The 144,179-nt window shown below is 43.6% G+C and overlaps 1 protein-coding gene and 1 long non-coding RNA gene across 5 annotated transcripts; one reads left to right on the top strand and one right to left on the bottom strand.

The window, feature by feature from the left end:
* The first annotated feature begins 25,422 nt into the window (after positions 1–25,422).
* Positions 25,423–114,049, top strand: LOC119007729 (glutamate receptor 3). 3 transcript variants are annotated; one of them, XM_037077584.1, is made up of 16 exons: positions 25,423–25,689; positions 26,241–26,399; positions 51,621–51,860; positions 71,315–71,502; positions 82,433–82,486; positions 83,548–83,709; positions 84,748–84,915; positions 85,351–85,455; positions 87,508–87,612; positions 89,448–89,654; positions 92,378–92,751; positions 94,436–94,634; positions 102,469–102,716; positions 108,211–108,325; positions 109,833–110,080; positions 112,151–114,049. In XM_037077584.1, the coding sequence occupies exons 1-15, from the start codon at positions 25,611–25,613 to the stop codon at positions 110,076–110,078; spliced, it is 2,649 nt and encodes an 882-aa protein (XP_036933479.1). In that variant the 5' UTR covers positions 25,423–25,610; the 3' UTR covers positions 110,079–110,080; positions 112,151–114,049. The 3 variants fall into 3 exon arrangements, with proteins under 3 accessions (XP_036933479.1, XP_036933478.1, XP_036933480.1); XM_037077583.1 differs by lacking the exon at positions 108,211–108,325 and adding an exon at positions 103,512–103,626; XM_037077585.1 differs by lacking the exons at positions 109,833–110,080; positions 112,151–114,049 and adding an exon at positions 103,512–103,626 and having other exon boundaries at positions 108,211–108,375.
* Positions 54,657–57,367, bottom strand: LOC119007730. Of its 2 annotated transcripts, none has more exons than XR_005071215.1 (4): positions 57,262–57,367; positions 56,275–56,357; positions 56,084–56,180; positions 54,657–54,852 (listed from the first exon to the last, which is right to left on the bottom strand). It is a non-coding gene; the product is annotated as an uncharacterized LOC119007730 (long non-coding RNA). The 2 variants fall into 2 exon arrangements; XR_005071214.1 differs by having other exon boundaries at positions 56,275–56,378; positions 57,262–57,360.
* Positions 114,050–144,179: the final 30,130 nt, after the last annotated feature.

Here is a 144,179-nt window from a genome sequence, read left to right as displayed (position 1 = left end):
ACTTCAAAGAAACCATGTCAGCCCCCGTTTGATATGTCTCCCGCTTTATCTGATGGCTCCATTTGTAAGAGGGGTTTAAAGCTGTGTAAAAAATAAAAAAAAAAAACTCACTCGAGTGATAATGACACTGCCTCTCGCTTAAGGTTCTGTTCTGGTCACAGTCCCGTGTCAAAACTAGTTTACCGTTTTAAAAACAAATGTTGCTACGTTGCTACGCTCTGTGCTAACTCTGCGACGACTGTTTTAACAAGGATGGTGAAGCACAAACAGGCTTAAAGCTGCGTGGGAGGGACAGGAAGGGGGAGGAGGGGAACACAGGCATTTGATAAATATGGGTGACCCCTTTGTCATTTAAACGTTATTGATGGCCAGAATCACGCAAATATGTTTCATTATAGTTTCCAAGTACACTGGAGAAAGTCATGGTATCATGTGTTCCTATCACTAATTTGATTGATTAGACAAAGAGGACGTACAGACAGAAGTTGTTATGATTAGATTATTTCCTTGTACGGTACTACCACCAACACTGCTCACTACATTACTGAGACCAGTTAAATCATAGTAGAATATCTCTTGCTATGGGGCACTGCATGTCCTACTTGTACTCATGACACACACTGATGCACACCATTTGCAGCCAGAAAGTAGGAAGAGGACATCATTTCTGTATTAAAAATAACCAAACCTGAACTTGACCCAAGCTGATGCCGTGCAAAGAAAAAAACTAACCCCGACCAGATCCCAGGCCTGATGTTTGTCAGGACATGACACGCTCAAGTATGGCGTCAGCATTCTCTCTGCTTTAAGCATTGTGACAGTTGAATGAAAGGTTAAGACGTTTGGCCATTTATGTTTCTGGTTACAACAGTCTTTATGGACATTCACTACGGTGGCCCTTGTTGGTCGTGGTCAAAGGTTTACTCAGGTTAATGATGCCGAATTTGCTGTTTTGTAGACTTAATCTGTGTGATATACAGCCTTACACAAATCCTCTCTTTCAATTTAATGAGGGTTATCATGTAAGCTGGTGAACAGACTAGAAGCCTGACTGACCAAAGACAAGTGTAACTATATATTTGATAAGAATTCACTCAGGTTTGCAAAGTGCAACTGTTGAAATGAACATTCACCGTAGGACCAGCAAGCAAAATTTCAAAATCCTACCATCCTAAAGACTTGCGTCTTGAGATGAGAAAGTTTTGCTTTCTTACTTACTCTTGTAAATTCAGTTGTTAATGTATAGTTGTCCAGACAGTTGTGGACAACTTGTCTCTAAGTTAAGGACAATTTTGAGTTAGATAGTTAGTTATCTCTAACCTTCCCGGATATGTATCATGTTAGTTTGGGTTGGGTAATTAGCTAAGTTAGAGGATGAAATCATGGGAATAAAAATACAGTTTTGCTTGAACAAAGTAAGATTTATATGATGTTGCACTGCGAGTATGCAACCATGTGATAAATTAGTACTTTTACATTTATAGTTAAGTTTAAGTCTCTATGACTCATCATCACAGGCAGCCCTACAGGGTTCAGTTCTTCAAGTCCTACACCCTGAAAACTGGTCACATCCAGAATGTATTTTCACCTGATATTCTAAAAAAAAAAAAAAGCCCTCTCGATCAGTGCTTTCATCACACCAAAACAGCTGGAAATAATTGTAAGTCATTAATTTTTAGGGGACAGTCAGTTTCCTTTAATGGAAAAAAGACAAATGACCTTTCCAGTCCGTGAGAATATTAATGGAGATTTGTACCTTTAGGTAACTTTGAGTCGAGCGGTCTTGATGAATGAACACTGGAGAGCAATTTGGGAGGCTGCTGAAAGAGAGGCAGGTTTGTGCTCTTTCAGACTCCTGTCACTGAAGATGAGAGCCGGATTCATGCGGTGCGGTCTGTGACAAGCCAAGGCATTGATGAAGGAAACAGCAGGGGCCACACACTCTACGTCCCATCTCCATGGTGCAACGTATTAAACTCTCATTTACTGACAAAAGACATTCAGCCCTGCTGTTAGTCACACTAGTGCTACAACAAGTATTGGCAGAATGAGAGATGGCCTCTCTTTGTCTTAATCACCGTTCAACTCATCCGCTCTCTGCTTTAAGCATTTCGGCGGCCTGAAGCATCAAATATGAAAACGCGGGAAGGACACAACACATCACGTAATTGTTACTGAAACACTTGCAGTAACCTGCAGGAAGGTACAGTGTACCGCTGAGCGCTGTGATTGTTTTGTTTTTTTTTCCTCCCATGTCTTGCTGCCAGGAAATGTAAATTTGCTCCGCACATTTCGCTTCCTATGTTGATAGAGTTGCTATTTTACATATCAAACAGGAATTAGAGAGTGAATCCTTTTTACAGCGCAGTCTAAATTCCTACAGTACAGTGAGTGGTTTAAAAAGCTGAGGACAGGGATAATAAAAAAAAAAAGTGACTGTCTGTTTAATGGGTGGATTTTGACACAGAAACGCCCTAATCTGCTGTTACTCCCGTTGTAAACACAAGTGTCTGAGACAGCTTTGTCAAAGGAAAGCGCCGCCGTCTTTTTTTATTTTATTTTATTTTTTTATTTTATGCAGCCGCTCCCATTACTGATCAAAATGCCGCCTGGTATTTTCTGAAACATATTTTCTCCAGCGTTCAGTCGTTTCTCTAATGGCAGAAGTTGGCTGTATATTCTGGCGAAGTCAAAGCTCAGTTTTGTGTGATTAGATTTGAAAGGGGAATATCCGAGGCTCATGTCAGGCCTAATAGTCAAAAACACATATGCCTTGCAAACCTTTATCCTTCTATATTTTGCCAGAAGCGGAAAAAAACATACCGTAGATGGTGTTCCTGTCAAAAACATTCACTTACAGAGAAGACTCTCTGCTGCGTTCTGCCATATTCAGAATGGTAAATGTGCTCTGTAAGAACAAGGGAAACTACCTCACGGTTGCATGCCTCCATCAGCCTGTCAAGTTGGAGTTTAATTCATCTTATCAGACTCCTATAATACCGTAATACTTTTATAAAAAGATGGGTTTTTTTGCGAAATGGAATTTATCATTATATGAACATGTGTGATTCCAGGTAAAAAACATGTTGTCTTCAGTTATAGACTATGTTTACATTGGAGTACAGAAGCCTCTTTGCCACATGGTGCAGTGACAATCACCTGAAGTTCAATAACAGCAAAACCGATTAGCTTGTGCTGGACTACTGCTGTATGACTATCAATAAGTTTGGTTCATTGATAGAAACAAACAGAAACTGTCAAGTTCCTTGTATGTGTTCACATGCTTTGTCAATAAAGGTAATTCTGACGGAACACAAAGCTACAAAGATAGACGCTGCTTCAAACATGGATCTCCCTTCTAAGAGGCTACAAATTCTGAAACGTTGATGCTTTTACATCTCTCAAGCTGGCAGCACAGAGATTAACGACTCCAGTTGGACCGAATGTGAAATATATTCACAATCTCCTCTTCTGTTTTTGTTTTCTGAGTTGAATAACGCCCGGAAAAGTATTTTTTGCAGAACATTATGACGTGACACTGAAGTTGACCTTCGACCTCTTGGATATAAAATGTCATCAGCTCATCATTTTATTCAATAAAACATTTGACTGACAATAGTAACAAAGTGTGTGTCTAACCTTTCTTGACACCGTGTTTATGTGAGGTGGTCAACAAACCAAAAAAGGGGCATGATAAAAAAAAAAAAGTGATTTAGCCAAATAGGTCACACTCTGATAATCCAGTTGGCTAAATTATAGAAGACCCTCAAATATCTAAAGAGCACTTTTCAAAATAAGATAACCCAAAAACACGGCTTTTTCTGTGAGGGAGCTCTATCTCTGCTGCTGTTATTATGCAGTGAGGAGACTCTACCCGAGATAATCTAAATGCAAGTTTTTCCATTTGATTTGTGTAGTTAATAATTCTCTGTTCATTGCTATAACCGCAGAAGTGCACAAGGTGGTGGTTCAACTTGCATAATTAATACTATAAATCATGCTGTATATGAAATGTTTTTCCAACTGTTTTACACCGGCAGGATTACTCCGCAAGGGCACAGTGTTTTTATGTTTCATACCCTCGCGTGTCAGAGGGAGGAGGTATAATATAACGTTGATACTTTTTCAAAAAATAAGTAAGTAGAAGTACTAATTATGAAGCCGAGGGGACCCTGTCTGTGTTATAAGATCACACAGTATAATTTTGGGTTATCATTGTTTGGCCGTTAACTCAATAACAGTTAATCATATTCAAACAAGTAATAATTTGTTTTATATGTTGATCTTAGACTGCAGAGTAAGCAGTGAGTGTAGCAGTCGCATAAAACTTTCCTTTTGAAATCCAGATGGAAGTATGACACGAGTGGATAAACTCAGGCTGCTGGTACCATACCTGAGTATTTTTCACATTTACTTAAGGACAATCACTGAGTCAACGTACCTATTATTATACATTTCACAACATTGATTCCTACAAGTTCTTCTATGTTGAAATGTGGAAAGTGGATACGAAACTAGTAGTAGTAGTACAGCAGTGTGGATTTCCAATGTTTGCAGCATATTACAGAATATCTTTTTTTTTTTTTTTAACTCAAACAGTGACTGTACTCTTCTTTTTTGGCATTTCAGTGACATTCTCAAATGATGTTTTCCACTGAACTGCGGCAAAGCTTCTCATGGCTTTGTTTCCCAGAAACCCCGACAGCAAATTTAATGAGGCCCTTGATATAACGGCATTAATTCAGTTAATGTAAAACAACAATCACAACACACCCATAAGGTCCCATATGTCGCGTATGTAACCACCTTGTGCTGAGTTGCTGTATGACAAATTTTCCCCTCTACTTTAATCAAGAGTGCTGTAGCAGTGTTGCAATCCTCCCGAGGTCCATAAACTGAACAGAACTTTCCACTCTCCGTGGGAAATCTATCTTTTAGGTTACTGTGTGTATAAACACTGAAAGGCATTTTAAGGCAGACAGGCAGCATGCGAACGGATTATAAAGAAACTGTTTGGTTACTGGACGGTTATTTGGACTTAAGATTACAACTGCTGCATAAATGTGGAAAGTTAGAAAAGAAAGTAACAGCAAACATCAAAATCCTTCTTTTGTTATTTGTTGGCCCACTCCGGTAGACCACCGGGGAGACTCTGATCATTCAGTAGTTTATCTTATCATTGCTCATGCAGGCTTAAGTCTGCAAGGTCTCTAATTCTGCAGAATAATGCGACACCAGTCTATTAAGAATGCCTTGATTTGACTGAGTACCAGTGTTCTCTTCAGCATGACCAGAAACTTTCACAGAAACCTTTGCAGAAACAAATGTTTCTGCAAGATAAACAGGCACAATAGTCAAGTTCAACAATAACAGGCACCGGTTTCCTCACGATGCCAAATGACTTGCGCTGCCTAATCAGGAGGGAAGCTTTAAGGAGTCATCACAGAAACGAAAAGGAAAAAAAAAAAAAGAAAAATCAAAATGGCAAAAATCCAGACGGAGAAGGACAGAGCCGCCGTAACAGAGAGAGACGACAATTTGAACACATATTTTTAGCTAATGATAATGTAAAAGTTTGCCCCCTGGTCCTTTGAGCACTACAAATCATTGAAGAAACAAAAGATCAGCTGTGAGCAAACTGACCTCCTTTCTCACTCCATGTCTATGTAACACAGCGTATCATAATAGGTGAATAGCGGGACAAGCGACAAGATTGTCTTTATTGCAATTACGTAAATGTGATTTCAACATACGCTTGACTCAAAGCCCAATGTATAATCTGTATTCCGGGCTGCAGTGCTTTCTGTGCAGTTGCCTTGTCTGTACTCATTCACCTTGTTCACAGCAGCTTTGGGTGACAAACCCAAACAGAGCATAACACACTCAGGAGAGCCTGATGGTGAGTGTGCTACACCGCCAATCGTGGATTTTTTTTTTTGGAAGATTTCACAGAGCGAAGCCTAGATGAGCCTGTTTGTTACATCAACACGCTGGTCCAACGCTGACTGCATTTTGTGACCAGAGAATTCCTGTTTTTTCTTAATATGAATTATTTGCTGAGTGTGGGAGAGTTTACACAATTAAAGTCAGTGACGGAGAAAATGTTTTTATATTGGTTTGGCCAATTTTGTTACCTTTGGAAAGATGTTCCTCGTCCGAAGGTAACAAAAATTCACCAAAACAACAACTGGAATTTTGTGTTCAGTCTTTATTGTTGGCGGAGGCCTTGTATCCTGTATAACACAGCGTGGTATTGATCCTTTTATCTAACTCTCTCCAAGAAAGTACAAATCCAATAATAATCTATCCACTCTTAAAAATAACAACGCACTTACAACAAGTCCTCTACTGGCCAGAGCAGTTATGATGGGAACAAAGGAGGAAGTCAAGTGATGTTAGTATAAGGGACAAAGACACTGGAGTGGAGACGGCTGGACAACGAACACAGGACCCTCCAACATCAGACGTGTGGTTGTTATTGTTACAATGACAACAAAGCTCCCCTAACCTTGACAAAGTTTGTAGGTAAATCTTAACAGTCTTTCTCAATAGGCAGTTTAGGTTAAACCAGTGAAACCTTAGTAGGTAACCTTAGTAAACAATAGTGTTGCCACATAATAAAACATTGGAATTACATATTTTGTCCTTTTAATGTGGATAACTTGCCTGAGCTTCCAGCATGTTAAGCTATTCCAATAAATAAATCAATATCAATATGTTTTGCCCAGTGTGCTTCATACTTCTTCCTCATAATCATGGCTGGACCGGAAAAAAAAAAAAACATTATTTCATTTTTGTTACACTTTTCTGTTCTGTTATTATGAACGTGTGAGTCTTTTCTTGCCACGCCATCGCCCCCCCGTGTGCACATTAGTGCGTTCAGCAGGGATTACATTATATTTCTCAGCTTCAGTTGACAACATTTGTCTCCTTTTAAAATAAAGACAAAGCTCCACTGCGGACGTTCAAAACACACGGGGAGTTCACCGAAAGGAAAACAATGTTTGTCTTGTTTCTCCGCCTTTAAAAGAGAACTAACTTTGCACCTGCAGATTTAATAGCGGTCATTTACAATCATACGCTTTGTCAGAGCTCAGCTGCGGGTGGCTTTTGTCGTACAGTTTTGTGTTTAAGTTAATTCAGTGGAATAACAAAGGTGTTGCTATCGGGGGCCCGAGTAGGAATGAATCATTTTTGAGTACACTGGTGATTTGACTCTGCCTTCAGAGCTCAGTGAAAATCCCATTACCAATTATTGTGGCTGCCTGTTAGGTTACCACATGAGAGTAAAGCCTTTATTGTGATGCAGGTTCATTTTTTAAGACAAAACTCTCAACAACTAAAGGCAGTACAAACTGTATTACTTATTAGCTCTGCAGAAGCAAGAACCATGTAAACAACAGCAGCATTTAAACACCAAATATCAACATATTTATGTTAATAATGCTGCGTTGGTCGGATTTGTTGGCAGTAGTGGCTGTAAAGCTGATGTAATCTGCTCCCCGCAGCCTCGACCATGGACGGCTCTGAAGGAGCTTTTTGTGTGAAGATGCCAACATAATTGACCTCATCTTTCCTTCTTTCATTGGGAAATATGATTATGAGCTTTGTGACTGAGTAGGTGAATGTAGCAAAATACATGTGCATTTTTTTAGGGACTTGCATCCTGAAATTGAGACCAATAACAGTAGAAAATGTTCACATTTGACACTTTCTCTTCTCTTCGCAAATTTAACTTGAAAAATCACCAAACCGTCAGTTATAGTGTTCATTATGTTGGATCCTCTCGCATATTTCTAGGACAGGTATGCTGCTGTAAGCACTGGTGTAAACAAACCAACAAACCAAACAAGGAAACACTGTGACACTGGTTACTGCCAACTCTCCCGATTTTCATGGGAGAGAATATTTACATATTAAATCTCTGTTTCAGAGTGTCTGCGTGGGGATATGTGCCTTCACACCTGGCAACCCCACCCAGAGACGGAGGTGAGCATGTGTCACTCATCCCTGTGCTCACATCAGGCCCTACTCTCAGTTTTCTGCAGAAAATGCATGAAATGTGTCCCAAGGAGAAGAAACACTCTTGCTACTTTGACTCCACTTGGTGCGAGACCCTCGCCATTGTAGACCTTTGCCTCCTGTCTCACTCGCTCGTCTTCTTGCCTCCACTCTGCAGATTCATAATAATATGATGTGATACAATATAAAATAGACCTTATATAATATATACGTGATATTTTGGACTTATCTTTGCCAAGTTTCATATAGCTTCAGTCTTTAAATACTTTACCGATCTCAGTCAGAGACTCTCGGAAGACTTCTCAGAGGAAATGGCCAGCACCTGTTCTGCTCTACCTGCTTGAGATTTCATCTTGATAAACACATTTTCTGTGGAAAGCTGTGTATTTATAGCAAACAAGAAAAAAAAAAAGGCTTGGTCAGGACTGAAAAAGCAAAAGCATGGAGCATAAAATACCCACGTATTTATCAGTCCTTGCCCACAAGGCTACATCGTAGAGACCTTGTGCAAAAGTGTGCGTGGCCCGTAGAAATGGTAGGAAAACATTCACTCTACTTTCCCTCCTACTGTTACTGATGGACTGATTTGGAAATATTACAACCAAATACATGTCGATTAAACTTAGCTGACTAAGTGGTCACTAATCACATCACCATGCCACTTCACTTTGGACAAAAATGGAACTTTGATCTTAAGTACAACACTGGTGAGACCACTGTTTATTACTTGCCTTGTAATCTGAGTTTAATTGTTCTTGCATAATTTCTAATCTTTCAATTATCAACAGTATTTTTAATATATTACAAATGATTTTTTTTTGTATTTATCTGGATTTATTTCAGTCCATCTACTCCTGCAATGCTCTAATTTTCCCCGGAGGAGATCAGTAAAGGGTTTGACATACTGTAGATCTTTTTACCTTAACTCATTTTTCAGCCTGCTGGTGCACAACTAAAAACTGTGAAATGAAAGCGAAAGGTTCAGACAAAACTCTGGTAGCAGACTCAGGTTTGTTTTCATGAACGAACGATTTCGCAGAACAGTCGACACTAATTTGCGTGAAACTGTGTGATTCAATTATTACCTTCAAAATCTGCAAATCAAGATGTATTACCACTTTGTCGTGCCGTTTTCTTTGCCAACATAGTGACAGCTGTCGGCGTTTCTATCCTGATTTATTGAATTTGCCGTGATCCAAAATAGAGGGTTAGGGTTAGAGTGTTAAAAATAACATAAACGAGGGCTCTGCTCAGTTTAAGCGTCCCTGTGAACCATGACAGTGTGACAGTGAGTCAGCATGCACAGTACCAGGACTCTGGATGTGCAGCAGCAAAATGGAATTCAGCCACAGTTTTTTTTTCTTTTTACACCTGTGATTTTCCTAGTGTGACATGTCAAAGTGTCTGCAGTGAAAAGGGCCTAGTATTTGGATGAAAGGCAGCTATTGCTTGTATAAAGTTTTCCCACTAAATAATTTGTGTGATTAATTATATTTGCTTTTGAAACGTGCAACACAATCCTGTCTGCGATGTGATGATGTGTTCTCATTACTCGGCAGAGCCTGTACTGTGATCTGCTGGTGCATTTCACAGCTGAGCAGGAATATACAAAAAAACAAAAAAAAAACATTTACTGATGAAAACTTATTGCATATAATAAGATTAATATTGAAAAGCTGTGAAGAAAAAGTACACCGTTGGAGAAAATCCTTGTTTATTTGTCCGGAAAAGTTACCAAAGCACGTAAACATGGATGTCTTTGCTGAGTAAGGCCAAGGTTCTCTCAGCCTGCAGCCTTTCCAGTGTCTCTCGACAGCATCAGAAGGCTAAGCTGAGCAAAAAAAAAGGTCTCAGTTTGAGGCAGGTGCCCACTCCGAGGCGGCAGCAGCAGCCTCGACGGTGCTCAGGGCCACAACACAGGCAGATATTACATAACGTCTTAATACTGTACAGCGAGGCAGATGAAATCTCTCAGCGGTGGCGCCTGTTTGCCCCTTGACGTAGATACAACATGATAACTAATAAGGCTAGACAAACAAAAACAGCTCCCAAAAAAATCCAAATAAGTCTAGTACCTTCGGTGGATACAGCGACATTGTGTTAAACATATGTGAGCGTTGTCATTCAGTCAATTTTGAATTCTGTGAATCATGAAATGTCAGGCGAACACGCATGTCCTCATATCTGCTGCAGAAGCAGCCGACCAGGGCCACTGCTGAAAGTTATTTCTCATAACAGAGTGTTCCTGCAGAATAGTGTTTTTTTGTTAGTAGCATCTCTGCCAACAGCACTTTTCCCTGGAAATACACACAAAACACACATACACACACACACACACACACACACACACACACACACACACACACACACACACACACACAAGCGACCACACATAACCTCTACTTCCTGCGCTCCAAATAGTCAACCAGCAGCAGTCTGCGAGGTGACAAATGAATACTGTCACTTGGCTAAACACCTACTTGCACTTTTACTACAGTTATGTACTGTAGTTCTGTTTTGTTTTGTTGTGTTTTTTTTCTTTCTTTGGGAGCGAAACGCTCGAAATAACACGCTGAGATTTTTCTTTCCCCCGATGCAAACCCTAACCTTGCTCTAAACTCTCACACACGCACCAAACAAGGAAGATAAAAATACAAGGTTTGCCTTTGGCTGCGTGGAGAATGGGTTTATTTTAAATAATAGCAGGATGTCGTATCTGAATGGGAACGCTGCAATAATAGAAGGGGTTTGACTGGATGGAAGTGCGGTTGGGAAAAAAAAAAAAAAACAAAAACCTGTGACCCCGTGCCCTTCACGCCACCACGTCTATCTGAGGGGCCATTAGGGGAGGTGCTGAGAGAGCTCGTGTCACTCTGCATTAGTCCACCAGCCTCGTCCATCCATTCCATCCTGTCTGATAGGATACAGTCTTATATCATAACCCGCTGTGTCAAATCTGAAATCACGTAGACTGCACCGGGCATTATTGCCCTTGCACTGATCCTAATCACGCTAATGCGTTCTTTTATGCAAAGGCCAGGACACGACGTCTCGGTGAAAATATCAAGATGATGTCCATACATGAGGATCCTGGTAAATAACCGGTCTTGTGCTGCTGTCGTGTCCAGAGAGCGGCGTGAGTCATCGCTCTGGAAAATCACAAATGATCTTAAACCGAGCGGAAACGGCACAGCCGTAAGAGGCTCTGGCCGTCCCACTGTCTGACGAAGAGAGAAACCGCATGAAAATATACCAATTAACTGCAATAATTCTGCATGTGTGACAGTCGGAGGGGGAAGTGGCGGTGTGGCAGGGGGCGCGGAGGCCGTGATTAGTGGGGGTTAGTCTGAGTGGGAGGTTTTGCGAAGAGACATTGTTACGCGCTATCATATTTTTCCTCCGTTTTTTTTTTTTTCTCCTTCATTTAGTCGAGAACTGATGTCTAATATCCAAACCATCAGCTGAACACACCTCTTGAACCTGTCACTTCACTGCATTGTGTAGGCGTGTTATCAGTGATGTGATTATTATGTAAGACCTCCCTGCTTCAGTGAGATCCTCTGGCGCTGTGGGGATGATATAGAGTTTCTTGGAGCTATTAACTCTGAGTTACTGGTGTTTTAAATGGCCGTCCTGTTAAAACCAAGGTCCAGTTATTGTTGCCTGCTGTCAGACTTCCCATTTTCACACAGTACACAGCGTGAACGACTGATCACTCTCAAATCATTTGTAATGGAAACCTGGTTGGACATAAGCAGTGTTGCCACAGTTACCTTGAGAAAGTAATTACTGATTACTCCTTTAAAAAGTGACTTACTTACTTTACTGATTACTTGTTTTTAAAAGTAACTAAGTTAGATTGTTATGATGGCACAAAATGAGGGTGAGTCAACCGTGTTTAAGTGCAACATTTCCTCTACAACATACCGCGTGACCAACTTCTTCAACTCTCCCCCCACTTACTTGTTTTGCACCGAAGTCCAGCTTTTGTTGTTTGGATGTTGGGGGACCTCCTGCAGAAGTCGAGACCGTGGCTTTGCTCACAGCCCTCTGCTTCCTCCAGTGTAACAAGCCATAACTGACTGCTATGTCACAGTACAGGCTAACTGTCCTGGCCTTTTTTTTTTTTCCTTGCAAGGTAAATAAACCAACTATTATAAATTATGAACGAAAAAAAGTACAACATAGTTCTACAGTGTAATACGAGACAAATGCTGCAGCGTGTCGCTACATGCGTCGACTGGCGCTGTAAACATAACTGTCCTGCGACTCCAAATGTTTCTTCAAATTTGACGTCATGTTTTTGAAGCTTGATAGTACGCTGTTGCCAGATGTTAACACTGACTTGAATAAGTGACTTTAATCTGATTTGGAAATATTAACGCATTAGATTAGTCGTTACTGAAAAAAGTGGTCAGATTAGAGTACTGGCATCACTAGAGATAAGCAGGTCTCCCATCTCCAGCCAGTGGCCATAAATGTTGTTGTTGACTGAAATAACCGTTGCTGGCAGATTGTATATCGGCTGTAACTATCTAGCTAATTAAGCTATCGTTAGGTTCACAAGTTGGTTGATAATGTTGTCTGGTAAAACACCAGTGAGGGGTCTGAATAAATATACATACGGTGCATTGTGCTGAAAGACCGAGGCCAAAATTACACGGCTCAAGCAAAAGTATCCTCAACCCACCAGTCGACGTGTCTCGTATTACACTGTAGAACTACGTTGTACTTTTTTTCAGTCATAATTTCTGATAGTTGGTTTACTTACCTTGCAAGAAAAAAAAAAGGCCAGGACAGTTAGCCTGTACTCTGACATAGCAGTCAGTTATGGCTTGTTACACTAGAGGGAGAAGGCTTCCATGACATAACAGGGTCTGCTGAAGTGCAAGCGACCATGCTAATCAACAGGCTAACCTGTGCTGTGCAGACAGGTAAACCATCTCTGGCTCCTACCCTTTTTGTCCTCTCATATATATATATATATATATATATATATAAATATATAAATATTTTTGCAAGTAGTCAAGTGCTCTATAATAATTTCATGCAAGTACTTGACTACAGGAATGCTGTGAATTCAAAATACCCATCCCTCGAAGGTAATAAGATGATAAGCCAAACATTCTAATGTTTGCAGCCTGTGTGTGAGAGCAAAAAAAAAAAAAAGAAAAAAATACAGGTTCTTGCATTTCTGGTTTTGGAGTGAGTAAAAAAGAAACTAATTTAACGTCCTCGTACGCATTATAGGAGTGCTGCTGTGACTGCTGCTCCACGCACACTGCTTACAACAGGCATAGAAAATCCCCGAGCTTGTGCGGCCCCGCTGTGGCTAGTCATGGTTACTAAGCTTTGAGTGACACCGCATGATTAACTCGTACAAAAAACAGCGTGGAATGGGATTTCTAATAATAGTTAAAAAAAAAAAAAAATCATGCTCATGATATTACAGTATTTCCTCACTCTACTACTGTATCTTCCCTCCGACGTGCCGCCTCTGTTGCCTCTTTCGAAGCGCCGTCAAATGATGATCTAATATTGTGAGACGGTGATTTCTCTTTGAGGGGAAATTATTTAATTAGCTTGGCCTTTTCAGGTAGCTTAACCTTTTTAAAATGTCAGGTGAAAAGGTTTTAAAATAAGTGTGCCATGTTCTCAGAAAATATCCTCTTTTTAGGGGGGCCTCGCCATGACCTATAGAAGTGTGGCAAAAAAAGAGGTCTGACAGTGATGAATCTTACAGCTCAGAGCAATTTGTTACAGCCCAGATATGTTCCTGGAAAGCCCTCGCAAAGCAGAACTCCCATGGAATGGGACGGATCTCTCTATGGTCCTCTATTACAACCAATTCTCCAGACTTTTTTTTTTTTTTTTTTCGGAACTAAAGTATTTTTCATATTAGGTTTGTGCTCAGTGTGGATGGCACTTTATTTCTACATGAGATTAAACAAACATCTGGCTTTACTAGATGGCCAATAGAGGATAGAGCATAACTATTCCCCTCGGTGACAGGACCATTTGTTTGCTCTGAGGCAGATCAATCCGACTCTATCTTCTCTGGATTTCCTCCGCCTTTGTTGTCACCACTCGAGCTGTCCTTAGTAATCATCAGCTTTCGTGTCAAATAAATGAGCTGTTTCATTGCCGGTGTTGCCGCGGCTCCACCGCTGGTCAGAAATAAATGGAAATGAACACGGCCTGTTTTGCAAGGACACGGCACACACACACGCACGCCGAGCAAAATGTGGCCTGAGCCGTGACGACTTCTGCCAGAGCACATCGGGATCACATGGATGTCACATCTAGTGCGCTTTACCTTTTAGAAGGGAAAAAAAAAGAGAGAGAATATATGTGAAAATTTAATGACCCTAAGAGGAATGTGGTGTTCAGGAAAAGTGATCTGAAAATGTTGCAGCATGTCTGAGAAAATGTCCCAAGAACGGAACGTTAAAAATAAAACGCAAACTGTGGCAGAAATGTTCAGTGTTCAAGTCACGGTTACAGTGTTTATCATTTACTGTCTGCTCGATATTGCCAGTATATATTTTTTCATTTCTAAAAAAAAAAGCAACAGCTTACATCTAGTACATGTTTTGACAGCTCTGTGGTTATCAGTTTAACTGCGTGCAGTATTCAGTAATTGTTATGAAGACTCGACGTGCTTCTAGGATAACACCTCCAGTTGTCAGGTACTCGCACATGGCTGACATTCAGCCGAGCATCTGTGTTTCTTCTGCCGGCATCGGTAAATAATGCACTCCTGTGCATCTGCAGCACGACTCAATATATAATTCAGATAACGTATGCAGTGAGGCAACCCTGATGCCATTCACACTGGAGATGGCAGCGATGCTTGAACCCACTGCAATATGTTGCAGCTGACTTTTATTGGCTCCTTAAACCGCTTTGTGGCAAGTTTGTTCTGTCAATAGAACCATTATCATCACCTACATTACCCATCACTGAGGTATCTTTACATAGCATCTTAATGCAAACAATAAAGACCATAGAGTCTTCGCTCAGAGTAACAGTGGTAGATAGAATAATGCAGAGGGGTGGGTGCAGTGAGGCTAGGTTTGCTGTTGTGGTTGTTACCGTCTGTTTTTTTCACCGCCGATGGAAAAACTCTCTGCGGTGGTTCGGGGCTCTGCCACAGTGTTTGACAGAGCCGCACGAGCACGCAGGGACGGTTCTGAAGGGCCTTGTGTTCTGCAGGTGGTGTTTATAGGCGGCCGGTGGCCTCGCAGATTCCCCAATACAATTTGAGCAATAGTTGTCTGCCGAGCTGAACAAACACTGAAGCGTCCCCGCGCTCCGCTGCCACCCGCTGCCGCCACTGACAGCACGCTGCATGAGGATATGCAAATATACCTTCGAAAACTGAGAACATTTCCATTAAACTTCCTATTCCAGGGTGATGTTTCCAGCCTTATTCACGTTTGGAAAGAAAAGAAAAAAAAAAAAAAAAAGAATGCACCATTCTCATTCGCGTGCAGACAAGCTGCCCGGTCTTGGCCTCGTCAAGCACTTGTCAGTATCATCCATGAGAAACATTGCTGTCGAGACTTGTTGGTTTCTGCCCTGGCAGCCCCCCCCGCCCAAAATAAGAGGAAAACGTGGCTTCATTTCAACTCACGCCACTACACTATTCTGTTGAGAGCATTGCATTAGCTTGATTATGGTTTTATCTGTCAAATGAATGTGCAGAAATAGCTGACATAACATTATGTGGCAAATCCAATTTGGTATTGATTGACAGTGCGAGATCCACCGTGACCGTGTTACGGCTTCCCGCACTGTTAGAGCACGGCGCGGCATTATTTGCATTGGAGAGAGGAGGGCATTTGCTGGGAGTAATTTGTTAGGCTCCTCTGACTTTGGAAATTTAATTGCAGGTACAGTAGAACGTGGCCAACAATGGGATAACTGAAGCATTAAAGTCTGCGAGGGGACTCACAAACAGCAGGAGCGTCCCTCATGGCAAACACTGGGACACACGCGCAAGACAGACTGAACCACACGGCAGCAACACACACTTCAAAAAAAAAAGAAAAGAGTACATCTCCTGCTGACCTCTTGATTCTTTGATCCATTAATGACATGCAATATTCATACTCCCAGCTACTGAATGTTTCATTATAACTGCAGAGATGCGGCGGAGTGCATTATGGAGAAGCATGGCGCAGACTATCTACAGAATGTTTATCATTTATCATGTGCTGTTGGCTTTAGTGTGTTCCTCCTGTGGAATGTTTGACCTTCAGTGCTGCTTTTATGCATTCCTGTGCGCTGGAAAATCAAAGGGAATACAATTACGTTAACATCATGTGCTTAGTGTGCCCCGAAAACCTGCATGTCAGCTTATATAAAAATATGTATTTCCTTTCCCTTTTTTCTGATATACCTGCGGTGATCATCATTCGCCACAATTTATGAAACATGTGCTGCCCGTTGTGTTTGCTGCTCAGCCTTACACGAAACCTTGTATGAAAGTGGTGCTGAATCACCTCAAACTGTGGTATTCGCGCGCAGGAATTATCTATCATACGTTATAATATATAAGATTGATTTCCCTTTACATTAGCGGGTTTATCTTAACACCCGCAATAATAGGTGGGAAATCAATCACAGAAACAGTGCCGGTAACATGACACAGTGGACACTGGTAATTATTTAAAAGGATCACTGCCTATTAATGGTATTTTGCCTCACCTTTCCCATTATCTGTAGCAACCAGTTTGTTTTCCCCTCAATTAGGCACGCAAGGCAGCGAGCAACACCCATCTCCTATTACTGCGATATGGCAACAGAGGCCATGGGGGAAGGGAAAATAACAGGCTGCTGTTGTTGTTACCGCTGCTGCTGCTGCTGCCGCTGCCACTGAGGGATTGTTTTTTAGCATTTTCTTGGCTGCGTTTCATTTCTTTATTCTCTCCACCATAACTTCCCTCTGCTATTAAACCTTTGGCATTCCCTTCTGGAGGTCTAAAATGACTGGGTCATTGAAACCTAACCTGTGTCAAAGTCGTGATGTGGTTGGTATGTGTGTGTGTGTGTGTGTGTGTGTGTGTGTGTGTGTGTGTGTGTTTTACCTCTATGCTGTGCAGAGGATATTAAGCAGAAAAAACAAGCCCGGGATATACTGAAGACATCTGAAATTCAGCCAGTAGAAGACAAGTGGGAATTAATGTGATCCTTTAGCCATAGTTATTATGTTTGTTCTTTGGGATACGGCACTTAGATTATCAGGGTCCAAGCTGTTATCCTGCCTGCTTCATAGTCATCACATTAGGGTGCAAAACAATACATACATTTTTGCTATTGAGTGATATTTATTCATTTTTGTTTTCATTATTCACACTCCAAAGATAATCATTCATAATGATATAAAGAACTGAAAATAAGCAGATTTTAAAAGCTAAAGCTAGGTGCTGTTGTAGCTTAATGTAGCGTTTCAGCTAAAACTGGTATTTTTAGAAGCTAAAACTAGCATTTTTCTAGAGTAAACTAGCAATTTAGCAGAGACCAGTAGTTATTTTGCAGCTTAAACTAGCATAGCTAAAACTAATATTTTTTTTTTTAGCAGCTAAAACTAGTATTTTTAGAATTTTAGAAGCTAAAACTGGCATTTATTGTACCTGGAACTAGAATTTCGGCTAAAACTGGTATTTTGAGAAACAGAAAATAAGCATATTATGTAGCTTAAACTAGCATTTAAGCTAAAAAGATGTATATTTTTAGGAGCTAAAACTAGCATTACTTGTCTTAGACTAGCCTTTTAGCTAAATCTACAATGTTTTTAAGTTGACGTTTTCTGTAGCTTAAACTAACCACTTTGTTATACAAAACCTCTGTAGCATACTTTTTTTTCCACATCTGTGTTTTTTAAATGACTTTCATTCATCACATCGGTGCTCATAACTTTTCCACTGACCCCGCTCATCTTGTAATCAGATAATCATCAAAGGACTCGACCACATGTGACCTTCTGACTGCCCACACACACCCACTGACAGCACTGACAGCACGATTAACCAGAATTGCCGTTTGATTTGCGTTGTGTACACATTTGTGCATAAACACGTTTGTCCAGTACAAATTTGTGTCTTAAGAAACACACAGCCTTCTCCGTGAATCTCAAACCTCATGTGGTGAAGATGTCTTCCCGCCACGCTGCGCTGACTGCTGCGGTCGCGTGGTTCTGACTCTGCAAAGCCCGAGGCGAGAGAGTGAAGTGTGTCAGCCTGTGCAGCTGATAACACCGCCTCTGTCACACTCGGGCCAAAGAGCGTTTGCTGGGGAGCCAAAGCGCATGATGGGTTTGTGACGCAGCACGCAGCGGCATTCAAATAGTGAAATTGGGGTAGGCACTTTTTTCCTCATCCCCTGAACTATGTCGCGTCAGTTATCTTACGCCACATGATGCGTATTCCATTTTCCTCACGGGGAGTTCACTGTGGTTCATCCCGAACATCTTTTCCATCACAATGTTCTACCACTTGACATAGTTTTTATCCCACTGGAGATTTCTTCTTCTTCTTCTTCTTTTTTTTTTTTTACACTCTGTTAACCAAATGTGATTTCCACAGTGTTCAGTGTTTGCACAGAATGTTTTATTCAACTAGATTTGTTGTTTCTTTACATCTGTGTGACACTCCGCCACAATAGCGAGTGCTTCTCTATCTCCTTAGGCCATTGCCTTGCCAGAGCCTCTTTCATGGCGAAGAGGCACTGACAGAATAAAGAAGAGCTCCTTGAGAACAGAGTCTCTTATCAGCCTCCAACATCTGGCCAAGACTGATGGGCTCTTGGAATAGCTCTCCAAATCATTGAGTTTTAACTGCATAATGCTTGTTTAACTGCATCCTTCCCACAATACTCACTCACCCCCTCTCATTATGTGTCTTTCACCAGAGAAACCCATTTCTATGAATTCTGTTCCGTCAGCGGGGGAGCACGGATGTGAGGGAGTGCACTAAACGGTAGTAAAAACAGATTGAAGGGTGAGTCAAGTGGTGTGCGGGCAAAGGAAATTAAATTTGACTTGACCAGTCACGATTGTACACCGCGAGTCAGAGAAATATTGAATTTGCAAGCTGTTCAGTGTTAGAATCTTCGACACGGAAAGCAATTTTCTCCGATATACATGCACCTTCTTTATTTATTTATTTTTTTGTCCAGAAAATGAATCTTTTCAAATTGAAGTCATCATTGTAGATTTACAACGTAAGGCCCTGTTGCATCACAGCCCATTAGATTAAAGCCCTGAGGTAATTTGCAGCAGATTTAAGAATTTACCCAAACACCTGGCTCTGTAACTGCGAGTCACCGGATGCCGGTCCTCTGGATCATACACAAGGAGAGATGTAGCAGATGTGTCACACTGAGCCTGCTTTCTTGTTGTCTCACAGCGATACCACACGAGTGGGGTGGACCATGCGATTGTGTTCATGTTTTGATCATTGAGGATTATTCGGTTATCTCTACATAACAGAGTTTGTCTTCATGGGATCGCGACATAATCTGACAATTTATGACCGCTTGTTGTGAATATTTAACAGATATGGCAGGAACTTTTTGTTCATTTCCAGCAGCAGTTGGCTCTAATAGTGTTATCTGCTGATGTTTTTTTTTTTTTTTTTAATTTATTTATTTATTGTATTTTTGGCATTCCTTACCGATTTTGAGAAGGCCAAATCCTCATGTACCGCAGAACCTGCCGTGGCGGCACCCACTGCTCTCCTTGGGTGGGCGTAGACAGCCGTGTGCTTCCTCCGATGCACATGGACTCACCAGCTGCTTCTTTTCTCCCTGACAGCGAGGAGCTTCACCGGGAGGGTGTTGCACAAGCAGCGGTTCAAATAATCTCCTGCCGATCTTAGCTTTAACTCGACACAGACATCCCAACCAGCCAGTAGGAGTCACCAGTGCAGCTGCGGGGAACACTGCCAACAGGGGTTTATGGAGCTCGAGACACTGGAGCTACGGACTAAAGCCGAACGCTGCAGTGGTGGGCGAGTATTTTTTCACGCTGCACCACCCGGGCGCTCACAAATGTTACATTTAGTCAATAATATTGCTTCTCTTGGTCTCAAAAAACCAGTGTATGTTGATTGATACCTCTGTGCCTGATGACAGACTGATTGGGCTCTAAATTAATGAAGTAGAACATTTGAAAGGAAGCGTTCTGCAGTGGTGTGCGTCCTTGAAATGTAGAAATCAATACCAGGGGCAGATTGCTCAAAGATACAACATGTAACATCTCTGCATTGAAATGTCTAAAAACGACTGGATCTTAGTTATATGTTTTGTCAAGTTGTGAACTTACATTATTATAACATTTCCAACAGCGTTCCAACCCAGAGAAATCCATATCTTGGATGAACGTGGGGAGTTGCACAGTCTGAATGAATACTTCTGTATCTTTATTCAGATGGCAGAAGAGTGAACAGACCGAGCTGGGAGGTGGGTGTTAGGTGCAGATATATCATTCAACCGACATCACTGATGCTTGGTAGATGGGTAATGATGATGTTGCCAGTTTGTCATGTTTCCATTTTATTCGCTCCTCTGTAAAAGTTGAGCAGAATCTAGCTCTGTAATATAGTCCTGCTAAGTTTCCATAGGAAGCAGAGCCTTTTCTTTTTGTGACTCGTGGTAATGGCGCGTCACTTTTGGTTGCCTGTTGCTCTGACGTGAGGAAGGAAATCGGCGAGCTTGACGAGACGTAACTTGAATGGACCTTTGAAGTGTCACCTCACCACGTCTGTGAACATTTCTGCTTGAGTCACGTCAGATTTGTTTTCATCGTCAGTGGGGGGAATTTAACAATGACGACAACAACTCCCATGAGCCCTGTGACCCATGGGGGTTGGGAATGGAGAAAAAAAACAAACAAATACATCACTTACACACAATTCTGTTTATTTTTCCAAACTTTTCCTTTTCACCCCTTGCGAAGTATCAGTCCCATAGGTTACTAAAAAAATGTTTTAAATTAAACAAACAGAAGGAATTGTGTGTATTTACATCTCTTTTCTTCTCCCATTTATCTATTTATTTGACAGTCACAGTGTAGAGAGTCAGAACATGTGAGGATGTTGCAGTTATGTGATCTCGGCTGTTAAAACTCACATTCAAACTCATATTCTAGCAAAAATAATGACGGGTCACAGGTAGACTTTGCTTCCAGTCCTTTACTTGAAACAACCTACCGCTTTGATTTTCAGCTGTAAGCGTATACACTATACGCCAATGTATCATTAAAACTTAGTTCAGCTTTCATGTAACAATCCGTCCACATTGCACAGTGGAAGCTTGAGAATCACCGACATCAGGCCAGACTCCGCTGTCCACCTGCTGATCGCAGATGATTAAACCCATGCTGTTTTCATGAGATCGCGGAGGACGGTCTGTGTTAAATCATTTGTGATCACGAGCAAAAAAACATATGCTCGTTATTTCAGGCTGAAGGAATAATTATCCAGTAATCAAAACCTAAAGATAATTATGCCGCCAGCTCTTGGACTCCCAGGGAGACTGAGGATGTCATTTTTTAAGAAATGCTATAAATTCCTAACTTATTTGCTCACACGCTCTCAAAGAGGCAAAAAGGAAGATTTCATCCTGTTGTGTTGAGAAGGGAAGGCAGGGAGCAAATTAATAATTCTCACTGGTTGAGGCTTGCGCCGCTCTGAGCTATAGCCTGTGAATCATCCTCATCACGAGATAAAAGGCAACATCTTTTCATCTATTTTTCAGTCTTTTCATTTTGGCCTGCTGGAGTGACGCTCCTGCGAGTGGTTTTTTTTTTTTTTTTTTTTTCCAATCCAAAGAGGCACACAATTATTTGTTTTCATATAGATCATATCTGCGATTTCTCCTTTTCTTTTTAACACTCATGACAAAATTGAATCCCTGCAGAGGTTGAGCCTGGAGAATAATGCAGCGTGGCTAAAATGTCCTAATTACAAATAATGCAGCAGAATCATCATCATTTAATATCAATTATATCAAGCCCTTATCTAAACTGCGCGGGCTCCCCTCGTAGCGATTAATGTTTTTTCTTTATGGGTTTTGTTTGAACTGATGCAAGATTAGCTGGGTTCACACTGAGAGCCAGCACGTACTGTAAATGATCAATTAAATGGCTCCTTTGGTATTCTTTCAATTAATCGTTTTGCACATTTTTAGCAAGCCGACATCACAGGTGGCCTCTCGCTTCCACGGAAAAGTGAGTGCTGGCGTCTCACATTCAGGTGTCATGTGAGGACAGTCACAGGAAGAGAAGAAAAAAAAAATGGCCGACCAGACGAGTCAGCTGGGCGCAGTTTGACATTGGTCATTATGACTTCAGCATCTGAGGTCAAGTAACAGACATCCTGCGTCTATGACACCAAGGCTGCGGGGGACTGGAGAATCAATGTGATGTCATCACGGATTCATCCCAGGAGAGCTGCTGAGTTGTGGGAACGGCGATCAACTTTGACCCCGTATGGAAAGGAAATCTTCCCCTCCGATGGCAGGGTCACGCCTCAGCACTACTTGATCGACAGGAATGATTAGGGCGCGCCTTCAGACTCGTGAACCCAGACGCGTTTGTGTAATTTGGCGGCGAAATATAAATCAGATCATTTTCATCAGATATTACATCAGTGTGTTCATTCATTTCTGTGTCGTTTATTTTCCAGTGATGTCCGATCAGCTGCATCTTTGTAGAAGAGCCTTTTGACTTAACTTTAACTAGCTGGCAACAGACGAGTTTTCTGCTTCAAGGTGTCATTGTGAGTTAAATGTTAATTGCACGATGGAATGGATACAGAGCAATGAAACCATCTGCGCACACAGTTTTGTGTTGTGTCATTGTTATTTGCTACTCTGAGGCCGAAATGATCCAGTCGTCTTTGCAACAGCCGTGCAAAAAAATTATACAATAATACAACGGACGCTAAGTTGAGAAGTGGTCCGCTGCCACTGTAAGATCAGGTCACACAGTGCGCAAACATTGAAAGGGATATTTCATCCCAAAATAAAGATATTTCTCCACTTACCTGTAGTGCTGTTTATCTATCTGTGCTCCATTCTTTGGTTGTGTTCTTTGGTTGCAGAGGTTTTGAAATGTCGGCCATAGAGACGTCTGCCTTCTCTCGAACATAACTGAACCAGATGGCACTTAATTTGTGGAGCCCAGCATATCACAACCCAGAAGGAAATGTGCACGTAGCTCGCGGATGTGAGGCTGATGACAGCATCGGATGTAAACATTAATAGACAGCCGAAGTCGCGCCCCTCCTGGTTTTGCCCCCTGGGACCTTATTTCAGAAAAAAACTGTGGATGGCAGTGAACAGAGAGGGACAAATCATTTTTCTGTCCCATCTGAACTGTGTCATGAATCACACAAATGATGTTTGTCGATTGAAAAAGGTGCATTTTCAAATCAATAAAGTCACACTTTGCCATGAAACTAATGAAACATAAGACTGTTAATTATTAAGGTTGCTTTAGTGATGTCATCTCATTGAACAACGGCTGCCAGAACCTGTACAGCTGGTCCTGTATGTTAGCTTCCTCCCAAAATGGAGGAACTTCCCTTTCACACAACTGCAGTTGTCAAAATGACCAGATTTATTGTGATTTTCATCAGTTGCAGTACCTTTTCTGTGATGAGTTAGAGTGGTGCCTTGTTTTTGACGGTTTCACACAAAATTAAATGATATTCTAGGTAAATCAAGACAAAGTGGGACTCTCTTGACCCGGAAAATGCTTTTAAATTAACAACATCAATTTAGGCCGGGTCAGAAACGGCGTCCTCAGCTGGGCCTTGACACCGAATGAATGAATGAATAAATGAATGAGTTTATTTGACGATTAGAAACATAAAAGAGTACACAGCCGTTGATACATGCATTAAAAAATCATCATGGATGAAAGCGCAGGAAAGCGATCGCTTATGTGGTCTTCTTGTATCACACATAAAACCACAAAACACAGTGAAACAAACACAAAACTTAGCATAAAATACCAACAAAAAACAAGTATAGCTAAGTCTACATGTTGCTGTTTTCTTGTTTCCATAAGAAAATAAGATTTGAACTAGATAACACTTACTTAAAGCCATCCCCAGCGAAACACTCAGTTTTATTAGCTAGCTCAGTTAGCTAGCCTCGGCTGTTCCTTCTGCGCAGTGATATGGTTGGTGGGTGTAGTTCGGCAGCAAGAAAATAGGTCCTACATGAAACTGCTCAAAACAGGGTCTGTGGGTCATATATTGAGAAATACGGATACAGTTTCCACAAAGAGATACTGCTGTTGACTCCGCCATATTGAAGGGAAGGCAGACATCTCCACCGGCAGCTCGCACCAAAACACTCTAGTTATCTGGACACATAAGCAAAACTGTCCCTTTAAAACAGGTCACACAGTCTGTCCCCATGTTAAAGAGGACTCGGTGCATTGCAGTATCAATAGCCGAAGCCCCAGCCATTTGCAATGCAATTAAAAACTCAATTTTCAAAGCGCTTTGCTGAGGGTGATAAATGGGCCAGTAATCCCTTAATTGTTCTCTCTGAGGCAGAATCACGGGAATGATAGATGTTTCATTAGAGACAGAGTCAAACTTCAAGTAAATAACAGGGGATGCAGATTTTTACTCACAGTTATCAGCCGGGCCGGTTGTTGTTAAACCCTCCCAAAGAGGAGAGAGAGCTCTGTCCAATTTGAGGTGAGAAAATGGGTGTTCAGTCACCTTTCAGGACCACAGACAGCTCTGTTGGACCCGCTGCCCTCCTGTGTGTGTGTTTGTGTGTGTGTGTGTGTGTGTGTGTGTGTGTGTGTGTGTTCTGAACTTTATCTTTTACTCTACCCATCTCTAACCTTAAAAAAAAGAGGTGTCAGTGTTGTAGAGTATATTTGCAGACCGGATGAAAACAGGGACACTCAACATTGCGCGCAAACTTTGGCACGGGAACGTGACCGCGCGCTCTCCGCGTTCCCTCCTCACGCGCCGGGATGAGCAGCAGCAGCAGCAGCAGCAGCAGCAGCAGCTGGATGAGGGCCGGGCTGCTCGGAGTCATTGGCCACCTGAGATTGCAGTGTTTTTCTATTGATCGGCTAATATTGACAAGTGCAGCGCTTGTTCCAAGCCGTCGTAATCGAGCAGGCTGAGGCTGCCCCCCCCCCACCATTTACTTATTTATATTATTATTATTATTTATATTTTTTATTATTTAACGTCAGATCAAGTTTGACCAACACTGGCCCGCCGCCTCGGGTCCAATCGGAGTTCAGATCAGCTCTTTCCCCCCCTCCTCCACCTCCACACCAGCCCCCTCCCTCCCCTCTCTCTCTCTCTCTCTCTCTCTCTGTCTCTCTCTCTCTGTCTCTCTCTCCCTCAGCCTCTCTCTTAGTTGCTCTGCAGCTGGGCTGCACCTCAATGAACCTAATTGGCGCACTGTGAGCGACCATCATCTTTCCACTGGATATCCATCGCGGCCGGCTTTTCACCCAGAACATATGAATCTGCATAGACAGACCCTTTTAAGGAGTTGAACAGACAGGAGGAGAGAGAAGAAGAAGAAGAAGAAGAAAAATGGCACAGCGCGTGGTTTTGTTCCTACTGTGGCTCTTTGACAGATCGTTCGCAGGATTTCCCAATCAGATTAATATCGGTAAGTGTTTGTTTTGTTGTTGTTGTTGTTGTTTTTTCTCTTGCCAGTGTGAACAGACTGCAGATCGAGCGGGGTTTGTGCGGGTTGAAATCAAACGCAAGGTTGCAAAAAAAAAAAAAAAAAAATTTCTTCCTTGTGCACCGGAGAGATCCGGACGGAGCGCCGGAGCTCTGCGCAGTGACGGACCAGACTTACTTGATGTTCCAGCTGCTGCACGCTAAAAAAAATAAAAAAAATAAAAAAATAAATACACAAGATTTAACCTGCATGTAGCGTTGAGTGTTCTCGTTGTAACCACTGGCTGAAGATGAGCGGAGTGTTTTATGAGGAAGACGGTCAGTTTGCTTCTCTTCCCGCCCCCCAGTACCACCACCACCACCCCGCTCGATCTGAAGAGTTACACACTGGCGCACTGGTTTAAAAAAAAAAAAAATGCATCACAGTTGTTCTTTCAAACAGCAGTCAGCCTCTTTCTCACAGCAACACGCACGGAGTGAACGAGCGAGCTCCGCACACTGTTCTGATCTTCTTGGTTTTCCATCTCTTCAAAGGGGGACTGTTCATGCGTTCCACGGTGCAGGAGCACAGCGCGTTCAGGTTCGCCGTCCAACTCTACAACACCAACCAAAACACCACGGAGAAGCCTTTCCACCTCAACTACAACGTCGACAACCTCGAGTCGTCCAACAGCTTCTCGGTCACCCATGCGTGTAAGTGTGTCCTTTCCCCTCGTCACCCGTCTCACGTCTCCATCCACACGTCCTTCCCGGCGAGTGTCCACGCAGGGACGGGGGTGAGCGGAATTATTCATGTTCAAAACTCGAACATGTGTGGCCGCAGCATCTCAATCCGGGGGGAGGGGAGGAGGGAGGGGGGCAGTCAAGTTCATCTCACTTCACCGAGGTTCAGAGAAGTCTAGGTGGGAATTACAGGAGCGTGTGGGAATCCAGATGTCTCTGTTCTGCTCCTGCGTAGTTGTCCTTTGGTTTTAGCACAGCATGCATACGCCTCTTCTCCTTTTTTTTTTCAAAGATATAAATGTAGACTTTCATTTTATAGACATTAGATGTGGAGGCAAATCACAGTACTGCTGCCACATCTGCAGTCTCTGCATCTCTTCAGTTTTTCCAGACCTGACATTATAGGGACACATTATAATAAGCTCCTTCGGCATCATGCTGTGTACATGCTGGCCCCTGAGAGGGAAAATGCAGCAGGTCACAGGAAGCCTGTGATTCAAGGCCTCTGTGCTGGAGGGAGTTCACATGTTGTATAGTGGAAACTGCCTGTTAAATCTCACATATCGTACAGTTTGTTCACATGAATGGCTTTCCACATGACCTGGTATCTGTTATATAAAACACTTGATTTTTTTTTTTTTTTTTTTTTTTGTCCACCGTGCCTCTCCATGGGTCCTGTTACGTGGATACGAGCATCCCATGGTGCAACTGGCGCAGTGGCTGATCCCCCATTTAACCACTGTTTTCTTGAGCCCCCCCCCCATTCGACTACACTCTCTTGAAATTGGCTGAAACTGAGTGGACGGGAAAAGTGGAATAAATAGAGTCGAGAGTGCCATTTTGTGGTGTCATTTTAAGTGACGACTTCAGTTTGGCTGAATGGCCGACTTTAGAGACGAGCGTCTCTGTCTGTCTGGCACGGTTGAGTCCCTCTAACCCCGGCGTGGCACGGTCATAATGGCCCCCTCTGACTCTCCTTGTGCCAGAGCATCCCCGCCTCACCGTCCTCTGACTCCCCCCTGTGCTACAGAGCATCTCCCCCAGCATTGCAGAGTCAGCTCATTAGCACCCAGCCCTCATAGCACCTCACCGTGCTGTCATTGGGTGAAAGGGGGGAAAAAAAAAATCCATAGCTCCCCAACCAACGCCAGCAAATGAGTTGGGCTCAGACCTGCAGAGGAGGTGGGCCTGAGCGGTGAGGGAGATGAAGAAGAGCGCCATATCACAGGCAGCAGAGCTGCAAGTGCCCTAACGAAGGCATCCATAAGAAACAATAAGCAAATGAGAGTGAATAAATAATAGATAGTGCCGTGCAATTTCACGCATGTTGAAGAGGAAGGGAAGCATAGGAGGAAAAGGCTTGATATCAGAATCTAATTAAATTCAGGGGCAGACAGAGCTTTAGTGCGAGGAAGGGGCTCCTGTGGGAGCAATGGCCCCGTTTCTCGCTGCCACGTCTCGGCATCTCCATCAAGAGCACAGTGTCAGGACCGCCTCGAACTTCACACACAAGAAAACTCCTAGCTTTTAAAGATGCAGTGCCACCAGTGCCTAACAGGGATCGACTGTGCAGCGATGCAAAAACACAAGAGCGATTGTCAAATACCATTACCGTGTTTGGTGAGAGCACTGCTTCGGCTTTGATGTGCACATTAACGATCTTCTTTTCTAGAGATTCCTCCTCTGTGGTGAATGTTTACATCATGCAGGAAGGAGTTCTACACTTAACCCACTCCAAGTCCTCCATTTAATTGTAGTCAGCTAAGCTTTGAGCAGAGACGGACCACAGAACACTTTGAGATGCAGTTCTGTTTCGTATCTGGTTTAATGCATGATATGAGGCGTTTTTTTCTTTTTTTTTTTTTTTTTCAAGGTAGTGCCCTGAGACTCTCGTCACGCTGAGCTCGCAAACCACAGACAGCTCATGCTGAGCTCACAACAATCCACGAGCACCTCAGATTGTCTCTACCGATGTGGTGGACAAAATAGACATGATGGTTATTAAATACCACTTATCTGCTGACTTTCAGGCCTTTGTGGCTTTGCCCCTGGTGAGCGAGGACCTCCTGCGTCCAGAGTTTCAGATTGGTCAGCGCCGTTGTTTGTTCTGCAAGCTGTCACAATAATTTAGTGGACATTCAAAATTTCCTTTGTCATCAACAGCCCCGTGTGGGCGACTCAGACCTTTGTCAGCAACACCACACACATCTAGTTTATGATCGGGGCAAAGTTAGATTGCACAAAAGTGGTGTTTATGCGTTTTTTTTGGGGGGGGGGGGTGAATCTATTTTCCTTCATTTCTTTGATCAAGATGAGATGTGGCTGCCTCGGGCCCTGCAGAGTCATTGAAATGACAGCGTTTTTCTTTCTTTCTTTTTTTGTGTGTGTGTGTGTTTTGCCTTGGACTCTTAGTGCTGACATTACTTGTGCTTTGGTGTGCATTCTCCCTTTAACTCTGGGACACATGCTGCCAAGGCCCTCTCCTCTGACTCATCACATAGATCATCACTCCCCCTCATTTGCTGTACATCCTTTTAAATGATATAATGGAGGCAGAGGAGCAAGAGGACCTGCGCACAGTCTCTCTGATTAAACTCGCTCGGAGTTTTATGTTGCTTTTCATGAAAAAACAAAACAAAACAAAAAAAAACCCCCACACTAAATATGGAAATTCTCACTGTAGGTATGACGGAGGCGTAGTCACGTGTCAGAGCAATTTCTTTCAAGTCCGTTTAAAGCCTTATGCTATTAATTGAATTAGTGACCGGCAGCAAAACAATGTGTGGCTTCAGTAATCCTCAAGGCCTGGCTTTGTGCCGGCAGAGGCACGGCGTGTGCTTTGGTGTCAGGGCTGTTGTTGCTTTGAAGTGACATCAGAAATTGTGCAATGTGTAATTACCAGTGCAGGGTCCATAATGGCTGTCGGAGCTAGGAGTCAGGTATGCTCACCGAGAAGACGGGGTAGTTCAAAGCAAAGGGTAGCTGTTTAAAGAAGGCAGAGCAGACGGCATTAATGTTCCTGATGGTCATGGCTAGCCAAGTTAATGACGCCGCCATCCTTTTCTCTCCTGTTTACCCTTCTCCTTCTCCTTCTTTACCTGAGGCGAAGCAGAAAAAAAAACATCAAGCACCCCCTCCCCTTTTTCCTCGCCACGCTATTTATTAGATTACTCGCCTTGAATTCCTGTTAAAGGCAAATTTTGCAATGCTTGGCTTTTGAATCTCATCTCCCTATTCCTCATCCCTCATTCTGTCATTAAGCTAATGGTCTGTGTCCCCTCTGCCAGCCCTTTTACATGTGCCTACCCCTCTTTTATTGAATCCTCCAGGTCCTTAAGCCCTGGCAGCAGCAGATGCTTCTCTGGCTGCACTGTTTCAGCCACTGTCTCCCTTTGCTGCTTGTAGAAGCTTGTGTTTGCTCCAACATTGGGAAGAGGAGAAAAAAAGTAAAAGGCAGAGCGAGACACGTCTCTGTGATTGCAATTTTTCATTTCCAAAGGCAAAAGAACGGAGGGACAAGAGAGAAGAGCAGGGCGGCTGTAAGGTGCCGTGAGGGGAGGAGGTTAAATGAATAGCTTGGCATTTTGAGACGTATGCGTGTTTGCTTTCTTGCCGAGCGTTAGATGAGGAGATTAACACCACTCTTGTATCTGTAAGGTAGCTGGAGCCTGTAACCTGCTAGCCTAGCCTAGCACAGAGACTGGGAACAAGGGGGAACAGATAAGGGAAGTTTTAGGGGGGCTTGTAGGGACCTATTTGCTTACCTGTGACTGTTATTTGCTATTTTGCATTTATTATAAAGTTCCATATGTATTTAATGTTGCTGTATTTCACTTATCTTGTTGTAATTAACTTTTGGGAATTTCAGAGTCCACTTAACATGAATTTATCTGTTTATGTCTACAGTTTGGTTGTTGCAACATCCAATATTTTGGATGCAACCCATGCAGTTATATAGAGATGTTCACTTTCAGTCAGTAAGTTGATGTTATTTATCTAAATTATACACGGGGAGTGTGATTGGTTGAAGGCTTGCAGCCGCTCCCTTTTAGGGGTGGCTTATCTCTATATCAAACTGTTGAAGGTCTAGTCCTGAAATGTTGCAAATAAATCTATTTTTGCAATTTAGACATTGTGTAGGAGTTTTCTTGCAGCTAGAAAGGTAATAACAGTCTGCCTGCTAGCACCTCTGAGGCTCACTTATCAATGTATTGTGTTTAATTTCATTAATCCATAAAAGATAAAAAAAAAAACCTCTGCGAAATGTGAACCACTGTGAGCTGCAAAATATCAAAAATGTTGCTTTTAATATCCAGCATGTAAGAATTGGCCAGCTGTTGTGGTCATACTCAAACCAAATAGAGGTCAGCATATCACCAGAGTAACATCTAACTGCAGCTGCCATTTTACTCGGTAGCCTGGTTGGCCATATATGTAGTGGTACGGCCTGGGAGCTTGGAGCAATAGTGTTAGCACAGGAGCTTTTGGCTCACACAGACATCATGATTTAAAAACTTAACTTAAACTTACACTTAAACTAACTAACTTAAATTCTGACATATTGCACCTTCAACACTGCTTGTGATGCAAGAGGTTCATGCAGCTTTGTCATGCAGACACATTTGTGTGCTGCATCCTGATTGCATGTTTTATTCCACATGGTGCAGGCTGATGTATGGTCGTGACGTGTCAGAGACGTCGTCCCGGGTACTGTATCGGGACCAGAAGCTGTGCGGATCCCCTTTAAGCCGCTTGGCATTTGATTAAGCAGTCGGGAAGAAAACTCCGGCGGATGTCTGTATTTACATGGATGTGAGGTATCAACATTATGGATTAGGGAGTATCATAAACACTCACAGAAACAGAGCATCAGTATAATTTTTTGTCTAGACACAACACATCCTTAGAAACATCTTCTCCGCTGACCTTTACGCCCACACGGAGAGTGCAAGCTCTGCACATGTTGCCCAGAAACACCAACAGTCTCTTTACACCGGCGGCCTATGCTATGACTGAGCACATGTGGCAAATGGCATATGTTCCGAAGCGCAGACGAGAGGGCCCCTTACCAAATCTTCGCGTGTAACGTTGAGTATAGCTTTTGGGGCCGTTGTTGGTGGTGGTGGTGTGTGAAAGGACGGTAAACAAAGCGACAGGCAGACATGTTTACGCAGCGAGCTGTGGTTGAGGGAAGCTCCTCAGGTGATTGTAGTAGTGCCACGCTTCTTGTTCTTGCAGGCTGTAACTCAGCTCGAAAGGTGTGACCGGGGAAACGTGGCAGGGGGAAGCTGGGAGAGAGAGTGGAAAAGTGAGCGCTAGGAGACAGTGACTGCCGTAAGAGAACGAAAGAGGAGAGAGGAGAGGATGTGATTAAGGAGTGTTTTATACAGAGGGCATGTGTGCGCATGGGTGTGTGACTGTGTGCAAGCGAGAGACAGAGACTTCTCCGGGCGATGGGGGTTGTACCGGGACATGCCATCACAGTCCAGCTGTGTTGGAGGCACAGATGGAGGTTTGTTTATGGCGTGTGCATATGCATGCATGTGTGTGCACATAAGCGCAGAGTCGCACAGACAGACACTGTGGGCGTATGCAGTCACACATGCATAGACGGACACATCCCGTCTCCCTCCTCACATTTGTCAGTGAGCATCTCGCTGCTTTCCACTGAAGCTCCCATGACACACTTCATCTTTTATCCAAAGTAAAGGTCACGGTGAAAAAATACCGCCGGCTCACCCTGTGTCTCTTCCTGAGTCCAGCTAGCACAATAAAAAAAAAAAAAAAAAAAAAAGATATGCAGGATGCAAAGATTTATTTCAAATGCAAAGAGTAAACAAGGAGGGAGCGTATTTGATGAGCACCATGACTGTGCAAAAGCCCTCGGAGAGAAACATGAGCCACCGTTCTGTAACGTAATGGGGCGATTTCGAGGCCAGCGGGCCAGGCGGTCTCAGAGGCCTGTCGAGGCGGCTCAGTCAGATGAGTGGTACAGTAACGGCCCTGGATGAGGTTACATGCTCTGGGAACTGCGGGGGCCTCTGAGAGGGGAGTGGGGACGTGAGCGGAAGGGGTTGACTGACAGGGTGGTTCAGATGGCAAAGATGAGGCAGAGTCACATGTTTGGGCTGAAGCTTTAAAATGTCTGGCAGAGCTATTACCATCATTTCTTCAGGAATCTTCATTAAGACTAATAATGACTGTGCAGCCAAACACTGCAAGTTTAGCGCCGACGAAATACTGGTAACCTACCCTGCTCACCCTACGTCTCTGCTGGCATCACTGCAGTCGCTGGTGCACTTTGTTGTGGTCACGTGAGGTTAAAGCTTTCTCATACTGCAAACACATAAAACGCTGGAATGATTCCAGAAGCCAAACCTCCACAGGGAACATTATTTTGACCTAATTTTCCGGCCATGAGATGCCCTCCGCTGTATTTTTATTTATTTATTCTGAAGTCAGGCGCACAGCTGAAGCCGTAATGAGATTCAGAACGGGAAACATAGAACACACTCTAAGGCAGATTCAACACAATGAATTTTTAATCAGAATATCAAAAGATCCTCTTAAGCCCAACCTGAGGAGAAGTGTTGCTGTCGGAGTGTTATTTGTCTTGGAATCAATGGCGCTGGCAGATGTTGTTTGATAAAACAACAGCTTTCCTTCCTCGCTGCTGTGGTAGCTTCAAATCTCCATCCATCTTTCGCAAACACTGGGCATTTGGCCATTTCGGCAGCTATGGAATATAAAATAAAGCATATGGGGTTGGAGACTTGCCTTTGATGTGGGGGCTCGGTAAATCACTCGGACAGATTTACATCAGTACTTTTCAAAGATTTCTCCAGCACGGACAGTTATCAATCTTTTGTGGTGGTGTTCAGAACCCGCTGTGGGGACGCAGGAGACTTTGAATTTCTTATTGATTTCCTTTATCTATCTGTGCAATTTCGCGGGGACGTGATGAATTGCAAGTGAGGGGAGGGATTAAGGTGATATGATTATGGTCGGACTGTCATGGCGCCCTGAAGATATCATCACCCTCCAGCCTGCAGTTATTTCAGCTTGGCCAACATGGAACGACTGGACCAAGTATCAACATGGCAACTGATGCCAAAGTTACGTACTGCATTACATACTGCATCGGACTGGGGCATGTAGGACCGCTCATAAAGCTTTAACACTTCTGATATTTGCTGACAGATAAATTGCCACACCTATAAAAACCGTTTACTCCACAGCTGATCAATAAAAAAAAACAGATGTCACCATTAACCCACCAACAAAGAATAAGTTGCAGAACAGTCTGTGCAGCACTGACCCGTATGGGAGCTTTACAACGAGCCCATGAATGCGAGGCGTAGATCAAACCCCCGTGTTTCGTCGGCAGGCATAATGCGACATGACAGCCCATCTAGGCGGCGCACATCTGTTCACCACTGTCCAAATAATAGGGCGGTTTCTGAACTATAAGTCAACAATGACAGCCTAAGTCTGTGCTCTGTTATTGAAGATGATATCGGGGCTGCGTTGCGATGAACAAGAGGCGCCCTGTGACCATATGAGAAAGCGGCGATAAACACTATGAGGGGACCACACAGGAGGAAGACGCAGAAATTCTTAGCCGTGCATTGTGAGCATTCGTCGCAGGGAAAAGAAAAAAAACACTGTTTATGATAAGAAACAGCCTGTGCATGTGGTGCATTTTAAGTAAAATGAACGGTGGGGTGGGGGTGGGGGGGGGGGGGGGGGGGGGGCGCAGGCTGCCATTGTGAACTATTCATCTCAGGTGGATCTCAGGGATATGTCTGCCAAGCAGCTCAGCTCCATGTGATGGCTGCTTTCCATTTTGTTTTCTCAATGAGAAAAACCTCTCAAGGAGAGTGGGGTACGTCGTTTGTGGCAGAGATTATTTTTCATTTCCAGATGTCATTTACCCTCATGCACCACTTTTGAAGAGGCAGGGACAGAGTGGGTGAAGAAGAAGAAAGGAAGAGCATTTTCCAAACTTGTCACTTGAAAAGATCTCTGACATTGCAGTCAGCATTTTTCACTTCGGCTCCCCCCCTCACCCCCATCCCCTCCTCCCGTCTTTCTCATTTCTATCTCTCTCTCTTTATATATATTTAATCTCTCCCACAAAGCCCATTACAGCTATGTTCCTGCAGCCGTTGCAGTCACACTCAGCTAGCTATTGGCCATTCACTAGACTCCCCTACAATACCCATAATCACTGAATCAGTAATCCCCTACTTGAGCTGGAATAGCACATCCGCATCGTGCCTCATCGGAAGTTGCTGCATTGGACTGACTTCACTGCGTCCAAAAGAAAAAAGAGGGAACTCTGTAGTCCTCCTCAATAGGAGCTGCTGACTGCATTGTCCTGACCAAGGTCAGACAGCTTCCAAGGAAAACACTTTTCGGCCTTTCATTATTTGTGAGCGAGCCTGAAGAAAAAAGCATTAATTGGCACCTATGTGCTGTATAATCTTCTCGGTACACTTGGACTGCATTATTACCTGTTTGTTGTTTTGGTTCCCTCTGTGTGTGTGTGTGTGTGTGTGTGTGTGTGTGGTGGCGGAGAATATATTTTCTGAGCTAAAGACAGTCAAAAATGAGGGGGACATCAGGCTGGCGTCGTGGTGAATACAAAACATCAACAGGGAGTGTCACGATGTACTCTCCCAACTAGTAAATATTGGATCACAGTGCGACGGGGCTTCCAGCTTCCAGCCTTCCGTCTGCCGACTGAGCAGATTGATCCGCACGTTTCTGGCCTGTTTCAAAAGAGGCAGTCTCTATCACAGCCCCCTGCCAAAGCTGCATGTCTGTGCAGAAACAAGGGCTCCATCATAACTGATTGCTTGTGACAGTTCACAGTCGCCGGGCCACTGAAGCATCATAACCTTGTGAAACTAGTGTACGGGCACTCTAGCATACAAGCTGAAGGAGAGGAGCGAGGAGAAGAAAAAAAAAAAAAGAAAGAAGTAGATATTAGCATATTCCTTGCAGTGATACAGAGATGCAAATAACACATGCCATGAATAGCCTCTGTGGTTAATATTAACCACATCTTATGTAATGAAAGACATAATGCAAGAGCCATACCTCTGGAGACAGCGTGGATTTATAGACAATTACTGCAAGTGTGATTGTGGTTGTAGATTGTGGAGCCCGGGCAGTGTCAGAGCGGGATCTGTTGACGTGCTGGAATAAACTGCTGATGACACCGAAACAGAAATATCTTCTGGCGGGCCTGAAGAGCCACTCAAATCACTTTATCTGTGTTGTCACCGCTACAAGCGCCAATATAGTTCTGATTGTTCACTGATTCACACTGAGCGAGTTTAATCGAATCTACACGAGCGCCACGAAGAGCGGAACGAAAATCCGGCGGCCGTCGATTATGCGCTATGAACGCTATGAAGCTCCGAAGTGCCGCCCGGCATCTGCCGCCCGGTCGTCAGAGGCGTGGCTACCAACGAGAGTTGGAGTATTTTTTTTTTTTTTTCCAGGTGTGAAGGAGAACGGCAACTCACTGTGACGAGGCGGTGTTGGCTTACTTGACATGCGTCTTACTGCCGTTCTCCTGTCCTTAGCGCTCACTATCCCCATGAGTGAGAATTAAGTGAACATGATGTGCTCGCTCGACCGTGCCCCTCCTCTGTTTTCTCCCTCCAATGGTTAATTCAGAGAGTGCTGTTGTGGGGCTCTTGCCATTTCACACATGGCTTCATAAAACCTGTGGGCGGTAGCTCCCAGGCCGCTGTCCGTGTTTGTGTGTCCATGCATGACTCTGTGATGAAATATTGAAGTGTTCCATCATCGACCGTCCGTCCGGCCGCCGGGCGCCATTCCTGTCCCTTAATTTTATTCTTCCCTTCCGTCTTTTATCTCGGTGGCGTGGCTTTATTTTGCCCGGCGTGGTGTGCAGATCAGGAAGGCAAACCTCATCTGGACCCATGACAGAGCTAATCCATCGCAGCTGCAGAATGAAAAGGCCGTTTGGAGTGAATCCATTCCACAAGGCCTCAATGGGAAGCTTCTCTCAGATGCCGGTGCCCTTTTGCAGCCCTGACAGTGTGAGAATGTGATGAAAAAGGACTTGGGAGAGTTAAGTGGCTTAGCTATGTTTATGAGCGGAGGGAATAGTGCAGGAGAGCGGCACGGTGCTGGAGATGGAGAGATGAAGTGACCAACTACTGTGATTGTGTACGCCTGCGCTTGTGATGTGAACTGGATTGTAAGCACACAGCGGCTCTTCCTTCATCTCTGCACATACCTGTCTGCTGCACTGAAACAAAGCGAGCTGAATATGCCGTCTGTGGAACCATATGCCTCTGCAGATGAGCTGTATACATTCAGTATCAGGCCCATAATACTTGTGAAGTGGACAGTGGGCAGAAGTAGCCTGATGTCCACTTTGAAATTAACTTGCCATAAAGGAAACTACAGTATGTAGTCTCTTTAAAGGGCAAATTGACTGTAAGAGCGAACGACATACCATTTTTAGATATGTCAAGGGCACAGAGAATTCTCATCAGTTTCCTTTTGCTTTTTTTTTTTTTCACTCAACAACTTTGTGCAATATATTTTCCTCCTGCCCATTGTAGTCCTCCTGCTGCCGCCGCTGCTACTGTGTGCCCATCACTAAGCTGTAAGGGGATAGACTTTGGGTCTTTTATGCATAAAGAAGCTTAAGTTTGGAATTTGCTCTCAAGTGGCCGAAGTTTGTGAAAAGTCAGTGAACGTTTCACTCCCAATTTCAGGGGGTTTGTCTCTGAGTAAAGCTTTTTAGCCCGAGGACGCCCTGGAACTGAATGAAATATTTAGGTGTAATGAAGACTCTTGTCGCATGATGAGTTTTACCGCTGTAGAAGTTGTGTCTCAGCCTTGTTATTTTTTTTTTTTTTCCAGTACAAGAAAGAAATGCGATTAGGACAAAATGCAGGTACCATTAAAAATGTATATGACACAAACTAACGTGTCAGTCTGCCCCCTCACTTACATCAATGGTAGGAAGCAGCGGATATAGCTTTGGAGAAGTCCATCAAGATTACTGACTCCACTTTCAACACGATGGTAATGACTGGAATGGTTCTTTCACTCTTTATAACCAGGAAACACTGCTGAAGGAAACTTTAAGTTATTCCAACTTTTTAGAATCACAGTTTGCCTGTATAATGACAGTTTATTACTGATATTAAGGGGTGTGCTCACCTTTAGGTTTACCTCCATCTGGACAAGTAATTTGGTGAGTACGATGATATCATAACCCATGGAAACAACAGCCTGGAAATAAAACCTACCTTGTGATAAACCACTATTTCTATGGCTGGAACGAGATTTTAAGACTATGGCTGGGAATCACAGGACTTGGTACATTGCAAGACAATCTTCAACCATGTATCATAATGTCTGTGTACCTGAAGAAGAAAAAGTACCTTAAAAAGGCAACAATCTTGAATTTTGCATTCGCTGCATTGCTGTCTGTTTCACTGATTTTAACAAGTTAAATTATATCATGTTAAAGCTCCTACAAAGAACTTGATTCTGGAGGACTCAATGTCAAAATTACATACAATTATCTAAAGAAAAAGATCTCCTCCTGCCTCGTCATTGTACGTTCCACTCACTGGAACTTTGGCTGAGAAATTCTCTGACACTCTGACGGTCTTGCTAATGTGGATCATATAGAGGCATTCATATTGAATTGAGACTCCTTGCGGTAGCTTTAAAAACAGTGCAAAGAGTCTAAAAGGAGCGTGTCCATGTGCGTCGACATTCAAATGTAAAATAGCCACAAACGGGCAGAGGGCCAAAAAGCCAGAAAGCCGAACAGCCCTGGAGTTCAAATGTTTAATAGAAGGATACATCCAGGCCTCACGAAAAGTTTCAGCCGGGGTTAATTAAGTTCACGTCCTGAAGTCATGACTCAAGTCAAAATGTCAGGGGAGTCTGTTTGGGACTGTCTGGATAAAATATCATGATCAAACATCCCGTGTCCCACCCCTATTCAGGGACTCTTTCATGTGAGCTCTGTAGGCTATTTCCTTCTCCACTGTATCAAGATGCTGGAAGAAACTTCTGTCGAAACAACCTATATGGCCAAATAACACTTGGTGTATGGCGGAGATATCATCAGAGCCTTGTTGAACTGACCTTCAAATGACAAAATCAGTATTCAGAGCCAAACGCTCCAATTTAGCTTTCAGTTTCGCCTTTGCCGATCGGTCTACCACACTGATTCCATTCAGACGTGTCTTTATCGTGCTGTCACGAGACATGAGATATCTCTAAACCTCGGCCATATTCCGGCTCGAATACAGCGCGGCACGGGGACCATATCAGACAAGACATCAGACAGCCACCAAATTAGACTGAACCTCTTGTTATTGGCGTTAGTGTCCAGGCACATATCCAGACAATGGAGGGTCCACTGAGAATAAAAATGGAGCACATCTTTTCATCTAATGCCAGAAAAAAACTTCTTGCTCTCGTCTCTTGATATGAAATGGCTCTGAAGTGAAGCCCCTGTCTGACAATCTTTATTGGCTTTTGTGGGGAAATTTGCTTTAGAAAAGTAAGGTGAGTGAGGCACATTTAAGGGGTTTGTCTGCCGGGGACCTGGCATATATAGGATTACGGCTCACTCACTGTCGTCGCCCTCTGTTTTCCGTCTCCCTCTCCTTATACCACCTCCACCATTATCATTCAGGAATGGAGCACCGTCTCAGCAAGGGCACTAATAAGATGAAAAGTGGCACTGGACTCTACATACTTAACCAGGCCCGGATTGAGGGCTGCGTAGGAGAGGGAATTCTTTATGTGATGTCTTCAAGGTTAAACAACTGCGCCCATCTCCTGTCCTTCCATTATTCTTCAGAGAAAGGCAAAGAGCGAGAGAGAGCGACACGGTCCTGGAGAGGTGCTGTTTTAAAATCCAGCCTCGTAATCAAGCTGCACAATGCCGATCCAGCAGTGGCTCGGCTCCGTTCGTTTCAGCGCCATAAGATATGAGTTGTGACACGTAATTTGATTAGTGACACCGGGGGCGCTGGCTTAGTTTACATGCGCGGGAAGTGGACCTCGTGAGACTGGCCGATAGTCATCCGCTCTCGGTGGCCCCTGCACGGCACACTCTTGGCCTCGCGCGTGCGTGTAGGCCAACGCACGGGACACGCAGATCGGAAATCTCCCTAAAGGACAGAAACCACCAGTCAGGAAGCATTAAACTCACGCGGTTTGCGCCCTAACTGGAATATGGAAATTTCAAGACGCATTGCCATCCTGTCTTGGAGCTGAGTACAAGGGAACATGACAAACAGAAGCTAGTTTAGGAAGCGGGACTGAGGATTCGGATAGAATCGATGTGTACAGGAGGGCAGGACAAACAAACCAGCGCTTTGACGTTGATGGAAAAATATATGTGCCTGCCAGGCATCTGGAAGACTTTCTCTGCCTTTTTTTTTTTTTGCAATCATCCAAATAAGAACAGGAACAAGAGAGCTGCCAGATATTTCACCTGCTGTTTAGAATTTGATTCAGAACAAGTCAGTCGGGGTGCGGCTCTCTGTACCCTGAAATATCACCTCAAGCTTTTTCCCAGGCGAGCCCGGCTCCTCTCCCGCACTCAGGTCTGTTAATGAAGAGGCATCTTCTTAAACTATTATTTTTATCTCTCTGATAAGGCTGAGACTTTTCTCTCTCTCTCTTTGTATCCTTTTTTTTTTTTTTTCTCTCAAAGGCATCTGTCACGGAGTCCTAAAGTGAACTGTTTCCTCTGATTCAGCACAGCTAATCTTCCCTGTTTGCGGTGAAGGCAGGAGCCCAGACCGCTTCTGACAGCAACAGTTTGAATGTTTGCTGTTGTGGTCTGACACGTTGAACCCTGTCTCCCTCGTTCCTTTCCCCAGCTGTCCCGGGTGTCCTGCCTCCTCTTACTCGTCTCTCTCCCGGCACAAAGATGGTGATTGGACTGTGTGTGTAAGGACACGTCGTCACGCCGTCAGCGGCTGTCCGTCCTCATGCGGTCGCGGCGCCGTCCACGCCACACTCCCGATCCCTGCGCCCCTTCCTCGCTTCATGCCCCTTTCGCTTCCCCTCCACAACATTCATCTGCGAGGACGAGCGCGCTTCAGGCCCCGCAGTGCTGATTGGGAGGATTAGTGGTGTGTGAGGGACTTTGTCACCAGCTTTCTTGGAAATCCAATTACAGAATATCATAAGCCTTACATGTTTCATACTCTGCTGAATCCTCCTTAAAAATGCACACAGACACGCTCAAAGGGTCAGTGTTTAGCTGCTGTCCTCGTGCCTCGCGCTGTGGTGGAATCTTCCTGAAGGTGAGAGGAGTGATCATCTCTGAAAAGGATAAGACAAGTCCTGTAGCGCTCCTCTCGCCTCTGCATTGCAGCAAATGGTGGACTGCATGAGCCTGTCGACGAAAAGGGATTGTTATTTGTTCAGCGTGATGGGCCGGCATCTCGGAGCACGGCTCTTGAGGTGAAGCGAGGGGGCCAAGGGTTTAGGTTTGTTATCTGCTCGCATAGATAGCACTTAATTGCGTGTGTCAAGGAAATGACATGCTGCGGACGAGGGCATGCAAAGTGGTATTTCTGCATGTATCGGCTGTGTCCTATCAAACTGTTTCCCCCTAGAGTTACTCGGCAAACCATCCAATCTCCCCTAGCCACCATCACAACAGCGTTATCTGCACTGTTGAAATGGCAGAGGTATCGAGCATTTGAACGGCATACTTGCTCAGGCCTCGTTCTCTATCGCTCTGCATAACGACTCTTTAGTTTGGTCAAACGGAGGGCAGAGCCACAATAATGAAGACATCAGCACATGTGCAGGTCGTCTGTAGCATGTAGGTCTGTTTGACCCGCGTGGCGCTCTCCGCCCTGTATTCAAACAAAGGCATGATGGTAAGACCTTGAAGGTGAAAATGTCTGTCAGAACGAGATGGAGTTGAGAGTCATTGAGTCCCTTGGGGATTGCTCGCCAGCCTCTCTCCTCTCACAAGTACAGGCCTATATCATCATGATGGCAGGTGGAGAGGAGAAAGGAGCTGCTGGTTGAAGGGCTGCAGAGAAATACAAGGGAGGAAAGAGAATATTTGATGAACGCAGTGATCGGGAAGTATGTGCTGGTGGGCCACATCTGACCCCAGTGTCTCTGGTCCCCGATCAGTTTCTCATCCTCGGGCCACCATAAACATAGTAATTTGCAGCAGGAAAACCTTTTGATGTGTCAGGAATTATTAATGATGGAACAAAGGTTCTGAATGAAGACCATGGATGGGGCTAAATCCTGTACAGTTTTAACTATGTTTTCAGATTGATAAGACTCATGTTGGTCATATTTGTTACATAAATTTACAAAGGTGAGACTGGAAGAGGCACTGTTAGAAGGAGAAGTGATATTAGAGTATAAACAACATCATACATGCTTTAGTGCTCAAAACACACATCCAAACTGTCCAGTGCTGCAGCTCTGTATTCCCCCTCTGTCTGAAACACTGCTTTGGCTCCTGTCTCTTTAAGGCCCGCCCTGCTGAATACCCAGCCTCCTCTGATTGGTCATCTCACACACACCTGAGCCAGCACTGCTAACAACAACAACACAGTAGCTGTGCTGAATTAATTCTTCCTTGCCAAACTAGCCGCTTAGCATAAATGTATGCAAATGTGTGACATGGCGACATTGTGCCATGTCACAAAGTCACATTACTAAAGGCGAGGATACTAACAAGGCATTTTGAAAGCATTTTTTTTTTTCGATTGGAGAGAGGCACTTCTGTTGGTTTGGACTTTGGGCCTTTTAACTTTCAAGAAGCTTTATGAACCACTGAAGGAAAGGAAAAAAATGAAAAGGCACCCTTTAATAAGAACTGTTAAAGACATCAGTAGAGTAGAAACAACATTAGTAGATAATAACTATCCTGATCAACACTTCATAGTCACTTGTCTGCCATCTTTTAGCCCATTTCTTTTTCAGTCCTATTTGGCCATCTTGTTAAAAAAAAAAAAAGAAAGACTTGTCAATGATTACATATAATCACGAATCACTGTGATTCAGCTGCATCCGAAAATTGTTCATAAATATTCTGTTTAATTGGAATATCGGGTCATTTCAAAAAGCAGACAATTCCAGTGTGCATAAGTAATCCTCCCTCGGCTTACTTTGGCAAACGTGCAAAAATTCAACAAACAGAATTCTATCACTCCGTTCACATGCAAGCTCTCGGGTTTTAATTCTGTCTTTTCTCGCAGACCGAGCAGAAGTACGGTCACGTCTTATTAGGAATGTTGTAGGTTGTATAGGAACCCTTCGTCAGCGCGCTCTGTTGCCGGGGTAAATGGATTCCCTATAGATGCCTTTTAGGTCCGATTCTTGAAGCTTCAAAGAGATTGTAAATCACGCTAACCAGAGTCTGAATTTTATGCTTTCACACAGATTTCCATAAAGTCCTTCTCAATTCAATACACTAATCTGCTTTGAGCTCAGAGGAAAAAGGAAAAGAAAGAAAAAAAACGCACGCAAGTATCAATTAATTCCTGCTCAGAGGATATTTGACTACTGACCTGGTAACCACACAGCTCTATGAATGTGCCTTCCACTGGAATATATGCTATATAGCTCACAGAAACCAAAGTAAATATTCTAATGTGTCACTTTGCCATGCTAATTCTTGCTTTTGCTATATACTAAATAATATTTCAGTTTGTTTATTCTCACAAATGATGGCTGTCATATTTAAAGTTTTCCGCTCCCCCCTCCCCCCTGCAAAGTTCTGGGCTTCATGTGTTATACAAAAAAAATCCTGAGCCTCAGGGGGTGTCAGAAACTTGTTTTGGATAATAAAACCTTTAAGATATATTTTGGGGACAAAAATCTTGCTTGTGTTATTTCAAACCTTACATTTGGATCAGAGCTGTGAGCGAAAAATCTCACATATGCGGCTGCCATGTTGGAATAAGAATCTGTTTCTTGTAATAGTTGTCAAGGCAGCGGAGACTTTTTTATACGCTTCTGCTTTGTGTAGAGCCACTCAGCTCCCTCTTTGACGGAGACACACTAATTCGAGCCGTTAAAGTTACTGGCCAGTAACCCTTTTTTGATGTGACTTTTACTAATGCGTCTAGAATTGAAGGGAAATGCTCTGGGTGTTTCCACTCTGCAGTTGTAGACGCTTGTGAAATACAATAAAAGCATACGCATCCGTGTTCTTGCAATAAATCTAGGCCGGCTGCAATGCAGATTTACGGCAAGGTGTGTGGATCTTGACATGAAGTTTACAAACAGGTACATTCCTTGAGGTGAGTACAGAGTTTATTCACCCATCGTTGAAATCTAAGTGCAGAGTGTGTGAGTGGGTGGGTGTGGGGGTGGGGGGGTGCTGATCTCTTGGTGGGCGAGCAACCCCAGGCCGGGCTCCTCATCCTCTATCATCCATCATACACTCAAGTACATGTCAGACACACACGAGTACATGTGTGAAGAGACATGTACATGGACGCACCTCCCAAACTGTCAGGGCGAGCAGGAGAGAGACTATAACTATAGCTGCCCGTACATTTAGATGATATCATCTTTAAAACAGCTGCTTTAATTTGCTTTGAATTATTGGGTTAGATGATAGTAGATGATAACAGTAATCTGAGTTTCCACTCACCACTAAGTGTTTGTTTAAACAGTCTCGTTGATGGCTCAGTGTCTTGTAACAGGGGGAATGGTGTCTCTGTCTCAGCCACCCATCCCACCCATCACTTGTCTCTGCACTGTATAACTTCAGAGGAAGGGTAGTACTTCAAGATACACGTTTTCAACACTTAACACTGTCTACATCACAAACAGACCTGGGATCTGTATTTACATCAGTGGTGTTGCACTCAGAAACTGGGGCGGGGGGTTGGGATGCCAGATCTCACACGAAATGCCAATCAACATTATGTTGCTTTACCAAAGCAAAGCAAAAAGTCTTTGAAAGGTTCGATCTGAACGGAATCCGACAGAATGTGTGTTGTTTAGGGGAGAAGCCCCTGAATGCACCGTGCTGAGCGCTTGTCAGTGGACAGATGCAGGGAGCCGCTTGTAGTCCGACAAAACGAGCCAGTTGAGCCTTAGAGATGTGAAGGGAGTCCGATAGCAGTGGACACGTTTTTTTAACCTGACACGTCAATGTGAGTCAGGTTCAAAGTAAATGAAAATAAATTAAACATTACTGTAGCTTCGATCTATGTCTCACCATCGCTACACCCCTAGTTCGCATTGAAACCTAAGATGAAGCAACACATTTTTAGAAAATAGTCGATAACATTAAACTACAGTCTGCCAGATTGGATACATGTGCTGCGTGTAGCGCAGGTGTGTTGTCAGGTGCTCTCTTTCGACTTTGTGTGTATTCCGTGTCATTTGCCCCAGCAGATAAGTGTAAATAGGTGCTATATGTTGATGGAGCGGACAAGTAACAGCTTCCTCGTAACGTTTCGCAGCACCGTTGCGGTTGAGTCGCTCTTGAATCTGGGTCTGCCGTTTGAGTTAACAGTTTGAAGCACTTCACATCTCTATATGACAAGAGCTGATGCAATCCCCCAGGGCACTTACGAGCTATCTCCCAGTGACAGCATCCCTTCTTCAGAGCAGGCTGGTACTGATGTAGGCTGGTGTGGGTGGGTGGGTGGAGGCGGGTGGGGGGGGATACCGGGAAGCGGAGCTACAAGGACCGGAGGGAGAAGGAGACCGAGACATGGGCAGGAAATGGAGGACATGTGGCTGAGAGGAGAAACAACGGGGCCAAAAAGAGAAAGAACGCGGGTTTCTTAAGAAAGACACGGAACACAGCAAAAGAGATACAATCATCGCTGACATTTATTGTTCCCGACCACATTCCCAAGGCTGCGCAAAGCTCTGGCTCATGGGCTGTGAAGGAACATGGAAGTCCTAATACTCTGAGTGCATGAAAAGGTTTTTTTTTTTTTATGAATTAGCCCCGCATGCCCGCAGGACACTACATATCCCTCTGAACTAGCATTCCAGGCCAGCCATCTCAAGTGATGCATCAGAAATGTAACATCCCCGTAGCACAGCCAAGTGTCCTGATTATAGAAGGGAATGAGGGCGACACAGTGTGTGTGTTTGACCAGTGAACTGGAGATGGGATGCATGGTTCCCTGCAGCAGGATGGGGGAGGAGGAGGAGGAGGGGGAGGTGGTGGAGGAGGCACGGTTAGCTGCAGAGGAAGAAAAAAAAAAAAGGAAAATGAGATTGGAGAAGAAGGGATAGAGAAGGAGCAGATGAAAGCAAATTATCTTTGTGCTGTTTACCACGACTCGGTCCTCATGCAAGCTCCTCTAATCACTCCGTGTGCACGCACATGGTTGGCTGAGGACTTGTGAGTAAATTAGCATTATTGAAATTCAAGGTGACACTCACACAGTCATCAAATTATATTAACTGATTTGTTATTTCTTCGGAGTCGGAGACAGGTTCAGACACCTTATTTCCACCTACAGCACAACATTTATTTCATCTTTATTTAATTACGGAGAGCGATGGGGCCGGGGGCCGGAACTGCTCCTCTCTCCTGACTGTACCGTGCACTTTTTTTTTTTTTCCCCTCTCCCTCAAACAAGTCCACCACCAATCTCTGCTCCACCGATGGAGCGGGATGATATTATGGGGGAAACAATGTGAGAGGGGAGAAGCAGAGAGGCACTCAGGTGGAGAGAGATACTGCCACGCTTGAAGAGGATGTATGCTTTGGGGGATGACCAGATGGCTGAGGCAGAAGACAGGCAACAAAAGGAGAGGTCAAATATAGTGGTGAGCGTAGCGAAGAGAGACAGCGAGGCGTTGAAGGAGGGGGGCGTGGGATCAGGACTGCTTGAGTGAAGTGTAGGAATACATACATACACAGAACACGGCTCTTTTTGGGCCGCAACAGGGTCATCTGTTACTTTCCTGGAACCTTTCAGAAACAGCTCAAGTTGTGAGTTTGGCACCAAAGAATCATAAATAATTCAAGTTTAAACGCGGCATGCCTAAACTCCAAGCATTTGTCTTTATTTATGTTTTTAAGATGAAATCCCGGTGCGATTGACTTTCTTCCTTGACCGCAAAGACACTTTGAATTCTTCTGTTCGACTTGGTCGGTATGTTTCTACTGATTGCCATTTTGTTTGCTGTTTTCCTATTAATAAACTTGCCAGTGTATATGCTCTGCTCATTTGTTCTGGTGTCTTGTTATTCACCCTTGACTGAAAGAGAATTAGAGTTTATTAAAATGTAAATGGTTAAGAAAATTTACATGCGGCTCGGATTAGCGAGGGAGCAAATCGGTGCGGCTCCTAACAAAAAAAAAAAAGTAGATTAATTAGAAAGTTATACAAAAAATGTATGATTTAAAAAAACATTTAAAAAAATCACCTTCTCACAGGTGCAGTTTTCAGCACCACAGCTGGGTTGAAAAAGCACATTGTTTTTCTGCTAGTTTCTTACAACAGTTTTATAAAAAAGGATGGTTGCAGCCACCATGCCTGCTGAAGAAAGGGTCGTTTTTTACTGATGGGATGACACATTTTCTAAATCGGTAACGATCGACAGCGCCGCTGTCTCCACCTGGAAGTTGCTGGTGCTCAGGTTTGCTCTCACCTCCAGGCTTCCGTACAGAAACACCTTCAGAAGCCACAAAGCCTCCACATGTGGCGCTGGCTTGTTAGCCTCCGACCATGGAAATGAGCCAATAGTGATTAAGAGTGAGAAAACAAGAGGCTCCTGCACAGCACGGCTTATGCTGCAGTGCGCTGAAAATCAATAACACTGCTTCCATTAATTGTATGTAGTGTTACATTAACTGTGGTTGGGTCTATTTATGGCAGTGCATGCAATTGGCTGTGAATACCACTCACAGAATGCCCATGAGGGCCGACTCTGGAGAAGGTGGGGAATGGATTTATTGTGAAGGAAGCAGCTCTTGTGACTTGAGTCTGAGGGATAGAGTTGTTGGCAGATCTGGTGCAGTGAGGCCGGCTAGTGCATGCCCTCGAATCAGAACATCCTTCTAGGGGGGAGAAGCGACTGTACCTGCAGCTCTGATCACTCTCCATGTCGTAGCTCATGGGATCCCTGCGACACGCGAACCTTTGGCGACCCCGTAAAGGTCGCGGCAAAGGGACACTGTAACTCTGATGGGGGACAACACGAGAGCGCAACAGGGGGAAAGAGGAGGAAGCGAGATGAGGGTGTTTGTGTGTGGACATATCTGTTGTTGAGGCTCGGGTTTGCTCAAAGCTGAACCTAATAAGCAGAGGACAGCTGAGCAGGGAGAAAGAGGCTGCCAGATCTGGTCCCTTAGGATAGGTTCTGTGTCAGTACTGGCCCAAATTAAGAGGGAGTGCAAAGAAAACTGGGCCTCGACGAGGGCTGGAACTCCTACTGGCTCCCATTCAGTGCGGGAGATTGCAGCACTCACCCTGCAGCACTTACCCACAATACTGCTGTCCATCTGTTGATTCACTTATCAGGAGGCAGCATTGTGTGTGTGTGTGTATGTGTTTGTTTGCGCGCACATGCACTCAGACATACGAGCGTGGCTTTGCCTTGGTGTGTGTGTGTGTGTCGCTGAGAATGGATGCTTACACCTTGGGAGAGGTGTCTGTACCAGGACAGATAGGGAGGGAATAGAATTAAAAAGGATGAGGCAAATCCCACCAGTGACTAGATCTCTCATTCACACAGCAATTGTGCTTAAGAGGCGAGTACGTGAGCACTGTCATGTTGTCCTCTGAGCGTCTGAAAGGGTCGCTCAAAAAAAAAAGAAAAAAAAAAGCGTGCTTTATACTGTGTGTGCGTGTGTGTGATTGCATCTGGTGCTTGATTAGGAAGAAGGCAAAAATACGAACTGTCAAGTTGGTGATGAATTGTTTCTGGTTCGGCATCAATAATCTCACAGGAGGCTGAAAATTCTATATTTTAACAAGAGACTAAGCTACATCTGGTGTATATATGTGTGTGTATATATATATATGAACTGAATGAAAACCCCTCAGCCAATCAGGGAACAAATATTTAACACAGCCATTCCATGAGATTAGATAGAGCCTTCCCTCCTGTCATCCAACCATTGTGCTGGAATACTGCGAAGTATTTACGGATGTTAAGAATGCTTGATTACCCAGCGGGAACCCTTGAGAGTCAATCAGAATAAGTGAACAGCCATTCATGATAGGGTAGGAAGGCAAAACACATCTGTAGCTCTGAATGTTAGTTTACACATTAATGGCTTCTGACTGAATGGAAGTCGCTCCTGCCTGACAATTTGTGCTGTCCCACTAGAGTGCACGATGAATACACAAACAAGTGGAAACCGTTTCTCAAGAAATGTCATCAGATGCAGCAGCTGATGAAAAATAAAAAATAAAAAAAATAAACAGAAATGCTCGTATGAGTGAGACGTTCATTCCCCCGAAGTGGTTGTTATGGATTTGTAACAGTGAAAAAAACATTTAAATGATTTCGTAACTGTTTATTTTCTTTTACCTTTGGTGGCCTCAGACGGCTATTTCACGGAACAGCTTCCAGCTTTTGTGCAGCTTGTTGAAAAGGCTTGTTTACACACACACACGCGCGCACACACACACACGGAAATATACTATATATGTACAAGGGCAATTTCAGAAGATTCAAGACTCAACCTAAAGGTGATGACATGGATTGATGTTTTGACTTTCCATCGATGGTTTTAGACCATTAAGTTGATGTATCTGCCGAGCAGATGGAAGCGTGCATCTGCTCATGCAGTAGAGGCTAGCTAAGTTACCTAACATTGCATCCATTAGCAGAAGAAATCTGTCCCTCTGTGCTGTAATCAGCTTGGAACGTGTAGTTTGGTAGAAAATAAAATAGTACATGAAACTGCTCACAACAAGGTTTGGATATCGCACACGCCATAATAATCTAGATTGATAAAAAGCACTACAGGTAAAAGGAGAAACAAACATCGATTTTGGGGTGAACTGTTCCTTTAACATACTTTAAGCACTTTTGTTGACATCATGCCCTTATTAGGTCTCATTCGTCATCCGAGCTTTGCAAAGTGATACCGAGCGTGCAGCTCTGACTGACATTGTGCCATCCACCAAAGCAAACGCGTGGGTTTCAGGTCATTGGAAATGAAACTGGCTCAGTTTTCACTTGAGGCAGAGAGAGTTGTCTTTTCCAGCTCTTATTCGTAGGAGGCAAGGGAAACGGCGACAGGCAGCGGCGGCGGTGGTGCTCACAGCTGCTGTGAACGCTGCAGTGAGTTGTTCACTCACTGTGGATGAGGGAACAGAGCGATAACTGGTGGGAGCTCCTGATGGGAGCTGCAGACCTTTCGGTGAATGCTGTGACGTTTCTATCCTTTGGCTGCCAACACAGACGCACACTGTGCCGCCTGCATGTACACCTGCAGGATTTTTGATGACATCCTGTTATAATAACGCAGGCCACCATTACCCGACCTGTTCACTCTGATTAAGCGCATGCCGTCATGTTGTGTGTATTAAGGCATTTCTCTTACCCACATTTCGATAATGAATGTTAATACCAGGTGTGAATTAGAATGTGTGTTGTGATTTTGTGGATCACAGGGTATCATTTAGGGACGCAACTTATTTTCTTCCTTTTTATTAATTACTCACCTGATTATTTTCTCAATTTGTTCCAGTGATTTAGCAGAGACTCAAAGCAGCAGAAGCTGAGATATGCTTTCTTTTACACTTCAATGTGTGTCAACCTGTAAAAACACTGGATCCTTCCCCATAACGAAACCTGATATTGTCCTTCATTAGACCCTGTCTGGCTGCTAAATGCCCTCATCGTTTAAACTCTGAATCTACAATTTGTAACACAGAACTTCACAGAACTGTAAAATATATTTGTTTTCTAAACCCGAGTTGAGATAGCCCTGATGACAACATCAAGGTTACTGTTTCAGAGCCCTAGAAGGCCTTGTACACGCTGACTCGTACCCCTGATGACAAGTGAACTGAGACAGATGTCAGACAATAACGAGAAATCATCAAACATCATAGTGCTCGACTTGTCGGACCAAAAAGTCCAAACAGTCCAAAGAGATTCACTTTAACAATGGCAGTGATTGCCGCCAATAAAGAAGAATTGCTGTTGTATTTTTTTCAACATTTTTTCTTTTCAGTTATCAAAGTGCATTCTAATGGTTTTTCAGATTTTTTTTTTCTCACCAGGTAATCGTTAACTTATCTTTTAAGCCTTGGTTTATATATTTTGACACAAGTGCCAATACAAAGCTGGTGATGCAGTAACAAAACTACCAATGTCATACTTCAATAAAAGAAAACTGTTTTTCTAGAAAATCTTTTTTTTCTTCATTTTTTTCTTCATCTAAAAAACGATACAAACCTTCTCAAATGTTCAGGGTCTAATGACAGGCGCCTGTTATTGGCCTCGATGAGCTCATCTAAACCTGGCAATATTTTCAAATTCAAATCAGAAACTGTCTGCTCAAAGATGATAATAATGTGAATATTTGGTCCATTTCTTTTTTTGGACTGATTATCAAACAAAACCAGCCATTTGAATGAGTCACATTGGGATGAGGATTATGGTTGAGTTAATTGCCAGATTAATTGATAATGATTCATTTACATACTTTGTTTTACTTTCTTTCTTTTTTTGAATTTATTTTTAGAGCAAAACAGATCAGGGAAGCAGCATGCATGTATAATCAATGTTAATACACACCTTCCTCATACCGCTGTCCCAGCATGAACACGTGCACAAAACAAAAACAAGTAAACAGAAGCACGAAAGGGGAGAAAATTGCAGCAACAACAACACACAGAATAATAATGGGATAATGAATTTAACTGTCGAATGAGAAATCAAGACTACTTATCTGAGCAGACAACTTTTTTTTTGGACCTCCCATTGTTATACATATGTTTTGTATTACAATAGATATTTTCACAGGATATGCAGTACTGGAAGTGTATTGTGGGTCATTTAGAGTCACTTGAACCCTTAATTGGTTGTCATTAGCGATCGGTCATCGATCTGTTACTGCCTGAAGTGATGAGGCACTCAGTTTTGAATGTGCATGAACTTAACATTTTTTGCTGAATAATGTCCTAACTCTCCTGTCCTCTTGCCCTCTGCTGTCCCTTGCAGTCTGCTCCCAGTTCTCCCGCGGAGTGTACGCCATCTTCGGATTCTACGACAAGAAGTCCATGAATACCTTGACCTCCTTCTGCGGCGCCCTGCACACCTCCTTCGTCACACCCAGTTACCCCACCGATAACGAGGTGCAGTTTGTCATCCAGATGCGCCCCGCCCTCCGGGGCGCCGTCCTCAGCCTGCTCTCTCACTACAAGTGGCAGAAGTTTGTCTATCTCTACGACACCGAGCGAGGTAGGTGACGGCACGGGCCTCGCGTCCGTGGGACTTTAAGCTTGAATTACAGCGTGGAACCGCAGGAAGTGTTGCAGTGACTCAGAACAGCAGCTGCACAATGGGGTTAGCAGAGGATGGATTTACCCTGTAATACCTTGCGAAAGCCCTGTAAATGCTTGAACTGTTAATACTGCACTATTTAATACAGTAGTTTCAGTGCTACGTAAATGTAAAATAAACTCACTGGCAGCTCATAACACTTGTAATAACACATTCCACTTGACGAAACGGCGCCTCCTATGAGCTATAACCCTTTGCGTTCTTCTAACAGTTGGCTGCTCGCTGTCAGTTAATCTTCTGTTTAATCACGTTGTTGATATTGGCTCGTCTTTCATCCGAAATGAGGTATGTCACAGCTGCTGCTAGAATGTTTTCCACACAAAACAGAGTCTCTTGCCTGCCTGTGGGGGCTGCTCATTGTGTTGCATCAATGAGGGTTTTTTTTGTGTGTACCTCCCAGATTGCGTTGCCTTGTTGACAATAGACACTGGTTTAATGTAGCCGCGCGCCGTGCGTTTGACGACCTGTCAACACGGCGAAGTGTTCATTTCTGGGTTGTTCGAATGTCAAACAAGAAAATGAGCTCATTATCTGTCAATAATGATCACCTCCTCCTACAAGGAACTTCAATTTGTTCGAACAGCACCTGGGCAGCAGGACTGATATGTTCAGAATGTGACAGACGAAGGCACAATGCGTCTTCCTCTTTGTGACGGCGACACAGAAGGGCGGCGACAGGTTTCCTCCTGATCTGCACATAGCAGTATGGATTTGCTGTGTTTATTTGCTCATTACTGAAAGGCGCTGAACTCCAGATATGCTTCGAGCAGCCCGTCTTCTCTGCAGCTTCCTGCATGACTCTTTATTTCTGGACTCGCCATCACTCCCCCACCTCCCTGCCTCTCGCTCTGAGGCAGGAGTATGAAGTGTGCTTTAGCGCAGAGTCCTCTGTCTTTGGGTCTCCAGGCCTGTAGGGTCCAGAGCTGAGGGCCTTAATCCTCCACACAGCCTGCAGATAACATGTGGTTAATTAGGGTCGCTCCGACTAGAACACTCATTGGATCTTCCCTGAGGATGCGAGCGACCCACACGTCCTTCAGCACAAACCAATACTGCCCAGCTACCGGTCCCCATCTCTCCGCTTTTCCACTTCTGTCTGGCAAGTGAGACTGTCTGGGGCACAGTTGGATACATAGCGGAGGTGGGGAAAAAAAGCCTGAAATACAAATACAGAGGAGGTGTCAGAGAGAGACAGAGTGATGACAAATAGGCATATACTTAAAAGAGAGACAACGGGGACAGAGAGCAAAGGAGCGAGGAGGAGGTGGAGGAGGAGGAGGAGGAGGAAACAGAACACCAATTCAGAGCAGCAATTAAGGCAACAGCAGGCGTGTGTGATTTACACCCGCTTACCTGTGTACAGACAATTCCCTGTGTACTGTACATCCCCATGCTGAGGCCCATGCCAAGCCACTTTTACCTCTCTCGTCGCTGCCAGTGGTGTAAGACGATCCCTTATTAGTAGGAGGACATTGGCCCCAGGAGGGGATTAAAGTCGTTTATTGATGCACTCCATCCAGCACTTTGAGGGGCTTTGACACTTGGCTCATCAAGCAGACAGATGTGTCAGGGAGCCTCTACCTCCGCTTATCAGGTAGTGCAGCTCCCCTGGCAATATGGACACTGACTGCTGGCTAAACCACAAGGAGTGACAGGGGAAAATAGTCTTCAAGGGTGAATGTTTTTTTTGTACCCTCTGGCCAGGAGGCAAATGGGAAAAATTGACAGACAACTCCTTTCATCTGTGTAGTTTTGAGTTTGTTTTTTTTTTTTTTTTTGTGTCAGTGGTTCCCAAACTTTTATGACACACTGCCATAACCTCGTCAGAGGGGCTCAGGTACCCCTCCCCTGACCCTTCTCAACATAGAGATTTTAAGTAAAGGAATATCAAAGTGAATATTGCTACTGCACACCAGAGTGGCACAAGTTGAGCATGTATCAAGCATGTATGTATTTCATTTAGCCGACGATTTAAACTGTTCATCCAACACTTATACATTCAAGGCCCAAAAAAGAATTCACAAATTAAAACAACAAAATAATAATAGTAAAGAGAATGCAGAAGAATGTGAATAAACAGCAGTTTTGACTTTCTGATGTCTCTGTATTGTGTGGCAGAGATACTGTATCTACTGAAGATAGCATGCTAATCAGCTAACCTGTGCTGGTCCAAAGATCCTGCACTGGCAGTGAACCAACACCCCCCCTGGGCCCAGAGCTCCTGGTCTGAACCACTAGCTGCACATCTAACTAGCCAAGTAGCCTAGGTAGAGTATGAATTTGACAGGTGACAAAATCTTACATACTGCACCTTTAAGAGTAGTTTTTCTACTACTAGTCAACTAGTGTCTAGATAGTGTGTTTGGCTAACTTCCAAAACTCTTTAAGCTGTTGAACCATTCCAAAATACTGTTTTTAGTATTCAAAACCACTTTTATCAAACCGTTTAAACAATTTATCTGTTGCTTTTAGCTAACGAATTCCACTTCTCTGCTTTTTTTTCATGCGCTCTCAACATGTAGGCTAAGGTGTTATAACTGACTCTTGTTCATGGGAACTGTGTGTTCTGCAGTTAGCTAATCGATCGTAGGTGGTATCCTACTTGTTTTGTTTTTTTTTGTGAAAATAAATGTACATGTAAATGTAAGATCAGCATCACACCAATTCATAATTATTTTGTTTTGTTTTATTTTCCTCAGAAAAACCTCTCATAAGTGAATAAGTATACCCCAGGGTACAAGCACCCACGTTTAGAAATCGCTGATCTATTTGATTCTTTGTTCAGGCAGCGATGCAGCTGTGGGTCATCCAATTTAGTGTCAATGACAGATCATTGTCTTGCAGCCCATTGTGTTATAGTCCTCCTGTGATGTTCTCGTCTCACCATTGTCTGAAAAAGAAAATTGACATGGTGAGAAAAAGCTGTTAGCAATCTCTGAACGTAAATGTCTTTGTGAAGGTAAATTTAAAACACACAAATGTCACAATACATCGCCGTAAGCAGCTGGTTCTGGCAGATTTCTAATTTCGCTGCAGAACCGATGAATGAACAAATAAACCCAACCCACAAATGACCCTGTGCTCATGATGTGCAACACAAAGCACCTGTTGGGATTAATTATTTTCTTGAGTGCCCTTTTTTTGGGTTTTTTTTTCTTTTTTTTTTTTTTCTTTTTTTCGCTTTTTTGATTTGCATTTGATCAAAGCATTGATCATCCACAATACTGGAAGCAACTTTGTAATTACTCTCCAAACTCCTCTATTAGGGAGGGAAAACACAGCTAACTGAGCTCCACCAAGAGGTTTTATTCAGTCAATAGAAAATGATTAATTACAACCACACTATTCATTTGACTCTGTTATTGTGCCGGCAAAAAAATGCTTTTAGGCATTAGTGCAGTGCTTTCAGTCAGAGAGCGACGGTCCGTATGCGTCAGTCTCAGATGGATTGGAGGGAAATGGAGGGAAATTTGTACCCCTAATGCCAATATCTGTTTGAAAGCAGACGTTATGATGAAGGAACTGCTCTGGAAGCAAATGGAGCCTCCGTAGGCAGTGTTATACCAGCTTAATGAGCGGCTACTCTATGTTTATCTGATGTAATGTATTGACAGGGAATGTGTGCATGTTAGTACGCATGTGGGTAGACAGAGAGAGAGCGATATTAAAGAGCCAACCAGATCTTGAACCACTCGTTCTTTTGAATCACCCCCAAATGTCACATATGGCTGACCCGGAGAAAAACTTGACAATCCCAGCAACACTCCTTCAACCGAATCCTCTGTTTTTCTGCATCCTTCTTCTCTCAGAGAGTGAATATTGTTTGGAGGTTTTTTTTTTTTTTTTTTGTCCTTTCAGTTTGCATCAGCGGACAAATTTCCCCTTAAAATATCCCGAGCTGTATGGGGTGAAGGCAGATAGATCTTGCCCTTTCTGTTCTGGCGGTCAGGTATGGGCAGATAATTGCTGGGTCTGTGCAGCAGAGACAGATGATTACAGGCTTTATTGTCTCTCCCAGGCACAATCAACCCTGATTCAGCAATCTCACCTCTACTTGATTTATGAGTCGCTCTCTCTCTCTCTCTCTCTCTCTCTCTTCCTCGCACCCCTCTATACCATACCTCTTCCTTATACACTTCAAGCTTCTCTTATGTCCCTTTTTCCCGAGTGTCTACCTCTCAGCCGGCTGTGACTGTAGTAGCAGGAGAGCTTTCCGTCCTTAAATGCCGCAAAGTGGTGAAGAAAACAAACCACAGGTGGTTTGTCGCCATGTACAGAAGGCACTTAACAATGATGATAGAGATATATTTACCTCTGCATGCTCCAACTGGCTGTAACAAGGAGGCTGATTGAGCTAAAGACCGTCTCTGGCTGACTTTAAAATATTTCCAGCGACTTGTTTATAAAAAGAGAGCTCTTTAATGTTGTATATATGCAAAAAAAAACAAAATGCATGTCAGCAGCTGACGTCTGTAGATGACATGGGAATGAAAAAAATAATGCCGTGTATTGCAAGGACACAGCAAGAGAGTAGGAAGATGCACAGTACCGTTTTGTTCTATCTTAAGCCTGTTTGACAACTTAAGGGGACATTGGTAAGATAAGGCCAGAATTTCAGTTTAAAATATTTTTAAAAAATGTACTAACATTACCAACAGAGTGTCAAGAAAATCTGTCAGTGCTGTGTTCTTTGCAGAGATGTCCGTTGAGGTTAGCATGTTAGCTAACCAGCTAGCCCCAGCACATACTGTTTCCCAGTACCACTTTGTGTGGCCAAGAGGTGATAGTCCGATAGCCCCTATAGCTGTTAGCATATAAATAGACTCACAAAAGAAATTACATACTCCTACTTCTGATTTCTGAACTGAAAAACTGTACCGATGTATATATATGTATGTATATATATATATATATATATATATATATATATATATATATATATATATATATATATATATATATATATATATATATATATATATATATATATATATGTGTGTGTGTATATATATATATATATATATATATATATATATATATATATATATATGTATATATGTATATATATATATATATATATATATATATATATATATATATATATATATATATATATATACGCTGGGGCTAGCTCTACAACCCCACAAATTAGAGCTGTGTTTAAACTGACATTAGCCTTACTGCTAAGCTGCTCAGCCACCAGCTACCTATAGACGCTTCTTCTGTCGCTTTTAAGCTAGTTATCCAGATACACTAACAGCTGCATTCTACACTAGACAACAGATAATCCCTCCCTCACTCATTTGCTCTTGTTCTGGGTCCAAAAGGCTACAGGAGGACACCGCCATCCCGAACAATCTGAACACTCGGCGTCGCCGTAACTCTGACGCTTGACAAGCGTCCCGTGCCTAGTTACAGTTGCTAAGAAGCGATTGGATGGTTGCTGATTGGGGGAGGGGTTTAGCCAAGGGTCAGTGTAATGTCTCTCACTCCTTCAGCTCTCCCCTGCCTCTGGGCATTATTATTTTATTTTATTCATTTTTTTTTTTTTTTTATCTTTTCAGTCTTGAGAAAATCCAGTTCACCTTGAGCTGAGCGGCAAGCCAAAAAAATAAAACAATGTGAATGAAGATATAAATATGACTGATTGAATCCTCTGACAGTGTAAAAGCACTTCTATTTTCCATTGACATTTTGTGAATACCAATCTGCAGAGAGAGCCACGCCGGTGATATTTTGTGTTAATACCTGGAGCTTCCATCTCTTTATATCCACGCTGGTGTTGTGAAGCCACAGGATTTCAGACTGTCTCACAATACCCGTCACCACACCAATCCGCAGATGACATATTAAGAACAATCGTGGGCCTCCTGTCGTCTCCTTCCATCATTTCCTCCACCGATCAATATTCTGAATGTGATACAGTTGGGAGGAAAGCGATCCAACACGTAGCTGCTGCACCGAAGGCACAGAGCTATTTACTTTTATCATTTAACTGCTGACAGTCGAAACTACAGTCGAAATAGTGTTCGATACCACAGCCTCATTATAGCACCGGGAAGTCAAATGTTCTTTGAACGCAAATCTGTCAGGTGGATGCTGTTTTTTAGCATTCTGTCCAAAAGCATACCTCCAGGGCTTTTTCTTTCATTCACTCTGTCAATATTTGCAATGACCCCAACTGCAGCTGAGTCAATTCAGCCAACTTATCTGGAACAATGAGGCACATGTGCAGTATTGATCATTAGAAAAGCTCATTACATAAAAAAATGCAAATATGTGCAAATTCTGACCTACTATAATGTCTCAGAAGTGTATGCAGGCATTCGTACAGTATTTATTTAAGTCAATTGTTCGTCACATTTATTGCTAAAGGTCTTAGAATGTCATGTTTGAATAAAAATGCAGCTATTTATAGCAGGAAAAAGTAGAAAAGTTCTCATACTGTGCTTTCAGAAGTTGAACAACACTAAATAAGCCCCTAAGACAAATATATGTACTTTCTCAAAAAGCGAATGCCTCTTTCAAGATCTCGGAGGCAGCTGCTGTGTCGACAACAGTCTGAATTTAAGCCTAAATCAAATACACCAGTTTGGGTTCCTCACAGTGGAAGCAATGATGCACTGCTGTTGTTTTTTTTAAACACAAATAAGTCGAGAAAACTAGTTTTGTCTCCATAAAGACAAAAGAAAAGTGTGGTTCCATTCAGTTTACAGCTAAATGTATGGTTGTGGTAGTGCAAAATTCATAATGTTTAAAATGTTCCCCAAATTAGGTAAAAAGTCACCTAGTAATTACAGAAAGTGTACATAAAAGTACTGGTTTAGTAACTGCTGTTCTTGTTAAGAGACAGTCCGTCTCCTCTTCTAGAATTGGCTACGTTACCTATGAGTTTAACTTTTCCATTTTTCTTATTTTTAATACAGGTAATGTGCAGAATTATAGCAGAGGTAGTCAGGTTTCCCTTCATGTCAAATGGCTGTGGCTTTGTTTCCCTTTTCACTTACCCATGAATATTACATGTAAAAACAACATAAGCAGACACAGTTTTTGGTGCAACAAATGAATACAAATGAAAAAAGGATCATTGTAAGTGCCGACTGCATATTTATAGCTGTTGGCTTAGTCAGAAGATGTTGACGACACGTGACACAAATGACTGAGTGGAACCAGTGTGACACTGACAGAGGACACACACACACACACACACACACACACACACACACACACACACACACCGTTGACATGCTGTATGACGTGGCTCGTATAAGTAGTATGTGAGTCACAGTGTAGCAAATGTCTCGAACTTTAGACCTGATTTGAGCTTTTTAACATGCACACATAATTGGAAAACAAGTAGACTTTATTATTATTCTGAGATGCTAATATGCAGCTACTGTGAATCACTCAATGCAGTCCTAACCCAGTCTGTTTAGCGTGTTACATTTCTGACTGCTGAGCACCCCAGTGGTAGACTAATGTCCATGTTAACCGACGTGCGAACGCATCCTGAGGTCCTTTACACGTCTTTTCTTTACAATACGACGACGGCTGAAAAATAGATGAAATGGTAAATCTCCTGAAACTTGTTCAGAGAAACCATCTGAAACTTAAATCATCTTTCAGTCCAGTGGTTGTCATCATGTTGAGAGTTGAGACGCACATTTCCCTCTCTGAGAGTAGATTTGGTTGGTGGCTCCCTCTGGATGGAGGAGTCAAACTAATGCTAATGTTTGGCTACAGCACGGTCCATGTTTCCTGTACTGGCAGAAACGCTAGCACGTTGGCTGACATGGCCAGAATGAATTAGTGAAACTGAGCTTAGTCCATGTTGTCTTGAAGATTTTTGTGAAAAATGCCACAGCTTAATGATTGATCTTTTATTTTATTTCATTTTCAAACTGAAGGGCCAAATTGCCATACTCTGTGTGTCAATTCAACTTCAATCTTTTGGTTGAACCTTTTTAATATTAGCCTTGATGATACGCTTCCTTTGTGTGTCCAGACAGAGATGTCATTTTCAGGCTAAAGAGTGTTGGTACTTGCAGACACCAGGCGTTTTTCTTTTTTTTTTTAAATAAACGGTGAAAGGCCACATGACAGCCCCTGAACGATGTGGGTCGTATGTATTATTTGTACTACATTTGGATTAATTCTTAAATGAAATGCAAGTGGATGAAAATTAAAAACATGTAATAACCTCCATAATTGCCGCTAATGTTATTTGAAAGCATGCTAAAACGCAGAAGACACATAATCTATCAGACTGATAGCGTTCTGGTCGCATCAATCAAAGACCACTTGGCTCCGCATTAAACACTCATAAGTCTCCGCGGACACTGTTGATCAGCTGTTAAACAGGCAGACAAGATAACTCCGGTCTGGCACAATTGGCAGGCTGATGTGCCAGCAGGGCCAAGAGGCTTGCGAATGGGAGGATTGGATGACCGCACATAGTTAGCCTCATTTCTTCTAGTTCCTGCCAAGCTACTGTAGATATAAAAGATAGAAAGACAGATATGAGGCGGCGGGGCTGGGGGGGCCAATCAGGCAGAGTCAGATACACTGTAGCAGAAAGTGAACCTTTGCTCCCTCTTCCTCGGCAATCCCTCTAATTGGCTATCCAGAGACAGTTGCCTTTGTTCCCCCTAAAAGAGTCAAATAATTAATGCCTCCCGCCGCTCTCCTGGATGCCTTTGATGGCAAACCAAATCAGGTCTGTCCTTTTGGTTTGATTGTAGTCGCTTGGCGTTGCTCTTACCGTTGTAAACAACATAACAAATCAAGCGGCGCGATACATGACCGCATGCACTCAGGATAGTCCAAACTCCCGTGATTAAACACATGCAGACAAGCATGTAATGGCTATCCCTTTTTTTTTTCTCTCTCTCTCTCTTTCCTTTCTGCGTAACCAGTTGAGAAGGTGTGCTGACAGCGTCTCCGTAGTTGGCATTTCATCTTTTAAACGCCATTAGTCTCCAGATGAACCAAAGCAGCGTTTTTTTTTTTCTCTCTGCGCGCTACTAAAAAAAAAAAAAAAAAAAAAAAATCAGCTGCTTTTTCTCCCTTAATTTGTTATGCAAGTAATTTTTATGCCATTCTGATAACATTTCACGCGAATAATGTCTCGTCAAGTGCAATATCGTCACCCACAATTGTTGATTTATACTCGGCTCGCAGTGTGAGATAATAAGTGTGAATGCCAGCTCCCCACTGCAACCCATGTCTACATCAGCCGCAGCCTCTTTCCTCGGCTTTGTGGTCTCATCACAGCCGATATAACGGCGCATCAGCTGCACCCAGCTGAGACTTTATACACGCACGCACACATACATATGCCTCTTGTGCTTTAGTGGCTCCTCTCCTTCACGCCGGCTTCATAACAACTAAATTATGCATGCATCAGGAGAATAAATCAGCTTGGACACGCTGACAAGAAAGGGCACATCAGAGGAGCCATAAAATGCACAAGAAAAATAATATTAAAGAAATATGGATGAAGCTATGCATCACCGGCGTTTCTGCTCTCTTTTTTTATTTTGCACACATAAACTGGTATCACTGCCAAAGTGACATCCCCAATATACAGATAGTGCAACCTGCAGCCGCAACCTCTGTAATCCAGCGGCCCCTTGAAAAACTACAGTCAAGCACCTGTGCCCGACGAAAAAAAAAAGAAAAGAAAAAAAAAGTGATACGAGTGCCATCGTCTGTCACAATAAGCACACAATAAACCTCTACGCTCTCTCGGTGTCCTCTTTTAACTGAACCTGGAATAAAGCCATTTTACCACCTACCCACTGGTAGCTTCAGCAGCCATGAAATTACTGCTGGGAGCTTTTTTTCCTTTTTTTTCTTTTTTTTCATTATAACAAAATGTCCTGGCCTTTGCTTCAAGCAGCCAGGGTAGAGGTTGATTGCTTTGATGTTACACCATGTCACAGGGCCAATTTGTTTTGTAGAAACAACAAATAAAATATATATGTCATCCTCAAGAGTAAACACAAGGGTGAAATAATATTTGGCTTTTTTGGGGTTTTTTTTTTGTTTGTTTCATGAGAGGCGAGTCCCTCCTCTTTTTTTTTTTTTTTTTTTGGTCATTTCTCCCTCCAGCTTCATCCGATCAGCCAAAGCCGCCTGCAGAGTGTTGGGCAGCGCTTGATCAATCCACACGCGCGCACACACACAACTCTGTGTGTGTCCACGCTCGTATATGTGCTGATATGTCACAGTACGCAGTGCGATTGAGAGAGAGACCGGGGAACAAAGACAGACAGGGCGAGCTGGAGAAGCTCTGAAAAGTCTGTGGGTGGATTTCCACAGTGGCAAAGCGCGCCACTCCTCCCTCCCGCATGTGTGCACTTCTAAAGATACGGACGGCATGCTGCTTCTGTTTGATTTGACATGCGCTGTCTTTTTGATTAGGACAACACTTGGCGGCGAGGCTGTTTTGGTTATAGGCCTACTGTAAACACCACATCAAAGCTCTGGCTGCACACTGTTGGGCTAGTTTGGCATTCGCTTCACGGGGAGCGCCGCGTCCCCGCCGCCGAGTTAAACGTCAAAAGCTTCCTCCTCCCGTGGGCAGGGAAATGTGGAGGAGCTCATAGTGTGCTGTAGCTCTGACTGATTGCACATCAGATTGCATGACAGTTCCCCCCCCCCCCTTCTTTGAATTGCATAACAAAGATAGGCCTGTTTTGGCTTCTGTATTTACCTGCACCAGGGAGGTTATGCTCCCCCAGTGTCCGGATGATGGTCGGTTGGTCAGTCAGTAAATGGATGTGCGGGGTTTTTTTTAGCACTTTTCCAGCCTTTCATATCACATTCACCCATTCACATGCACGTTCATACACTGACGGTAGAGGCTGTCACGCAAAGGAGCCCGCTACTCATCAGAAGCAATTTTGGGCTCAGTGTCACGCTCAAGGACACTTCGACATGCAGCTGGGGGGAGCCGGGGATTCGAACCGGTGGCCTTACGATTACTGGACGACAAACTGAACCTACTGGACTGCAGCCGCCCCGAAAGCTACAGCCGCTACAACTACAGTTGGTTGGTCACTCGATCAGCTGATTGTTCAGTTGGTTATGTATTTTTCGGGGAACAATACATGAATCTCAACGAAAAAAAAACGCAGGCAGTTTGAGGTGGCCGGTGTCTGTGAGTGAGAACTTTTTGATACAGATTGAAATAAAAATCTGAATCAAGCGGATCCCAGTATCTCCTGATATTGGATTAGTCCTGATTGAACTAAAGGGGAACTGCTGAGGTGTGCACTGTAATGTGCCTTTTTTTCAGTTTCTTCCTGGTTTAATTGTTAGGAGTTAAACACTTTCCTGAAAGTCATTTCAATTACATTTTCTTTACAGCTGCCTGGAGTCTCTCGTCAACCATGCGACACTGATTGCACTCCACCTGTTTGTTGTTTCTGCATATAGTTTGCTGGAGAAGTCGAGAGCGCAGGTCATATAATTGCGGCAAACCGCAGCCCGATATGCATATAGATATATATTATGGGCCGATATTGGATGACTAATGAGAGGGAAAAGCCTACTTTCTCCGAGCCCTATACTTTGATCTCCGCTGCACAAACACTGGAGGGATGCTCAGAGCCCTGGGAGCATACTTAGCCTAAAGGCAAACGCTCACCAGGCCCTAAATACTCTAAGTATTTATTTTGGCTCCCTCCGAAGACAATAGAGACGAAGCATCTCTGGGAATATTTATAAATGAGTGCATACATGGATATGCAGTTAATGAAGAGTGAGAGTTTTGACAACTGGAGAATTTTAAGTAGGCATTTTCTAGCGTGCTCACGGCACTGGGGGCAGCGGAGGAAGCCCTCAGCTGTTATTGCATGACCTTCCTTCTGTTGTGTGACATTCAGTTCCAAGGACACTTGGTCTCCCAGGATTTACAGTATTAAGTACAAGTTTAATCTAGTTTGTGTTGGTGGCTAGATGTGGAAAGAAAAAAACCTCCTCGCCATTTCTCTGTAGGATATAAAGGGTTCTGACTCACGCTGTCCTCTTTCTACGTCCACTTCCGGAGGCGAAGAACTCCCCTCGATGGGACATCCAGTGATGAGGCGAGCGGAAAAACTGTTTATTCCACGGACACGGCCAACATTAAGGACACAAAAATTGTATCTGAACATGTTTTTGCTTCACATCATGAACTGTGGAAGGTTCAGGACAGACTAGTGGAGCTAAAATAGGCATCAATCAGAGGTATTATCCACTGAAAAACAAAGCACATTTTCCAGTAATATGGCCATCCACCTTCATTTTCACATGTATATTTAATGGCGAGTGAGGTTTCAGACCATAAACACGCCAAAAACACAGTGAAATGTTTGTTTTTAGTCACAAGTTGAATGAAAATACCATCTTTTATAAACATTACTGTTCAAAGCTTTAGTATTCCACCGATAATATAATGTTCTGAACGTACATAAAACTGTGCAATTAACATCAGTCACATCTCAAGACTGGATACAAATATGTGCGTTTATAGTTCTCATCTTAACTACAGTGGTGATACTGTAGTATCAGTACAAACAAACATTAAACATGAAATCTCAAAACATGTTACTGACATTTAATTATACGCCACAGTATTTTACTGCAGTGTTGAAGGGTTTAATTAACCCCAAATCTGGGCTACAGGGTGTGACTGTCTAGGTCATATACATTAAACATAAATGAATGGAGGTCTTTTTCAAATGTGGAGGTCTAATTTAGAAAAGAGTATGGAGCCCTGCCAAGTGAACAAGAGTATTAAAAAACAAACGGCAACTTATTTATACCCACATTTTCACACCTTCCTTCAGTGGTATCCAGCCATGATGGAAGTTTTGATATCATTTGGCCACGTTTTGAGTTTTCCTTTGCACAAACGAAGGTTACTGGGGTTGAAATGTTGGTATAAGCCTAAGCAGACACCCTACCTGCACGACTTAGTAAACCTAAAGCAAAGGGGGTTTTGGTGAACTGCCCCTTCAAGGGATTGTTGCACAGCTGTTGGGAAATCGCTGTGGCATCTCTAAAGTTGACATTTCTCTGCACATGTCTCAGCATCAAGCCCACCCCCACAATTATGAGTGAAAGCCGTTATCTTTTAGTGGTTTCAATCCAGTTGTTCCCGACGCCCTCTGAGGCCCCCGGAACACCGCACGGCGGGGTGTTTCGGCCCGCCACAGACCCTCATTTACCAGATGATTGGCAAGTTAGAGGGGAGGGCGTCCGCGTTCTTTTTTTTTTTTTTTTTAACCTTCGGCGCTGCTCATTCCTCAGTCCTTCCTGTTTGCCAGAAGACTCGGCTCCCTTTTATTTATCGCACACTGTAGTTTTTCATTATTTAATTAGATTAGTAGATTAGATTTCGTATTGACTCGGATTAGTGTAATACCAACAATGACACAGTGTAATGATATAAGCGCGCGGTATGGTTGTGGCTCTGAAGCCGACAGTCGGTCGCGGTTGACGCCGAGGTGTACGCTTGGAGAAATTCTCAATATGGTTCCCCTGATTTGCCCAGTTAGCCCGGATCAGCTGTGAGATATGAGAGAGGGCTGTGTGTGTGTGTGTGTGTGTGTGTGAGAGAGAGAGAGAGAGAGAGAGAGAGAGAGAGAGAGAGAGAGGCCTGTGACACTCTACACCGTACCCTAATGAGAGGCAGGGAACCAAAGGAGCTGGGCAATGAGATTAGATGCAACTCAATTCAATTACTGCTGAGCCGCCACGGGTGACGCTTCAAAACTCATCCTGTTAAGATCCGGTTCGCAGACGAAGAAGAGGACTGCAGCTCTCACTCAGCCCGCTGCACGCTACACCGCCGCGGCGCCTCATTCGCAACAGCTCTGATTTATAAGCACACGGGGCGTCATTAGGCTCCGTCGGGATTTGATAGCGCACTCTGCAATGTTCTGATACAGACTTAAAGGAAAATGCAGAAATAATTGAGTTTTCAACCATCGCAGCCGTTTTACGCACCGCTCCACCAACTGCGGAGTTGTTTCAAGTGTGTGTTTTAGATTAAAGAGACGCTTAAAAACCCTGTTTTAGCCCCGAACACACCATTAAGAAAAAAAGAAAAAAAAAAACGCATCAAGAGCCAGAAACAAACTCCCGACAGCCCTGCCCTCAATGTTACCCCCGCGAACAATGGCACTCCTGCTCTCCCCTCTCGGCTCTGTGAGATATCTTCTCTAGAACACAGTCACAGTATACTGCCTCCCTCAGTCGAGGAGGCGTTCTGGGTAACCACAGGGCACGAGGCCTTAAAGGGAGTAAAAATAGACATAAACGTGTTAGTCTGCACAGGTATAAAAGAAACCGACCTCCGTGGGTTTCAAGCATGTTCTGGCCACGACAAATTCAAACACGCTCTCTGTTTTGGTGCAGCTTTGACCTGCCTCCTTGGCCAATGGAATATTGACCATACGCTGCAATATTGCTTTCATACACCTTTTTTTCTTAGTCTATGAAGCTGGTGGTGACTGTAAGACACAACATCATCAATTTCTCACGGAATTGTTTTAGGTCTACAGGGTGCCGTTACTTCTTTTCCCTTGAAAATACAGATACTTGGAATAAACTGTGTAGCGAGGGACAAAAATCGATTGATAAATAAACAGGACCTTTGCCAAATTTCAACCCGCCTTGTATCATTGTAATTTTGGTCTTCCCATTTTGCCACAGACGACATCTCTCTTTGGCACTGTGGTATCAAATACAGATTGTCATTCTGGATGTTCTATGCATACACACACAGACTCGAAGAGTACAATCGGATCTTGAGACTGGAGAATCTCTTGTGTCAAACCAGGGGATCACCAAATTCGGGTCAAGCTGTCTGAAAATAAAAACCATGATTCGGTTCCTGCTCCCCCTAAAATGCCTTCAGAAACATATTTTGGCGCACTTTTTAGCCGCAATATGGAAAATCATGAACGGGAAGTAGCCACCGAAATGATGGAGGTTGAAAAAAAAAACTGGTCAAACTGTAAAATAAGGCAGTGCCGATCACATATGAGCCACAGTCCTGTTCATTGATCCATCCATCTTTCACCCACGACGTCTCAACAGCATATTTTTGTTTACTGTTTTGTTTCCTGTCACAAAGGGAGCACCCGCTTGCAGCATGTCACCCATCGGCTTGAGTATCTGTTGGTCTCGTTTGGCGCAGTGCATTCTGGTTGTTGTAGGGTTTCAGTATTCAATACTGCGTAGATGGCCCAGTTGTATGCAAGATCCACCTTTGAAAAACTTCACCCACCTCTTACTAACAAAATAAAAGTACTCCGTTGTTATTTCTATAAACATTATGCAACCCGCATCTGTGTCCTCTGTCCAACGTAGGGAAAAACAACGCAAGCAGCTGCAAATCATGCAATTATAAGCCGGGCAGGGCCACCATTTATAACTTACACACAATTAACCGCCTGCCTGTTTTAGCCATGTACTATAAGTGCCTGCACCGTATGCCACCTATTAGCTAAATTAACTTTAAATGATTCGGATATGTGGAGGGAATCGCAGAGGGGAATACTCTTCAAGCTGAAAGCCTAGTGTGCCATGAATAACAATGGTTTGCATGAAAATTTAAATAACAACCTGAAATACCAAGAAATGTAATGTTTAAGTGGTTTACCTTTTAGTGTGTTGAAAAGTTGTATGTACAAAAATACATGCAGCAACAAACATATATGTCATCTACCATTCAGACAATTTCTGGTTCTTTTTCTTTCTTTTTTTTTTTTTTTTACACATAAATACCAAACACTGAATATCTTGAGTTGACATTTATTCACCAAATGTGTACAAACGTGCACATTGTACATCATTCCACGCTGTATGCATGTTTTCTATGTTTGCGGTGCGTAATGTGGCTGGCGGCAGCGAGTGTTACAGCATGTTTAAAACGCTCCCTGTCTCGATGATTAGCTGTGAGGAGCATGATGAGCAGGAGCCGCCGCCGCCTTGGCCGCTGCATCTGTGCAGCGAGGATTTATAGGTGGTGATAAGGAAATCTTGTTGTTGTCGTCAATAATTTATGTAGTTGACTGTATCACGTTTTTAGATGCAACACAGCTGTGGGGCGGGGGTGGGGGGGGGCTCCTGAAGGCAGAGAGGTGAATGGGATTTATGGCTTTTCTGCATGTTTGAAATAAATATCGCGAGCAGAAGGCGTTTATGAGGTTCTCCTCTGCTGTTCAGGAGGTTGAATCCATTGATTTGCTGTGGAGCTGGAACGTACTCCGGTCCAGTAAAGGGGGAAGGTGACTGGCAGATGTAAATCTGTGCAGACAAGCATGGGATAACAGAACAATGTATTATTTTTTTTTTACCTGCTGGTAGAGATGAGAAAGGAGCCGGTCTTATTGCTGCTGTCAGATTAAGTTGCGCTCAAAGGATTTTGTCATTTTCGATTTTGAAGTCTAAATCACTTAAATTTAAACTTTTCTGCTGACTGAAGAAAAGAAGGAAAAAAAAAACAGGAGTGAAAAGTAATCCGTTTCTGGACAAACTATTTACCACCACCAGATTCCATCTCTCTTAATTTCCATACAAATGTAAAACTAGGCAGGCATGGAATCTTCTGTGAATCTTAAATGAATCCAATTGTTCCAACATAGTTCAGGGTCTGCCGGAGGCAGCAGGAGATGAGTGCTGCACAAATCAGCAATTTCAAAATAAAAGCTCGCTGTGATTCTAATCTGATTGACAGGACATTGTTTCCCTCTCTCACAGAAGAGTAACACAATTCATGTCTTTTTCTTGCACCTCAGACCTCAGAAATGGAAATGCACAGATACTTACATATATGAAGCCCAAATCCCAAGAGCACTTCCCTTTGAGCATTTGCATTTGTATTATCTTTTACCTTTTACAGCCTTCTAAGGCTTGTTATTGTTAAGCAGGAATATGTGCCAGTGTGATATATATATAGAGAGAGAGAGTCAGTGCAGGTTGGATTTTGTTGGGGCAGTTGTTGAGTTGCATCAGACAGGAGCTCCACAATCGATATGAAGTCATTACTTTGTGTTATTTTGTTGTTAAGGCAGCTCACAATAAGAAACGAGGTATGATTTTCTTGGATGGTAGCAGAGAACAGCAGAATGACTCTGGTTAACATTAAATATCATATATTTTTCACAAACACAGGAGTTTTTTTTCTCTTCGGATCAAGCCCTTGAAAATGATTTGTGTTCGTCAAATTCGATGTCAGAGAGAAGGGAGAGCCAGAGAGGGCAGCTGGTGCCGGTGCTGTATCGATACTGCAGAAAATAAATATTCAAACCATGTCAAAAATTCACAATCGATACGTATCAAAAAATCCTATATTTTCTCATGACACAAATACACTGTTTGTTATAAACACAATGTAATTACCGTGTGTTAAATGGCTCGTTGGCATCTTTACGTTCGCCGGCTGCATTTTCAACAGTTTCCAGAACCAACCGAGACCACTTTGACCCAGTTAATCTGCATGACATCTCTTAATGTGAGAAGCTTTTATTGCCGGGAAGACTGCCATGCTATCCAGCTGGCTGGTGGTTGGTGAGGTTCTGAGCATATGCCCGAGGAGGATGAATAATGCATCCGCGCTATTCAAACCCTCATTCTGTAACTTCTTGCTTTAGGTAGGGGGACATGTGAGGAGGTATAGTACACAAGAGACTGCTGCGCATGTCAAAGTGTCGATACTTAGGAAAAGCTTCAGAAGTGAGTTAAATTATGGCTTTTGTCCAGGTAGAAAACAGTCCCTCAGACTACTTAACCTTCACATTCGGATTGTTTCGTGTTTTCTTTCACTTCAGCTGCCACTGTTAACTCGCCCTGGCAACCCCAGAGGCAGACCTGCATGTGTTCCTCGACATGCCCTCGACATATCATCTGCACTCAGTGTTGTTGCTACAGCGCGCATTCATAAACCAAAGGGCCCGACTCCTCAGAGATTGTGACCTGATAGCCCCGATGCCCGATAACCTTGAGGTCTGGCAGCCCGATGTCTCCAGGCAGTAAGCCGTTGCTCCTCTGGACAGATGACACACAGCGTGCGTAGGACTCGGCCGCTCGCTGCGTCGCTAGGCAAAAGATCATCTGCCGGAGTGTCTGACCATTCAGATGGAATAGTAAAGAAGGGGCGGGGGCGGGGATGCGAAAGCAGAGAAATGAAGAAAGTCGCAAAGTGGTTATCTTGTTGTAGCTGTCGTTGTGTTTCTTTGGTCTCTGTGCCGGCTTTGTTGTCCGTCTGCAGCCGGTTCACGGAGATAAGGTTGTACGAAGAAATGTCTTAAAGTAAACAAACAAACAAACAAAAAAAAAAAACACATGACAAACATTTGCTCTGTTCAGACCGTGCGAGACAATTTACGTAACGCCCAATCAAATGCGTGATGTTAATCGTCGTATAAAATGTGTACTGTGCCGGAATTTGCTGCCGCTGCAAGTTCTTTTCTTTCCCCTTTTTTTTCTTTCTGTATCGGTTAACCACACGACCTACGATGAGAAATGAATTGAGATAACGGGAAAAGAGGCTTATTGTACACACACTTTGCCGTCGCATTGTCCGTGGCTTAATGAAACACCAGCAGTGTGCTTGATTTTCATTAGTAACCTTCATGTTCATTCCGCGCCCGTTGTACATGGGAGAAGAGCTAAGCCATTTCTATGTGCAATCAATCCCTCCAGAAATAGGACTACATTATTCATTTTGTGGTATGTGATTTGACCGTAGTGTTTCTGAGCGCTCTGTTAAATGAAAATATTTCACGTGTGAATTAATCATTAGAGGGGCTCGTTCTCCATTCTTCTGCGAGCATAATGATCTCTTTTTACCACTGGCCGGGATGAAACTTCCATTGTCTTTATCTTTTAAATGACTTGGCGCAATCCTCCGAGGAGACGCGTGGCGCTGCGACGCGTTCCGCCGCCGATGTCAAAGTTAACATGTGGCTGAGCTAAATGCCGTAATTTAATTGATGCCAAGCGCAATAACATCGCCCGCTGATCTTTTAATAATATGGAGATACGATTCTGGTGCTTTCGCTTCATTATGATATTGCCTTCTCAATATGCAAATGTGAATTCACACACACACTTATACGCTGGCACACAAACTCTAGAGTCTAGGCAATATTTTAGCGGGCCTGGAGACTTTGGAACGCTACTTTAGATTGTAATGAGATGGCCTTTAACCTTTGGATTCAAGCAAAGAAACCTGTGTAGAATAAATTAGCAGCCGCTCGGCTCTTGTGCAACTGTTACTGTGTGCCAGTGTCTTTTGTGTCTAATCCTCCGGGTCACTCTCTCTTTCTCTTTCTCTCTCCCCCTTTGTCCAGGTTTCTCCATACTGCAGGCCATCATGGAGGCGGCGGTGGCGAACAACTGGCAGGTGACCGCTCGCTCTGTTAGCAGCACGACAGACGCCGCCGAGTTCAAGCGCATCATCGAGGAGATGGACAGGAGGCAGGAGAAGCGCTACGTGATCGACTGCGAGGTGGACAGGATCAACACCATATTGGAACAGGTGAGCCTCGCACCCGCAGTGTGCACGCGGTGACGCCTGTAGATTACGTAAACAAACACCCACAATGCACATATTGCAGCGTTGTTGCTTCCTTGGTTTAGTCATACAGGTGCCGAGCAGATTCAGTTCACAGAACAAGAACTGAAGGGCCAAAGCCAATTTATTGGTCATGTCGGATGCTAATCTTGTCTTCTGTGGCTCTGGATTTAGATTTTAATGACACCACTACAGTCACCTTGAGCTGGGCCTGGGGACTAAATGTTAATAAAAATCGGGTGCGTGGAGAATAAAGCATGTGTTTTCGTTTACGATGCAAGGAGGATCTTGTGTTGCATTACGGGAAATGTGGCAGGCTCGCCTTAAGCCCAGTCATGTTCTTCAGCGATGGCATTTTTTTCCGCTAGACCGGAATTGTTACGCGGTCAGCAATCAAATCTTGTAACCCTCACAATCATTTCACTGGAGCAGCAGGTGGTTGTCACATTATGCAGTCTCATGCATTGAAAAGACAAGTCATTGAACTAGCCATTTGTTACTGAAAAACACAACATTTTCCATTTCATATGATTGGCAATTGGATACAAAAAAACCCAACAAACACGGCAATCAGGTAATTAGTTCTGTCCCCGATGAATAGATACATGACCTCATCGCTGCACATCACACTGACAGCTGGGCTCAGAAACAAAAGTTGTATTGAAAATGAGCTGCATCCTTCTTTCACTGGCCTCTAAAACAGTTGCACGCACCAGCCATATCGTCTTTACATTGCGAGGCGGCAGGGCTCATGTGGCTTTTGTCCACAGGGGCCGCCAGACTCAACAAAGATCTAAAGTTCCTTGTGGCAGCTTTAAGTTTGAATTCTCCAGATGAGAGTCCCCTAACTTTATGGGAGTTCGGTATTAAATTGCCGGAGGAGGCCTTTAATTTGGAGTTATCATTGAGTTTCTAACTTTTATTATGATTAGTTAATTGCTGCCTGTTTTCTCTGTGAGAATTCACATCTCATTTTGGAAACAAACCAAGTTTTTTTTTTTTGTTTTTTTTTTTTTACACAAGTTGAGTTTGCGTCACCTCATTAAATGTTATCAGTGTTTTAAGTTGAGTGTGAGGAGCAGGCAGTAATCCTGCCCGTTCGAGGGGCTCAGTTTGGAGTTGTTTGGTTGCTAAGTTTTTTAGGGGAAAAAAAAAAAAATCAATGTGTGTTGAAGCCGCCCGAGAGGCCGAGGTCGAGAGGCCCGAGCATGAGCAGCCATTTGGAGAGACCACTGATGATGCATCCTTTTTAATCCTCTTCTAACAGCCCCCCCCCCCCCCCGCCGCCAAACCCCTCTGTTCCTCCATCACGTCCACTGCCTGAGGAGAAAATGAAAGGTCCACCAGTCCTTGTAGTAGGGGAAACACAATTACCATGAATAGATGAGTGGCTATTATGCCATGCATCTCCTCAGTTCGCCTGCCGCGCTCCACCCTGCACTCCTCTGCTCGCCGCCGCCTGCTTATAAGGCAATCAGCCCCCCGAATTGGATTCTGCTCGTTAACATTCATTTAGATATTGGCTTTTCTCTGCCTCGCAATATCCCTCAACGACTGTTAGTTTCACTTGTTTTTTTTATGAATCTAATTTGATCATGGAGTCATAGTTTAAAGCGGAATGTTTTTTTTTTTTTTTTTTGTATTAATTTGCTGTGTCTAATTTAATTCTCGTGCTGCAAATTTCCTCCCGTAACAATCAAGGGACTATATACTGAAATCTGTTTCTTTTTTGTGTGTTGAGAATACGCTTCGGCTTAGAACATTCATTACACATCACGTGTGAGCCATGTTAATGGTTGCGTCTTTAATTGCAAACAATAATAATAATAATAATAATAAGGCTGCGGGACAGTAATCTGTTTGATGTTCTCCGCTCTCTGTCTTTATTTGCCATAAATGAATTATTTCCTTTTCTTCCGGATGGAGCGCTTTCACTTCCTACACCTCCAACTATCGCATCACACATTTTTCCATATGTTTGTTTGTTCTGTTTGTTTTGAGCGCAGAATGGAGGGGGGGGGGGAGATAAAGCTTTTACAGCAGCTAACCTTCAAAGCAGCAGTCAGCTCAATTCTGCCCCTTGTTTCAGTGATAAGCTCAGCATGGGATTTTTTATTTATTTATTTATTTATTTTTTTGTTGGAGCTAATTGAAATAATCTGGCCAGCTCTGCCAATATGAATGAGTCACAGGCTTTCAGGGAAGCTGCTGGACTTCACTCTGCAGCTGCCCCCTACTGGGCCGTGCCATTATAAATTGAAGCGGGGATGAACCGTCTCCTATGAGGGCAATCACACCGAAAAATGGCACCCACTGTCAGCCATGCGGGAACCCGCTGCTTCTACCTGCTGTTGTGGTTCTATTAACCAATGATTGTAGACAGATAGAGTTCCATATCTGGAGGACGGGACTGAGAATTTGAGCAGAACCTTTTGCCGAGGCTGGCGCCTGTGTGTGTGTGTGTGTGTCGCAATGCTGACGAGTCGCTCCAATCCGTCAAGGTCGCTGCTGCTGAGAGAGGATCATGGGGCTGGGTAGATCCAGCGAGCTGATTGCTGGGGGAAATGGGAATCAGCTCAGTGGCTTAGTTTTTATGATTTCAGTTGGAGTAATCCCAGCACAGAATGAGTGTCTTTATACCAGGCAATGAAGTTCATGGACTGTAGAGTTATCTGTTGAGCTTCTCCGATTTGGTACAATGGTGGCACACAAACCTCCGTGCTGCTTCTTCGTATGCACCGGTTCTGATCCACACGCTGTGAGTGTTTGGGTTATTCTGGTCCATTGTTGCTCTTCTAGTCCGCTTAGCAGTTTGAAGTTTTCAGTATTTGAATGAGGTTCCGAAATGGTTAAAAGGGCCATCCAGTTGTAGCATAAGTATGATGTAGAGGTATTTCAACTCTATAAACCTGATTTCCAAAACGATGGGACACTTTGTGCAACATAAGAAGGAGCGTGATAATTTGATAATTTGGCATATACTCAACTGAAAACATCACAAAGACCATATATATTTTTTATGATTTCAAAGTGGGGGCTTTACTTTTCACTATCCAGCACTTATTCGACTATTGTTACTTCTCTTTAAAAAGAAAAGAAAAGAAAAGATGAATGTAGCCCTAACAAGCTACAACATAATAATAATACAATCACATGATCTCTGACCGATCTTTTGCATTTTACAGGTCCAGTGTGTTGGATTTAGGGGGATTGAGCAACAAAAATAAGTGTGATGTTGTGTATTGTTTGTGTATAATCACCTGAACACAAGACCTGTTGTGTTTTTCTTACCTTAGAATGAGCTTTTATACCTACAGAGGGAGCCTGTCCTCGTCCACGGAGTTGCAGTGTTGCACCACAGTGCTCCTGCAGTGGCCCAGAATAAACAATTTTCACCTTTTTAAGAGCCACGGCCGCAGATCTGCAATCACACTGCTAGATGTCACCAAATCCTGCATAAGGGACCTTTTCGGAAAAATTCATAAAAATGTCTGTCACAAGTTGTGACGGCCCTAAGTGGCGCCCTTAGCCACCGTGTCTGACCGACAGTACAAAACTCAATCCTGTTTCATTTAAAATGGTATAAAACACAGAAATCCTCACAGTTATAGGTTCTAGAGGCATTGTTTTAATCAGATTCCTATTTGAAGGATCTTATATTAACATAGATATTTCATCACAAAATTTCGTGCCAGTGTTTTTTCTCACGGTCTTTAAGTGGGTGGGACTGGGCTGAAGGAAGGTCACATGCTTCTCTGCACCAATTAGAGTAAAGCAACACGTGAATATAAATCAGATGATATTTGTGGGTTGTTTGCTTACACACAGTCCTAGATGAATAGGATTCTGATTGAAAATGAATAACTGATATTTGATTGTTGCTCATTTTGGTCGTGCATGTAATGTTACCGAGAATGACTTTTCACGGGCATTATGATAATTATATAATATTATAATATTTTGCGTAATCAAAATACTGAAGCTGGTTTTCAATTTTAAATTTTCCTTCTATTTTCTGTGGGCTGACTAATCAGTTCACTATTTGTCCCGAACCAGGTTTTGGTGTGGGGCAGCTACTCGTGTAGAGTGGCCCATCACACACAGACAAAGACGCTGTGTGTACTTCCTACTCAGCTGTGAGCACACGCTGCTTACTGTCGCTTTTATTGGCTGCATTCATCACTTCACATGATGGCGAGACACGCTAAGAAAAACCATTTGCATACTGCTGCATCAGGCGGAGCGTTGTTTGCTCGTGTGAGAGCAGAGTGACTCTCCCAACAAATTTGTTTTGGGATGCTGAGGAGAATGCTACACCCGGGCTATTATCATTTTACGCTGTAACAACCACTCAGGATTTATCGCTCACAGGGCTTTTCCATCAATACACTGCACTGCAGATAAATTAACCCAATGGCAGTCCTTCCCTTACGACGAAAATCAGAGAGCCTCTGCCAGCTCTGCTCTCTGAATCGCGTCCAGCGAATGTGTTTCATTGAACCATCTTGGTTTATGATATTATACGCTGAGGGAAATATCTTTGGTATTAAATAAGGGCAGTATAAACAAGAGCTATGATAGAGTCTGAGATAATCATCTTGAATCGCCACCACTTGTCATTAGGATTAATTTTTCAGAGTGAGTATACGTATCCTGGTCTCTTGAGTATCTGCGCACATATGTGTGTTTGACTGTAGGCCTACATATGCTCCGTCCTAATCTCATCCATCTATGAGCGTGCACATGTAGCACCATATCTGCCTTTTATGCTCCTTCCTGGCCCTCTTCCCTCCAGGGATTTCTGTGCTGGAGTCTGCTCAGAGGCAACAACCTGCTCATCACTAGTGTAAAGAGAGGCAGGCAGGCAGGCAGGCAGGAAAAAAAAAAAAAAAAAGAAAGATGAACGGCGTCTGGGACAGGCCCAGGGCACGCAAGCTGTTCAAAGACAGGCAGACAGTCAGCGCTCTGCCAGCCACAAAGCTGCATTTTCATGCAAGGGGGGAAAACACAATAAGAAGTGAGAAGGATTCACAGAAAACAAAAAAGAAAAAGAAAAGAAAAAATGAGAGGTACATCTGGGGATTTGTTAGAACAACATTCTGCCGCCTGTGGAGGCATGAAGGGTGGCCATATTGCCTCCCCATGGAGAACTGGAGATCCTCCATATCCCTCTCTCCACTCTTCAATGAAGAAGTCGGAGCGAATCCACAGTCGGAGGTGTTAGAGAATGTGAAGTCTCTGTGTTATATCGAATTTGAGAAGGGGAAAAGAAATTTGACCATTGGGGAGAGAGAGAGACAGGACGTACACACTGGCAGCAGCTAGAGAAAAATGTCAGTGATATATATATAAAAAAAAAACCCGTCAGTCCTAAATGTTTTAGAAAAGGGAGCAATGTGGATGTTTTGTCAACCAAGGGACGACGTCAGTACAGTATGTGCTAAACCATTCCTTCTCGATGTAAAGCAAAGGATTCGTAGTCCTCTTGAATCCCCAACACCCACCGTGGCCGCTGAAGGCCATTTACTAACCGAGATTATAGAATTAAATGGGATTAAAGCGTTATCGTTAAACAGAATGTGACCTGCTGACGTTACGGCTGAATGAGAGGCTGGGACCGGTGTGCCGTGACTCAGACGATTCGCACGTGCAGCTAGAAACTTTTTAGCGAGAACACGATCTTACTTTGTAACACAGTCCGTGTACCGGAGGATCGCGCGTCCCTTTACCGATCAATCAAAACCACCCGGATCGCTTTCAGTGAAAACGGAGAAGGACATCTCACCGCTCTGAAGCCAAGCTCTGGCACACGGACGCGAGGGTGTCACAGCTGCGGTGTCAGTGATTCCTTCCTCCCAAACTATCAAGTCTCACATTTCTCCGTTCTCAGGGCAATCACAGACATAATTATCTCAATATGAGTCAGGTGTTTTGAAGAAGTTCCGCATTTGGGGGGAGGCCAACGCCAGAAGGCCAACACTAGCCAACCCCAGCTATCTTCAGAGGCATCTAGCGCATCTGCCAAGAAAAGCATCTCAGCCGCAGCCACCACTGGCTGTTAATTAGGGAGCGCTCCACCAAGAGCACTTCTACCGAGAGCACTGAAGCAGAAATGGGGACTGAAGCAGAGGGAAGTCCTTTTATATCGAAGCATTCAGCTCGAATTCACCCCGCTGTCCCATCCTGTGTGAAGTGGATCACATTGAGATCCTGCAGCCTCTGAATTGTACGTAACAGGTCACGCAGCTCGTTTGTTAACACTCTGCATTAATAATGCAAGTAAGATCTATAACATCATTCAGCGAGAGTGCACCGTTGTGACAGAGACTCAACCTTGTGTGCGGTTATCTCCCAAAAAAGTCAAGGGTGGGATCGATGCTATTAGCAGGCCTTTCATTTTAACTTTCTTAGAGCCGTATCAACATTCATCTGAAGATAAGATTGATCCCCTGAAGGGGAAAGTTGAGTATTCTGTGAGTTAGCCAGACCACGAAATAAAACTGTTGTCCATATACTTGCAGTTTTGTTTTTGTTTTTGTTTTTCTGGTTTATAGAGTTGTACATTTTATTTCGTGGGGTACGGAGTGGGGTTTTTTTGGACAAAACAAAACACCTGAAAAATCAGCTTTTCTTTTCTTCGCTTCATTTTATTGCACAAACAATCGTCCACTTGCTTGAATGTGAAAAGGCTGGTTACACGCAGCCATCATTCTAGTGGCACACCCACCAGTTTGGTTCGGCGGTCGGAATATTTATATTTCAGGGAGAGACCAGAATTAATCGCATCATTATTTGCTCCTTCTTTTATATGCCTCAGTGAGTTACTCACCAACTCTGGGGAAACTATCATTTTCTGTCTGCTTCTCCCTTGTGCTGCAGCGAACTCGGCGCTGGAAAGGTCAAACTTGGAGGGAAGCGGTCTGGCGTTTGCTCGAAAATGTGTGGCTGCTAGCTGTAGTTTTACATTTAGGGCTCTCCGTCTGGCAGGGCGAATCTGGACGCGGGTGAAGTCAAGGTCATCCCGGTTGTCCGTCCCCATCAGGCTTTAAAGAAAACTCCAGCCTGCCGGATGCTGGCTGTTTCTTCAGCAGCAGAACAAAAGGTGGTGGAGCCAACTAGCGGATCAATGTGCAAAAGGGTAGACTGTGGAGAAAGAAAAAAAAAAAGGAGAAAAAAAAGAAGAGGAATGGCATTATTGAAGTGGTTACACATTAAACACATTTCCTCTCTACCGTGCCACTGGGAAACAGAGTAATTGGCGGGTAGCTTGTGTTTGTATGTAGGCGCACAACAGACAGCAAAAGAAAAAGATCAATTCAGGGAGAGTGGAGGCAAAAAAAAAAATGGAGAGGGGGATGAAAATCTGCTGCATCTGGATATGTTTAGAAAGACAATGCAAAATCACCCCAGTCTGTGCTGTCGGCAGAAATCCATTTTGAGGTGGAGATGATTATCAGGAACGCAGTTATGAAGTGAGATGCCGAGATTACTGTCACTGTAAGGCGGTGGTTCTCCAGCTGCAGACCAGCAGTGCTGCCGCTGTTGTCTTCCCAACGAGAGTCAGTCAGGCAACGACATCGCATTTGTTTAAATTGACATTCTGATATTTATAAGGGGCTCTGTGGAGCTTCTGTGTTGTCGCTAGTTCACGTTAGCAGACAACATTTCTAAACTGAGTTTAGCTACCGTTGCTCTGTTTCGGCATAGCAGACAGAGGCGCTGAGACGAGGCAAGTCACATCGTTCGGGCTGCTGTGAAAAATCGGACCCCCTCGCAAAAAGTCAGAGTCCAGCGCAACTTAGACATACACAGCTTAAACAGATCATTCACAGTCCTGTGCGGACAATGTAGAGACGGAGGAAGGTCTCATTTTTCATGGCACCTGACAGTCCCTTACATGTGGCCAGTAGGAAAGTGATTATTACATGTGCACTTCTACAATTTGTTACCGTTGTCCTACTCAAGGAAAAACATTTAACCTTTTTTAACCAACTTTGGAGGGAAGACATCTTTCACCACCGCCGGAGGGAAACATTAGCCTTGATTTTAACGTTTCCATTCGTGTGCAGATTAAACCAACGAAACACCGTCTGTTAATTAAACCATTTTAGATAAAAATGTGCACGTGTATGCAGATTTTTAAAATGGGTTATTACCTCCTTTCCCAGTAGGCAAGTTTACCTTTCTGTTTTATTTTTCTTTTTTGGTATATCGTACGTTTTGATGTCACAATTGCGCCAGAAAACAGTAGAAAAAAAGCAGCAAGGAGGCCAGTAATGATGCTACAGTTGTTACTTTATCATCTTGTTTACCTCAGTCTCTCATTCCCAACTCAAATACTGCGTCAGGATTGTCGGTAGGGTCGGCTGATGTGTTGGTGGATACTACAAATTAGACCTTTAACGATGTTCAAGCCCTGGTCGCTGTTTTTCGAGTCAATATCCGAAGATTCAATATGTGTCTCATCGCATCGGAAAAGGGAATGGTCTGGTGTTTCTTTCGCTACCGATCAAAGCTTGAGCTGATAAAGACCCATGTTATGCCACCCTGGAATTACTACAGAGTGTGTCCCCTCCCACTGAAGAGAAACAGCAGATGTAAAAAGGTTTCTTTTGACCAGAATGAAAGGGGTATCAGTGAGCTTTAGGTATTGGTAGGTGTATTTTTGAGCTATGAACAGAACCAGGCCGGGTGTTTCCGATCTGTATCTACCTGCAGTGGTTTGTAAAGGTGTTCTGCTCATTTACGCTCATAAAGGAAGTTAGTGATGTGTCTCTCTGATGATACTGTGCCAATTCACGACAACAGTTTTCTTAGTGTGACTTTGAAAAAAAAAAGAAAAAAAAAGATTGTCATTGCCATCTGCCGTATCTGAGGGTCTGGCGGACGGGGCAGTCAGCGGTGCGTCACCACCAGCAACAATGAAATCTGCCCGTCTCGACTGGAGTCAGGTCTTACCGTCTGCCTAATTAAAGAGGTTTGAGGGAAGAGAGGTCGGCGCGATCTGGCCGCAGGTTCTGTGTATCTGTGTGTCATCGGCGTCTCGCTGCGCTTCATCCCAAGGTTGCCGCGTGCAGCCGCTGCCAGGCCGGCTGTGAGCTGTGGGCTGTGGGGGGTGAAAGCCCTGTTCTCTGCCCAGCCACCAGGTCAGGTGTGAGGAGGCTTACGGCCAGAGTCAAGGTTAGCAGGCGGTGAGGGAGTGCGGGGTTTGTCCAAGAAACTGCAGCGGGGCTTAAAAAAGTATTGAAGTCACACTCGGGAACAATTACAGCAGGGAGAAGCTATGATCCATCGAGCTCCGATATCACCGCAGCGGTGCGGGGCTTTTTTTCTTTTCATAGAGCTTTACTGTCACTTACTCATTAGATTGATGGATTATAAAAGCCCACTCTTGCTATTTCTGCATTATAATCAGCTCATTTCCTCTTTGTTTCCATTTCACTTTCTTGTTTTTTTTTTTTTTCTTTTTGCCCTCTCTCTCTCTCTCTCTCTGTCTCTCTCTCCCCCCGTCTGACATACTGCGGTGTGGGAAGTTTAAAGCCTTAATGATGGGGAAGCTGTCACAGAACGCTGACCCGCCCAAGCAGCTTGATAGCGTGAGTGAAAAGGGCTTTCGTGTGCTTGTGCTCCAAAACACCAGCATCCTCTCTTCCTGTAACCTTCAGATGTCCACAAAAGAAGGAAGACAAGTAGTTTGTGTAGTTTGGAAGGGCGTCCGGTCTAATCCGGGATGATTGCTGTATTGTTTGGTGCTACTGTATACCAGCTCATCCAGGCCAGTTTCAAGTTCACCGGGGCTAAATTGAAAAGCCGCGATTGCAGTTGAAGTGGGTGAAACCAAAGAAGTCCTTCAAACATTTTTTTTTTTTTTGCAGCCCAAGATTGTAAAGTTACAAGCCCGCCTTGCCTTCCATCACTCTCCCCTGCTCAGCGGGAATGTCGTAAACGATCCACGGTAACAAATATCCAAACGTCTCCCGGCCCAACACACACACACACACACACGCACGCACACAAACAGATGATAAACCGACGGTTTGTTTTTGTGACAGAGCCAGAGCCAGAACATGTGCAAACACGCTGATTTTGCTGTAAACTTGGTGTTGCGGTGTTTGTAGAAACACAGATGAAAACCGAGACATGGTTGACGGGTTTCTGCATGGCAGCCGCTCAGAAGTCCGTCCGTGGCAGACTGCAAGCTCATAAATAACACCCCTCGGACTGGGGGTTGGGGGGCCCCTCCTGGTCCACAACCCTGTCCAGCAAGTGAAGCGCACCAAAAATAAAAAAAAAAAAAAGCCGGGACAATTTAGAGTTTCAATATTGGATTTGTCTGAGGGGCCGAGAACAAAAGGAAGGAAGAAAATGCGGAATAAAAAGGCAGCATATGGTTTGTAGCACAGTCATGGAATGGCTCAGAAACACCAATTACTATTTTCAGACAGGCTGCGTGGGTTGAAACATGCTGTTATGCTCTGAAGGTGTGATATTTTTCAAAGCGGAGCGAGATCTACATCTTACTGTCTCACTGTAAATTCCTTTGAATTTTTTTTTTTTTCTTCTTCTTCTCGTTTTTCTACCTTCTGTCCAACAGTTGCCGAGGAGGACTCGTATCCCTGCAACCGCGAGGGAACTTCAGAGTGAGCGGGATATTGGAGCATGTTCACCGCCATCCTGCTCCTCTCTCATTATCAGCTCCTCCTTAATGAACGCTTCCTCTCTAACCGCTGCCTCCTCTCCTTCTCGTTCAGTTGTCGACTTCAGTGGCTTCCCTGCGTACCTGCAGGACATTAACTGCATTTACGGGGCGGTGGGAGGGGGACTGTTGCAGCCGCTTGGCTCTTAGCTCTCATCTCATGGGTGGTTTACTGTATCGATGTTTTCTGTCCCGTAGGTTGTGACCCTCGGGAAGAACAGCCGTGGTTACCACTACATTCTGGCCAATCTTGTGAGTAATAACCGAGCCGGTCCCCCTGAGAGGGAGTGGGACCAGCTTTCTGCCGCTGCAGCGTGATGGGGCCCCGAGTCTCAGCCACAAGCACACATGCATGCACAATAAATGGATTATAGGCTTTTGTATGAAAAAACACAGACTTGTAGATATTTTGTTTTTTTTTTCCTCCCCTCTGCTGTATATATAGAGCTTGTTATGTCTGTTGCTTGCGCCTCATCAATCACAACCCGGCAGCCAGACTTACATGACATATTTACCTCGATGAATATATTCATATTTAGATATAAATTAAGGTCCCGAGCAATAAATAAACAGCATTTAACCTTTTTAACCATCTTTGGAGGACAGCCATCCCTCCCTTTCAGTCTGGGGTGGGGAGGGATATATTCATTTAGCCTTGATATTAGCATGAGGGGGGGTTTGAAAGTGGAGGCCGGCCCCGGCTCACACCCGCTGATCCCCCGCCGCTGTTTCTCCGACTTTAGAGGATGTGATTATGCAGCAGTCAGACACATGTCCTTGCACGCCATGACACAATGCCGCACTTAAAAAACAGCAATTTAACCATAAAAAGAAATAACTCCATGTCATAGCTCGAGGGCAAAGGAGGACATTTTAAAAGGCAGCTGGAGCAGCATAGGGTTTTTTTGAAATGCATTAGAAAATGTTGTTTTTTTTTTTCCCTTTTTCCTTGTTTTACTTTTACATGTCAAAGCAATATGAATGAAAGTAGGCCAGCTGGCTCATGTAAAAAAGAGAAAATTAGTCCTCCACACGTAATCTGAGACAAACTCTAAAGTTATCTAATGGCAGGTTGTTTGCCTGTGAGTGCATTCAGGTTCACGCCACAATGTGTGAAGGGAAACAGGGAAACAGCGGCCTCATGTAATGGCAAACACATGTTGCCTTTTCACAGAGCACTGAGTTCGTAATAAAATGCACCTTGCATACTATTTTGCAATGCATCCCCCCCCCCAGGTTTTATTAAAACAAAAAACCTCAAAGAAAGGGACAAAGAAGTGACATGAGTCCTCTCCTTCCGTGTCTCAACTCAGGGATTTTCCAATGTGAGCTTGGACAAAGTCTTCGCCGGCGGAGCCAACATTTCAGGGTTTCAGATAGTCAACCCTGAGAACCCGATTGTGCAGCAGTTTATGCAGCGCTGGGAGCGGCTAGATGAAAGAGAATTCCCAGAAGCCCGAAACACTCCTCTGAAGGTACTTTTTGCTCGCGAGGCCTTTCATTGTGCATGCAGAATACAACTACCATCCCCTCTGAAGTGCTCTCTATCGGCTTCTCGCTGCCTCTCTCATCCTCTGTTTGCCTTTGTCACCCCCTCTTCCTCCCACCCTTTCGCTTCCTCCTCTTTGCTCCGCATCCCTCTCAGCGATCAATATATCAATAGGCGGTGCAAGGCAAGGTTATATCGCAGCTTCAATTTACATCTAATTAAACAATGATCAAGAAAGAAATGGATTTTGAATGGCATTTAATTAGATTTTGTCATGGTGCAGTGGTCCACAAACAAGTGGCTCAACCCCCAGTGGCGGAAAGGTCGGGCGAAAGTTGGAGGGGAGGTGCGTGGGAGATAAAGTCACGCATTAGACGCTCAGTTTTCCCCACGACTCTGCGCCGAAAAAAAGTTTGAGAGAGGTCCTGACCGTCAGACAAAGTCTTGGCTTTTTCTAATTAGATCTGTCTAATGAAACTATTTTTATTGTGAGTGAGGTGGCCGAGCTTTGCACCCGGCCCACCCGTGCTGACCAGACCAGGGGGCAGTTTCTCCATGAACATGAGCTGAAGGATGCGACACTCACAAAACACATCGACACAGAATGGTTTTAAACATGTGTTTAAAACGTTGTTGACAGTCATTTTATCCTGAACGACATATTCTAGATTTTGGGCGTTCTGGAAGAACTAAATTGAACACCTCTCCTTGTTTTCTTGCCTGAATAAACAAACTGACCTTGAGTTCAACACAACACTGTTTTACTTTGTTTGTATGTGGCGGACCCTGCCACTTCTCTAGCTTCAAACAGTGTTCTGGGGACCTTCTTTTTCTCGGAGAACAGCTTGTTTATTCAGTTATGAGTTCGTATTATCTCCTCATTAATATTGTCAATATTAAATCTGAGTTTGAATATCTTCTTGTCCCTTTGTAACCACTGCACAGTCATATTTCTCCATCGTTTGCTTCTCTTCTTCTTCTGTGTGCTGCCGTTTCATGTTTTTTTCGGGACATTTTTGCACAGTACACTTCAGCTCTGACCCATGACGCCATCCTGGTGATAGCAGAGGCCTTCAGGTACCTGCGTCGCCAACGAGTGGATGTCTCTCGCCGGGGCAGCGCTGGAGACTGTCTGGCCAATCCCGCCGTACCGTGGAGCCAAGGCATCGACATCGAGAGAGCTCTCAAAACGGTAGGGGGGCCGAGGAGAAAAGGCGACAGAGAGAGGGCGAGGGTGGGGGGAGAGAATGTCGCAAGCTGATAACCAAAGAAAAAGGCTAGAGGAAGAGAAGCGGGAGATAGTGAGCGCGAGCGTGATAAAGATGGAAAGTGACAGAGAGAAGGGAAGAGAGTGCAGAGCTGTTCTCCTCCCTCTGCCCCCAGATATCTCTGCACAGAGCTCACTCAAATCCAGGCCCTCATTACCATAAAACTACATCTTTTATTAAAGCGTATCCAGTTCATCATTTGATTAACAGACTGCACGCACTCCAGTAGCTCCATGGACACAAGCGCCTTAATACCAGCTATATATGCAAAGTGATGGCTATTACACATCCCCTTGTGTCTCTGTCCGTCCGTCCGTCTGTCCGTCTGTCTCTCTCTGCCTGTCTGTCACTCGCGCCAGGTCCAAGTGCAGGGTATGACCGGCAACATCCAGTTCGACAACTACGGCCGCAGGACCAACTACACCATAGATGTGTATGAGATGAAAGCAGGTGGGCCGAGGAAGGTAAGTTAGTAAGGTGACCTCCGTCATCCCCCATCCATCCACTGTCAAATCCAGAGCCGGTCAAAACACAGCTGGCACACATCAAGGTTCGGTTCATTACTTGTCGAAAAGAGAGAGAGAGAGAGAGAAAAAAAAAAAACTTGGAATTTGGCCAATGTGTAATTTTAAATGATTTATCGATCATCTGCGCTAAAGAACAAAACCCGGCGAATGTCGGCCACATGTCTGAGCGTGCCAAAACGCTTCCCTGAGCTCTGAGAGTAGAAAAAAAATGTTTAAACTCAAAGCCTCTACCTTCTGTAAAGCACTCGGGGGCCGTTGCAGCCATGTGGGACCAGCTGGGCTGACAGGACAGTGCAGAGTAATGCTGATTGCCTCTTTCTGCCTCCGTTAGGTAGCAGCACTGGAGAGCCGGGCATCACAAGGCCCTACAAATCACGCACAGCCTGCCATCTGATAGCTAAAAGTGTCTCATCAAACGAATGATATAAGACTTCTTTTTTTTTTTTTTCCCGTGCCATGGGATAGCACAGATACGATTTGACAGTAATTACCATTCAAATCACCAATTACTATAAAGGGGATCCACAGATTCCTCTGGCTCCTCTTCAGAATGGTAATTCCCAGCGGTACACTCACATTATAACCAGCACCATATGATGACCCCTGGTTTTATTTCATAACCTCGCCCAGTTCCAAGAGGCAGCTGTGAATTTCTTGTTAGCGGGATAAGTGTGGGCTCGGTCTGATATGACGTGTGATTATGCCGCCTGCCTCCGAGGCCTCTAAAGCCCACACTTCAGTTAGCATCACACAGCCCTCAGACCCATCCGAGCACAGCTTACCCGAGCAGGGAAAGAGAGAGAGAGAAGGAGAGAGAGATTCGGGGAAAGCAGGTCAGGGCGAAGGCGGGTGGGGGGGGGGGGTGAGTAAAAGAAAGAGGGAAGATGAGACAAGCTGGGCAGCAGTTTGTCAGGACCTGGAGCCCCGGTCACCCCACTGACAGTTAGAGGATGAAGGTTCTTAGCCGTGACTGTCACGAGTGATGTATGGGCTGATATCTGTCCCAGGCTGCTCAGGGGTGAGATCAGGACTTTGCCTCCGGAGCAGCGCTCCATGACACAGCTCCCCACAGTCCTCTCAAACGCCGCCGTCGGACAAGAGAGTAAACATTTAGAGGCTCTCTCCCCGGTCTGGCAAATGTGCTAACTGCACTGTAACAACAGTCTGGAGCAGCTGAAGTTTGAAAAAAAAAAAGTTCGCTGCTTTCTAGCGCCTCCACTTGGCGCTGAGAGACTCTGCACTGTTGTACACCTGTCTTGGCCCAAACATTTAAAGATCTGAGGCCAAAAAAAAAAAAAAAAAAAAAGAGAAAAAAATGCAGACCAGATGTGACGGAGGGGGGGCTGGAGGTGGGGTGGGGGGGTGCAGGGGATCCTCGCCAGCAACAGTTAGACTATTGGCAGCAACATATGCAACACGTTTCATCGTGAGCCAGAGCAGCCATTATTTCAGACGGGCAAACAAACACTTGACATTGGTTTGACTTAAGCATCTGTACGGCAGAGCGAGGCGTAACTGCAATGGCAGGACTGCGCACAAGACACTGTGCAGCCACTGGAATATTATGCTGAATTATTTAAGGCGTATGCAGTTCACAGGCCCGAATATCAATTATTTACCATAAAACCTGGGAAGCTGAAGGTGGGGAGGGTTTGAGTTAGTCTGCCGCGTGCTCGCGCGGCCTCGCTCCTGCACATGCGACTACATCTTTGATCGTGACACTAACTGCATGTTGAATGTAGAAACTCTCTGTTTACCCCATTGCTCAGGATTGCCAAGCCACTGTTTAGTATTCTGCTCGCACGCCGCTGTTTCAGCCGAAACTTTAGGGCAGCGGCGGCAGCAGGCCTCTGGGAGACGCAGTGTTGTTTTAATGAGCCCTGCATCATAGCAGTCCCCAGTATTGCTCAGAAGTACCCCTGCTATATGCTGTCTTACACATCGTCAGAGGGCTGGAATGCATCACTAACCGCTGTTTTCTCTTTGCAGATTGGGTACTGGAACGAGTACGCGCGATTTGTAAATATTATGGACCCGCAGGTCTCCAACGACTCCTCAGTGGAAAACCGAACGATTGTGGTCACTACTATTATGGTACACTTTCCATGCAGTTTTAAATGTTTCGCGTATTCTGCCACTCAAGGTCATGGTGTTGATTCCAACGAGTGATACATTCTGTCCTGGGCGGGTAGAACCACATCTTTTTTGTGTTGCTTTCCATCCACTCACTACATGTTGAAACAGTCGGTACCGAGAGCGGGGGAGTGTTTCAACTGTATCCGTGTGGGTGTCAAAGCATTTTGATTTTCCATACTTCAGTGGCCTGTCGTAGCAGTGACATCACAATAATGGTATAAATGATAATGGTTGACTCCATCAATTACCAAAAAAAAAAAAAAAAGCATACAAACACATACGTAAGTAGACCTGTCTGTCCTCATCAAGTAAATGTTCAATGACACTTGGGATAGACTGGCCGAAGAATGACTAGAGGATGATGCTGCAATGGTTTCTCAAGCTGGGCAAAGCAAAATAAACAGTATTGGAGGAGGGATAAGTAGGTGTGGGTATCTTTTTCCTTGTTATTGCCTCTCCAATCTATTTTGTATTGCTCCTATGTGTGTTCTGTGTTGAAGTATAACTTCCAGTCAGCGACGTTCAGCCATTTTCTGGGAATATTCCCGATAAACAAAGAAAAATACCTTCAATCTATTTTTTTTTTGTAAAACTGTATTTACTCAACTAAACCTTTCAGGCTTGGTGCGTAGCTTCCTTTGCAAAATGTATTTACTGACTGTATAAAGGCATTATAATTACCTGATGCAGTACCTCAATCTCTGCAAACAAACATTATGGAAATGATAAAAGGGAAAAAAATAATAAAAAACACGATAAGAATCTCTGCCATTTATGCACAGTTAGATTTCATTTGTATTGCGAGGCGTGAGCCGGCGTCACTCGATAGCAGAGGGGGAAACATTGCACGTCTCCAGATGAGAAATACAGTCAGGAGGTAAACATGTGTTAACTCGAGGGAAACACTCAGAGGATCCGAGGTGAGGGGATACGTTCAGCACAGAACAAACAAACCATTGCTCTCCTACTTGCACTCTAATTGTGTGTGGCTGTAATGACAATGCCTCTCCTGAGCAGTCCTATTGTTTGATAATGATGATGTGCTCAGTAAGAGAAAAGACAAAGCTGCACCAGCGTTTTGAAAAGGAGAGGGGAAACTAGCACGCTCCCGCTCTCCCGATGTAATTATTTTATTTATCACCTATTCTTTTTTTCTTTTGCATTTTTCTGGATAGCAAATAAAAGCTCTTTTGTTTTTGTTTTTGTTTTTTTTCCTTTGGAATGAAACAGCCTTCTTTAACTGCGCATTGGCGCAATGTGCTTGAATATGTTGAGATACTATGGGCACTCTCTGATCCCTCTCCTGTCACTGGCATTTACTTATGAAACCCATCCCCATTCCCATCCCCACCCACCTGAGCTGACCCACACCTTGCCTCTCAATGACTCCCAGCCCTATTCAGAGCTCGTCCCGGCCCGTCCTGTCTGAAAAAAAAAAAACCTTTGCCCTCCCTTCATCCTTTATTATGCCACAGAGTTGCACCCTTGGGCTCAAAAACGGGGGTTGGGTGCATTGGGCTCGGTGTCTGCTGGCTGTCATGGCTTGATGAAAGCAGTGTGACCACATGATCAGGCTGCAGTTATCAGTTTATATTTGTGCATTTGCGGGGCATCATCTCTGTACGCATGCCTGCATGGATGTGGTTATAGCAGCTTATGATGTTTTGAAATCTTTCTGTGGGTTGGGGGGCAGGGGGGGATGTGTGTGAGTGCATGTGGTGCATATTTCTGTATATTTGAACTGTGTGCCAGGGCATGAGAGTGAATAAACCAGCGTGTGTTTGAACCAACAGGAAGCTCCTTATGTGATGTACAAGAGAAATTATATGCAACTGGATGGGAATGAAAGATATGAAGGCTACTGCGTCGATTTAGCATCTGAGATTGCCAAACATGTTGGAATTAAGTACAAACTGTCTATAGTAATGGATGGGAAGTACGGAGCCCGAGACCCCGAGACCAAGACGTGGAACGGGATGGTGGGTGAACTGGTCTATGGGGTGAGTACTGGGAGCCTCGGAATTTTTATTCGCTGATTACATGACAGTTTGCAAGGAACTTCAACATGAGAGGAGATCTCATTTTTCTGTCTTAAGGTTATCACCAACCCGTTGTGAACTCTCTCAGCTCTTGCCCAGTTCAAGGTCTAATGCTGTCTCAGGAAGCTCAGCTGTGAGTGAATTTGTCAAACGCATGCCTCAAGCATTGGGGGGGTTGGTGATCATCTTGAGACGGAGAAAATGAAATCATTTCTCAGTGCTGTTCATTGCAATTAATCCTCCTTGCATAGCGTGGAAAGCTCTCTGTCTGTGTCTCCCCCACTCTCTCTCTCTCTCTCTCTTACAGTCGATACAGAGGTAGGTACATGAACAACAATGACACCATATGGCAAACACACTGTAATCACTTTGATGAATGAAAGATTGTATGCCTTTGAAGCGATTGTGTAATTATGTTCCATGTTTGATGTGTATGATGAATACGCCATGTTGTAAATTCACAGCTGACAAAATGTGCCGCAGCATCAACAGCTAAATGGTCGGCCTTTGCGGTTCTTTGGAAAACAACAAGCTCCATATGTGTCGCGCTCCATAAAGTTTGAACCTCTCACATTAAGGGAAGGGTCACACCGTGTTTTACATCTGACAGAGCGCTCGGGGCTCTCGCGGCACCTCGAGCTATCCTAAAGTGCCGCCACCCCACCGCCCACCTCCACCCCTCTTCCCCACGTTCTCGCCTTTTTCTCCGAGGCCACAATAGTTGAACAGGGGCCAAATGCAAAATGCATGAGGGTTAGGCTTCCTCATCTGTTCAATTTCCCAACTATCAGCCGGAGAGATTGCTCGGTTTGATGTGCTATCGCCACCAAATTATCTTTCAAATGGGAAAAGTCTACTCCCCGCAGATGGAAGGTGGAAGAAAAAAAGTCCCCCATCACGTCGCCGTCGAGGCTTCCCGGGCCTATAATTGGGTCTAATAGTTTTGTACATTTTGACCTTTTGACCAGTAAATTAATTTGATTTTAGTTGTCTTTTAAAGGTTAGGCCCGCGGCTGCTCTTTATTGCTTTGTTTCCCTCGCCCATTGATTGAGTGCTGCTTACTGCCTGCGCGAGGATTAAATGGTTATAGCCCTTCACAATCCCGTGTTGACAGGGTAAAGAAAACAGTCGGGTTTATTGGGTCTATTTGTGTTGCTCCTGGTCTGACCTTGCGAGAAAACGTTTTCTGCCTCGCGCCGCCTCGATCCAACGATTTCTCCATTTCGACATAAAAAGACAATACGCAGACACAATACAAAGAATTGTCCTTCACGGAGTTGCTCCTTTGAAGAGGAGCAGTTATTTAATTAATCACATGCACACTGGCTGCAGTAACACTGTCTAACGTGATTAATTATTTTCTTCTGCTTTTACAAAGAAACCCATTGTGATTTCTTAAAAGGCAGCACCACCTCCATGGATGTGTTTTGATAACATGATGTGATTGAAGCAGCAGACCAAAGGGAGGGAGATAAAGAGAAACAGCTTGGAAAATTAAAAAAATAAAGCCAGTGCCAGAATAAGCTGTGTTTGGGAAATCCAGCTTACTGAATGGCATGTGGCTTGTTGATTTCTTTCTGTCCACGGCAACCTCTTTGTTGTGCTTTCTGCCTTTTGAATAAACAAAAAAAACAAAATAAATAGACAACAGCTACACTTGAAGATAGCTATCAGACAGCTCAACTTCTTTCTTTTAAATTCGTTTTGCTTTTTCTTTGTTTTCCCTCTCTCTCCCATGGAAAACACTGCTCCTGAAACGTCCCGTCAGTACTTCGGCCTTTAATTCTTTGACTTTGCGACATCGCACCATCACCATGTCAAACATGTGCATAATTGATTCCTTGTGGCTAGCTGGACTTGCAAAAGTTGATTTAGCACAGCTGCTCTGTTGTTGGTAGTGGTCCTGGGTCAGGCATGTGTGAGCTGACCAATCAGAGCAGGCTGGGTATTCAGGAGGGGGGCCCTTAAAGAGACAGGAGCTAAAACAGACTGTTTCAGACAGAAGGGGGATACACACCTGCAGCACTCGACAGTATGAGAAAACTGATGTGTTTTTTGAGCCGTAAGCATTTAAACCTATTCTAGTAGTAACCCAGAATCAAATTATGAACCTGGAAATGAGCAGACCATGTCTCTTTTAAAATGTAGTTTAAATGTAAACAAATATTTGAAATCGGCCATATAGAAACATGTCATATAAAATTGCTTTCTTAAGAAACAATTTAAAAGCGTTTTCCCTTGTTTTTGGTCCTAATTAAGGAAACATTTGGTCAAACATGACTCAGACACCCATCTGCCTCGGTGGATTTATTCCAAGCTGTCTCTCTGAAAGTTTTGCCGAGCTTTCCCATCCTTCTCCCTCCCTGTGTGGCAACATTTCAGTAAAAAAAAACCCAAAAAAACAAGAAAACCTCTGATGAATTTTACAGGTTTAATCTTAGATGTATTATAGCTTAGATCTGAGGTCATAACACTGCAAATTCTGTGTGTGTGTGTGTGTTTTCTTCAGCTTTGCTTCGAGTGTCCCAGCCAGAAGCAAATCTCTTACAATCATGTGTACACTGTGTGATAACATTGTTTTATTCTCTCTCTCCAGCTCCAGTCACTCACACATACATTTAAAATGACACGTTTCTTTGTGCAGGTCATGACTAATGCTTGCTGTGCATGTCCCTGTTTCCAGAGAGCAGATATAGCTGTTGCACCTCTCACCATTACTCTGGTTCGAGAGGAGGTGATAGACTTTTCCAAGCCCTTTATGAGCTTGGGCATCTCCATTATGATAAAGAAGCCACAAAAGTCCAAGCCCGGCGTTTTCTCCTTCCTGGACCCGCTGGCCTATGAGATCTGGATGTGTATTGTGTTTGCCTATATTGGGGTGAGCGTGGTCCTGTTCCTGGTCAGTCGGTTCAGTCCCTACGAGTGGAACCTCGAGGAACAGGACGAGACCAAAGACCCCCAGACACCACCCGATCCCCCCAATGACTTTGGCATCTTCAATTCTCTCTGGTTCTCACTGGGCGCCTTCATGCAGCAGGGCTGTGACATCTCACCCAGGTGGGTCAGATCCAGCAGACAGCGATCTCTGTGCACAGCAAAACATGCGTTCACCTTTTCCTACACACAAACTGGTGTTTCACCTTTCCACTGATTGTGCTGTCGTTTTGCGGTTTACACAGCGTTCAGTTAAAAGCCAATCAGAGCCACATTTGTAGACTTGATTTTAATTATTAATGAGTGAGTAATTTATTTGTATTATATGTATTACTTCCTTCCTTGTTAATGATCTTTTCATTGATCTTGAATTGCAAAGCACTTTGTGAAGTCCATATATTTAATACGAACTGTATGGATTAACCATCGATCATCCTTCTGACATTTAGTATCAGTGATTGAGATGTAACCACGATGATGGCTCACAGGTACATGGACAGGCGCTATAAGTAGCCACAGTTGTTTCAGTAGTGTAATTGCAGCTGTTCTGATGCTGTTGGAGAACAGTGGGAAGATAGCTGGTTAAATTGCTTCAGGCTTCTTAGTCTCTGTTCTCCTCAGTCATGAATAGGGGAGCAGGCACAAGTATTGGTGTGTAAATGGATGCTTAAGGGTGTTTTTTACATCCGTTTAGGCTTAGCTGTCGGAGTGGATCTTAAACATGTGCACTTGCACGCGTTTTTTTCCTTTCTTTCTTTCAGTGTGTTATATAGGATTCTTCTGTACAGGAAAGGTCTTGAAAGTTACAAAACCCAAAGTCCGCGCCAACAGGATCTCCTCTTTCCCATGGAAAACACTGCTCCTGAAACGCCTCGCCAGTAGTCCTGCCTTTAATTCAGTTTTTTCATCAGACCACGTCACCATGTCACACATATGCATAGTTTATACCTATATTTAGAGAAAGAAGTGAGGTTAACTGGAAGGTGGAAACACAACAGAGCTGACCGGAGACGCGGTGAGCAATGCTGGTTCAGACGTGTGTGAGCTGACCAATCAGAGCAGGCTGGATATTTTGGAGGGTGGGGGCTTGAAAACAGACTGTTTCATACAGAGCTGGAGCGCTGGACAGTCTGAGAAAACTGATGTGTTTTGGGCGTTAAAGCATATAAAAAATATTCTAGTAGCAAACCAAAATAAAATATTGAACCTGAAAATGAGCAGCATGCATCTCATAGATCTATAAAAAAGAAGCGGGTGTGTCAGCATCTTTTATAAATCTGAAAACAATGCGTAGTTTTATACATCCAGCCGCAGGAGTGGACAGCAGAGACAATAGAGAGAAAAATAAAGTGCAAGTGATGAGATGTGTTCTTGATAAGTACACAGATTCACTCGAGCATCCTCATTCCTTGTCGTCTTCCTTTAGGTGTTCATTATTTTACTCATTTCACTTTTATTGCTGCTATTATATGTGTAATTGAGTCTGTCAGTTTGTATGCTGAAATTACCATCGCCGGAATGGTTACATCAATACTTTCTTCAGGCTATGATGTGAACTCTGACCCCGATTTGTTTTCACAGCCAGTTAAAGACTGGGATTAGAGTACATTTTAAACAACCTGCGCTAGCTTCCCTGGAAGCGTGCCGTCTTAGAGTGCTGACACGGTAGCGTTTGATGTACACGAAAATACTGATGACGACGCAGTTAGGCACAAACACGACTGGCTGATCCACGCAGGCTGATCGGCGCCACATGTCGCTGTGTAATTACATTTTGTTTCCCTGTCACCAACCTCCCCTCTCGCAGGTCTCTGTCGGGCCGCATCGTTGGTGGCGTGTGGTGGTTCTTCACGCTCATCATCATCTCCTCCTACACAGCCAACCTGGCTGCCTTCTTGACAGTGGAGAGGATGGTCTCTCCTATAGAAAGTGCCGAAGATCTGGCCAAGCAGACAGAGATAGCATACGGCACTCTGGACTCAGGCTCCACAAAGGAGTTTTTTAGGGTGAGTAGCATCAAGGAACCATTTCAGCACCTGACTAATCACTTTGCTTTCAGACAAAACTGCCAATGGCTCGCTTGAACATTTTGCACTCTTGGCTTGTTGCATCATAAAAAAATAATAATAATACTTTGTGTACTGTCCTTGATAAACTCCTCCTCGCAGCCTTTTCCATTTTGTACCTATAGCGCGGCACTACTGACCCTCACTAGATTGCTCCAAATGAGGCATGTTGACAGAGAAGCAGTTCTTGAACTCTTATGACACGAACGTGGAAATTTATGCGGCTGTACTGCAGTGTGCAACCTTGAGGCACAGGGGCTGTCAGCAGAAAGTGTGATAACAACGTGGAAGCCTCAGAGGTGATAAAAACAGGAGGCTAATCAAAGCACCCGCATCAGGCTCAAACTCAGAAGGGTCAGCTCATGAAATATAATTAGCTAGCTGGCCATGGCTGGCAAATTGGACCTGATGAAGAAGAGCCCTGTAGGTCAAACAGAGCAGCCTGAGAAACGGCTCAGATGGAATAAGCAATATGTCCGTCGGCGCGAGGGAGTAGCCAGGCAATTAAGTCATAAATTAACTAAAAATCTGAGGCGAAAGTATATTAGTCTCCGAAAAGCAGCCACATGCTCACCGTGCAGGAGTTAAACAGCGGCGCATATCTTTCCATTCATATCGTTTCCACCCTTTTGCTGTGAAATTCATAGGCGTCCTAGCTTGTGGGCGAGGCCGCGTCTCCAGTCCGATCCCTCGCATTCGCAGAGCAATAAGTCGAAAAAAGAATTAATGAAACAGCACTCTGCCTGCGATGACGAAAAGGCAATCTGACAGTCTTTTATCTTACGCTCCTCATTACTCATCAGCAGGAGAGAAACAATTCATATGTTTCACAGCTGCAGCCCGTTGGCAGAAAAGAGCAATTCATTTGCGTTACCCCTGGGTTGGGATTGCTCAGAACGACAGAATGCAAAATCGAATCCATGTTTTGTTTTTTGTTTTTTTCAAACAAAGAGAGACAAGATAGTTGGGTTTGATATTTTAAAGGGTTTTAAGGCTGCGAACACTGTGGTACAGCTGGTTGCAAGAGGCTGCGGAAGATAATATATCCTGGGAAACATGGAAAATGACATTCACTTCCGAAGCGCTTTATTCTCAGCACAAAGCCTGCCTTCACTTTTGCTCTCATCAAAGATGCTCCTCAGGTGTATATACAGTTTATGTCTCTGTATCACAAGCATGACGAACGCCAATTACAGATTAGGAGCCGCTCACAGGACTCCTTTGCTAGCGGAACAATCCGAGAGGTGCTCGTGAAGTTACTTTTTTTTTTTTTCTTTTTACCCTATTCTGTATAATGAGTGTCCTAGTTACATCCCTGAGTCTTCAAATAGGAAGTGACATGTGTGAACCGCCATTCCGAGGGACTTTTAATTAAAGCTGCAGAAGGCTTACAAGGAAAAAAAAACCACGCTGATTAATAAGAGTTAAAGTTCTCTTTCAGATCTGTTTTTCAGGAAATACATTCAGGTTTAATTAGACCCATACGGCATCAGCCAGCTGGAAATTTCAAATCAAGTCCAATGTTTCACACAAGACATATGTCATCATCGCTGCCACCTCCCTCCCCCCCCCCCCACCCCCCCACCCCCCGACTTCAATTTTTGATGACTTCACCTGGAACGTTACAAGGCTGCCTGACAAGTAGAGCAAACTCAGGACTGTTGTAAAATGTGTAAAATCCTTCCAGGATAAGCAGAAAACAAGAAACAGTCGCACAAGTCTGATTCAGCACAAAACCATCCTGCATTTCATCGGTTAAAGGATCCTTTAGGATATTCCTCGGATTCTGCTTTGAATGCTGGAGTTGTGGTTGGAGAGAACACTAGTCTGTGCACCAATCCAATACCACGTTAGTTATTTATTAGTCACGGGACCCCAGCAGCGTCCTGTAGACCTGAAAGAATAGATTTTTTTCACCGCACAAGAAGCCAATAGACGTTAAGCAACTTGTGAAGTATAAAGCTTAAAAAGTTCAGGTCCTGGAATCAGCATCAGGGAGGAATAAAATGGTACTGGTGCATCTCCACTCCTATTTGGAAAATACGGCTCATTACCTGACAGTGACAGTATTCACATCACCGTGTGTGTCTTTATTTTCTGGTGGGAATGTGGAGAGGCTGTAGAGGCATTTTTTTCAAAGAGAGAAAGCCTCGATTCTGCTGCTGACAACCAACTAGGACAGCTGGCCTGGGAGCCCGTTGACGTGCCCAGTGGAAGCCTGAATGGCTTCAGGCGCTTGGCATCGCAGCTCCTCTTCCCCAGACAACCCCGCTTGTTTGGGCACCCTCTCCTCCTCCGTCTCCAGCCTGTCTGTCGCTTTACCTTGAGACAATGCGGGATAGCGCCGAGCTTTGTGCTGCCTCGTCCTCAACGCTGCAGCTGTCGTGTGCCGCCGAACCGCCGCGATTTGTTTCATCATTTTAATTCCTGTCACGGATCTTTTCATGCAGTCAGTTGAATATTTGTGTTTTGGATGATTAGAAAATGATGAGTTGTACCGGCAGAGGCCATGTTTATCCTCTTGATGAGGTTTTATTCCATCTAAAGGCTTGGCTCAGTCACATTCCAAGCTGTACATTGAAGGAGAAGCCGGATGGTAATAACGGCTGAGATGATGAAACAGGCTGATGTGGCTGTTTAATTACGTGTAAAGACCGGGTTGAGACCATCAAAGACAACCACACTGCTGTCCCATCATGCACCTCATTTAACAGCGGAACAATGAAAGAATGATAATTGTGTAGAGAAATGAGACCACGGCATTGTCTTCTGTTCCCCTCAAAAGATTACGCATCGCCCAAAGCCCCGGCAGCAAACATCATGCATCTTACTGATCTGCAGGTGTGTGGAGATGGCTACAACAGCTTGAGTGCAGTCGGCAATGCATTTTACTGAGCATGAAAATCAATTTCACGTCTCAGCTATTGTGGCAGAGACACTGTAGCTTCTTCATGGTCCAGCACAGTGTTTAATAAGCGGCTTTTTTTTTTTTTTTTATGCAGAGCAGACCTGCGTTAGGGCCGGGGCTGCGCGAAGAGGAGCATCGGTGGAAGAAATTCTGAGGTTGCCCCGCAATCATATGCAGCGCATTGTGACACAACTCCCAGAGCTCTTGTCAATATGTGGTTAAGTACAGCGCTGAGTGAAGGGGTGGCTCCCGTAAAGATTAGAGCCTGTTTGCATAAAAGAGAATGCTGACAAAAGTGATGATGGACTAGCGCGAGATAAGCGTAACCTCTGAGGGAAAAGAGCTGTCCTCAGAGGGCTCTGTCGAACTTCAGGCGGCAGCAGCAGCAGGCTGCGAGAGGAGTCCGGCAAACAAGCATCAAAGACGAGCGATTGGTATTCAGGACGTTGCGTGCGACACTTCAATGACAAAGTGCACCCCCAGAGCCTCAACTTTCATTTCTGCATACTTGAGATGCAGGTAGTCCTGGCACACAGGATGTTGGGGGAAAGTGGTGATGACCACGGACAAAATAGAGGGGAAGTAAAGTAGAAGGGAAAATGTAGTGGTGGGTGTTCGGAGATGGCATTTAGATACACAAGCAGTGGAGTGTATGCGGGAGAGGCCGTAATGAATGCAGCCTGCGACGCCAAAGGAGGAATAAAAAAAATCAGGCTGCAGTTCGGAGGGCAGTGGACAGAGGTCTGGAAATGCTGCATAACTCAGAATCAATACAGATTAAGCGGTGGTTTAGAATGGAGAGGGCAATTTCTTTGACTTTGGACTTTAATCACTTGTCCCATCCCAGACGCTTTAATGACATTGCTGGAGACTTCTAGGACTGCGCAATCTCCTATTTCTAGATTTACTAATGATTTTACTTAAGTACACAAAAGCAAATCCCTCCTGTCTTTCTTCCTGTCGGCTTTCCGTTTCGTCTGTTTCAGTGCATCGCTAAAGACTTTAAGGGGTTTTAATTATGCTGGCCAATAAGCAGTTTAACTAGACCGCTAACAGATCCCTGCAAGGTAGCTTGTAGGTGTCTTAATGTGAGATAGCAACACTTGTATCCACTAAGGAGATGGTAAATGGATGGTAAATGGACTTGCATTTCTATAGTGTGTCTGAGGTCTACAAACCACTCAAAGCGCACTGATTGCAGAGAGGCTGCCGAGCAAGGTGCCAGCTACTCATCAGGAGCAATTTGGGGTTCAGTATCTCGATCAAGGATAGACAGAGTTTCCCAAATGGTCAAAAATCAGTTAATGCCAGTATGTGAAAACAGTTACTGTATATAAGAAAAATATAACCTCCCTGCATCCCCAACCCCACCTTTAAAACTCTGTTGGCCCCAAATGGAAAAAAAAACAAAAAACAAAAACTTGATATAATTGGCTGAAGCTTGCACCAAACTGCCGACCTCCGCTCCGAGGAAACCTTCATTTGTATGTGCATGCATAACTGTGCCTGAGTGGCTTGTGCGTTCAAATGTGCATGTGATTTGGTGATTCCAAGGCTTCTCCCCAGAAGAAGAATAATAAGCACCCACCAGTTTCCCCTCTGGGATGCCTCTGACCTTGTCTTGCTGAAGGCATGTCCTGTTCTCTTTTCTTCCTCATGTCAGGTCACCGGGCTGGAATAACAGGCCTCGGTTTGTCTTTATGACTCTTAAAAGACAGCAGGGAACTCACTGCTTTCAGACAGATTTGCGGGAGGAACACCTACGCAGATGATGTAACTGTGTCGCTTAGGTAGGAGGGCTGGCTGAGATCGACTATTTAGGTACTTCATTATGAATGCAGCAGCAGTATGATTGTTTTAGTATAATTTGAGTACACTGAGGAGGTGGATTATGCCGTTTTGCAAGTTGCCCAACATCAACTCGTCTTTCTTTCCACTTTATACAATGGCTATGAATTGTAGACACTCCTTGTTAATTGTCCGGAAGCTCATTTAGAAAACAGTGATATGTCCTATCAGGCCATTATACGGTGAGGAGGAGAGTCACATGTGCAAAGCTGTAGTTACGGCCGTATGTAACTGCTCAACAAATTGTCTATTTGCTGATGATGGACTTTTCAGTCATTATTGCCTCATTGAATTTGAAATGACTACCACAGATCGGAATGTGAACGACAGTGTTTTAAAGGACACTGGAATAGACTTTGAATGCCTTGTTCAGGTGTCTCTGTGTTTCCTTGAGTGTGCATATTCGTGTGCCAGCGATCGATAATCTAATGTCTCTCTTTCCTTTGCTGGGCTTTCTCACTGTATCTTGTGTTTTTCTTCTCTCCCTCCATCAGAATCTGCCTCTAGCATCTCACTGCCGACTTTAGTTGCGGCGGAATCGGCCTATTTAGGTTTCGGTCGCACTCCGTCTCCGCTCTGATATTGATGAATTGACTTCATAAAGCACCGAGGCAGCGCACTCTGTCGTCAGTAATCAATGCCCAGATCCATTCTTTTCTCTTCATTTGAGGAGGCGTCTGGAGCTTTCCCCACTGCAGAGCAGATGAGCCCCGGGTCTTCGGGGAAATTGTCCTCCAAACTAGTGTCCTTTTTTCCCTGATGTCTGACACATGCGAATTGAGCACATTTAACAAGATTGTCAACAAAAACATCACATACGACTCGGACTGCCCTCATTGTGTTTTGCATTAAAAAATAATGGCCATTACCCAAACTTCAAAGCTTGTACATCCAAGCGGAGGACATTCATCATGCAGACTCTTTAATCTGTGTTATGTTACTGTCTCATCCCATCCTCACGCTTGGCCTGATGCTCTGTGACAGATGCCTACAAACAAATTGTATATGATTACGTAAAGTACTTTGCTTAGGTCAAGGTTAATGCTTTTGTTTATTAATAGAAGTGCATTACAGATGGATGTGTTCCTGAGATGAGTCACTATACCCATCAGTATGTTTTGACATGCAAAGCTGCAGAGCTCGGCATCCATAAGTGGTTATCTAAGTGTACTTTTTCTTAAAGGGTCTTGACTATTTAACTTGTATCCTTAGTTGACTCTGTGACCTCTTAACGAGCCACGGGACTCGGGGTTCTTTACAATATTGATTAAGTTGTGCATTATTCTTCAATTAAAGCGACAATATGTAGAAATTGGTATTTTGTGCAATAAACGTGTTCGTAAAATGTCCCATTGGACCAAAAGTCTGTTCACGATGTTTGTCACCCTAAATATCTTTCCGCATTCAAATATGCAGGAAAGGACAAAGTCAGGTTGCCTTTGCTATAATGGTGACGAATGTGAACACGTGAAACAGTTGCAGTTTGGTAAAGTTTGTGCATCAGAGCTACTTGGCTAGGTTTAGGAAAAGAAGGCAGAAGTGGAAAACTTTTAAACTCCCAATTTTTCAGCCAGTATAGACTTGAGAATGGTCGGCCATACTGGAACGATGGACCTTGAAGTAGTAGTTATGATAATAGAATAATGGGCTGTGGGATAAGTGGGCGCTCCCGTCCAGTGGGACACTTTTCAGTCTGTTGGGCTCCAGGATTAAGACAGTGGTACATTATATCTGTTAAACATCAGCATGTTAGCATTGTCTTAGCATGCATGTTGGCATGCTGATAATAACATTTAGCTCCACATCCCACTGTTCCTCACAGAGCTTCTAATGCAGCTGCAGACTCTTGATAAATTACTTGTAACAACTATCTAGCTATGAAATTATTTTTCTGTCAGTCAGCTAATGAATGAATTGGCCGGTCATTTCAGATTTCGCTGTTACAACACTGTGGCTTTGTGAGGTGAAAAACGCTGCAGGGGAAGTGTCTCCGGCAGATGTTGGTACACCAACAGCTTGTCCATATTCCATTCACCAGCCGTCTGGTTGACAGTCGATCTTTGGATTGAGCCAGTTCTTGAAATCCATCCAACCCTCTCGTCTCTCTCTGGCCTTTACTAAAAAGAAAGTCTTTTTTTTATGTGGGATCCAGTGCGCAGTGCACACAGAGCCACTCGGGAACTGGCTCATCACTGCTTGGACCGGGATCTGTTCAAAGTGCGAAACGCCTATGCCAAAATAAATCCAGCGGTATTGAATAATTTAATTGATGCTTATTATAGATAGCGCTCAACTCCCACAGATTTTTACAGGCTCGCTAAGCCTGACCCCAGGCGCTGGGAAAATGCTCATCTGTGTCACTTTGTGATGGGTTGCCTTGTGTCTGCACAACCCCGCTTTCTCCTGCTTCACATGCGCATTACCTCGGAGTCGCAGCGGAGACGTTACATTCAGGACTATGTTGTTGAAACGAATGACTGTAATAAGTTCTACAGGTTGAAATTAAGACCGTAAACCAAGGTTAAGATTCACTAACAGAGATCTGTCAAAAACTTTCGCGAATTCCCATATAAATGGTGATCACCCACAGTTCACCGCTGCAAAAGTTTAATTACGGAAGATATTTTTTCATAATAAAGTCTGCAAATGCCAGTTTTTCTGCAGAAAACCCAATTTGCGCGACACTTATATACTGTACAGGTGATGTGTGATCCTCGCTTACGCTCAGTGGATCTGAGCCTCGAGCTGCAACATAATGTTTAAAGAGTCCCATGAAGAGAAATGGGTTTTGTAAATTCTTGTACTTCACGATCGTGCAAAAGAAGTCCGCCAGCTTTATTTTCTGGGAGTATTTAAAGATATCACACTGCCACTTTCCAAGATGTCTATAAATACTTCACGATGCCAGTGTTAACGAAGCGATCGTTAAGCACAAGAATCCCACAAAACCCATTGAATGCAGGCGATCTTTCCGTATCCCTGAACGACTTTTTTCTCTCCCTTTTCTTCCCTGCACAGAGGTCCAAAATAGCAGTGTATGAGAAGATGTGGTCATACATGAAATCCGCTGAGCCCTCAGTGTTTGTTAAGACCACGCCCGATGGCGTAGCCCGGGTACGAAAGTCAAAGGGCAAGTTCGCCTTTCTCCTCGAGTCCACCATGAACGAGTACATCGAGCAGCGGAAGCCCTGCGACACCATGAAAGTGGGCGGGAACCTCGACTCGAAAGGCTACGGCGTGGCGACGCCCAAAGGCTCAGCATTAAGGTGGGTGGAATAATATAACAATATTCTCCATGTTGTTATAGTATTCCACCTACCCTGATGTCCCCTGTTGTCATTGTCTTCTCTTCCTCTTCTTGTTTTTGTTTATGGACACAGAGGTAACGGTGGTATGCCTTTCAATGATACAACGGTTAAAGAATGATAGTCACTGTTTTTCTATTTGTACAGTATAAATATTCATATATATATATATATATGTGTGATAAGAGTTGCTAATTTCTGTTAGAAGACTCCAATCCAGTTGATAAGGCTAAAGCTAACAATCATTTCATATTTATGTCTCTCTTACTGTTGCCTTTCTCTCTCCTTCGATCTCTCCTCCTGTCCCGTATGTGCTGTCCTACCTGACTGTTGTGTTGTCACTTTTAATTTAACAGTTCAATGGTTTTTCAATTTAGCCTTTAAAAGCTGCGCTGTCACTTGTGACGAATGTTAATTGCATGATGTTTGTTGTTGTTACTTTTTTCTTCTCAATGACAAGTGTCCCCATCCCGCACACTTCAGTTTTCTAAACTACGTAACCCTTCATGCCACCTTTTCCAAGATTTAACACTGTCTTTACCTTATATGAGCCTTTCTTATTTCTCCTTAAATTCTTAAACAATTTGTCCTCTCCTAGACCATTCTGATTAACAGATGTGCATAAGCCCCTGCTTTTGACAGTGGTAGCCTCTCTACCATCACCTATCATTATGATGCTTAGTACAATTATTACTTTGCATTAGATTTCTCACGGACCTGTGCATTTTCTTACAAGTTATGTTTTATCGTTTCAAGAAATGCTGTTAACCTGGCAGTTTTAAAACTGAATGAGCAAGGCCTCTTGGACAAATTGAAAAACAAATGGTGGTACGACAAGGGAGAGTGCGGCAGCGGGGGAGGTGACTCCAAGGTCAGCCTCGATGTCACCACAATCGGGTACCATAGTGCAGAGTAATCGGCAAGGCTGTTGCAACTACCCAACCGCAACCAAACCAACTGTCCGCCACGACCAACCTGCTGCTGCCCCACGGCAGATTACCAAATTAACTGCTAGTTCTGACCAGACGCTTTAACAGCTCAGATCAAACTAAGGAGCCTTTGTTAAGCCAACAGAAAAAATGATATTTGTGATTAGCGAGGCTGATAGATAAGAGTGAGGATAGACAGAGAGTTTTCTCTCTGTATGACAAGCTCTGCAAAAGGGATATCTATGAGGTGAATGTGGCTGCCCTGCACTTGTGAAAGGTTGAGCCTTTTTTTTATTTCAGCCTTACACATGTGTAGGGCAGATCACTTAGGGTTATATTAGGACTTTGTCTAGGGAGCTCTGACAGGCTGAGTAAAAGCAGTCGATGAAGTCACACACATGTGATTCGAGAGGAAGCCTTTAAGTTTGCAAGTGATAGAATATTTCCGATTGACAAGGCCATAAAACCTCCAGCCTTCCCTCCTGAAGGTGAAGTTTGCTAATCCTGTAAAGTACATGGCTTAGCAGTACTTCGCCGCACAGCTGCTTCACATCCGTGACACTGGCCCAGAACCCATGAGCGCTAAAGCCGACGGATAAATTCTACCTAAAAAAAACTTCAAAATGGCTGCCCATCTGAGGCCGACAGGGAAGCAAGGGGAACAGCGGCGTCTTGAGGGGACTAAGCATTTCAGGCAAACGTGAGAATTCTAATTAAACAAAAGAGTTTTTAATGAGTCATCTGATAAACTACCTGTGGTCTGATCCCACTACATGCAGCTCCTACACCCCAGCTCATTAATAACCCAGCTGTGACCCTTTTGACCATCAGATCTCTCCCTCTTCTTCTGTGGTTAAATGATGAATGATCCATTATGGGAGCTAATGGTGCAAAGTGTGAAACCCCACTCAGCCATGACATCTTAGCTTAATGTTACGCAGATTATGTGTCATGAAGCATTGTGCTACTCTCACTAGATTACCTATAAGGCAGTAGCGTTATATTCTTCACAATGCAAGTCAATTTACTGACAAATGATGCTGTCAGCTCACATGTGATGACGTGGGCCAGGCGATTGGCTAGATAACAGACAAGCTGCAAGCTCCCAAGGACTGCAGATTGTGTTATTACACTCCTAATGCCATTTGTCGTAGATTGGCCAAGACCACAATGAGCAGTTAAATTGCTGCCATTTTTAAAATAGCATCAACACAAGAGGCTTTGTGAGGCCGAGATCAAATAATGTCTGACTAAATGCCTGTGGTTCATTCCTAAAAAAGGATTTTATGTTCAAAAGTCACCTTTCTTTCAGTGTTTGCTTTGCTAACATCGCTGTGTTCTGTAGTCACTGAGCTCAGGAGGCCTGGCTGTGCTACAAAGAGCTCATGCCAAGGAGACATTTCAAAGCATCTTGTTTCTCGTGCCGTCATCGATCTTTTATCATGCACAGGTATGTACTCTACATCTATTTCCTGGCTCGTTGCGGCTGCCCAGGACTCAGCGGCCAGGTCCGATTAGCTGGAATAAAGCTGCCCGGAGCGCTGCGCTCCAAACAGCGCATCGCTTGGCCCTGCCCAGCTCCCCACTCCATGTTCCAACAGACATCAGGAGATGCACATAGTCCTGCACACAGCTGCATGCACCCACAGTTAACACAGCTCTTTCCTGCCCTCAGGCATAACACAGTGAAGCCTTGATTGAGTTTCAGACACAGAGCATGTTGCAGGGTAATTGCATTGTTAATCAATGTCTCTCCGAGCCAAGACAATGGTCTGGTCTTCACAGTCCGTTTCTCCAGATTGGCTATGAGGGATATACAGTGGTGTAATCTTCTCTCAGTGCATTACGCATTATGTGGAACCCCTCTGGGGACATTGTTCCTAGGGAGTAGTCAGGTCAGTCATTTATCGATGTGCTATTTCTCTCTTGTACACAAAGACATTGACCTGAACCACAAATGTTATAGTATGACTACCCAATGTGATCCAATATCCAGTTCCCTTAAGAACTGTAGTGCAATAGGAGATTATGATCGTTCATATTTATACACAGTATGTTCATGTCAAAATATATCTGTTAGTCTGTAGATATATTTGTACATGGCAATTAAAAAGCAATTTGGTATTCAGATCGTTGGCTTTAATGTGCTACAAGGAACATTTAAGTGGTTGTGAAACAGAATCAGTTTAACGCTGATGCTTCTATATGACCTACATAAGCACACAAGACCACCAGCCAGAAGATTTGCTATTTCTGCGCAGTTATTATAGTTCTTCTCTGTGCCTGACACCGGGACGGATTCTGACATATCCGGGATACATTGAGGGGTCTCACAGAAGAAAGAAGCTGCTCTGTAGTCTGATGGTAAAACAAAGTTCACTATGTTTCGCCATCATCATATTGAACCTACACAGCCACAAATGGATACACTTCCTCATCACTATGCATCCTGTTAATCACTGTGTTGACAAAGAAGAGGAGTGTTAGAAATACATTGCTTGCAAAACAAATGCAGGTCAAGAACTTTTCATCAGGAGGCAGTGGTGCTCCTGTCACTGTCGTCTACTGGGGCTGCCAGAATCAACAAAAAAGGAATGTTCCTTGTAGCAGTTTTAAGGCAGAGCATCAGTGTCACACAGAAAACACTCCACTGCAAGTCCAGCATTTAAATCCTCATATAAATGGAGGATTAATATCAACATTTACTCATCAAAAGTAAAAGTACTCGCAGTGCAGTGCAGTAAAATATGATGTTTAATGTTGCTACAGCATTAACATGAATGGCGCAATTTTACTGCTGTAGATCGTTACAGTTGAACTGTTTTTTTACTACTTTACACACTCTTGGCTCATTTAATCCACAGTTTAATGCTTTGCTGTCCTGTGAGAACCACACATCTCTATAAAGTCCACTTTTCAACAATATTTCCAGATTTATGACAATTTTCCAGGTAATCAAAGAGGTGTTTTAAAGGAGATCTATTGTGTCCTTTTTGTTTGTTTTTGCCTTCTCTTTAGTATTTTATATACAGTATTTTCTTGTGTATGTTGACAGTTTTGAAAGTTCAAATAGGTCAAAGTCTGCACCAATGAAAGCTCCTCACTCCCACAGAAAACAGAACTCCTGAAACACCTCGTCAGTAGTCTCGCCTTTAATTCTGTGACTTTGTGACATCACACTACGTTACCATATCAAACATGTGCATAATTTGCCCCTAGCGGCTAGTTTGACATGTAGGAAGTGATTTAGCACAGCTGCCCTGTTGTTTGTGTAGCTGGGTCATGTGTGAGCAGACCAATCAGAGCAGACTGGGTACTCAGGAGGGGGGCCCTTAAAGAGACAGGAGCTAAAACAGAGCGTTTCACACAGAGGGGGAATACAGAGCTGCAGCACTGGACAGGATGAGAAAACCAATGTGTTTTCTGAGCATTAATGCATGTAAACCTATTCTATTAGTAACCCAAAATAAAATTATGAACCTGAAAATGTGCAGAATATGTCTCCTTTAAATACTGTATTTAGCATAAGAAGAAGGAGCTTTTTTCAATTCCAAAAGAAATACTTCAGTTAAACAGGAGAAAAATCTAAATTTGAGATACATGCTTTTCACTGGACAGGACAGGTACAAACAATAGTAATCTGTTAAAGTAACAAGTAACTAAAGCTGTTGGACAAGTGGAGTAAAAAGTACAATATTTGCCTTTGCAGTAGAGTAGATGCATCAAATGTAAGAGGAAGTATCTTGAATTTGTGTAGTCCTTCACATCACCGCCGACGGCAGGAAACAGCTGTGTCGCACATTAGATTAAGCAGCTACAGGCAAAAATGAGAGGAATTATTCCACTGATACTGCTGAGCCTAGTCAGGCAGCCTCTTTGCAGTTCGGTTGGGACACACTTCATCTGACAGTAATCTGGCATAATTGGGAGATAAGATTTTTTTCCTTAGCGACATGCCGGGACAGAACACGCAAGAATTAATTAATGCTTTCACTTTTGGGCACGGTTGCTTGGATATGAAATTTGTTGTAATACCTCCAGAATTGATTGTTGTCATGCCGCTGACAGTAGCATTAGCAGTATTAGCCTTTCAGAGGATTAGGCAGAGGTTAGAGTCTGTCACTTACAGTTTTCTGTTTGTCAAGAACAGAGCTCCTGTTGGACTGAACTTGTGAAACGCTGGTCAGAAAGCTCCTGTGATCCGTCACTTGACCCCCTAAAAAAAAACAAAAAAAAAACTGATGCGCCCCCGATGCTTTTTAAATACTCACAGACTTGCAGATCGTACTTTCGAGTACCTGCTCGTCGCCCGTGGTAACAGCGTCTGCCGATTACTCAAAGCGATATGGGTAGGTCCTGGCTTTAGACTAGGGGTTATAAAGGTAATAGGTAGAATGCCTGCTCTCTGTGATGTTGACATGGCCAGGAGCCCTGCTTTATCGCTTTGTAAAGTATGTAGTAGTTTAAAAGTTGAATAACATAAAATAACATAATATAATGTTATTTATGTTATTTCCCACGTGAAGAACTCCTGTAAACCTTGCAGTATTGAAACTCAGTGAACAAGGCATCTTAGACAAGCTGAAAAACAAATGGTGGTACGATAAGGGTGAATGTGGAACCAAGGACTCTGGAAGTAAGGTCAGTCGCTGCAGGTCTTTTGTACTGATTCCAAATTGCATTTTGACGTACTGTTCATATGCAAGACAAGACTACTCTAACATCTGTAGTATACATTTTGTTTATTTGCTACACATACTTTTTCCTTTTTCCTCTTTTTTTCTCAGTTTTTTTTTTTTTCCGCCACAGACTGTAACACGGTCGAGACGTGGCCTATAACACAAGGCACTGCTTCCCCCGAAACCTTTTTTTACTTTTGAGACACTTTTTGATGCAGTTTTAAAAATATATATATATATACAACTCTCTCTCTTTTTTTGTGAAAAGCTGTAATGATAATACTGTGGGGGGAAAATTGCTAAAGTGCCTTTTCAGACACATTATTTCAATTGAATCACAGCAGTTGACCGTTGTTGATAAATGCTATTTTTGCTCATTTTCACTCTTGACATTCATGATACTTTGACCATTATGCTGCTGTTTCTATTTACCAAACTGTTAATGAAAATTTGATTTATTTGTGTTGTTACTAGTTTGCAATCGAGATGTGTCTATTAGATTCTTCGGCCTCCTGTGGTGTGACGAACGAGCAAAGCCTCTCATTGTGACGAGTTACTCAAATTCAACTCCTCTAAGCAGGCGAGAGCGCCGTAGGGCGTCCCTCTGAATCTTGTGGCTGCTCAGAGTTGAGGTTAGAGGCTCTGTTTGCACATTACAAGAAGCCGAGGAATGTAATAAACCCACTATTTAACCCTCTGAGATACATTTACAAAGCCTCAGATTACAGGTTAGGGTTGCTAGATAGCTTTTTACGATATCTCCACACTCATAGGGTTAAAACTGCAAATAGTAAAACTCTAATGAACAAATTTTTAAGGAATATGTTTGGTAGGTAAGCAGCAGCAAAATGGTTTGATCTTTAGTGTTTTTTTTTTGGTTTTTTTTTAATGGAGCTATCATTCATCTACTATGAATTTGACTGTACTGTATGACAATGTTGCCACTAGAGTTATACGTACATGTCGCTAAGAGGATGAAATAAATTAAATTTTTTAAAAAGACAGGGTTTTCAGAGCTATTGACCTATGCGATACTGACCAGCTTCCTAACATGGTCAAGAGCAGAAGCCATTTTTTTTTTTACACACATGTAGCGCAGGGAAGGGAGAGCTCTACATTCACCAGCAGCTAGAGCATTAAGAGCTGGCTTCTTTCTCCTAAGCGGAGAATGGTTTGACTATGGCAGTCTGAAGTTCCTTACGACTTTGCGACAGCCATGGGAAAATCAGTTCAGTCGAAAATTCTAGCCTTAGCACCTCATTACATCTTCAATTCTTTTGGTTGCTTGTAGCAGTTAGTTTCATATTCTGCCACATTTAGCAGGAGTAGGACAGAGTACGATGATTTACCGAAGCAGTTTTAGGTCTAAGGCAATGTGAGGCTCAGTATGAAGGATGCAGGCTGTGTTTTGTTCTGCTTGTCCTTGCTCCACCGCAAAACTCTTAACTATGTTATTCACTTTCCCCCAGGACAAGACAAGTGCTCTCAGCCTAAGCAATGTGGCTGGTGTCTTCTATATTCTGGTTGGAGGGCTGGGGCTGGCCATGATGGTGGCTCTGATAGAGTTCTGTTATAAATCACGGCAAGAAACCAAACGGCTGAAATTGGCCAAGAATGCCCAGAATTTTAAGCCGGCTCCCCCGACCAACACCCAGAACTTTGCCACATACAGAGAAGGCTACAACGTATACGGAACCGAGAGCGTTAAGATCTAAAGGTACGACGCCTTCTCCTCACTGTCCGCACGGTCCACCCCGGGGTGCTGCGGGAAATGAATCATTTAGCTTCCTGTCATATCAGTGAAAGTAAATAATTCATTTGTATGTGTTGCTGTATATAGCTGCTGTTCGCGAAGTAGTTTGCGGTTGTCATGTTTGACACAGCGGAACACACAAGTCTACTCAAATACAAAACCCTGAGATGTTGTTTTGCTCCTTGTAACGTATAGCTGCATGGAGAGAGCCTCGGGCTGCAGCACAGCACACTGAAAGTTGCCAGATGCACAAACTGCTGTTTCGTGAAGGATCATTGAACCGCTGTATGGAGCTATTCTGCACTGTTTAAAAGCACTTAGCGTTTTGTTAAAATGGGTTTCACTCTGTTTGATTTTTAAAGGGTCAAATTAGGTCCCAAGTTACCAACATAAAAACTTGCATATTTTCTCATGGAATTTAATTTGTTGTGTTGACAGCATTTTAAAAAAATTCCATTTAAAGGATTACATTTAAACAGTTTTACACATTTAAGTGTGTTTACAGGTTAGAGTACTATTGCATATGTGAAAGAAGTAGAATAAAAGATACTACAGGTGGCTCCAGAGGACAATGTGTGTAATCTGATAAATTGCCTCCGGTGATGTCACACATCGGCTCAGTTGCATTATGGGTAATGTAGGCTCCAGGTTTTGAAAAGCAAACAGGTGGTATTTCATTGCATCTGACTCATTTGTTGAAATGAAAATGATCAAAATCAATACAGTGGAACAGAGACATTGGCTTATCTACCCACAATGCAACTCAGCCACTGTCATTCCAGTGCTCCTTCTTGTGCTAGTGGTGTTAACACAAACACTCCCCCGTTCACAGTCTGGCATACTCGAGTCAGATGATGGGACCACTTACACAGCTAACAGAGCTAGCAAGCTAACAGCTGCTGCAGTTAGTGGTTGCCCTGATGATATGCCAGCCCCTACTTTTTTCAGTTTGACTTCAGGAGGTGACCAATTCTTACATGCTGCACTTTTAATGCAATGGATTTACCCTTTAAGGCAGTATTGATAGATTTACTCACTTTTAATGGCCATCAACTCCTGAGGGAAATATGTGGTTCATTAGCAGCTAAATGCACAACAAATTTACATTGACCAGCTAGTCGCTAAATGTATCTGTCATTTTGTACAGGTGCTTTGAAAACAGAACTAAAAAGTAACATTCTCATTACATGTAGAAATTGATTAGTGTGGCTTTAAAACTTCAACAGAATAACTTATTTCGGGATGATCCACAGAACACACTGTGAACATCTTCCATATAGACAGACAGGCAGTAAGAAAGAGCCACTGAAAGCTCATTTTGCCCTTTAACAGCGCTCAAAAAAAAAAAAAAAGTGGGAAAATATCTCCGTGCAGCAGTTCCACAGCATGGAGCCAAACAAAAGGGAGCGTTCCCCCGATAAGCACACTGTTAAATAATGTGTTAGTTTTGTATTTGATTGGATTGATTGCATGTGTGTTCTGTTGCTGCTCGTTAAACACAAAGTGTGACAGGTCTGTTTACAGGAGTGCAGCTGTACGGCAGAGCGCGATCATTTAAAGGCCCTGAAAACATATTTTCTCAATCAAGTTCTCACGTTGAGTGATTGAATCCTGCTACACGCTACATCGGATTTTCTGCCAAAGTAGCGATGTCGGGATTATTTACACGAGGGATTCCGGTGTTTGTTTTTTCGTCTGGGTCCATCTCACTGGTTTGACGTGGGCAGGGCTCAGTTGGAGGAAAAAAAAAAAGGCTGTGTACTAAAATACTAAAGGATGAGCTATCTGAGCTATCTTTGTATTCAGTTTAGGCAAAAATATTCACTTGAATCGAAAAATGACAATATTTCAAAAACAGTTTTCAGGGGCTTTAAAATAAAATAGAATTCCATCAGTTTTTTATTCACTTTGACATTTCTAATTCACGTATTTCCGCCCAACGTGAGTCACATGGATCATGATGTAAACGCTTCCTGACAGTCACATAAACCATGACTCCTGCGCTGTTTGCCTTTGCTCTGTATGTTGACACAGGTTTTTTTAGGAAACATTTCCATTGTCCCTTACAACTGTGACTAAAACATCTATGAGAAAGGACGGGATCACGGGGATTGAGCGCCGCAGCCAAATCTTCCGGGGCGGACACGGCACGATAATCTGCAATGACGACACGACTGGACTGGTCATGGGAAGAGCTGACGCGGTTCCCTCCTCTCAGTGCCTTATGGAACTCTGAGTCCAATCAATGCAACTCATTCACAATGATATTGCTTTTTGCTTGAAAACTCATACAAAACAGAAGAATGGTGCAGTGATTTTAAAAGTGTATATATCTCTATATATGTGATTATATAGATATATATAATTCATTTGACGTGTTACAATGAATGAGAGAACTAAAGCCATCATTTGCAACCCTAAGCACATTTTGAAGTGCCAGAAAGAGGACGAATCTTCTATTGTCTAATTGGTTTCTTGTAATCAATATGATCCGATTACTCTTCATCCTTCTGCTGCCAGATTTTCACTGGTTATGTGTGGTCAAATCATTTTACTAGATCTACTCAGTGCACTGTAAGACACTGGTTATTAGACAATAGCTTTTATACTGCTGTAAGTCACTTATTGTGACCTTGTACTTGTTTTAAAAGACATATTGATCTCACCGGAGCGAAATGCCATTTAGCCCAAAAACAATTACGAGCGCATTGTTTGTACTCCAAACTCTGGTGCTGCTGCCACTGTCTTCTGAACGTTCGATGGGGCTCATGAAGATGAGATAATGATCTGGTTTGGCTTCTACGCACCGCAGAGCCAGGTCATAATTTTCACTTCCACTACTGCCAAGAGTGTGTTTTGTATGACACAAAGTGTGTAAAGCAAAGTATTCACGCTCGAGTCGAACAGAAAAAAGGAAAAGAAAAAAAAACATTTAAAAACACCCGTTTGTGATTTACAGTTTGTAAAATATCAAAAGGAGCGCTGAAACTCGCTAAAGGTTTCTGTCGCTCCAGACAGTCTTTCCCTGAAGTCTCGAGTCTTCTGTACATGAAAGTAAAACCAAACAAAAAGGGTAATTCAATTGTAGATTAACTGCAATCCAATTAAAGGATAACAGTAATGGCTTTTAAACTGTAGTATTTTGGATTACCTTACCATTTTTCTTTTAACAACTGCACATTTTACAACGAGCTGTGGTTTGCTTTTCATTTGACTTTCCTTCCAATGAGCATTACAGTGTTTGGTGACTTCACTTAGTAAATGAAAATATATGAATACAAAATGGAAAAAATAGATTTATACAAGGTTATACCAGGGAGAGTCCTGAAGCTTAGCACATTTCCATATTGCTGTAATGATTTCCTTTATTTCAAGAAGACTGTGATTCCATAGGATTTAGGACGATAATTATCTAATCACCTGAAACTATGGGCCAATAGTTTTATATATATATAAATAAAAACTGATAATGTGAAGAAAAATACAGAGTTGTGAAAGACATGTACATTTAGATAAATGAGAGCTATTTATATTCCACAATGAAAGATTGGCCTCCCTTTTTATTTTCCTTTTGGTTCTTCTTTTCTAAGAAACTGCATGTGAAATCAGTGATGCTTGATGAGCTCTGCTACTCACGAAACCCGACCCTAGGTTAACGTTATAGAAACTCAGCCCTGTTTTCTTTTTCTTTTTTGTAAATCAGTTTCACCTTCTTTTTTGTTTTCTTTTTTTTTTTGTACACCTCACCTTCTGCGAAAAAGAACAGAAAAAAAAACACCTGAAAAAAACAAAAAAACAAAAAGTCACCAGGCATAGTAGTGGGTACAAAAGAGCAAGAGATGCATGCATAATTTGCTGAACCTCATTAGTGAGGCGCTGTACAGAGAATTTTAATACATTTTGTAAATAAAAAAATGTACAGGAAAAAAAAAAGGGGGTTGTCGAGTGTCTGTGTTCCTGTCGCTTTTCACAATGATGTTTTCTGAAATCTGTTGTAATTTTTTTTAAAAAAGAAAAAAAAAGAAGAAAAAAAACACTGCTGATGATTCGGTTGGCCTGCAGGTGGGGAGTGTAGAGCACAATCTCGACTCTGGTTAAACACGCCGCATACTTTTAACTCCAGTGTGGGTTCGCCCGAGCAGCCGCCCTGCAGACAAACACACAAAAAAGAGAGGAGCTCTCTTCCTGTGACTCTCTCGTATTGAGCCGCTCGTCTGTGGGAGCGTGTGTGTGCGTGTCTTGGATCAATAGCAAGCGCCATCTGCCTCACTCTTGCTCTCCTGCCTGGCATCCCGTCTGATTGAGGGGCTCCATTGACGGCTTCATCTGGCATGCGATCTTTCTCTCCCCTCTCTCTCTCTCTCCCCTCTCTCTCTCTCTCTCTCTCTCTCTCTCTAAGATGCTTTGTGACACAATCAATAATGTATTATTTTAACCACCAGCCGCTTGCAAAACATACTACACACAGAATTGCTGTGCCACGTAGAAAGTTTTTTGAAGCTTTCTATATATGTGTTTTCTGGGAGGACGTTTTCATCAGGATTTACTCAGGGAAGTAAATACAGCAAAAGGAGGGGACAGTTAATCATTTAAATCCTGCTTATCCCCCCCCCCCCCCCCCCCACAGTAAATTCTCCAATATACAGTAAATAAGCACAATGGATTGGCCCAGACAGTCTGTGTCATCTCACTGCTCTCTGGGTCTGCATTGTGTGGCGGAAAGAAATGAAATTCCTGCTTCCAGAGGATCCAGCCCGCCTGCCACAGCTGAAATACAAATCCAACAAACGTGGCAAAAGACCAGTATTTTCTCCTTCTCTCTCTCTCTCTCTCTCTTTCTCTCTCTCTCTCTCTTTCATTTCTGGATGCAGACAGTATGATTCAGGATTATTCACTGCACCAGTCCTGTGGAACAGACTCAGGCTGTATATAAAACGCTACTGTACGATTCCAAACAACCCATTTCTGACAAAGCATGAAAGGATATTGCTTTTTTGTTTTGTTTTGTTCTTCCTTTGCTTTACTGCTTCTCTTCTTTTTTTATGTGTACGTGTGTGTGTTTTGTTTTTTTTTTGTCTTTGTTATGCCTGGACTGCTTTCAAACAGGAACAAGACTAACATGTGAGGGGGTGGGGGAGTGGTGGTGGTGGTGGTGCGTGAGGATGGCACTGCACTGCAGCACACGATTGCTCCGGAGACGATTCCCTGGAATTAGTTTACTCACCTATCAAAAAAAAAAAAAAAGAGGCCGACATGGTTTTTTTTTGGCCTGCAAAGAGCGGGAGAGAAAAACACGAGGCAAACAGGCAATTAGGATGAGGCCTTTCATTCAGAAAAGGAACTGCTAATCTAGTAAGAGGATCGGGACAACTAATCACCACCCCCCCCTTTCGCCTCGCACACTTCTCGCATGTGTCGAGCCGCACATCTACAGGCTGGCCCCATCGTCCTCGGTGTCTCTTCGAGGGCCCGTGGCTGCGAAATTTAATCTGATCTAACATGTTCTTAGCCACTAAAGGGAAGGGGGGTGTGAAGATGGTTTATGTGTGCACGCATGAGAGAAGAAAAGAAAGAGAGCATGCGCGTGAGAGAGAAAACTCAAAAGGCACAAGGAGGTCGGATACTTTGATTACAGCCCGAGAAGGGAAAGAAAAAAAAAAAAAAGCTTTCTGGTTCACTAGCTCCCTCACTTTGCGGCGCGCTGCAGTCGTTCACCCTGTCTCTTCCCTCTCTTTCTCTCTCTCTCTTCCTCCAAGGACACAATGAATAAATCAGATTCCGGCTCACTTCTTCCCATTTCCCTCCTTTTTCTCTGGCTTTATCTCCTCGGCTGTCTTCGAGTGCACCTGAAGAGACCCGCACTTGACTTTCAAGTTTGGTTGACATTGATCAGCTCCCCAAACATTCAGCTGTGGAGAGGAAGAAAAAAAGAAAACAGTTCAAAGGCTTTTTTTTTTTTTTTTTTTTTTTTGGTGTTACACATTTAGGGCTGTTTGATCTGCTTGTCATACTTTCATCGTCTGCTCTCTTGAGCATCTTTATTACTTCTGTCAAGGAGGTTATGTTTTCACCCCACGCCCCTTAGATGGGTTGGGTGGTTCGTCAAGCAGGATTACACAAAACTACCCAGCGTATTTCCTATGAAGTCTGGATGTAGGATGGTCTCGGCCCTGAACGGACCCAGTTAACTTTTGGTGCAGATCCAGGATTTTTTTCTCACTTTCTTTAAACCAGAATCAGAACATACTTCATTGATCCCTGAGGCGAAAAACAAAAACGATAAAAATAGAATAAAAATATAAGAAATGTACATTCTACTAGAAATATATTTACATATACAGTGTAATGAATAATGCTACAGTTCAAATATGGGTTATTGGGTTGCTCTTTATTTGGTTTATCAACTCAATACAAAACACAGAAGAGAGAAACAAAGGTGCAACATGTAAGAATTGTAGTACATAAAGCGAAGAATATTGAGGATGTCTGTTCATTGTGTTATCTACTGAAGTTAGCCTGCTAACCAGCTAGTGATGTAAATACCACAGCTTTCCAGGTCTAAAGCTAAAGCTAAAGTTAGCCACAATAACTGAGCTAACTAGCAAACGTCAGACAACTAGAACAACTTACTTAGAAGAACACTTACTCTGGTGGCATGCTGCCCCCCACCTGTTTGGAGGATGAATTCGACAGGCGCCCACCTCTTTAACTTAATGCACCTTTAACATTGTAAGACAGGATGTGATGTTAGCAGTTAACGGTTCTGCAAACCGCAGATAAGTCAAAGGTTGACATTTGTACCAAAAGTGGCATGTCACCGCCACATTATATGCTTATTGGCTCTCTCACAACAGGAGGTGGAGGGGATGGATGGTGGTTGTCTTATTGCAAGCCAGCATGGCTGCCAAATGGCCAACCATATTTCAAGTCACAACACAGCATATTTTTAAAGATGCCTGGGGATATATTTTCAGCTGGTTCTGTTCAGTCAAAACCTGGTATTTTTCACGGGAAGTTGGACCATCTCCATCCGGGATCGTGGTGATACTTACTTAGCTTAGACTTTATGGCCTTGTTGTTGTGCGTGATATGGCACTTTTCAACATCTTTGTTTATTTCTCAGGGAATAAACTACGCGTCTTGATGAAAAGTGGCAGGCACATTTAGGTTGCCGGGGTCTGATGGCTTGAGTTCTGTCTTTCTGTTGATTCTGCTCTTTAAAGCACATTTTAACGACTGCCGACACAGCAGAGATGTGGCGAGATGACACATGGAGTTCATATTCGGAGTCCTGAGGGCACGACTGGAACAATGGGATGTGAAGGAAACAAATATTAGCACAGAAACGACATTAGCATTCTGCTCTGAGTAAGAGATTTACATGAACCGTGGCCCACAACTCATTCTTTAGCATCACTACGCTGACATGAATGATGCACATTTGCCACGTTTTGTTTTGTTTGTTTTTTTTCAGGCATGTCTCCCGTTTATGCAAAAACCCAGCTTCTCCAGACGGTGAGTAATGCAAGTGTGACTCACAGACAGCATGCAGATCGCGAGAAGAGGGGATCCTGTTACGGTTTGACTAAACCTGAATGGGCACGGCTCACGATTCGACTTTGAACACAGTATGATCGCTGGCGATAGATGTGCCGGCATCTGCGGGGACAGCTGTCCTCATGGGAGGTTTGTGCGCCACAGATTCAGGGTCGAGAGTTAATAGACAATGAATGCTGCAATATATACAAAACACATAGAGCCTGACACCAGAGAAGGCCTCAAAGAGAGAGGTCAGATGAGAATCACGAGGGTCATTTGAGCTGAGAGGCTCCAAAAAAAAAGAGGCAGCCTGCCCTGGTTTCTGCTGCTACTTGCTGAACGTAAAAGCGAGCGCACACACGAGCAGCGCTTGTGATTCAAATCTTTTGTTCTGCAGGTGGATGTCTTCACGGCCTCAGTCTGTCTTTGTCGCACACATCCAAATAAGGTCCCCCATCACAAAGCGCACTGTCTCTCCAATTTCACGAGTGTTGCAGCCGATTAAAGAAAAAGTCAATTTTGAGGCCCTCTAGCAGCATAACACATCGTCAGTGTTGTTTTCATTTTCTTTCAACCTGCCTCAGTCATACCCCATGTCATGATTTCCTACGTTTCTCTCATATCCATTCCCCCCCCCCCCCCCCCAAAAAAAAAAAAAAGTGAAAGCTGTGCTCAGGGAGGCTTTGTAGAGGATGTTGAACCTCTTGCTCAAAACACAACACATCTTGCGGCTGCATTACATTATTGATTGTCTGGGCTCTGTGGAGAAGTTGGTATCTCCTTCTCTACAACGATCACTTCTCCCAGGAGCACTGAAGCCTCAGTTCCTTTTGGTTCTGAGGGAACAGGCAGCAAAACCTGCTGGCTGAACATCGGTGTCTCATTAAAGGCCACTGTGACTGCGCACTGTAGCTCGCCTACAAAACACAAAAAAAAACAAAAAAAAAACACTGGTAGTGTTTATTAGAAGTCCACAGTAAACACACTGATGCAGTTCTAAGTAGACTGCGTGGGTAACTACTATGTATGTAATCGACTGATAACACTTGTAGAATGTGTGTTTTATATTCAATTAATTCATATTTAATGGTGTGAGACATGCATTAACAAGAAACCACTGTTTCACCGTCAAAAAAGGATTCTTAAATATGCTTTAAAATTCTTAATTTAAGGTCCACTGACTAGACGACCTCGAGAGCTTTCACCCACGTCTGAGTTCGCTCAGATGTTATTAAGAGTTATAAAGGATTTCTCAAGTGAAAGTGTTAGTCATGCACTCAGGGCTGCAAATTAAATTGCCTGTAGCTGTTCCAATGTAAAAAAAAAAAAAACAAAGAAAAAGAAAAGAAAAAAAGGAGCAATACTCTTCTCTGCTCTCTGGCAGTGAGTTTGATGATAAGACTGATACCATACTCTCATATCTGCATGTTGAATATAAAGCTACAGTCAGCCGCTGGTTAACTTTAGCACAAAGACTACAAACAGGGCAGAGGGGAACAAAATCTGCTGTCTGATGCTCACTAATTCAACGTTATATCTTGTTTGTTTAAAGGTCCCATATTGTTGAAAGCTAGTCTAAGTGCTGCAGTATATCAACACTGAAAGCATCAAAACGCTCGTCCGCACAGCCCGTATTCAGAGACTGCGCCCTCAAATGAGCCGTGGTAACACTGTGATGTCACAGTTATACATTTCATATAATAATTACATAACTGAGTGACATAATACTTTGATATATATTACATTGCATGCAGCCATGGCTGCAAAAACCCTGGCAGAGCTGATGTGGAAACGTGGCGGACGCTGCCTTTTCAGACCTGTGAGAGCAAAAAAACTGAGGGCGAATAGAGGTGCTGCAACAAGAGATGTATGAGAAAACTAATGTTTTCTTTCGAACGCTGAAGCACAGGAACATTTTTAGCAGACACTTTAAATAAGATGCGAGCCTGAAAATGTGCTTGTTATGCGACCTTTAATCCTTATTAAACCAACACTAGAAAAGACAGACTCTTTTCCCAAAATGTCTCACTCTTTGACTGCGTCAGAAAATGTTCGGCCTAGGATTCTTCATCAAGTCTACCCTGATGGCGCCGAGATGGCAACCAAATAAAAGAACCTCTGGGATCAGATGAACGATGTAGTGGGAGAAATCTGCAGTTACTGTGCGACAGCCGCAAGTCAGCATGGACCGACATCCCTGTGGAGCACTTCCTGCATCGCGCTGAATCAATGCTTTGATGACTTTCTCTCCTCTTGAAGTAAAATGAAGTCACGGGCACCAGCACAAGTGCACATGAGCGTCTGAGTGAATGCGAGTGATTTATGGCAGCTTTGATTGTTCTTCTGTGTAGTTTTGCACTTTCACTGAACATGTGGAGGACAGAGGACCATACTTAAAGGTCTCGCAAAGCTGGATGAAAAAGATATATACGACGGGTCGACGTCCTGCAGAGCGTCGTTAACACGCCCCATTAGAACTGACGAGTAGCTCGGCGTGACTTCACATCTGGACGCTGCGCCTCTTCCTTATAGCTCAGGGCAGCGGTAAGGAGACTCAGCATATTGCTGGCATTCCCCTTCGAAAACAGAATTCATGTTGACCCAAATATATCGCGCGGCTCGGTCTACATTTATGAAGTGAAGCCGTCATCAGTCATCGGCTGCCACCACGCAGCGAGTTGTTTTATTTCTCACAAAAGGAAATTGCTTTGGTAACTGTTTGTTTGGGTCACCGGTCTTCAGCTCGGGCTTTTACAGTCTAATGTGCAGTCCAAACATCATAACAGTTTTCCTATGATGCTATAATTGCTCCCCACAATAACAAAAGGGAATATGAGTCAGCTGTGGTCCATCCCTCCAGAAAAACCACTGATTGGCTTTTGATGAAAGTTCAAGTGTGTGTCGTTGCTCAACTGCAGCCCTGTCTAAAGCGCACTGTTTGTCCTACAGGGGGGCACTGTGTAATGGATTTTTACTAAACTGTGGGGAATGATAACGCTCTCACATTTCCATAAATAAACAAATCAGCACACAGCGCGGCCACTGCATAGTTTGTTGACTCATCCGTGAGTCAAACGCAATAATGCCTGCGACTGATCTGCGCCGTGTTTCCCAAAAGCGTCTCGAAGCTTAGACGACTGTCACACATAGACTTACAATCACGCTGGGATGATCTTAGCCCTGAAGCAGAAGTTTGACATTTTGGAAGATAAGCTTATTTGCTTTCATGTTGCGAGATGAAGCCATTTTTTACATGGAGAGTGGTTTGTGGGGCTGGTAATTCATAATATTTAAATAAAACAAAACAAAACAAAAAAAATGTATCACTGAGGGGTTACAGCACACACAGACTTCTGCTCTCGTGAAATGCTGCATTTGTGTAACTCACTTCAAAGTTGCGTCTCTGCTGCTTTCGCCCTCAGTAAGATCGCCAATTGCGTAAAGTGATGTACCACATAGCAACGATGTAGCTTTGCACCTTTGCACTCTTGGATAAAGTCCATTAACAGAGAATAAACAGGCCGTTAGCCTAGCCTGGCCTAGGACACTGAGGGGAAGCAGCTACATTGGCCACCTTCAAAGACAAATATGAACTTGTTGGACATGTTAGGGGTTTAATATTTTGGAAATTCTGAACATTTTAGCCTGGGGGTCAATCGGCTAATGTCTCGTGGCTCCCGGTGTAGCCAGCAGAAAACAAGACATCCAGTATCAGGCCTAAGACTTCCCCTTTCCCTTACACCAGAATGAAAACTGGTGTAGCCAGACCTTTTGCTGACACAACTTGAGCTACAAACGCAAACCAGAACGCTGCTTAATATCAAAATTCATCTCCTTGCCTGCAGATATCTGTTTACAGATTTATTAGGTTAGCTTTTTCCCCTGCTTCCACTGTTTATGCTAAGCTAAATTAGCCCCATATTTAGCATGAGAACGGCATGAAGCTTTCTCATCGAAGCTTTTTGGCAAATTTCGCTGCTTCCTCAATTTAACCAGCTTTTCACCTTGAACCTTTTTCAAAATGACACGAGTAGCCCGAGGCAGAAAATACAATTACTTGTGTTTACTGCAACAGTTTGCTTTCAAAAGTAGATTATGTTTAATGAAATGACACTTTAATTAATCACTCCAAGTATAAGCATAATTTACAGTGTCCTTTCTTGAGCCTTCCTTTGAAATGTTCCAATACGGCCCCCGCAGGAGAAAGTATTGATATCGTAATTTAATTAGTTAGTAAGAACTCATTAAATATACATTAACATGACAGGAGATCAAAGCACATTCTCATGCACTTAGATTGAGGTAATTTAGACTCTTCTCTCAGTATTCAAGTCTTTGCCAATCCATTAGATGCTCAAAAGCAAAAAAGACTCTGTCAGCACCTGACAGTGCATAGAGCCCCATCATTGTTGCAAAATATCGGGCTTCCACTACAATTCCTGCAACAAAGTCGAACGAGCTACAGGGCCCGGACGCTGCTTGAATAACAAGAATGAGGATTCACTCATTCACATCAGAAGTAAAGTGTGTTTCTGTGAGCGAGAGCGAGACGAAGGGGACGAGAGTCTCCGGTTATTTGATGTTTCTATCCATAAATGACAGCAGTTACAGGATAATGGCGGAGCTTTTTAAATCTGACAAGCTCCTGAGCAAATAAATAAGTTGTACCATCTGAAGGTGCGATTGTAAAAAACAAAACCTGCTTGAGTCAAATCGAAGAGGACGTGCCCATCTCATTACTGCAGGGAAAAAAGAAAAAGAGGCGTGTGTGTGTGGAGTAGATGAGCGGCGTCGCCCGTGTCTTTGAACAGGAAGTGATGTTCCTGTCACAGTCGCTCCTCTAGAACCTAATTAGAGCTTTAAAGGCAGAGCGGCTCTTTCTTGTCGTCCAGGTATGTAGTGTGGGTGTACCGCCAAACACCTCCGAGCAGTCATCAAAAGTTCAGTCAAAGCTGCAATTTAAATTGCGTTTGGACGCTCGCTTTAATGACGCACTCTTGGTTACAGTGGGCGACACCATGTGAAGTGCAAAACGCCACACGTGTTTTGCATACAAAGGAGCCGCTTATGAATCTCATGCGCCAGCACACGCGAGAGAAATGAAATGATCTCGACATGTTTTTAAAATGTGCTGCCTTATTCAAATATACCGGCGCTGCTGCGAGGATGTCGCTTGTCTTTTAATGAGATATTTTACCCTCTGCATGAATGTTGGTGTTGCCTTGTGCAAAAAAAAAGAAAAGAAAATGCCTTTGCTTTTGAATGAAGAATTAATGGGGTGCTGTTTTATGCTCACCTTTTTTTTTTAGCAAACACAAGGTGTTAAGTGGCCTTTAACCCAAAACAGAAAGCTTTACAGGGCAATTCCTCAAAAGGAGGCATGAAGTCAGGTCGGGGTCGCACCGTACATGCCCAGTAATGTGCACAATTTGATTTTCTTTCGGCCTCAGAATCAGTTCAGTTTGTGCAGGAACATGGTGGTTTTGCTCTATAAAATGTTTACATCCAAATATTTATGTGTTCCCACGTTGTGCTGTGGACTGACTGGAATAAACAAGAACAAAAAAGAAAGAAAGAGAACCCACCCCTGTTTGAGAAACACAGCCTGTCGTGTGGTCTCAGGCACACATTGTATCCATTGCCCCGGACAACATAATTTCACATCATCTCCAAGGTGAAATCCCTTCCAACATCACGGGAAACCCTGTGAAGGAGACAGGAGGGTGGGGTGGTGGTGGTGATGGGGGGGTGGGGTGGGGGGGCTGTTGCTGAGCCGGGGCTGTGATAGAAACACTGCCTCGTCTAAATTCAGTGGAATTGCTGTTTCAAGTGGACTCATCAGCATATTTTCAAATTCACTGTCATTTCCTTCATTGACCATAACGGCAAAAACACTTCATCTGCTCCGCCGCTTGACGGGCCACTATTCAGCGAGGGGACCGGGGCTGAATAGAAGCACCGAGCCTGCAGGAAGGCCTCGTCCAATCAGAGGACGCCGGCAGGCGTACCCGGCCTGAGAGAGAGCGAGCCGGAGAGACATTCTTGTTCAGAAATTGCATTACAGGAAAGACGTGCTATAACAATAGGAACGGGTCCGGCTAATGTATTCTCCCTAAATGTCAGAGAGGCATTCTTGGTTACTTCATGCAAAAAGTTGAGAGTGTAAAGAGTTTTGAATAAATGAGGATTCAGCTGCTTCACGGGGTAAAATGCCTGCGCATTAAAAATGCATCCAGCTAACCTTACATACGGCGGACCCAACTGCACTCAGAAGGTGATAATGAAGGGAGCGGAAAGACTTCAAAGAAAGAATCCTTTAGGACAAATGTTTAACAGTCGCCAATTTATGGGCTTTTTCAATTGTTCTGCGCGTAACACCCATGTCTTATGTGGAAGGCTATATTTGAGCCATCTCCCTCAGCAATAGCTCAATTTAATAGAACGGTAACGGGATACTAGCCTCCAACACTGTTCAATTTGATTACGCAGTTCATGGGGACTGCGGACTTTGATAAAGGATTGATTTATTTTGCAGGGAGCTTGAAATAATAATCCTCTGCTAAACCTTCGTGGCCTCCAGGCTCAAACTTTTAATAACGTTATGGGAGAGATGAGAATAGTGCATCACTCCGGGCCCGGCGCAGCTCCACTCAGCCGTTCTGTAGAATGAGGCCCTTCCCGTGGCTGCTGGGGCCTCTGCGTGATGGGTTGTTTGTTTTTGTTTGTTGGTAAGGCTTCTAAGCCATCCAGGAATTTGCCCTTGGGTTTATCTTAAAAGTCATATGTGCACTTATATAACCTGTGCCGTGAATCACAGCAGTGTTGAGCGTTTACAGGGACACAGTGGTTCTTTGTTAAGGCTACAGAATCCGTATAATAATGCTGGTGCTTGTTAATAAAAAAAAAAAAAAAAAAACAGGAAGGAGAACAAAGAGGTTTGCGGGCTGCAACCAAATGCAAAATTAAGAAAGGCTGGGATGAGGGCACATAAGGGAGACTGTGATATAAACAGGCTGAAACTGCCTTGAACTGCCACTGGGGGCTCATAAAAACTGAATGGAGACTGTCCTTTGTGTGAATTATTTAAATCTGGAGGGCAAAGACCATGCAGACGCTGCATCCTCAATGAGTGCGTGTGGAACATCACAGCTGGTCCGACAGATTACAGAAATGATCAGATAGATATGTAAGTTAAAACTAATATGATAGTGTACTTTCAGAAGTTTAACTTATAGATTAGCATTTCAACAAACATTGTGTCTGGTTAGACATCTACACCTGGATCAAGGGTGGAATGACACAAACAGCAGTCTCCTGAGTGAAAGTCCAGCGCATGCTAACCAGTCATCCATCCCAGACCTTCTCCCTTCACTTTTTACTCTTTCGTACAACTTTTCCTCATTTCCTCCTTTGCAGCTGTAATAATGACTACAGCCACTAGATGTTGCCGCATAATAACAAATGTATATATGGGTCGTAATAAGCTGCTTTCCATTTTCATTTCCATACATGGTTGTTTTTCCGATTCAGACAGCCTCATTTTCAGGCTTTTTTTTGCAAAAAATGGCAGCCTGCCAGAGTCAAGAAAAAAACTATTTTCATTGTCATGTAAATTTGTTATTCTAAAAATAGCCAATTCATTAACCTGCATTAACAGATTTCCAGCCTCTTGTGCCAGCAGAAACAAGCTGTGAACACAAGTTAATATGCCGAATGTGTTAGCAAACAGTTGTTCATATTCACATCAAGGTCAATAACATAATAAAAAAATTGAGTCTCCTTTTTTGCTCCGATTTGGTCCCTGAAACTGTTAAATGCTCCACGACACAGTTAGCCACCGGCTAGTCGCTGCTGTTCATTTTCAGTGACTATTTAGAGCTTTTTTCTTCTTTTTTTTCTGCAGAATGTTACCTGCTGCTTCTGTAAGTGACAGTGCACCAAAACAACTGTGAGCTGTAACACCGACACAATGAGCTGAGAGATGCTAATGTTTGGATGAGCTGAGGGGAACGGCAGAGCAGGGTGATAACTCTCTGTGGGGTTTGTCAGTATGAGCGATCCCTCTCATTACACAGAGCCATTTGATCTTTTGTTAATATAAAAATATTTAGTTATCGAATTAACTTCGGCAAGAGGAACTGTCAGATGTAATATCATAACCACAAGACCAGAGCCATGAGTGTGCTGAGGTTTCCATCTGACCAGTGCTGAGCTATGATATATCATATGTACATGCTACCTCCCACATGTCATCATATCATTATATCGGGATGAGATAGGTGTCTGGCCTTAGCCGCTATCGTCAGAACCAAGATGTTATTATTTCTCCAGCCGGCGCCCGTCTCCCACAGCCGCAAAAGCTCATTACGATTGATAACTGATAGCATCGCTTAATCATGACTGGACAAAGGCCATGGCCATCCAAACAAGTCCCCCGATTGAATTAATGGTATTCATTAGGCCCCAATGAGAGCCTTTACAGATGCCGCGACCTTATCCTGCCACTTCATCTTCCTGGGGATTGACTGGGGTAAAATTCGCGCTCGGGGAGGGAGAGAAAGAGAGAGAGAGAGAGAGAGAGAGAGGGGAGATTGAGATTATGGGAAGATGAAAGAATGAGCCCCCGGAGAAGAGGAGCGTAAAGTATGAGAGGTGTTCATTTCACTGCAGGTAGATCGACACGCTCCCACTCAGGGGGGAATGGTGCCAGTGCAGATTGTCCCAGAGCAGATTACCATCAGCTTTGCGGTGGCTCGGAGCACGCCTGGACTAATGGCCCTCCAATGCCACATTTCATCAAAAGTCTCCTGAAACGTATGTGAACGGCATTACAGAGAGGGGGGATATCACCTCCTCCTCATTAATGGGACTAACCTGGGGCGTAATGTCCGCTCTGGGACCCCGGACTTTTGAGTTAGAGGACATCGTTCGGCTGCTGCTTTAAAATCACCACAAGCATGGACGTGCCTGCCAGTACAATATGAATCATTTACAGCCGCGCTCTAACGGCTTGCTAACACGCTGCTGTGCTCTCAGACTCCCCCAAGCAATCCTGAACCAGCAGCTCAGGAATACACAATGATTTTGACCCCAGAGGTCCATGCAGAGAAGCGATGTTATGTAGTTAAGGCTGCATTGCACACAGTTCAGCCCACTGGGGGGGCTTAGTGTTAGGTCGGGGCGGACCGCACTCTCCTTCCCTCCCGACGGTGCTCTGGACCTGGTTCAGGCTCAGCCGGATAGGACAGACAACACGGCAATTCTTCAGCGGTCTTGTCACACATGCGCTATGTGATCCCAGGAAATGGACTTGAGACCTTCAGGGAGCTTGAGGTAAAAGGAAAGACATGTTACTCTGTTGGACAATTCACTCCCAGAAACATGAAATCTAAAATAGTTTCTACAAGCTCTTTATTTTAACTTTAATAGTTGCATCATAGCAGATTTTCAGCTTTCACTACTTGTCATCATGCCTTTTCTCAGCTTTGTTACCTACACATGAACCGCATTTTCCCGCGTCATTCCGATGTAGGTGACACGTATATAAATGTTCCCTACCATGACAATGTAGCTGCGTAATGAGCCGCGACACTCGTGCAATATGTATGTGTAGGCCTGGCTTTGTTTACCACAACATGGCAGATGAGACAGAGTGTGCTCTGCGGCTGGGAGGATTTAAATATTTCTTTGTCCTTTGGTAGTAAATAAGTAAACATGCAAGAAATGTACCTGAGAGAAGACTAAGCTGTTTGAGCGAAGGTTAAAACAAATGGCGGATCAGTAATCAAAGCTGTGCACGGATGTGTAGTTTTTCAATGTCAAGGTGGACGTCCAGATAATGATACTTGTCAACGGGGGGCGTCGTTTTACTACTCTACTTAATATGTCGGACCTAATATGATCATTGACAGCGCTTTGTGGTGGTGGTGACATGAGGCAGACGTGTTAATCTATGAATTACTGCCTCTGAAGTGCGATTTAATGTTTTGGCCTTTTAAAAAAAAAAAAAAAAGAAATTATTCGATTCTCGTCGTACCTTTATGGAGGCTCCGAACAAAGAGATCTGACGGGAATGACAAGGAGTGGATCTAAAACATTGATGGCTCTCTATTATGGCAGATAGCAGTAAAACACAAGTGAGGCAGCGGTGGGTGAGTGATCATTTATGACCAGCTTCATTAAAAAGTCCAGCGGCTCTACACGCGGAGATACGAGCTGTAGGACCTCCTCGCAGTGTGTCAGGTTAATACAGTCCTGTTAAAAAAAAAATAATAAAAATAACACCAAAACAACCAACAAACACCCACACACACTTCACCAACCACTGCAGAGATACACATGTCTCGCGAGTGAGGGTTAAATTGAAGACATCTGCTGTTGCATTGTTGCACGTTGTCCTCGTGCACTAAACCGGGCTTGTCACACACACAACTTGAGGACCTGTCATTTATCTTCCACGTCTTGTCTGTCACCCTCTGTTAAAACAGTGTCACTCCACTGCTGGCTTTGTTTTAATAATAATTCTTTGAAGTGAATTCATTTTTTTTTTTTATTATTATTATGTGCAGAGTGTCACATATGAGAGCAGACATTGAGCATGTGTGCGAGAAACAAGTGCAAGTCTATTGAGTTTGCGAGCGCTCTGTAAAGAGTGCATATACTTACGATTTAGGCTGACACTTTAATTTCAAGATTTTAATACTTTTTGGGGGACAAATTGCCCAACTGTTGTACACCGCAGTCATTCGTCACTGTCAGGTCTGTGCAAGGCAGCCCGGTTGCCAGAGTAAATTATAGGCAGTTTACGTGTCTGCAACCTGCAGATATGTTACATTTATAAGTGTCATACATGCTGCATTGACATTTCTAGTCATCATGTCAGCTAGTTTTCACTCCTAACAAGTCAAACACAGAATCTTGGTCAGTGGCCCTGTGTTTCTACATTGACACTGTGGGTGCAACTTCTTGGAGTGCCCCTAAAATGTGGTAGTATAAAGAGTGAGAATGTCCAAATAAGGAGCCGGTCAGGTTTGTCATTCCCTCATTGACCAGGGTTTGTGTCCCATTAATGACTAAAATTCAAGTGTGTCAGAGTGTTATTCAATTGCATAACTTTGTATATTATGTATTATTATCAACTTGACCATGGAGCCTTTATTTAGAAAGTCCAACTGGATGTTGCATGTTACACATTATTTCTAACTTTGATCTTGGAGTGGAAGGTAGCGCATCACTGATTGAACCTGAAAGCCCCCCGTCCAGTGTATTTTGGCCTTTTTATGATATTTCAGATTCTATTCCTGATTAAGTTTATGGCCCCACACTGTTCCATTAATATTTTTGGACAAATACCTTAATTTTCTGCTCAAAGTTACAAAATTTAAGCTGATCGACCATCCAGGTGTTTTCACAGCTGGGAAGCCGAGCTTTTTTTTGGCTTCAAACCACCACTGAGCAGCTTTCATGGGAATGAACGGGGCTCCGCATGCAGCAACAAAATGTCCTTGGGTAGAAGCATCCCCAGTTCCCTCTGTATTTACTCGCCACCTGCGGATGTTGAGAACACATCATCAGTTTGCGCAGTGGAATTTAGCATTTCCATGGAAATTCCATGCAATTTAGTTTACATATCAACATTGCAAACAAAAGCCCCTCTTAGTGAGTTTAAGTGGGATTTTTGATCTGGAGGGCGTGTTTAACACCATTGACCTGATATCTATAAACTAAACATACAGATAATCATTGCCGCGGTTTGTAGAAACATACATTGTCAAGATTCATTTGGCTGATTGGGTTGGTGCACAGTACCCCCCTCCCTCAAGATCCATACAGTTGACTAATGCATGTATGGTAAACACACCATTTCTTTCATTTTAATCACGGCTCAGTGTGTAATTACACAGAGGGATGCTTATCGGCCTAGCAGTCATTGTGTAAAGCCTTAGTGGGTCATCTGCAGTGAGACAGAGAGGGAGAGAGAGTCCCGTGGAAACCTTTCAGGGTATCGCATGTGTAAGCAGCAGCAGCAGGGAGTACGGAGGGGAAAATAAAGAAGTGTGAGAGCGTGGTGGAAGAGCTGCTAAATGCATTTGTAATTATCCAGCGAGTTGACAAAACGCTGTCATTAATAAATAAACATGCTCTGGAAAAAAAAAATTGCAGTCACCTGCGAGTGTCGTCTTCTGGCATTTTTTTTCCGGTTACGTCTTTTTTTTCTCGCGTCAGTGAAAGTTAACGAGTGACCCCGGAGAGCTGTGAAGGTCACCGGTCAAGCTACTTCTTATTCTTTTTGCCCTCTCCTTTCTTCCCTCTCCCTTTTTTCGCCCTCTGCCACTGCGACTGGGTGAGACAGCCGCGAATCATCCGTGAGCCTATTAATTAGTCCAATCACTGGCAAACAGGCCTGCGTTATCACTGCAGCACGACAGTCTTTCAGAGCTGAAATTAAACCATGCACACTACTGTTTCAGTGCCAAGGGGAGTAGAGATTTAGCTCCACTGGCTCCGTGCATGGATAAATCACCCGCACTAAGCAGCCTGTAGCACTGCCATGGCAAAAAAGAAGGAGGGGAAAAAAAAGGGAGAGGGCAAATAAAATGCGCTGCTGTTTATGACAGAAAAAGACCATTATATACGATGACAAACTAGCGATGAGCACTCCAGTTCAAAGAGAAACGGCTCGGCAGCTTCAACAAAGAGGGAACGTCTGTCAGGACAGGGGGGCAAAGACAAAAGAAAAGAGTGACTAGGAGAAGGAGAGAGGTGCCAAAAAGAGCTTCGGCAAACCAAGGTCTTCTTTTATTGAAGGAGAAAGATGAATGGGGAAGATGTGAGATTTAAATGACAGAGAGAATGAAGGAAAGCGAACACGGGAAAGGCAGTGATTGGGAAGTGTGTGCATCCATGTGTGTGTGTGTGTAAAAGGCATGTAAGTGCACGTGCACGGCTGGTGCGTGCATGCGTGCCCGAATGGTTTTCTGGCCCAGACTTTGGATTGTGGGAGTTTCATGAAACTGTGTTTCCCAGCTCGGGCCCTGTTTACTCCCCTTAAAATGCAGATGTTGGTAATAAATCCTGCGTTTGCTCATTTATTTGGGGGGACTGCACCTTGCTTTATTAAACCCATCTATCACTCACGGCTCCCGAATCAATGGGATGCAGTGGAAAGCAGTGTCAGCACAGAGGCACGCGGGGAGAATACCAGCAGCCTGCGCGAATCGGGAGGAGAGACGAGCACCGAAGCAGGAATAGATCAAAGCATCTGTCACACATTGTGAATGCGTGGTGACAGAGGTCAATTTGCTGGGTGCATTAATATATATATTGAAAAAGAAAACATACTCATAAGCTACTTTATGGGATCCGTGTGCCCGTCCACTTTGGCATAGATGAGAAATGTAGCTCAAGCCCTGTACACTAAAGACGAAGAAGTATCAGGTGCGAGTATGTAAATACAGACCTAAATGCAGTCAGGTAATTAATTACACTCAATCTGCACTTAGTATTCAGATATGCGGCGTTATCCCGTATGGAGCTCATCTAGGGGAACCAGGGGTGAACTGCTTCAAACTGAGCCCATCTGGAGACTCCCTCCCTGGGATTCGCTCTCCTGTGGTAGAGAGGGCCACATCAACCCCTTTTTCCACAGCTGCCACATCCACCGCCCAGCCTGCCAGGCCTTGTTAAATAAGTCTGTCTCAGCCCGCGGACTCGAGCAAAAGGAATATGGAAGAGATCTGCCTCAGCAGAGGGAGATGCGAGACTGAGGAGAAGAAGAAAGTTGGAGAGCAAAGTGAGAGTGGGAGGGGATGAATGGGCGGGCGGGAAGATACCAGTCCGCGGTGAGAGACGAGAGAAAGAGGGTTGCCATGCAAACGGACATCAAAGGCTCGGCATCAGTTTGTACTTTTTTTAAGTGTTGCTGCTAATCGGCTAACGGAGCGACGCAGCCTCCGCTTCGACTGGGGGGAACAGCACCAGAGAGGCAGAATGTTCTTAAAGCTGTCAAGAAAAAAAGCCTCGCTGCATCATTCATCCTGCGCCGGGGACGAGCTGTTGATCGCTTTGGTCTACATTCAGTAATCTGTCAGTGACTTATGTGTCTGTCTAAATGAGTCTGTTTATTTATCCACAGAGCGTGGACAGAGACAAAGACGTGAATGCTTGCAGACTCATACCATCGTAAACATTTATTCAGACACTTGTTTTTGCTCAACTGAAGAATGTAAGTCAGATATTTACTTACTATTACTTTATCATTACTTCATCAGTTTTTTATACTGTTCATTGTTGCAGCCCTCTGCCTGAAACACACTATTGTAGCTCCTGTCTCTTTAAGAGCCCCCCCTCTTGAATATCTAATCTGCTCTGATTGGTCAGCTCACACATGCCTGACCCAACACTGCTAACATCAAGAGAGCAGCTGTGCTAAATCAACTCTCACGTGCCAAACTAGCCACGTTCACTATGCAAATGTGGGACACAGTGTGAAGTCACAAAGTCACAGAGTTAAAGGCTGCACTATCGATGAGGCGTTTCAGGAGCAGTGTTTTCTGTGGGAGAGAGAAGCTTCTGTCGGTGCGGACTTTGAACTTTTTAACTTTCAAGATCTTTTACGTGCACAAGATCTTGAACTTAAATTTAGATTATATTAAATTGAGAGAATAAGGAAAGCGCAGCATTGCTGTCTTTTCTTTCTCCGTTAACTGGCTTCGGTGACAGTTTGATTTACCAAACGGCTCGACAGCTCTGTTGTCCTGATCTGGTATGGTTCAATTCAGCCCATGTTCGACAGTGAGAGACAGATGGTTCATCCAATCACCTGCCAAGTTTTTTTTTTTTGGAAGCTCCTGCTCTTTATAAAACAGTTTCTAAGTACAAGCTCCCAAATGGTTCTGTATAGCAAACCATGTAATGGACCATCATGTAGTGATTTGACCCACAGTTGATAAGGAAATATTGATTGGTGCAGCTTTAAATCATGAGTCTTGAGTCCTTGGCTAACTTTACCAACTTTAAGAATTGCTTCTGTAAGACCTTGACTTCATTTGTGTCATTTATAAAAACAAGATCGATAGAAATAAACAAGCTGATGAAAGCAGGCTGTGCACAGCTTGCTTGTGTAATCATTAGGCCACTTGCTTTGAAAGGACTTGGTCTCAGTTATGTAAAAACACTACTAACACAGCTGTAGGAACATGTTCAAATGCCATGTCGACTCATTTAGTGGTTGGCATTCAGACCTGAGAGATCTGAGTCATGACTGGCGGTTTGCCTATGAAGACACAAGACTTCAGCTCCGGCTCTCACACGTCCAGTGGTTTAAAAAGTGCATGCACTTAAGTAGCGTGCTCGAGCGCAATTTCGAAGTACTTGCAGTTTACTTCACTACTTTCATTTTATACTACTTCACACTTCTACTCCACCACATTTCAGAGGGAAACATTACAGCCTATATCCACTACAGTTCTTACAGCAACCCAGCACTTGAGCATTTTGTCATTGGGATGTAACTACTCTGAAGCACCCCTTCAGCCTCACTGTGTAGAATGATGTACGTGCAGAGTCTGACACTAGAAGGCCAGACACTCATGGACTATACTAGAGTGTGGCACCCATGTCTATAACAATCTCTGAAGTATTTTAGTGTCCTACCTCAGCATTTTTGTTTCTTTCCATCTGAGAGAGCAACACCATCCACTCATTGAAACTTTATTTGCAATATCACAAACCGTTTTGGACGCCATGCTTGGTCCAACACGGTGACGTTTAAGGACATTTTTAAAAAGGATACTAAAAACTGGTTCAGCTATAAAAAGATGCAATTCATACTCATGCAGTAGGGAGCAGTGTATCGCAGACGTAACTGCTAACTGTAGCTGCCATTAACCAGTTGACTCCAAAACTCATCAAAACATTTTTTAGCATCCATGCCTTAATACATGTGATAATTGTTATTAGATATTCTGTCATTGCAACTTGTAAACTGTGATTTCGTTGTTCTATTCTGTACATCCGACATCTACTGCTGTTCTTACCGTCCTGGGAGAGGGTTCCCTCCTCTGCGGCTCCTCCCAAGGTTCCTTCCATCATCTTTTTTTTACCCGGTTAAAAGGTTTTTCTTTCTATCCACATGGCAGGTTCGTTCTCACTCGAACTGAGGGTCAAAGGACAGAGGATGTCGTAGATTGTAAAGCCCCACTGAAGCAATGTGATTGTGCTTTGAGGCTACGTAAATAAAATTGATTTGGTTTGATTTGAGATGGGGATCTTTAAAGAGAAGACCTGAATACCTGGCACATGAGTGGTCACATCAGAGTCGGGTGCCCCTGACCTTTGTTAGCGGGAGGCAGAGAGAGTGGAGAAAACTTGGGAGGAGGAGTAAACAGACGAGTGCATCATCATCTATCAGAGCTAACAGGAAAACTCTAGGGCACGTCGCGGCAGCCTCACACACTCGGTCTGTCTGGGCGGCCTTGTCTGTGTTTACCGAAGGGTCAACACCCTCATGAGACAAGCTCGCTGGAAGGTCAATGCACACATCACTCCTGTGACTCTCATATAATCATCAATCACCACCCTCATTCAGGTCTACTGCTCTGTAGTCAGGCAATTATGACAGCCCTAATTGCAGGTAATGTCAGTGAAAGCCCAAAGTCAAACAGAGACACGCAACAAACTGAATGCTGAGTGTCGTCGCAACACGACAACTTTCAACATGACTCCTAATGGCTTTGTACAAGCGTTTGGTAAATATTCAAACAAGCAAGCCACTGTTATCTTATACTTCCACCTTAAACACGTATTCAGCCGCGTTCCGATACATTCAATAATGACGCCGCGAGTGATGTCGTCGAGTGCCTAAACAAACATTTGGAGAAAAAGCGACAAAGGCTCTAATTTCTGGGTTTCAAGCGCTTCTATTGGCGCGCCGCTCTAAAGGTGCCATGACGCTCATACATAAATCATGCAATCATCATCAATGCATATTCAGAGAGGCTGCATCGCTCCGCTTCTCTATGGGAGATTAGAGGGAGCCCGGACGGTGACAAAACCCAGCTGATTGTAATGAGCTTTTTTTTTTTTTCGTGGCTTCCTGCGCTGACAAAACAAGCCTAAATTAATCATGATACCACCCTCCTACTGCGGCAAGGAAGCTTTAAGCTCCCATCGCCACTCCCTTTTCATAAAATTGGACCCTGAGACAGAAATTTCTATGATGCGGAGTGAATTAGGCTCGAAAACGCTTTAATTTAAGTCATTCATGGCAAATCGGTGAAAGAATATGTTTTCAATAACTGGCTTGCCTTTATGAAACATGACTCAAACGCTCGCAGCCTGTTTGTTGCACCATCTGCAGTGGAAAGACGTCAGATAAGTGAGAGGGATGAGGGAGATGCACACAGAGGCAGAAACACGCTGAAACCCACAGCTGGCGTCACAGGAAGCAAAATGACAGTCAGTGCGTGCCCTGAAACGTGCAGAAAGACATTATTTTTAGATTTTTTTATTCATTTTTTTTTTTTTTGCACATCTTATCTATTAGCCTGCATTGATTTTCCATCTCCCTCTGACATCTCGAGCTACTTTCATTACTTCAGCATAAATGTTGGATTTTCTGCTAATAATTGGAAATTGCACTGAAGTAAATCTCACTTCTCAGGTAGAACTTGTCATCGTTTGTCACTTTGAATACTTGTAATATTTTGTGAATTGAAATGAATGCAGTCCTCCTCAGTTGCTGCTGCAAGGCTCATTTCTGCACATGCAGTTTACAGTGGCAGACTACCATTTTAAATACTAAGCAAGTTTTTGGAAGCTGTTCACAAAGAGCTAGGTGAAAGCAAGTTTTTTTTTTACATTTCTAAAGGTGGGTCATCAATTTTGACAGCTGAAATTGGGCTGACAGATTCAGTTAGCTGCACCTAATCAGCCACTCAAGTCAATGTTATCTCTACGTGATAGCTGAAAACTTTCTCTGGCTGACTTTTTAATGTTTCTTGTTGACTTATTTTTAACACCCGTTTATAGGGTGGTAAATTCATGATATTGAATATGATATTCTGCTGAAACACTGAGGCTTCAGCTACATGTCCCAGACACTAACCAGCATCCTCACTATTTGATGATCCATGTCGAAGACGCAGAAATGACAAAACAGTTGTCCGTGTTTTGTAGTTTTGAGCTAGTTAGTTAATATCAAAAGTTGTAGTGTACTGGCTGTTCAGCACAGATTATCTGAGAAAGTATAGTATTTAAACATCCAGTCTAAGGCTTTCTGAATTCTGGCATTCTAGACCCTGAGGCTAACACTAGCTAGCATATTACTGTTGCCAGAAACTCAAAATCTCACCTCCGGTTCTTGCTAGAGAACAGAAAATTTGTGTTGAGCACATCTCCCCACTCATCCAAACAACCTTCTGCTGTTGTTTTGTTTTCTCCGCAACACGTTGCTACAGCAAGTTATAGCACCACGCTAATCTCCATTTTGTTTACGTCTGCTTCCCCATGAGATCACATGAGCGGGATCACGTGTGAGCCTAGTTTCAGTCTGCTGAGCCATGAAGACAGACCGCTGAAGCCCCATCCCAACCCCTGTGCAGAGGGATGTGCATTGATTATTCAAAATGTATTTACATTGAACACAAAATTCGACACTGCACCTCGCTGGGTCCTCAGCAACAAACCTGCCAAGTTTGGAGCAGATCAGACAAACAGATAGACAGATGGACAGACAGACAGTTAGTGATACATTCCTTTGTGGTTGAAGTAAGAAAATCTAGGATTACACTCTTGATTCATTTCTTGACCGTAAATCTGTTCTGCATTTTCAAACATTATGTATCACTTTTACCTTTAATAAAAAAGAATGAACCAGTGTATTTGCAAACTTTGGGTTAAGCAGTATAGTTGACAGCACATTCGATGTGCCACTTCGTTTTTTCCATCGGAATATAATCTGTAACCCCACAAAATGTAAAAATACTCTTGCTCTTAAAAGTAGCACAGGGTTAGGCCACTGTAATAAGCTATTTAGCTGCACATGCTTTAGTTGGATGATGATCCATTGCTTAGCATGCATGTTTGCTCATGTTTCTGGTTTCGGTTCAGCTAAAACAAACAAAAAGACACCACTCTCCAAGTTCTTTAGATGCCCGGGAGACTATCTCTTTTAGTACAAGTCCCATTCACACTGCTTCAACATGGAGAAATCCAAAAACTGACAAACCTGCCCGATGGTTGCTCAGCTATGACACGACAGTCACTGTTCAGGGAAGTGGTCAGTTCACCAACATTTGATTTTGCGCCAGTTTTGCCCATCTGTGCAACAGCAGGATCTCATCCCAAGTAAGCACTGGCTGCCTTTTAGGTTGCCAATAACAGAATTCAAATGCAAATACAACGGGAAAAACCCTTGACAGTATTTTAATTGCACTATTAAATCCGTCCTAATTGTACTGCAGGCAGGCAGTGAGAACTGATAGTTATACATTTAAAGGCTGCCAGCTGCTTTAAATTTGTAAAGAGTGTCTCTCTGAACATTATTGTACAGGTAATGACATTACCTTATCAGCTCATCCACCAGCCGAGGGTGTCCTCCTGGTCAGGGATGATGACACTGCGGGGGTTGTGATTTGACAGGAGGCCGAGGACACGACTCATCAGACTCTTTAGTCACGCTGAGAAGAGGCGCTCACATCCTCTATGTCTAACTGATACTTGCCTCATGATTCCATTACCTTGGAGTGCCAGAGGGCCCATGGGACTGGAGCCATCCACACAGGAAGCCAAGAAGCAAGTGAAGGCAGGGATGAGTTGAAGGCAGGTGCTCAGTGGACGAGTTCAACATGAATATATCAAAAAAAAAGGCTTGAATGTCTCCCTCCCTGGCAAACAGATTGCCTGGGCTGGGTAGATTTCATTCCAGCCATATGCCCTGAGGATATACTGGGTCTTCTCATTTTAAGGCTCATCTTCCCATTTTTGCATGTTCAACATTTTGTGATAATGGAGAAACTGGGTCAAACTCGCTCTCACATTCCAGTCTCATAACTTCAGTGGAGGAGAACTTTTGAGCATTTGCATTGTACTCTGGCGTGCTGGAAAGAAGAGAGCTGAAAGTTTTTTTGTTTTTCAGCCAGTGAACTTTAGTGACTGCTTGTTTCCAGCGAGATGTGGAAGGAGTTAGTGTCTGACCACTTACACAACCGCGGTGTGGGAATAGAGGGCGGGGTAAAAAAAAAAACAGTTGAAAGAATTACTTCTGCCCCAAGACTCATTGCCTCAAGGACAGGTTATCGAAGCTGAAATCTCACAGTTGCAACAAAACCTATAGTGCTGTGCTCATCGTGGAACAAAAATATCCATCCATATACATCCTGCAGGCTTAATATGAGAACTGGGATGCCCCCAAAGTAATTTACCCAGAATGACCCACCCTCACATGAATAATTTACAAAGGCTATAAAATGGCAAAAAATAATTTTACCTCGCCGTGTACAAACTATCCCAAGAGATGTGACATTACAAAAAATATTTAAAAAAAAAATCCATGGAAACTGCAGCAACCAATAAAGCAATATAAGCCATAATAAACTTGCTGACCACAGTAAATATGACTCCCATCTCAGCGTACAGTGTAAACTGGTTCTGAGAGGCACTGAGCTCAAGACTATACAGGCTGGAGGGACTTTTTCAAGGTTTATCAGTGCAGAATCTTTCTTTGAAGAAGGCTTAACAAAGATTTCAGGAACAGGCGTCGGGGAAATGAGCGAATGTGAGAAAGAGGGAGTAAGAGTGTGAATGAAGGAGTGGGGGCGGGCGGTGGAAACACCGGCCGCTGAGCCATTCTATGAGTGAAGACTATAGGCAGCTATTTGGATGCCATCCAGACACCTGGAGCTGTTATCAGGTTGCGGTGAGTGGGGCTTTCAGAGCGCTGTGAATGGGAAGCCGGGGCTCAGCACTAACAGGCATTGCAAGGCTCTTTTTCCTCTGATGACGGTGGCGTTGTTGGAGCAGGTCAAGCTGACAGGGCAGCAGCCGGGGACCCCTGTGCACCCCACGCCGCTGCAAGGAAATCTGACAGAAGGAGGGAACGCCTGGACAGCCTAACCGCCAGGGCAGCTCCTGGAGCCACATTACACACACACCAGGGAACAGAACAGCATGTGCAGCCAGTGATACATCTGCACATGTGCATATGATGTATACACTGTACAAAGATGTAAACACCTACAGTAAATAGCTGCACGGACGAATGTACAAAATGTCTTTTTGGTGTATGGGGGATAAGGGCATGAAACCAGTTAACGTGGCAATGTGAATTACTGTCATGAAATAAAATGAAAACAGCATTTTTCAAACACAAGCCTCTCAGGAACAAAGATTTATATTACATTGGGAATGGTGGGGGAAAAAAAGTACTTGGATCATTTGTGCAAGTAAAAGCTGTGCTCTGTTGTGCGTCACATTTAAGAATAATGAATGGAATCGCATGTCCACAAGAATTCACAGCAAAATGTACTTAAAGCACCAAAAGTAAAAGTTCTCATTTTCCAGTGTTATATTAATTATCATTTTATCACTGCCATCGATGTGCTGTATTGAAAGTGTGAGTTGTAAGAAATGGACAGAATAAGATGGTAGCTCCAAAACTATAAGGGATAACATAACCGCTTACTGCTGCTCACCAAGGCTAGACACCAGACTGGGATCGACGTCGCCTCGGAGACAGGTGCCAGTTTGAAGACAGGGAATATGACACGAGGTGACCTATGGCAACTTTGACCAAGACTATGATTGGACAGGTGGGTACAAGACAGGCATGACGCGGCAAAAGAGTGAGCGAGGGAGAAAAGCGGGCAAAGAATGGCGTGCAGATTTTCGCATCTCGCTCTGTGAACTGAGGATTTTTTTCAACCAAACCAGAGGAGATCGTAAAAACAGGAAACAAGACTGTGCGGGTGAGTTTTATTCAGTTTATGCCAAGTTTGTAAGTATAGTATAGTATAGTATAGTATAGTATAGTATAGTATAGTATAGTATAGTATAGTATAGTAGAGTAGAGTACAGTAGAGTTAACAAAGAAAAACTTGAATTTTAGTGTGTTTTATCTACTTATCTGACACCCTAGGGGTATTATGAGACAGGATAGGCCAGAGCTAGCTGTTTAGCGTGCTAACTTCAGTAGACAAGTCTGCAACATTGTACATACATGTCTGTAATTCAAGGTCAACACTGTTTCTTCACACTCTGTTGATAATCTTGATTCTTTTGATATCTTACAAATGTCCCTTTAAATGAGGAGGAAGGCAATGACAACCACAGAGTTTGTGGGTAAAGGTGCTAATAACTTGTTGTCAGCTAAATGTAAATAGAGCAGCATTTTCCCCTGAAATGGTGTGGAGTAGATTTGTGAACGGACATTAAACGCTCAAGGTAAGTACAAGTACTTCACATTAAACTCAAGTACAGCACTGGAGTATTTGTTCCTCTTGCCTAACAACTGGTCATGACCTTTTTCATGCTCACTGCGGACTAAAATATCAAGAAAAGCATAATTTATACCACAACAACAATGATGATGAAAGTGTGGAAATGTGAGGTCTTTGCACCAGCAGGTACAATGAAAGCCCGACAGTCGTTCATCCTTAGCTTGAGTTCTGGCTGAGTGGAGCGGGAAGGGAAAGCAAAAATGAGGAAGGGAAGAACATTAGTCCTCGGCTCTGTCAGTCAGTGCTGAACCAGCCTTTTTGTTTCCTAGCTGATTCCTCTACTATTCCCTCTGAAATGCTAATATGGCAACTTAGTGCGCCAGCGTCAGCCTTTCCCAGCTATTGCCTTGCATGTTTATATCTCCTCTATGAGATCTCTCTGTCTGTCTGTCCCCGTCTCCTCCTCTAGTCTCGCACAAAAGCAGAGTTTAGTTCCTTATTTAAAAAAATCTACAAACTTAGGAGAAGGTCAGCGGTCATGTAAATTTTGCATCCACCGAGACGAGAATGGGAAAAAAAGGAAACCTGCTACATACTATTAAACACTACCCCTCGCTACAATTCGCCAACGCAGTGACCTTTCTTTGTACTGCTCTGAAAAGAACCAATTTCAGGCACCTTTATCCGCTTTGTGTGTGCATGAAAGCTATAATTTCACAAAACTTCCTCTGACAGTTCCTTCAGTGTACCTGAATCCCCCAGGGTGCTCGGCAGAATTACAAGAGAGAGCAGCATTTTCTGTCTAAACACAAATTCTTCCCGATGCAGATGCACGCGGGCTTTTTACATCCTCTGCGGCAGACCAGACGCGCGGCTCATTCATCCAGGCAAAAAAGTGAGTGTGATGACAATTAAGAAGGCTTCTGTGAATCAGTCAAAAACCGCAGTTCAGACGTGGGCGGAATCAGAGAATCGGCTGTATCTAAACCTCAGATCTGTCTCGCAGAGGAACTCTCAGAATTACACTTCACGATATGATTACAGTGCGCCACGTCTGCACTCTATCGGATCTGCTCTCTGGTTGGCTGAGTCCCTTTCCCAGTATCTATTCTAATAAGCGGCAGAGTTAATCGAGAGCATAGACCAACACAGCTTCCCCCTGGGAGCAGCCAGGCAGTGCTGCTGACTGTGGCGCTGACAGCCAGAGAGCATTAAGCACAGGGCTACTGCCGCCCAGTGCAGGCGCTCAGTGAACCATGACGGTGTCATTTCTTTTAATAGGGCTTCTTTCTTTCTCTTTCCCTCATAGTCCGTTTCCTCCTCTCCCTCCTCTTTTCCCCTCCGCCTTAGTTTCTTTTCTCCTCTCTTGTATACTGCCAACCGTGAACCCTTCCCCAGCCTCCACCTAAACATCCTCATTCCGAGCTCTCACTTCCTCTCTGTCTTTAATCCCAGCCCTCGCCTGCCTATTTAAAATGCAAGACGTGGGGATGCGGTTGTTGCCGAGAACCCCAACGGCGTGTGGGGAACTCTAATTGGTTTGCTTAACCTTCAGAGCACAATGAGCAGGCTGTAATGAAGGCTCATGATTCATGGCCAGGTAATAAAGCTGAAGAGGGCCGTTTACCCAACACCACACACACGCACACACACACATACCTTGAGACGCTCTGCATAACACACAGCTGCATATGGGATTTAACACAACATCAGGAGTGTGTTGTCAGACAGGCGTATGGTCCCTAATAAAGCCCTGAGCTATTCTACTGAGAGGCCATTGAAAGGCATTCCTTCTTGGCAAGTAATTTTCATCAAAAACATGCAACCAACATGGCAACCAGGTGCAGGTAATTTGGACGCTGGGTGCCAGAGGAGAAAATTATCGAAGTATGTGACAACTGATGACATAATTTTAAACGTTTTCATGTCAGCGGCTCGACCAAAGCTACACATTGTTGCTCGCAGGGTGCGGGCAGCACACTCTCACCCAAATGTCCAATAAAGTCGTTCACACAAAGGCTTTTTTTCAGCGGGGACGGCGTCTACATCTTGCAGCCTGATAAGGCCAAATATGAGAGAGCCAAAAAGAAACTTGTTAGCACCACGGGGCAACGCTTCTCAGAAAGCTGAATTAGCTGCAGTGTGTATTTCGGTGTGTGTCTCTGTGTGTTTGTGTTGCGCATGTTTGATGAGGATTTTTAATGAAGCGGCGGACTCCTGGTGGATATTGCTGTGTCAGGGTATAGTCTGCCTTTTAAGGGCTTCTGAATAAGTTATGATATTTGGAGAGATAATGAGATGGAGGGAGGAAGATAGAGGGCGTGAAGGAGCTGAGATCATCAGCAGAAAAGTCTTAACACAAACTGACAGTCGGGGCTTTGAGGCACTTTTCAAGGTCAAACTGAGACAGTCAGAGCAGAAACTTGCCCTCTTTCAATGCCCTATCCACATTTTGAACAAATATATATATATACTGACTTAAGGGTAACAGAAAATCTGCAAGTTAATGTAGAAATACACACACCGGTTGGGAGATTTCTTTTACTTTGTCCACCTTATGTGAACACACTGACATCCAGCCAATCCGTTAACAGTAAAAATGCCTAAAATAGTGTTGACATTTATGTCAATGACGTCTATGTGTCGTGTTGCGGCAAGCTAACCAACGAGCCCCCGCCCATCCTGTCACGTAATACCACCAACAGCTGCTATCTGTGTGTTACTGTTTCCAAAATCCCTGTCGCCACATGAGACAACAACAGCCTCCATACTGTATCCCCTGTCTTCAAGCTGGTCTCTGTTGGTCTGAGTCTGGTTCCAGTCTGGTGTACAGTCATGTTCACTGGGTGGCTGCTGGGCCCCGTTAAGTCAAGAACCATTACTTGCGGTGACCCACCATGATCTGAGATTGCAGCCCAGGAAGACTCCAGTCAGCTAATAGGGTCACTGGCTCCACAGGTAATTGAGCAAACTAGCTAAAGGCAGCTAGTAGCTACAGCCAAGTGGGCAGCGGTTGGCGGTTACTTTATGATCTGCTACCCCCATTTGTTTCAAGCGACCTTCGACAGGGGGGCCAATCTTCGCAGTCTGCCCCTTTAAAGCATGTGAGCGTGTAACAAGAAGAACAAGGCAGTAAGATATTGTTGGATCAAACAAAAGGGGATGGACAAAGTGCAGGGCCTGCATGACATTATTTTCACTGATGCCCACTTGAATGAGCTAATGGCAGTGCAACACAAGCTGACTCCTGTGCTTCCACCTGAGCATCGAGGCCACATTTCAAATTTACTTTCCTCTCAGTCTGTGTTGCCGAAGACGCACCGCAAATCAAAGGAGCCCTGATGCTTAGACGCACAGATGCACTGTGTCATTTAGGTGAAATGAATTATGGTCATTGTGGTTTACTAACAGGCTTTCTCTGGGCTTGGCAGCATTAAATCTTAGTTTGGTTTGAAAATGACATCACTGAGAACCTCAGGCTTTATGTGTCATGGCACCTGCAATAAATCTGAAACAAAGGTTTACTTCTTTTTTCCAATTTTATTGGATTGTTAATTTATCATAAAATACATCCTGTGATACCTGCAGTCGTCTGTAAATAACCATCGCTTTGCTTCAACTTGTCAATGCCAGCAAAGAGAATGGTAGAAGTAGCTTCACCTACGGAGTATGCGATGATTGTTGTTAAATTCACGCTGATTTAAATCATTAGAATTTATAGGCTATATTCACTCTGCAGCCATTTTCCTCTGACATCACGCTCAAATGCAAGTATAATGCTGTGCTGCTGTGTATCAGGTTGTGAGGCATATTATCGTGGGGAATCTGATAAATTGTTACAAGTTCACCACTTCCAGATTGATCAGTAATAGAGCAGATGATGGATAGTAAAAATCCAAAGGGACATCTGGCCATATTTTAAAAGTCCCATATTGTGAAAAACATGTTTTCTCTGGTCTCTACATATATAAACTGGTCCTCCCTGAGCCTGCCAATTCCCAGAATGAGGAAAGTAAACAAGTCCTACATTGTCTCTGCAGCCCACTCACTGGTAAAACGGGGCTCCTACAGGCTGTTCAGATTCAGCT

The sequence above is a fragment of the Acanthopagrus latus genome, chromosome 18, assembly GCF_904848185.1.
Source record: "Acanthopagrus latus isolate v.2019 chromosome 18, fAcaLat1.1, whole genome shotgun sequence".
In the NCBI taxonomy this organism is placed as follows: domain Eukaryota; kingdom Metazoa; phylum Chordata; class Actinopteri; order Spariformes; family Sparidae; genus Acanthopagrus; species Acanthopagrus latus.
Note: the sequence above shows the minus strand (reverse complement) of the source record. Positions and strands in the feature narration are given on the sequence as shown.

Coding starts and splice junctions, on each gene's coding strand:
- LOC119007729 (XM_037077584.1), top strand. CDS start 25,611: ATGGCACAGCGCGTGGTTTTGTTCCTACTGTGGCTCTTTGACAGATCG. Junction 82,487..83,547: donor ACTACATTCTGGCCAATCTT/GTGAGTAATAAC, acceptor GTCTCAACTCAG/GGATTTTCCAATGTGAGCTT. Junction 92,752..94,435: donor GGCTGTGACATCTCACCCAG/GTGGGTCAGATC, acceptor CCCCTCTCGCAG/GTCTCTGTCGGGCCGCATCG.